The 132,358-nt window shown below is 48.7% G+C and overlaps 7 protein-coding genes, 1 long non-coding RNA gene and 1 pseudogene across 11 annotated transcripts in view; 3 read left to right on the top strand and 6 right to left on the bottom strand.

Moving 5' to 3' along the window:
* SP1 (Sp1 transcription factor) overlaps positions 1-7,308 on the bottom strand; it is a 38,300-nt gene extending 30,992 nt beyond the window's left edge. Inside the window, exons 1-3 of one of the 2 annotated variants that reach the window (XM_040234274.1) lie at positions 7,138-7,308; positions 5,926-6,080; positions 4,098-5,610 (exon numbers count right to left, since the gene is read on the bottom strand). In XM_040234274.1, coding sequence (XP_040090208.1) covers positions 4,098-5,610; positions 5,926-6,080; positions 7,138-7,144 — 1,675 coding nt within the window. In that variant the 5' untranslated portion in view covers positions 7,145-7,308. Of the gene's footprint in view, positions 1-4,097; positions 5,611-5,925; positions 6,081-6,173; positions 6,645-7,137 lie in introns of those variants that run through there. The other variant, XM_040234275.1, reaches the window with a different exon arrangement.
* A 40,405-nt stretch (positions 7,309-47,713) lies between these two features.
* Positions 47,714-56,037, top strand: SP7 (Sp7 transcription factor). 2 transcript variants are annotated; one of them, XM_040234327.1, is made up of 3 exons: positions 47,714-47,949; positions 48,387-48,454; positions 53,131-56,037. In XM_040234327.1, the coding sequence occupies exons 2-3, from the start codon at positions 48,434-48,436 to the stop codon at positions 54,403-54,405; spliced, it is 1,296 nt and encodes a 431-aa protein (XP_040090261.1). In that variant the 5' UTR covers positions 47,714-47,949; positions 48,387-48,433; the 3' UTR covers positions 54,406-56,037. The 2 variants fall into 2 exon arrangements, with proteins under 2 accessions (XP_040090261.1, XP_040090260.1); XM_040234326.1 differs by lacking the exon at positions 48,387-48,454 and having other exon boundaries at positions 47,797-47,949.
* Positions 56,038-60,386: 4,349 nt separating this feature from the next.
* Positions 60,387-74,341, top strand: AAAS (aladin WD repeat nucleoporin). 2 transcript variants are annotated; one of them, XM_040234285.1, is made up of 17 exons: positions 60,422-60,686; positions 61,307-61,434; positions 66,415-66,470; positions 66,782-66,873; positions 67,061-67,107; positions 67,250-67,273; positions 67,364-67,462; positions 67,758-67,901; positions 72,007-72,127; positions 72,413-72,537; positions 72,719-72,779; positions 72,934-73,024; positions 73,228-73,321; positions 73,408-73,475; positions 73,624-73,705; positions 73,808-73,892; positions 74,014-74,267. In XM_040234285.1, the coding sequence occupies exons 1-17, from the start codon at positions 60,564-60,566 to the stop codon at positions 74,239-74,241; spliced, it is 1,668 nt and encodes a 555-aa protein (XP_040090219.1). In that variant the 5' UTR covers positions 60,422-60,563; the 3' UTR covers positions 74,242-74,267. The 2 variants fall into 2 exon arrangements, with proteins under 2 accessions (XP_040090220.1, XP_040090219.1); XM_040234286.1 differs by lacking the exon at positions 67,250-67,273 and having other exon boundaries at positions 60,387-60,686; positions 74,014-74,341.
* Positions 74,338-81,539, bottom strand: MYG1 (MYG1 exonuclease). The gene is made up of 7 exons (XM_040234333.1): positions 81,282-81,539; positions 81,010-81,122; positions 78,303-78,462; positions 75,457-75,609; positions 75,209-75,331; positions 74,910-75,091; positions 74,338-74,757 (listed from the first exon to the last, which is right to left on the bottom strand). Exons 1-7 carry the CDS (start codon positions 81,495-81,497, stop codon positions 74,559-74,561), a joined length of 1,146 nt encoding a protein of 381 aa, XP_040090267.1. The 5' UTR covers positions 81,498-81,539; the 3' UTR covers positions 74,338-74,558.
* A 599-nt stretch (positions 81,540-82,138) lies between these two features.
* Positions 82,139-86,296, bottom strand: PFDN5 (prefoldin subunit 5). Its single transcript, XM_040234390.1, has 6 exons — positions 86,179-86,296; positions 85,870-85,972; positions 85,536-85,567; positions 84,352-84,426; positions 84,158-84,263; positions 82,139-82,341 (listed from the first exon to the last, which is right to left on the bottom strand). Exons 1-6 carry the CDS (start codon positions 86,248-86,250, stop codon positions 82,265-82,267), a joined length of 465 nt encoding a protein of 154 aa, XP_040090324.1. The 5' UTR covers positions 86,251-86,296; the 3' UTR covers positions 82,139-82,264.
* LOC120858339 lies at positions 83,175-83,769 on the top strand (annotated as a pseudogene).
* A 1,028-nt stretch (positions 86,297-87,324) lies between the features above and the next one.
* On the bottom strand, positions 87,325-109,420 carry ESPL1 (extra spindle pole bodies like 1, separase). Its single transcript, XM_040234260.1, has 31 exons — positions 109,376-109,420; positions 108,856-108,948; positions 107,635-108,678; positions 107,250-107,354; positions 106,970-107,090; positions 104,504-104,640; positions 103,382-103,575; positions 102,905-103,144; positions 102,540-102,684; positions 102,079-102,217; positions 101,739-101,878; positions 100,365-100,499; positions 99,062-99,181; positions 98,395-98,566; positions 97,898-98,026; positions 97,611-97,767; positions 96,886-96,995; positions 94,853-95,850; positions 94,102-94,435; positions 93,744-93,905; positions 93,196-93,409; positions 92,904-93,094; positions 92,200-92,327; positions 91,953-92,075; positions 89,913-90,065; positions 89,632-89,802; positions 89,403-89,507; positions 89,116-89,231; positions 88,766-88,849; positions 88,444-88,608; positions 87,325-88,163 (listed from the first exon to the last, which is right to left on the bottom strand). Exons 2-31 carry the CDS (start codon positions 108,934-108,936, stop codon positions 87,962-87,964), a joined length of 6,315 nt encoding a protein of 2,104 aa, XP_040090194.1. The 5' UTR covers positions 108,937-108,948; positions 109,376-109,420; the 3' UTR covers positions 87,325-87,961.
* Positions 109,421-115,679: 6,259 nt separating this feature from the next.
* On the bottom strand, positions 115,680-118,037 carry MFSD5 (major facilitator superfamily domain containing 5). Its single transcript, XM_040234259.1, has 2 exons — positions 117,861-118,037; positions 115,680-117,286 (listed from the first exon to the last, which is right to left on the bottom strand). Exon 2 carries the CDS (start codon positions 117,266-117,268, stop codon positions 115,916-115,918), a length of 1,353 nt encoding a protein of 450 aa, XP_040090193.1. The 5' UTR covers positions 117,269-117,286; positions 117,861-118,037; the 3' UTR covers positions 115,680-115,915.
* Positions 118,038-120,806: 2,769 nt separating this feature from the next.
* LOC120858291 lies at positions 120,807-131,775 on the bottom strand. The gene is made up of 2 exons (XR_005719824.1): positions 131,718-131,775; positions 120,807-121,705 (listed from the first exon to the last, which is right to left on the bottom strand). It is a non-coding gene; the product is annotated as an uncharacterized LOC120858291 (long non-coding RNA).
* Between the last annotated feature and the right edge of the window lie 583 nt (positions 131,776-132,358).

The raw sequence follows: 132,358 nt of genomic DNA, 5'->3' as shown, positions 1-132,358 counted from the left end.
TCAGGAAGCAACAGTTAGAACTGGACATGGAACAACAGACTGGTTCCAAATAGGAAAAGGAGTATGTCAAGGCGGTATATTGTCACGCTGCTTATTTTGACATACCTTCCATAAGAAATATGAAAAATACGCTTGTTTTTCAATTAAATGGCAAACTGAAAAATTTCAACTATTATCTATTAATGTTTACCCAATCAGTAACTTACAAAACATTATGTAATACAGCTTTTCTACAGGTGTTCCTCTTACATTTAAAATATTTTCAAGGAGGGAAAACAAAACAATTAGAACCAAGAAATGAGCAGAACTACATTTTTAGTGCCAACATTTATATGCTACTTTACAATGTAGAATAAAGAGAAAGGGAGATCTGAGAACAGAACAGATACTAAATTTTTCCAAAACACTAGGCACCCTTGTGCTCTTGTTATTTAATTAAGAACTAAAAGGACCACATTACACAATGCAATGATATTTAACAATGACGTCATTGACAGAAAGCCACTGGAATAAATAAATAGGAACTGAAAAAGTCTCAAGACTGTCTTCTCAGTCTTTCCAAATCAATCAAGGCACCTAGATTTTAAAGGAGATCTTTTCTACTTACACTGAACTCATTTAAATTACACTTATAAAATCACACTAAAGAAAGCAAATGATGCTGAAACATTTGATATTATAGTCAATAGAAATATATTATTTTAAAATAGAAAATTATCTTGTATGACCCTTTGCACTAGAATGATAATTCTGGACACATTTAAACCAACTAAACCTACTTAACATTTATGTTCAAATGAACTAGTCTAAAATACAACTCTGTTAACAAAATAGGTCTCAGCAATCTGACCCCAAGTTTAGTGACACTGTTGGCAAACCAACTCTGGTATCGCATTCAACTTAACTTCTAAGAGGAGACATTTTCCTGACCCCAATAAAACTAAGCAGATGTGAAATTTTTATTTTTAGTGTCTGAAATTTGCTTCATGAGTGAATTATAGCTACCAAGGAAATATGTTTTATTCTCTTGCCAAAGCCCAGTCCCGAACTCTTTATTAGGCAGAACTCCCACGAAGTCATCCAAACTAAGTCTTTCAAAACTGGCCCCTCCTCAACCTTGGGGAAGAGTTTTCTGAACTTAGCCAGGGCTGAGAAAAAAGTCTGAAGCTTGAAGCTTAAAAAAAAAAAAAAAACAGAACCGAGATCAGAGCGTATAACTACCAAATGAGAGAAAAGAGTGTTGATAAAAGAATAAAGGGGACAGGGTGTTAATTTTTAAAAAAAGGAAAAGCTGCTCACTTAAAAAATAACAAAAACTAAGAGCCAATAGATCATTCCACATTACTTGGGTGGTCCCTTCCTCACTATCACCCACCAGTGGCAGAACTGTGAAAAACAGGAATACAGAGATGGGTGGCTGATTTGGGGTCTAAGTTTGTGCCTTTGCCTGTATATTCAAGCAAACAAATAAACATAATAAAAGTCAACAAGAGAACTTAGAAAAGTTTTAAAAGATGACTTTTAAAAATAACAAATGTGGAAATTCCCTCGCCATCCAGTGGCTGGGACTCTTCAATTTCACTGCTAGAGGTGGGAGGTGGGGTATAAGGGTTCAATCCCTATTTAGGGAACTAGGATCCTACAAGAAGCCATGCAGTAGGGCCAAAAAAAGACTAAATCTATTAAGTGACATAGAAGCTGCAGTCTTCCACAACCATTTAAAAATAATGTCTCCCTTTGCAGAATGCTATCTACTTACCTATCTTACAACATGAGTTCACATTAATCGCTCTTTCCACTACATCATACTGCCAAGAGGCTGAATTTTTCTAATAAAATAACTATATACCAGAAAAAGGGGTAAAATGAGAGACTTTGTAGCAGCCAGGCAACAGCTAAGAGCACTAAGCTTCCAGGAAATGACTGCATTATCTTTTATTAAGGCTAAAGTCAGATCAATTGAAGGGGAAAAAATGTTGCACAACTATGACTAACCAGAAAGGAGGAAATACATATCTTCAAAACCACTATTAACAAAGCAATCTCAACTCTCACAAAATGGCCTTTCAGAGCTTCATTCTCTTCTTAGTGAATGTCAAGCTGCTACTATCTTATAGAAAGGCATGCGTTTTCTAGAGTCTCTCTGAAGACCATCAATAACAGCTAGGAAGGTAGCCCTATCCTATGACCAAGTAAATGGCAGACTTCCCCAGACCATGATGTAGCAATGAAAGTGTCTCATAACTGTTCCTTAGAACTCAAGTTATCAACCATTTACACATTGCAAGGATCCAAATTAATACTATCTACAACAATCTCAATAACTTAAGAGCAAAGAGAAAACAAACACACAAACGTAGATTACCCAGAAAGTGTCTAATTTTCCAAGCTGTTAGGTTCAGTTTTTATTAAACTTTTCCTATTTCTACTCACATAATTTTTAGTCTATAAACACTTGCCAGCTCTCTAGCCTTAAATTTCAGACTAACAAAAGATATGTTTTCCAAAAGGTTTTTAACAATTTAAAGCATGTCCCAAGTTAAAACATGACATCTCTTGTCCCAAGTTAAAATTAATAGGTAATGAATGCGCCAGACCAGAACCAACAGCAAGTAGTCTCATAACATACGTGCTTCCCAGTATCTCGAAGTCCTTATCGGGAAAATAAGGCAGGAGTATGAGATGATTCCTAAGGTCTCTTTCAGCTCTAACCTTCTATTTTAAGATCTCCAATTCACTAACAAAATTTCTGTCTCTTAAGGCTCAAAGTGTAGTAATTTTAAACATCCAAGACTGTAAGAAAGCAGTGAACTTGAGCAGACCTCCCCACCACAGATTTTCCTAAGCTGCAGGAGGCAGGAAATATGGTTGCCTATTTGTTACCCTCTCTTACATAAGAACCAATCTAAACAGAATGAGAACTCTATAATAAAACTAAACAATTAACAAATCCACAGATATACCAACAGAAGTAGTTCAGTGGTATTAAACTACTTCTCATCATAATTTCTATATATCATGCCAGAATATAAAGATGCATGTATCCTAATGTGCTTCATTAAAGACTAGTTCTATCACCATGAAATTTAAAATGATAAACTCTAAATAAATTCTCACCGTTTTAAATAGAGGTTCTAAATTTCAAATTAACCAATACTAGTAAAATACAGTTCAAAATAAATGACTGAATAGTAGTGTCAACTGATTCAACATACATTCCAATATATACACCTCCTTCCTTGACAATTCTCTTTCCCCCTCAAAGTTCTTACTTCTAATTCCTCTTAATTCCATCTCCCCACTCCACTCTGTGCCCCACTTCTGTTCTCTTCCACCTTTCAACCATACACTAGTTTCAAAGCAGTCTAGAAAGTGGCTCTCTAATCTAGAAAGTATTAGAATCACTACCTAGGAGGCTTAAGAAACAAAACAAAAGAAAATCACCTAGGAAGCTTATTAAAAATACACATTAATACTTTCAAGCTAAGTAGGAGTTGAAAAAATTAAACCTCAAAGGGTAGGCTCTTCTGGTTAACTAAAAGATTAACCAGGGAACTTAGTTTGTTGAAGTCCTTTGGAATCCATCAGTTTTCCCCTGCTTATAGTTTGTGAGAAATATCTGATGATTTAATAACTGCCCTACAGATAAGTTTATAATCCATTCCTATCAGCAGAGAAGAACCCTCAAGCCAAATAAAGCCCTCAAGGTAAGAATATTTTATATTTTTAAAAGGTTGCAGAAACAAAAAAGTACATATAACTGAGAACTTATGTGGCCCACAAGGCCTAAAATATTTACTATCTGTCCCTTTAAAGAAAAAGTTTACCCACTCTTGTACTGTAGTACCAGGCACTGAAAGTACAGAGACCCCAAGAGCACTGCCCAGAAATGCTCCTTTCTGGACAGATTAACTGAAGAGGAAAAAGTTCTTATTAAGTCAGCTCCAAATGACTTAGAATCATTGCTATTTATCTAAATGACTTGCCCTCAGAAGTACTGCCCTCAAAAGATCCTACTCCCTCTTCTTTAGACTCAATGGTTTCAGCTGAGATGCTAAGTAGCTCTAGAGATAAATGCAAAAGATTTCAAGTCTTACCTGAGGCATTTGCTATCGCCAAGGGCAGGCTTGGAAGCTGGTGCACCTGGATTCCTGAAGCACCCAATGCACTGAGGTTAATGGTCTGGAGACCAGGCATGGAAGAGAGCTGAGCAGCATTCACAGTGACTGTGCCGGCAGGGATGGAGGCAGCTGAGGCAATAGGTGTAAGGGTGGTACTGCTGCTGCTGGTCTGCCCCAAAGAAACACCCTGCATTGGGGCCAAGGTGATTGTCTGGGCTTGTGGGTTCTGAACTTGGAGGTTCTGCAGCTGAAGAGTCTGCCAGCTGACCTGTCCATTGGGCCCCACTGTTGGTGTCCGGATGATGATGGGGCCAGAGTTTGGAACAGCCTGAAGCTGAAGGTTCTGGAGGGTTTCCTGGGAGATAGCTTGAGTTGTAAAGGTCTGCCCTGACAATGGGGCGGCTTGGAGGGCCTGAAGAGCCTGTCCCCCTTGAACCAGCTGAGGCTGGATGAGAATTTGTTGTTGCTGTGTCTGCTGGTTTTGCTCTCCCTCTTTTTGTTGACTTGCTTGCAGTGAACCTCCAGATGTCTGGTTCTGCTGGATGTTCAGAGTATCAGAACCCTGCAGCCCGCTGACCCTCTGGGGTGTCTGGCTCTGAGAGCTGGTCCCTGCTGATCCGCTGGTGGTGAAGTTCATAATTCCCATGTTGCTGGTGGTAGTAGTTGTTGAGTAGCTATTGGCATTGGTGAAAAAGGAGCTGGAACTGGCTTGTGAAGATACCAAACTGGCAGAACTGATGGCAGTCCCTGAGGTGACAGGCTGTGAGCCACTCTCCTGGGACCCAGAGCTGCTGATCGTGACTGCCTGAGAGCTAGGAGTCAAGGTAGCTGCAGAAACGCTGTTGACAGGCAGCAAGGTAATATTCCCATTCAGGGCCACTGGTACGTTGGTCACATACTGAGTCTGTCCTGAGAGTACATTATTAGCCAGGCCTTGAAGGGGGACAGCCTGCTGGAGTAGGTTTGGCATAGCAGCAATGATGTTGCCTCCACTTCCTCGATTTGTGATGATCTGTTGGTTTGCACCTGGTATGATCTGTATCTGACCTGAACCATCCTGCTGCACTTGGGCCCCAGTGGCAGCAAACTGCAGCTGTTGCCCATCAACGGTCTGGAACTGTGGGATTACTTGATACTGAATATTAGGCATCACTCCAGGTAGTCCTGTCAGGACTTGCTGGTTCTGAAGGTTGGAAGTAGCAGCCACAACATACTGCCCACCGGAGACCGCGCGATTCTTGGAAGACTCACTGCCATTGTTGCCGTTGGTACTGCTGCCACTCTGTTCCTTCGAGGTAGGGGTAGCCCCAGAGGAGGAAGAGATGATCTGCCAGCCATTGGCACCCTGGGAAAGTTGTGTGGCTGTGAGGTCAAGCTCACCTGTGCCCCCTGACTGGCTTGGGCCCTGGGAGTTGTTGCTGTTTTCATTGGGTGACTCAATTCTGCTGCAAGTTGCTGCCAGCAGAGCCAAAGGGGATGGCTGGGATTCCTGGCCAGAAATAAGGGAGAGGAAAGGAGTTACTTTAGTGATACCCATTTGCCAGACCAGGGGGCAGTGTAACAGTGCAAAAGGGGGAAAAAAAGAAAAACCCAACCAAACAAAAAGCTGGATCTATCTATACTGTTGAAACTCTCATTTAGGGGGATCTCCAAGTCACTTGTCTCTCTGTGCTTACTTCCCTATCTATAAAATGGTTTAGCCCTTCCCCAAAATTTTTTCTGTAAAAAGACAGTCATCTACAGTCATCTAAGGATATTTACAGCCTCTCAGCACCTTCCCCATTCTGTCAGGATCATCACTTACCTGCCCTCCTCCTCCGCTGCTGCTGCTACTGCCTGCGCTGCTGCTTCGAGCCTGAGAAAAGGCACCACTACCATTTCCATTGCCCCCGTTATTGCCACCAACTCCTTTTTCAATCTTCACCACTGCTGTCATTTCATCCATGGAGTGATCTTGGTCTAGAAATAAATTTTAAATAACTTAAAATTGGAGAAAGCAAACTTAAAAAGTGAGAAAGGGTAAAAGAGGCTGTGATGAAACAAATGACTAACAGGAAGGTGAAAGGCGCCAGTATTAAAAAAAGGATTCGGGGAGAAGGAACAGTTGCAGACCAGTAGGATGTGATCTAGGCTCAGTGTTGCCAAAACTGGACCTCAATTCTCCCTTGCACAAAATTAAACTCAGAAAACACTGAAAAGGTGCTTTTGGTACAGGAAATACGAGGGTCGGCGGGCATGTTGAAAAAGTAACCTGGGGGGAAAAAAGGATAGATAAGGCATAAAACATGTGGGTGGGTGGAAAGTTTGCTAAAAACTAGGGTCAAAGGAAATGGAGAAAGAGAAAAACTCAAGTGTAAAAAGTAACAAGAGGAAAGGAGGAGAAAGGGGAAAAGAACAGATAAAAAGTTTGGGTGGGGAAACATTTATAAATACTAATAAGGGGCTAAAGAGGTCCAGGGGTTAGAAATCAAGCGATTCGGGGCGGCTAGAGGGCGGGCCCTAGAGGGAAAGGGCGGTTTCGGGGTGTGGGGCGTGGAAAGGGCGGGACGGTAGGGGGGAGGGGTAATTTACGGGGGGAGGGGTAATCTACGGCAGGGGGGAAGGGAGGAGGGCCTTGGGGCCGGCGGCGACCAGAGGGCGGACCAGGGAGGCGGTTGGCCCGGGCGGGGCCTGCTCTGCTCGGGCCGCCCCCGCGGCTCCAGCCCCCGGCAGGAGGAGCCTCAGGCGGGCAGCCGAGTAGTGGGGGGTAAGGCCCGTCCCCCGTGGCCGGGGCGGGCAGGGGGCGGGCGAGGCCACGCTGCCCCCTCCCCCGGGGCGGGTGGCCCATCCCCCTCCTCCTCCGCGGAGGCCCCGCCACTGCCCCTTCTCCCTCCCTTCCCTCCGCCCCGGGCGGGACCAAGGCCGCCGCCGCCGCCTCCCGCCCGCCCCCCCTCACGGCGGGGACCGCCCGGTCGGCCCTCGCGCGCGCCCCCTCACTCCCCTCCCACCCCTAAGCTTGGAGTGGACTCATCCTTACCGCTCATGGTAGCAGCTGAGGGACGAGCTCAAGGGGGTCCTGTCCGGGGGGGTTGGGGGGGGCCAGGAAAAACGCGGACGCTGACGAGGCAAGCGAACCCGGACCGGACAGGGAGGGGGGGGTAAGGAGGAGGGAGCAGCGCGCCACAAGCCCGGCCTAGGCCCCGCCTCTTTACTGCTGCCCCGCCCAATGAGGGAGGGAGAAAGGAGGGACTTGCAGAAGAAAGACAGGCAGATTGCCCAATGCCAAGGCTCGCTTGCTCTCTAAGGCGGGTAAGACAAAGTTGCGTGCGTGGTGTCCGCCCCAAAAGATCGGCCTCTCAGTTTTAGAGGCCAATGAAAGAGGCAGGAAGTGAAGGTGGGCAGGAACTAAAGATGATGGGCTTGGGGAAGAAGCCAGTCAACTGCCAGGCGCGCTGCGTGAGTAGGAGGGATTGGAAGAGCTTTCATTGGAATGACAGAACAACAACCAACCAGAAGCTTGGACGTGCCTGGGCAAAGTCCTAGTGGGAGGAGGTAAGAAGTAGACAGGAATGGGATAGGATGAAGCAGATCAAAACCAATCAGAAATCAGGCGGGCCGCCAGGAAAGTTATGATTGGATTAACACTGAAAAGAGACGCGATAGGACGCAAATTGACGTGTATAAAAGCCAATTCAACGCCGCGTGAGCTCTGAGGGCAAGAACCTGGAGTGGGCAGAGGAGAATTGGCCTCTGCCTCAGTCGTTCGGTCCAATGAGGTGGCGCGGGGGAAAGTCAGCTACCGCCTCCACTTGGCCGATGGGCGTTACCAGAACCGGGAGGAACAGGGTTGTGCCAAGAGGAGTCCGTCGCCATTTTGGCCCTCCTCGGGGGACGTCTTTACAGTGATTAGGTAGCAACGCTTCAGCTGAACCGTGCAGCTCAACAAGTGTCAGGCCGAGCCTCTCGGCGCAAAGTTTTGCTTTGACACCAAGGCTCCTTTGAGTCTTAATTTAACCGTTCTTAAAAGTACTTCTCGAGTCTCACCCCTTTAGGGGTGGGCGGAGAGGCAGGCGGATGCCTCTGAATGTGGTGTAAGCCCTGTGGGTACAGGCGCAAGAGCTCTGGTGAGAGTTCTCACACAGCTGAGGTGACCGATTTGCGAGGTCTTTGTGAGACTCCAGCAAACGCCATTTTATTAAATTCTCCCAATTTGTCTGGTGCTGGCTACTTAAGGCGGGTTAACTTTTCAAGAGCTTGCGTTTGGAGCTAAACTATGTTGGAGAACCTCCCATAATAATCAAGGTCCTATAAGCCACTTTCTGCTGCCGCTGCCCCCTTAATTGTAAATACGCTGTAAGCAAAGCAAAGTAGCAAAATAAAGTTCTTGCTTTTTGCAAGTGCATAAAAGGATTTTTCCTGAATTTCTGGCCTCCCATTCTGCCTTTCCTTTATCCTAGTTTTTGTGGCGGCAGCCTGGGTGACTTGTCAATAACGTGACAAGGTCATATCTTTTCTCACTTGTATGTTATATGTTGTCACTTTATTATCTACAGTTAAGCACTTGATATGTTTTAAAGTCTGGATTCCCCGAAACTGAGGCTTCATGTTTCTCTGGGCAAGGCCAGAAGGTAAAAGCCTAGAGAGTTAGGTGCCTAGATCAGCTAGGTATCTTGCATTCCTAATGTCATTCTCATGAGGAAGTTATTAGTAAGTATTAGAGGCTAGTAACTATTTTGTACGTTGAGATATTAGTATTTTTTAAGTTAAGAAATTGAGGCTAGGAAGTAACTTCCCAAAGATCACAAAGCTAATGAGTTGTGCCAAATTTCAACTCAGAATAATCCCACCGAAAGTCTTCTATACGTTCTTAAATGAATAATGCCTGTATAACCATTTATAAAATTGAGCTTAATTTTTTTTAAGTGGGCTTAATAAACTTTTTTTTTTAAGAAAAGCTTTTTGTTACCGTCTAGCTCTTAAAAAAAAAATTCTGCACGTACTTCCTGGATAGCTTACATGGTATCATCTTCTTTTATAACTTTATTACAAAACATCACATTACATTTCTATTACTAGCATTTCTAAGTCAAAGTTTCTCAAAATAGAATATCAGGGAATCTTTATCTGTATCCTCTGGACTGCTTTTTTTTAAAAAGGTAGATTCCTAGACCCCATCTTAGGCCTAATATGTGATAGTCTCTGGAAAGGGACAAGAGAATACAACTCTTTCAGGTGATTAGTCCCTAAATCACAGTTTAAGAAGCACCAAAGGAAGAAACTTGAGAGAAGAAACTTCCAGAAGGAAAGAAACTTCCTGGAGGGAAGAAGCTGCATTGCTCATCTTTGTAAACCAAGCTCTGGAGATTCCAACAGCTGTTTAGTGTATTTAGCAAAAGACCACACCCAAACTTGCTGAGGCGGGAGGAGGGAGGAGGAACTAAAACTGTGGCGTAGTCCTCTGAACATTTCTAATTTAATCCTTTCAACCAATGTAAGAAATTGTCATGCTCTTCTCCAGTACTTTAAATTATGACTGTTTTGGTTAGTTTCAAAGCTTTTTTTTTTTTCTTTTCCCAATAGTTCTAAGCTAGTCTAAGCCAGAAATGGGAACTAGGGTTTGGTTTTATTCCAGGTAATGAGAAAAAAGACCTAGCTTTAGACCCAGAAATTCAAGAGCCATGCTCCTTTACACAATACTCTCTCTTTGCTTCTCCAGGACGAGACAGAATTCAGAACCTGGCCTGTGAGGGATGTCCTCAACATAAGCTTGTTTAATAACAGTTTCTGAGAGCAAATGGACATGTTGTCCAATTCATCTGTGAAAACCTGAATAGATTTTCTTTCGACTAAACAAAAAAAGAATAAACTTGTTTCAAGTTTGTCTTCATAACTGTTGGTGAAATCATTTAAATAACTCCTAATGACTGTGTTTAAAAAAAGTCATGTGGATTGAGGGTTGTCTTCATTCAAAACCACTCATAAGAATGCAGGCACTAAATGCTAACACTCCAGTGTGGTAATCGGTCTGTCCTGCACCTATTCAGGCTCATCTTCCCTGTCTACTACACTCTTAGCCTTCACTTTGTTCTTTGTTGAAGTTTTCCGCTAAAACATGCTTTCTTGGGTCTCCAAAATTTAAAAGTACAGTTCACTGAGCTGGTCCTCCTTCTGGGCTCATAACTCTTTATCTTTGATAAAAACGAATTTTAATGCAGTCTTTGCTATCTCCCCCAGTTACCGTAAACTCTATCCACCATGCTCTTTTTACATACATCCATTAAAGGTATCTAAATATCACATCTCGTCAGACAAAGTAATCTTGAGGGCCGGGGGTAATGCCTTTTCACTATGTATCCTCAAGGCCTAGGATATAGTTCACAGTGAACACTTGATAAATGAAAGGGGAAGCCCAGTCCCCCAAATCCTGAATAGGTCTTGAGATAGTACAACACCAAGGATTGATTCTCAGCCTTGGGTTGGTTGCCTTTTTCAAGGTAAACCTGATTTTGAAGATACTCTTTGAGTTTAGCGATTTCCCATTTAGCAATGTGGTAACAGGAATATTTTACAAATTAAAATATACAAATGATTCAAAACTCTTATAACGTCATTGTAAACTTTCAACAACAGCTGTTAAGAACAAAACACACTAACTAAAATTGTTTACCTGTCGTACCTACTCTATGATAAAGAAGCTTAGGAAAGAAAAATAATCCCTGACAAGAAAATAAATTCTCAGAAAATAAACCTTTATTTTTCACATCAAGCACATTTCAGGTCATTTACAAGGTAACTGGTGACTGGAGAAGCTAAATGGATCATCACACATCCCTCAGTCTTTTCAAGACCCTGAAAACGCAGGTAACTAAGAACTCTAAGAAGTCAGGTTTCTTTGAGAAGCTCAGAAACTGTTGATGAGAAATTCAGGACAGGCTACAGATATTCTTTACTATTATTATTTAAAATGACTCATTCTGCATCTTTGCTGGGTTTGTTTCCTTATCTGAGAAGCATTCAGGTTCATCCCTGCCTAGAACTAAGAAGGCAACTAGTCCTGGGTCCGTGGCTCTGGTGGTCTTGAAGGTGCTGGAGAATAAAGAAAGGCTGGAGGTAGGGGTTTCTTTTTAGAGCTGAGAGGCATCATCAAGAACACTAGTTATTGTTAGAGCTGAACTCTGCCCCAACTTTCTGGAATATTCTTTTCTGAAGACTGCAAGAACACCTGTCTGACAGTAAACTCAGTTCATGGTCCCCGCAGCTTGAAGACCTTTTGGCAAATAAAAGCAGAGGTGGTTTAAGGGATGGTGAGAAAGAGGAAGAGAGAAACTGTCCAGAGACACAATCCATCTGCATTCTTGAGAGCTAGAGGAGGCAAGCTGGAGGCACCCAAGAGGTTCAGAGAGGGGTCTGGACCCCACTGTGAAAAAGCCGCTTCACTGAACAGTTAAATCTGACCCCTAGGGACTCCAGCTTAAACACATAATCAAAACATTTCCCTCACCCCAAATATCTAACGTTTTCTGGCTCCTCTGCTCACCAGTCCTGGAAACCTGTGCTTACTGCCAAGTTACCCTCACCAGTTACCCCCACCCCCACTCGGCTTCAGACTTCTGCACCCCAAGGGTGAGTGGGGTCCTGCCTGACAGCATTAAAAAAAAAAAAAAGTTCCCTTTTTAACCAAAAATGAAGCAGTTTCCTTTTCTCCTTCCTCTCCTGGGACAAGAAGCTCTGCATTCTCTCCAGAATCCAGAGCTGAGGAAAGAGCTAAGCCACTCCCCAGCTTCCCACTCCCAGTAAGGAGACTGGCCCCGACTGGCTCAACAAGTCTATAAAAAGGACTTGCCCTCCACGGGCATCCAAAGCCCAGGCTGGAGGAAGGAAGGGGAGGGGACCGGAGGGGGCCGGCCTGGGGCTCGCCCGGTTTCCCCCTCCCACGGGGCCACTCTGAGGGCGGGCGGAGGGCCGGGCCTGGGGGTGGAGGGAGCTGGATACATAAACAAACCCGCCTGGGCCACGAGGTGCCCAGAGGAGCGGGGTGGGGTTTGACGGCCTCTGGGACCCAGTCTGGAGCTGGAAGACGGGCGTGGGCCGGGCCTGGGCCTCTCCACCCCGAACTTCCGGCTAGGGGTGGACCAGCTGGCTCTCCCCAACCGCAAACCCCTCCTTCCTGCTTTGCCCTCCCTCCCTCGGGCCCCAGAAGTCCGCTGAAGCTCCTAGAGGCTTAATACCTGACTTTTCCTCTCTTCTTCCGGAAGCTTTCACTGTCCCCCAGGCGAGTGGGTGGTTCCTGTTGGGGAAAGGCTCTGGCACTGCCTGTTCATGCCTTTTTGGGGTGCCCAGAGAGATGGTGAAGAGGGCCGGAGCTTTACAGGCTTTTGCTTCCAAGAGACGTTTTTCCACCGCTACCCTGAGGCTTGATCCCCAGCCTAGAAGTAACCTTTACCACAGCCAGACTTCTCTCGGCATTCCCCTCCTGCACCATTGTAGGCGATCAGAGGTTCCTGGACAAAGGTCCTTGGGCGTCTTCCACAAAGAGCTTAACCTTCAGTCACTCACAGCTAGTAACTGATACTTGTAGATAGTATAGTGTCTCTTGTGTGTGAAAGTCACTCAGTTGTGTCCAACTCTTTGCGGCCCCTTGGATTGTAGCCTGCCAGGCTCCTCTATCCATGGAATTCTCCTGGCCAGAATACTGGAGAGGGTAGCCTTCCCTTCTCCCAGGGATCTTCCCCACCCTGGTCTCCCGCATTGCAGGTGGATTCTTTACCACCTGAGCCACCAGGGAAGTCTCTTTCTTACTGATTGGGAAATAAATTTAGGACTTAAGAAGTGTGTCCAACCAAGGTCTCAAGGCAGAGTGAGGTGGAACTCCCTGATGCAAATTTTTCTCTAGCATTTCTTTCCCAAAGTGTGGTGGCAGTGAACATTTTTGTATGTTTTCTTTTAATAAATTTTTAGAAAGAAATTGAACTACTATGAAGCCTGTCATTTCACAGGTGTTATTGTTTAAGATGAAAAAAAAATAAATGGTATACTATGGAACAAGGGTGGAGAGGGCAATGGCAACCCACTCCAGTACTCTTGCCTGGAAAATCCCATAGGTGGAGGAGCCTGGTAGGCTGCAGTCCATGGGGTTGCAAAGAGTCCCACACGACTGAGCGACTTCACTTTCATGCATTGGAGAAGGAAATGGTAACCCACTCCAGTGTTCTTGCCTGGAGAACCCCAGGGGCGGGGAGCCTGGTGGGCTACTGTCTATGGGTCGCACAGAGTCGGACACGACTGAAGCAACTTAGCAGCAGCAGCAGCATGGAACAAGGGGAACCTGATCATGGTAAAGATAAGAAGGTGGCATGTGATGGATGGACCTAGAGATTATCACATTAAGTGAAATAAGCCAGACAGAGAAAAACAAATATCATATCACTTGTATGTGGGATCTAAAAATATAGTACAAATGAACATGTTTACAAAACAGAAATAGACTCACAGACATAGAAAAAAAAAGCTTATGGTTACCAGAGGGGATAGTGGTGGGGGTGGGGCTGGGGAAGGATAAATTAGTTTTGGATTAACATATACTCACTACTATATATAAAATAGATGAACAACAAGGACCTGCTATATAGCACAGAGAACTAGACTCATCTTGTAATAACCCGTGATGGAAAAGAATCTGAAAAAGAATATATGTATATAAAACAGTCATTTTGCTGTACACTTGAAACTAACAAAATACTGTAAATTAACTAGACTTCAATAAAAATTTAAAAAAAGAAGAAAGTAGAATGTGAATGACGACTGGAGAACTACATGGTAACAATCCTGGTCTCACTGTCTTACTGCAGCTGTTTTTAAGAAGGTTAAGGGAGAATGAGGATACTTGAGTGAGGGGCTAGTCCAGGTGATCCACAAGGGTTCTTCCAGCCCTGACATTCTAAACTTTAAAATCAGTCAAAGCATATTTAAAGCAGAAACTGCAAGTTAGAAGATAAGAAAACCTGAGCTAACAGAGGCAGGAATTTTCTGACCCACACCACCACCACCACCGCCACCAAAGATTCCAGAGTAGAAGAGGAAGCTTCCTGCTCTCCACAGTAGAGAGTGCAGGACACAGTGAACAGGTCTTGAAATGGTTTTTCTCCCCTCAGTCCTGGGGAACTCTGCCTGGTTAGTCTCCTCATTTCTGCAAGGTACACACAGCAGGGCTGAAAGGAAGAACTGCCCGTGTGGTATCCCTGTCCCAGGGGACTGGGCCAGTCCAGGCTGCCAGCATCAAGCTGACGATCCTGAGTGGCTCCTCCCTGACTTCAACCCACACTGTGTTGCCAAGGGCAGCAACCACGGAGACTGGGGTCCAGTGGGAGCTCAGCCTCCAGATCCATAGACGGTTAACTGCCTGTATCCCTTCAGGCTTAGCTTCCCCCCAGCTAGCTTCAAAAACACAGAACTCCAGACCACCAGCCACGAGCTTTATGCGGCCCTGATGTAAGGCAATAAGAACACTGCTCCGCCTAACAAATATTCTTCCCTGAATCTAAGGAATTCTTTAGATCTAATTTCCAGTTTGTAGAAAATGTGGGGGCTGGAGAAACAAGGTAAGTGAAAACACAAAGAAACCAATTAGAAAAATTCCGAAGGCAATTTGGGGTGACTCTTTCTTCAACAAGTCAGTGGCATGGAAAAGGAGGAAGAGCTTACTTAAAGGAGACTTAAGAGGCAAAACAGTCACAAGCAACATGATCTTTGAACAAAACTACAACAGTAAAAAGATCTTTGGGGCATAGTTGGGAAAATTTGAATATGGACTGTTAGGTCATATTAGGGAATGATTAATGGGAAAGACTGAAGGAAGGAGGAGAAGGGGACGACAGAGGATGAAATTGTTAGATGGCATCACCGAATGGATGGATATGAGTTTGAGCAAGCTCCGGGAGTTGGTGATGGACAGGGAAGCCTGGCGTGATGCGGTCCATGGGGTCGCAAAGAGCCAGACACAACTGAGCAAATGAACTGAAGGAATGATTGTTAATTTGGGGGAAACGTAAGAGCATTGGGATTATATAAGAACAAGGTTTTATTAGCAATGCATATTAAAATATTTCAGGATTTAACTCAAAATGTCTGTAAATTATATTAAAATACTTAAAAAAAAAAAAGAATAACTGAGGAAATTCACTAGTGGTTTAGTGGTTATGACTTTGAGTTTCCACTACAGGGGCCAGGATTTGATCCCTGGTCAAGGAACTAGGATTCCTCAAGCTGCATGGTGAGGCCACACACAAAAAATAATAAGTAAATAAACACTAACTGACCTAAATGTGGCAAATATTAACATAATTACTTTTTGACCCCCCTTCCCAAATATTAATCATTGTTAAGTCCAGATGATAGTTATATCAAATTCGTTTTCTTCACCATTCTGATTTAAATACTTTTTTAGTAATACAAATAGTTTTTAAACTAATTAAATAATGATAAAATTCCCAATTTAAAATGTTTATTTTTATTATTTGATTGTGTCAGATATTAGTTGTGGCACACAGGGTCTTTTAGTTTCAGTATGTGGGATCTGGTTCCCTGACCAGTGATTGAACCTGGGCAGTCACATATGGATGTGAGAGTTGGACCATAAAGAAGGCTGAGCGCTGAAGAATTGATGCTTTTGAACTGTGGTTGTTGGAGAAGACTCTTGGGAGTCCCTTGGACTGTAAGGAGACCAAACCAGTCAATCCTAAAGGAAATCAACCCCAAATACTCATTGGAAGGATTGATGCTGAAGCTCCAATACTTTGGCCACCTGATGCCAAGAGCCGATTCTTTGGAAAAGACCCTGATGCTGGGAAAGATAGAAGGCAGGAGGAACAGGAGACGACAGAGGACAAGATAGTCGGATGGCATCAGCAACTCAATGGACATGAGTTTGAGGAAGCTCCGGGAGATGGTGAAGGACAGGGAGGCCTGACGTGCTGCAGTCCATGGGGTTGCAAAGAGTTGGACATGACTAAGTTACTGAACAACAACAACCCCTGCATTGGGAGCATGTACACTGACTACCAGGGAAATCCTCACTTCTCCTTTTATGGCTGAAGTCGCAGGCCCATGATCTCCTTTCCTTACTGCAGGAGCTCATACTTCTTTGGTTATCCTCTTTTGCCCCTGCTTTACCAGCCTATGGCATAGTACCAAAGACATGCCACCTCTGGCCACGTCTCTCTCGCATTTGTTGCTTTAGAAGAAAGGAGTAGAAATCTGAGGCTCCTCCCGTGGTGCCTTTTTAGAATCCTCTTCTGGGTGGTGGTAGTAGAATTTGGGGAAGACACTCTTCCCCACACAGCAGCCACCCATGTGTGAGCCAGTCAGCATCACGGCATCTATCACACACTGTGGCTAACCGCGAAAAGTAAAGGACTCAGGGGAAAAAATGGAGTAATTTTCCGAGCGGCAGGCTTCTGACCAAGGCTGAACAGGGAGGCACTAAGCTGGAGAACTTCCTGCCTCCCAGCTTGTGTGATTATCCCCCACCAAGGAATTTCCTAGTGGTCCACTGGTTAAGACTTATCTGTTTTCACTGCCGGGGTCCCAGGTTTGATCCTTGGTCGGGGAACTGAGATCTCAAGCAGCCAAAAATAAAAAATAATTGTATCCCTTACCATTCCTTGCTCCCCAAACGAAAGCCAGTCTCTCTGCTGTGCACTTTTATTCAGAGTTGAACATTTCTATACAAGATAGGGCTATAGACACTGGGGAAGATGAAACAAAGGAGACAGGGTCCTCCCTTAAGGAAATCATGGCTTAGCAGAGGAGGCTGACTCATACTCAGCTAATTATAACATCCTGTCTCAAAGGCGTGCTTGCGTGCATGAATGCTTAGTCCCTCAGTCACGTCTGACTCTTTGCGACCCCATGAACTATAGCCCTCCAGGCTCCCCTGTCCATGGAGCTCTCCAGGCAAGAATACTGGAGTGAGTTGCCATTTCCTCCTCCAGGGGATTTCATCCTGTCTTACATGCAATGAAAGAGATACGTACACAAGGGATCCTTTTAGGAGGGCCTACCTGTGCAGCTTGTGGGATCTTAGTTCCCCTACCAGTGATTGAACCTGGGCCCTTCGCAGTGAGAGTGCAGAGTCCTAACCATTGGACCACGAGGGAATTCAGAAAAGGATTCCATTTTAAGGGATCTTGTGCTCAGTTTTCTCCCCAACAAACTTGTATTCTCGTTTCAGACCTCCACCATCCTCAGTCATTGAGTCTCATCTTCTATCGTCAGTCATTGAGTCCCATCAATCTTACTCCACAAGTATCTCAATTTCATCCCTTCCTCCTTCTCCATATTCTTAGCCACTATCTTAGTCAGGTGAACCCAACATTGTTGACTTGTTACTACAGACAATAGATTCCTTATCTCCAAGTTGACCCTCTTCAAGATGGGCCCCAGGGAGTCTTATATTGATAAGAAATAGCTCATCATCAGTTCAATTCAGTTCAGTCTCTTAGTCTTGTCCCACTCCTTGTGACCTCATGGGCTGTAGCACGCCAGGCTTCCCTGTCCATCACCAACTCCTAGAGTTAACTCAAACTCATGTTCTTCAAGTCAGGGATACAATCCAACCTTCCCAGCCTCTGTCATCCCCTTCTCCTCCTGCCTTCCATGTTTCCCAGCATTAGGGTCTTTTCCAATGAATTGGCTCTTCACATCAGGTGGCCAAAGTATTGGAGCTTCAGCTTCAGCATCAGTCCTTCCAATGAATATTCAGGACTGATTTCCTTCAGGATTGACTGGTTTGATCTCCTTGGAGTCCAGGGGAGTCTCGAGGGTCTTCTCCAACACAACAGTTCAAAAGCATCAATTATTCAGCGCTTAGCTTTCTGTATGGTTCAACTCTGACATCCATATATGACTACTGGAAAAACCGTAGCTTTGACTAGACAGACCTTTGTCAGCAAAGTAATGTCTCTGCTTTTTAATATGCTTTCAACTGGCCAGAGTGCCCTGACCAGTAAGGAACAAGAAACTCCCCTTCCCTCTCTCTTTCCTCTACTTAACCTTTCCTATCCTTCCCTGTTTTTCTAGTCCCCCAGTCCTGGATGCAGGAATCTGGTCGAAGGGCCCTCAGCCTGAGCTGAGAATTGGAGACTGATCACCTCCTCTTGGCAGAGAACTCGAATTCTTGTTCTGGTCTGGTCTGATTTCTGGTAGGGCCAAGTTCCAGTCCTCCCTTCTCTGGAGGCCCAGGGAAAAGTCCCATAACGCCTGGGTATCTGTAGGTGACAGGAGACGTCTGTAAGGCCACCCCTTTCGCACCCCCTCTCCGCCTCCTCCCCATTCTTTCAACCTGGCTTCCTTTCCTCCCTTGAAATCTTTGATGTTAGTACTTGGATCTGAAGTTCTGTGTCTCTATAGGAGGTTTTCTGAGAGACTGTATTCTTGTATTTAAGGGCTTCCCTGGTGGTGCAGAGATTAAAGCATCTGCCTGCAATGTGGGAGACCTGGGTTCGATCCCTGGGTCGGGAAGATCCCCTGGAGAAGGAAATGGCAACCCACTCCAGTATTCTTGCCTGGAGAATCCCATGGATGGAGGAGCTTGGTGGGCTACAGTCCACGGGTCGCAAAGAGTCGGACACGACTGAGCGACTTCACTTTCACTAGTAGGTTGATCACAGCTTTTCTTCCAAGGGGCAAGCTGCAGTCACCATCTGCAGTGATTTTGGAGCCCCCCAAAATAAAGTCTGTCACTGTTTCCATTTTTTCCCCATCTATTTGCTAGGAAGTGATGGGACTGGATGCCATGATCTTATTTTTTGAATGTTGAGTTTTAAGCCAGCTTTTTCACTCTCCTCTTTCACTTTCATCAAGAGGCCCTTTAGTTCCTCTTTCTTTCTACCATGAGGGTGGCGTCATCTGGATGTCTGAAGTTATTGATATTTCCCCTGGCAATCTTCCAGCTTGTGCTTCATTATCAGTACAAGTCAATCAAATCTTTTCAGGACTAACCTTTTACCTAGAGAGCAAAGCTCTCCCACTCAACTATCATTCATAAAATAGGTCAAATGCTTTGCTCCATGCCATCCTATTTACACATATACAGATGTGTGCCTGCAGTGGCCTTCCTTGTAGTAGTAGTTCAAGAACTCACTTTCTGGGAATTCCCTGGTGGTCCAGTGGTTAGGACTCTGGTCTCTCACTGTCAAAGGCCCAGTGGAGAGAAGTGAATTGGGTCTTGGAGCCACAGATCAAAGCTCATATCCAGGCTTAGAAGGTATGTAACTTGAGGCAAGTAACTTTTTGGAGCCTTAATTGTTCATCTATAAAATGAGAATATTATTACTTATCTGGAAGAGTTGTAGAGAAATTAAGTGGAAATATAGTCAATCTTTTTTACTTTTGTTGTGGGGGTGGTTTCTTTCTTTCTTTCAATCTGCTTGGTTTTTGTTTTTACTACTCAAGTAATACATGACATCAGGTCTTTGTATAAGATTTGAGACAGTCAGTTTGCTCCCATCATGAACCTACCCCCCACACATAATAGATAGTAAATATCTGGCTTTTTAATTTGTTACTTTATACTGCAGTATAGTTGATTAAGGCAACTCAGATGGTAAAGAATCTGCTGCAAGGCAGGAGACCCGATTTCCATTCCTGGGTCGGAAGATCCCCTGGAGAAGGGCTAGGCTACCCATTCCAGTCTTCTTGGGCTTCCCTGGTGGCTCAGTCGGTAAAGAATCTGCCTGCAAAGCAGGTTTTGATCTGGGTTCGATCCCTAGGTTGGGAAAATCCCCTGGAGGAAGAAATGGCAACCCACTCCAGTATTCTTGCCTAGAGAAACCTCACGGACAGAAGAGCCTGGCGAGCTACAGTCCATGGAGTCTCAAACAGTTGGACACAACTGATCAGTTAAGCACAGCACATGGCATTTAAGACAGTGGAGAGCTGTATAGCATAATGGTTCAGAGTACAGATTCTGGAGACAGGTGCGAATCCTGGCTCTGTAGCTATTATGACCTTGGGCAAGTCATTTAACCTCCTTTTCTTCCTTATCTGTAAAATGAGGAAACAAGAGTATTTAGTGGGTGGAATGGTTGAAGTATGGTAGGAATCCCAGCACACAGATAAGTGCATGTCAGTATTATCAGTATGAAAGTAAGTGAAAGTGTTGGTAGCTCAGTCTTGTCCCACTCTTTGCAACCCCATAGACTGTAGCCTGCCAGGCCCCTCTGTCTATAGCGTTCTCCAGGAAAGAATTGCAGAGTCAAGACATATTTAAAATTTTGATACATTGCCAAATTATCTTCCAAAAATATTTCTAGTTGCACTCATATCAACACTGTGAAAGTGAAAATTTCCCTGAATTCTCAAACAATTTTTAAAATTGCTGTTTGGACTTCCCTGGAGTTTCAGTGGTTAAGACTCTCCAGTGCAGAGGCCAGGGGTTCCATCCCTGGTTGGGGAATTAAGATCCCTAATGCCTTTAGGCTAAAACATTACAAAACAAAAAAAGTTTGTCAATCTAACAATTCCATTATTGAAATTTGTTTTCTCCTGATTAATTGAGATTTACAAGAACAGGCATCTTCTGTTATTGTGCTTTTGTGTTTTGTCTTCTGTGAGTCGTCCTTTATGTACTTTGTCCATTTTTCTATTGAATCCTTTGACTTAAGCTCTTACGTATATGCCATATTCTTTGTTAACAATATGTCAAATGTTTTCTCCCTGTCACTTGTCATGTTTTTGTTTGCTTGCTTTTGAGATAGAAGACAATCAAACTTCAGTGAGATATAATTTTTATACAATAAAATGCATTCATTTTAAATATGCGTCTTGATGAGTTTAGACAAATGTATATATCCATGTAACCATCACAACAATCAAGATATAGAACATTACCCTAAATAGTTCCCCATGCCCCTTCCCTTTGAACAATCCATACCAACTCCCTTCTTGCCTCAGTCCCTGGGCAGCCACTGACTTGCTTTCTGACTTCTAAAATTGATTCTAGAAAAAATTATGTTTATCTTGTCTAGGGTTTCCCCAGAATATAATTGTACGCTATGTACTTTCTTTTTTGCCCTAGCTTCTTTCTTCAACATAATGGTTTCAAAATTCTTCTACATTGTTGAGTGTATCAGTAGCTTATTTGCTATTATTACTTAGTAGTATTATGGTGGAGAAGGCAATGGCAACCCACTCCAGTACTCTTGCCTGGCAAATCCCATGGACAGAGGAGCCTGGTAGGCTGCAGTCCATGGGGTCGCTAGGAGTAGGACATGACTGAAGCGACTTAGCAGCAGCAGCAGCAGTATTATGATAAAGATATGTTTGACTTTATAAGAAACTGCCAAATTGTTTTCTAAAATTGCTGTCTTTTATTTTGTTTTAATTTAATTAATTAATTTATATTTATTTTTGGCTACAATGGGTCCACGTGGCTACACTGGGGCTTTTTCTGGTTCCTGTGAGTGGCGGCTACTCTCTAGTTGCGGTGCGTGGGTTTTCATTGCTGTGGCTTCTGTTGTTGTAGAGCACAAGTTCTAGAGCGTGGGATTCAGTGGTTGTGGTATACAGGCTTAGTATGCCCCTTGGCATGTGGAATCTTCCTAGACCAGGGATCGAACTCATGTCCCCTGCATTGGCAGGAGGATTCTTAACCACTGGACCACTGGGGAAGTTCTATTTTACATTTTTAAATATACATAAATACTAGATATTAACCCTTTAAAAAAGTATTAGACATATTTTCTTCGATCAGTTACCTTTTAATTTTGTTATTGTTATCTATGCTGCTGCTGCTGCTGCTGCTGCTGCTGCCAAGTCGCTTCAGTCGTGTCCGACTCTGTGCGACCCCATGGACGGCAGCCCACCAGGCTCCCCCATCCCTGGGATTCTCCAGGCAAGAATACTGGAGTGGGTTGCCATTTCCTTCTCCAATGCATGAAAGTGAAAGTGAAGTTGCTCAGTTGTGTCCGACTCCTAGCAACCCCAGGCTCCTCCATCTATGGGATTTTCCAGGCAAGAGTACTGGAGTGGAGTGCCATTTCCTTCTCCTATCTGTGCAATAGGACATATTTTTTAACAGATCAAATCCATCTTTCTTTTTGTACTTTGTGTGTGTGTATTCAATCACTCAGTCATGTCCAACTCTTCTATCTTATGAACTATAGCCCACCAGGCTCATCTGTCCATGGGATTTTCCAGGCAAAATAGTGGAGTGGGTTGCCATTTCCTATACCAGGGGATGTTCCCAATCCAAGAATTGAACCCACATCTCTTATGTGTCCCGCACTGGCAGGTGAATTCTAAAGGTCCATCTAGTCAAACCTATGGTTTTTACAGTAGTCATATATGGATGTGAGAGTTGGACTATAAAGAAAGCTGAGCGCCAAAGAATTGATGGTTTTGAACTGTGGTGTAGGAGAAGACTCTTGAGAGTCCCTTGGACAGAAAGGAGATCAAACCAGTCCATCCTAAAGTAAATCAGTCCAGAATATTCATTGGAAGGACTGATGCTGAAGCTGAAACTCAAATACTTTGGCCACCTGATGTGAAGAACTGACTCATTTGAAAAGACCCTGATGCTGGGAAAGATTGAAGGTGGGAGGAGAAGGGGACAACAGAGGATGGGATAGTTGGATGGCATCGCCAACTCAATGGGCATGAGTTTGAGTAAACTCCGGGAGTTGGTGATGGACAGGGATGCCTGGGATGTTGTAGTCCATGGGGTCACAAAGAGTGGGATACAACTGAGCGACTGAACTGAACCTGGGAAATCCTTGGGTCATATTTACCAAGTATCACCAGCACCTGGACGTGCTGGAACAAAAAAGACCCTCAGTTAGTGTTTACTGGATGATGCAACAACAGTGAGAAGTTACACTGCCATTCTGCAAGAGTCAGTAAATACAGTTCAATTCTAATCCTTTAGCTAAGGCAAACTAGTCACAGAGGATGGATTTAACCATCAGTAAAAGACTCCAAGAGGAAGATCCCCGGAAGTAGGGAAGGGCAACCCACTCCAGTATTCTTGCCTGGAAAATTCCATGGACAGAACAGCCTGGTGGGCTGCAGTCCATGGGGTGGAAAAGAGTCCAACAGCACTGAGCACACAAGACCTTGCCAGTTGTTGCCCTGCTGCAGATGATCAGTGTGAACAGACTCCAAGATATCATCTGCAAAGGAGAGGCTGATAAGATTTGGGAACACCCAAATCTAATCTTGGCTCCACTGTATATCTACAGAGAGTGTTCTTTAAAAAGTTCATCTGATTATACTACACTCCCCTGCTTAAACATTTTCTAGGCCTTCCGGCTCCCTTGAGATAAAGTCTCCCAACTTTAACTTGGCCTCTAAGTCTCTGAGTCAACTAGGCTTCAAGTTTGGCCTCCACTTCCCCCTTCCTGTCCATACGTGTTTTCAGTTCTTCCCACATCCCATGATCTGCCCCCAGCCATTGTCCTACTTCTGCTTCTCCTTCGGCCTGGAGCTCTCCTCTCTCCCTCCACCCCCAACTAACTTCTGGTGTTCTTTCTGCACTCAGTTTAACTCTTAACTCCTGGGGAAACCTTCCTTCTCCAACTCCTGAAACAGGAGTTTCTATAACCCCGTAATTATTCATTCAACTTTTGTCTTCCTCCCAAATTGTAAGATCCACAAGAGAGAGGATTGTGCTCCTCTTACTTGCTTCTTTGTCTCCACTGTCTTCTAGAGTGCCTGACTCGTAATAGACACTTGATGAAGATTGAATGGATAAATGCATTAAAGGTGAGCTGGGAGTAGGAGGAGTTGTAGGATTCATTAAGAAGTTTGGATTTTATCTTGGGCAGTAATGGAAGTCATTAAAAGACTTGAAGCAGAAGAGTAAAACATAAAAGGCTCAATCAGTCCCACTAGGCTGAGATGAAATATTCAGATAACTGAACAATAGAAATTGCACAGTGATAGAGCTGAGCGCTGAAGAATCGATGCTTTTGAACTGTGGTGTTGGAGAAGACTCTTGAGAGTCCCTTGGACTGCAAGGAGATCCAACCAGTCCATTCTGAAGGAGATCAGTCCTGGGTTTTCTTTGGAAGGAATGATGCTAAAGCCGAAACTCCAATACTTTGGCCACCTCATGCGAAGAGTTGACTCATTGGAAAAGACTGATGCTGGGAGGGATTGGGGGCAGGGGGAAAGGGGACGACCGAGGATGAGATGGCTGGATGGCATCACGGACTTGATGGAAGTGAGTCTGAGTGAACTCCGGGAGTTGGTGATGGACAGGGAGGCCTGGCATGCCGCGATTCATGGGGTCGCAAAGAGTTGGACATGACTGAGCGACTGAACTGAACTGAACTGAGAGTAAACACATAGAAAGTGTTAGTCACTCAGTGTTAAAGTGTTAGTCCAATTCTTTGTGATCCCATGGACTATAGCCTGCCAGACTATAGTCTGTCCATGGACTTATTCAAGCAAGAATACTTGAGTGGATAGCCATTCCTTTCTCCAGGGTATCTTCCTGACCCAAGGATCCAACTTAGGTTCCCCATAGTGCAGACAGATTCTTTACTGAACCACTTTTCACTTTCTTTTTCTTTTCTTTCAGATAATTGGACAATAGAAATTCCACAGAGATAAACACATAAGGGGACCCTAATCTAGCCTGGAAACCCTGAACTGAGTTGGAGTTCATGATTCCTAACTTACCTGTGGATCTTTTAAAAACCGCTCATACATGACCCCACTCCATTCCAATTAAATCAAGTACCTCTGGGGTTGGTTGAGGCTCAGATATCTATACATTTTTTCAAAGTTATTATAAAATATTGATTATATTCCCTGTGCTGTGTGTTACAATCCTGAGACTTATTTATTTTATAACTGATAGTTTGTACCTCTAGGTATCCTTCACCTCTGGCAACCACTAGTTTTTTCTCTGTACCTGTGAGCCTCTTTCTGTTTCATTTACTTGTTTTGTTTTTTTAGATTCCACGTATAAGTGAAAATATACAGTATTGGTTTTTCTCTGTGTCTATACATTTTTAAGGCTTGTAACATCATTTCAATGTGAAGCAGAGTTGGAAACCAGTTATAAGGATATTTCAGACAGAGCAAAGGCAACATAGCTAAGTATTGCTAGAAACTTAAGTTCTAGACATAGAGAGACTTGGACTTTATCTTCTGGATTATAGAGAATTTTGAAGTATTTTAAATGGGAAAATGAGAGTCCAGAACGTATAATTATTAACTTTTTCAATCTAGGTGCAAAGAGTCAATAAGTTAATCATATTTTTTGCTTCATAGTGAAATAGGAGGGAAGACAGTAGGGCACAATCTTTAAAAGAATGACATATTATGGCTATGAGGTTAGAGATATGTTGTAGGAAGGGGGACCCCTTCCAGGGCCCCAAGAATGGGCTGTTGCCTAACACTCAGAAAAGAATTGTCCAAGGAGACATGCTTGCTGACAAAGCAAGAGACTTTATTGGAGAGGGCCCCCTGGGTGGAGAGCAGTAGGGTAAGGGAGCCCAGGAGAACTGCTCTGCCTCGTGGCTAGCAGTCTTGGGTTTTATGGCGTTGGGATTAGTTTCTGGATTGTCTTTGGCCAATCATTCTGACGCAGGGTCCTTCCAGGTGGTGCACTCATTGCTCAGCCAAGATGGATCCCTGCGAGAAGGATTGTAGGAGGTGATCGGACACATGGTGTCTTCTTTTGACCTTTCCCGAATTCTTCCGATTGGTGGTGGCTTGTTAGTTCCATGTTCCTTACCAGGACCACCTGTCATAAAATAACTCACACAAATGGTTACTATGGTGCCTGGCCAGGTTTGGCGGTTTCAGTCAGTGTGCTTCCCCTAACAGCTAGATGGGCCCCTGGCTGCCCAGCTGATGTTCGTCAAGTGAAGTAAAATTGAAGTTTTGTTCTCACCCAGACACTTCCAAGACAAAGCCAGTGGCAGAAGCTGAGCTCTGCTGGAATGAACAGATACGATGAGCACTCCTGAGATCAAGAAAAACTTCCCTGTCTACACGTACTCGGGAAGGCTCCTTGAGGGGTCAAAAAGGGAGGCAGTGCAACCCCGTAATAAGTGGACATACCCACAGGACTCTGCAGTGGGATCCATTTTAACAAAAAGTTGCAAATATATATTGGGGAGAAATCCTAGAACAGATTAGGTGTGAAAAAAGAAACAAGATAATTGACCAAAGGTAAACAAAAACCTGGAAGGACTATTTTATATAAAGGATTTTTTTTTCCTTTATTTATTTATTTATTTATTTATTTTTAATTTTTACTTTACAATTCTGTATTGGTTTTGGCATAGATTGACATGAATCCACCACAGGTGTACATGCGTTCCCAAACATGAACCCCCCTCCCACCCCCAAGGATTTTTTAAAAATATTTTTATTTATTTATTTGACTCATCAGGTCTCAGTTTCAGCAGGCCAGATTCTTTAGAAGTGGCATGTGGAACCTTGTTCCCTGACCAGGGACTGAACATGGGGTCCCTTCATTGGGAGTGCAGAGTCCTAGCCACTGGACCACTCAGGTAAGTCCCTATAAAAGAGATTTAAATCACCTCTTGGGCTTTCCTGATGGTCCAGTGGCTAAGACTGCACTCCCAATGCAGGGGGCCCATATTCAATCCCTGGTCAGGGAACTGGTCTGGCATACCACAACTAAGTTTCTACACCCTGCAACAGAAGATGGAAGATCTCACGTGCCGTAACTAAGACTCACTGCAGCCAAATAAATAAAAAAAATTTTTAAATAAATCACCTCTTTACTGCACTCCACCTCATCAGAGAGGATGCCCATACATTTCTCTCTGGATGTGTATTTCTGCCTTGCTTTTTACTTAAATAAAACAATCTTCTCGGTGTGCTCTCACACTTGTAATGTGTCTCTAATGATGAAATTTTTACAATTTTTGCCTCCTTGAAACATTTTTGCTTTCAAACAGGAGAAAGAGCCAGGGCCACTTTGCTTCTAGCCTCTAGCCCTTGGTGGTTTAGTAGCTAGGATTCCTGATTTTCACTGAGGCTACCCTTAGTTCCTGGGCAGGGAGCTAAGATCTCTCTTCAGGACTGCTCACAATAGTTTCTTCAAGATCAATTAGAACCAAAGAGGTTCAAGATAACAGAAGATTTAACATCTAGCAGGCCTTAGACCTCATTATATACTCATTGTAATACATTCCTGGAGAAGGAAATGGCAACCCACTCCAGTATTCTTGCCTAGAGAATCCCATGGACGGAAAGGCTTGGTGGGCTACAGTCCACGGGTCGCAAATAGTCGGATACGACTGAGCGACTTCACTTTCACTTTCACTGTAATACATTTGTTGTTGTTGTCTTTGTTCAGTCGTGTTGGACTCTTTGCAGTCCCAGGAACTGCAGCACTCAAGGCTTCCAGGTCCTTCACTATCTCCTGGAGTTTGCTCAGACTCATGTCCATTGAGTCAGTGATACCATCCAACCATCTCACCTTCTGTTGCCCCTTTCTCCTCCTGCCCTCAATTTTTGCCAGCATCAGGTTTTTTCCATATGCAATACCTTTTAGCATATGCTAAATGACACACCCACCAATGGCATGACAGCTCTGAGGCCAACCATAAAAGGCCAAAAGTGGGTGGTGGCCCAATTCCTAGAAATCTCCGCCCCTTTAGTGAACTAACTGGAATAATCCTCCCACTCAGCCTGAGTTCTGGCTGAGTTTGAGTTCCGGCCCCCGGGTTCAAGTCCCATTTGAGGTGCATGGTTTTTCAGTAGTACACTATCATGACAGTTAATAAAGAGAAACCTCATTCAAAATGGAGTCTGCAAGTGAAAAGAGGGAGCTCTCACACCCTACCACTTACTATTACTAGCAGGAGGAAGAGTTTCCCCTTGCCCAGCAACAGCTCAGTCAATGACCAGCCACAGCACTCAACTCCCAGGGTCCCTCAATAGACTCTTTGTAACAGGTGCTCTATATAAAGTAGGGGTCCTCTCCTTCTCTGTACTTACCTGTGGGTCACCATAGATTGCAGGCCACCGTAGATTGCTTGTCCTGAATTGCAATTCTTTGCTGTTTCAGAACAAACCTATTTTGATGGTAAAATAACGATTTTATTGTTTTAGGTTAACACTGTCATCATGTGAGTTCATACAAGACCCCTTTCCATTTTATTTTTTTCCCATCTTCATTCCTAGGCCCTCTCCCTCCTCCTTATAAGCATCACGCTAATGTATTTCTTTGTCCCTGAATATATATACATGTTTGTTTTGTGGATGTGTTTAATTTGCATGTAGAATTTAATTGTGCTGTCAGTATAATTGTTTTATCACACGACACTTTAAGATTTATCCATGTTACAATAGATATGTCTAGTTCATCACTTCTGTTGCACAGGCTTCTCTTAGAGATAGAGAAAACAGCTTCCCAATACCAAAAGGCTTTCATGAATATCCTCACACATGTTCCCTTTTGTTCCTGGCAATATTTTCTCATGGTGATAGTTTCAAAATAAAAATGTGATTGAAACTTCCATGGAGGTCCAGTGGTTAAGATTCTGCACATCCACGGCCCAAGGCACAGTTCAATCCCTGTTAGAGAACTAAGATGCTTGCTTGTGGCAACGCGGAAAAAGGAGAAAGGTATGGGGGCGGGGGTGGGTAGGTGGGGGGGTTGTGGCGTGGGGGTGGCGGGGAAGAAACAGAACAATACTTACCTAATTGATAAGGTATTTGTAAATATCAAATGAGCTGCTGCAGGGGACGTGCCACTATAGCGTGGAAAGAACTGTGAAAAAACAATTGTATTGCTAGACTGTCTTTTAAGGTGTTTTTTTTTTTTTCTCCTCACAGCAAGCATTAGGTTTATTTTAGCTAGACTTGAGAAAGTGAAAGTGAAGTCACTCAGTTGTGTCAGACTCTTTGTGACCCCATGGACTGTAGCCTGCCAGGCTCCTCCATCCATAGGATTCTCCAGCCAAGAATACTGGAGTGGGTTGCCATTTCCTTCTCCAGGGGATCTTCCCAACACAGGGGTCAGGGATCGAACCAGGGTCTCCCACACTGCAGGGAGACTCTTTACCGCCTGAAACTTGAGAGGAGTGGTGTAAAAATGTGGGTGTTAGGGACTTCCCCAACGGCCCAGTGGTTAAGACTCCATACTTCCACTGCAGGGAGAGCAGGTTCCCTCCCTGGTGGGGGAACTAACATCCCACATGCCTCATGGTATGGGAAGCAAAAACAAAAAGTGTGTAGTAAGGAGTGGGCAGTCCACCACAGATGGACTCGGTATTGACTGGGTATCCTGAATGAGAAGGCCAGAGGTAAGGAGGGTCAGACTAGCAAGGTTTAGAGCAGGAAGTATGGGGCCCTGCCCTTTTATCTTCTCAACCTCTGTAGGTTTCGTGAGATAAGAGGTCAGGCCTTGATTTATTTATTTTTCATTTATCTTTGTTATTTCTTACAGTGTTTGAAATGTTTGGGGACAACAGAGGATGAGATAGTTGGATGGCATCACCATCTCGATGGACATGAGTTTGAGCAAACTCTGGGAGTTGGTGATGGACAGGGAAGCCTGGCGTGCTGGCATTCATGGGGTCAAAAAGAGTCGGACACAACTGAGTGACTGAACTGAACTGAGCTGAACAATGTTTGAAAGAGGCTCAGAGTAGGTACTCACTAAATGCATATTGATTCCTGGAGAGAATCCAGATTACATCAGCCTGAACTCCAGACAGTAACCCTTTTCCATGTCCCAGTTGCTGGTAAACTAGAGTGTGCATTCATCCCCCCAGTTTGTCCATCTACTCCTTCTCTGGGAATCTCCCTCTATCCCCACCCACTGATACCTCTTCTCCCCACCTTACTCTCTAAATCTTCCACTCATCCTTCAACTTTCTACCCAGAGGTCACCTTCTCTGGGTGGTGACCTCTGGGTAGAAAGTCTCCTCAAGAGTAAGCTGGATACTGTTTCCCTAGTGTTTAGCACTGATAATAAGAGTTATGTGAGTAGTGAGTGCTTAGTCTTGTCCGATTCTTTGTGAGCCCGTGGACTGTAGCCCGTCAGGCTCCTCCGGTCCATGGGATTTCCCAGGCAAGAATGCTGGAATGGGTTGCCATTTCCTTCTCAAGGGGATCTGCCTGACCCAGGGATCGAACCCATGTCTCTTGTGTCTCCTGTCTTGGCAGCCAGATTTTTTACCGCTAGCCCCGCCTGGAAAGCCCCATCAGCTATGTGGCAGACAGTGAATTTTATTTCTTTTATTTAAAAAAATTTAGGCGGTGAATTTTTATATAACATCTTTTGGGTCTTCTATGAGAGTCATTTACTCCCATTTTGCAGACAGGCAGACTGAGGCTCACAGAATTTGCAGTTAGCAAGTGGTGGAACTTGAATTCACACCTAAGTCTGTCTGACATTTAAGACAGCCACCTTTACAACCTCAGACTGCCGCCATATCACAGAAGCATGGATGTTTACCAGGTTTCCTTCTACTAGATTGCACATTTCCTGTAAAATGCTACTGTGGACACTTCTAGCACATGTCTGGCACATAGTGGATGCTCAGGGAATGTCTGTGAAAGGCTGGTGGGCTGGTGGGTGGGGCAAAAAAATAGATCCCTGCTTGCTGAGTTCTGGCCTAGGAATCTGGACACTTTTAAACCTTTGACAAGAGTCTTGCCTTCTCTGAGTCAAGACTGGGGGAGAAGGTGCAGAACCAGAACCAGAACCCTCTGAGGACTCTTCTCACCCCAGCCCTTACCTTGGCACTGGCGACTCTGCTAATGTCACCTGCAAAAAGCGCCAATGCTCTGGCGGTGTGAACAAGCCCTGGAGAGTGGGTGCTAGATCGGGTCACTGGGCAGCTCACTCCTGCCACCTGGTGGTACCGAGCAAACTTGAACCCTCTTCTTTTAGACCAGGATCTAGAAGTCTGAAAAAGTCTAAAAGCTATTTGCACTGCCCTTATCAGCAAAGGTCTTTCTTTCTCTGGAATCCCTTCTCATTTGCAGAACACACTGCGCTGAGTTGGACGGAGTTAAGACTTTAAAGATCCTAAGATCCAAAAAGATTACGGTATGGTGTACATCTCTAGCAAAATGGCTTCAAGATACAAAAAAATACTAAGTACAAGTAAGGATGTGACACAAAATTCTGACTTCTCTTTTGATGACTACTTTAATGCTTTTATTTTTTAAATGACAAATTATCTCAAAATTTCCATTTATTTTTGTGTCCCTGCTTTGCTGCCCTGTATACTAAGCACTACTGGGTACTGCTAGGTACTAAGGTAGCACACCACAGACCCTGCTTCAGAAAAGAGAATCTTCCAAAAAGGTAGCACACCATGGACTCCGCCTTGGAAAAGAGACTAATTTAAGCCTGTGAGCTACTCGAGGGTGAGGGGTTTTGTATTTTATACATATTTGTCTTTCCTGGGACCCCACAGTCCCTGGGAGGTGATAGGTCTGTGCGCTCAGTTGCTCAGTCATGTCTGACTCTTTGTGACCCCATGAACTGTAGCCCACCAGGATCCTCTGTCCATGGAATCTTCCTGGCAAGAATATTGGAGCAGGTTCCCATTTCCTACTCTGAGGAGTCTTCTGGACCCAGGGATCGAACCCGAATCTCTTGTGTCTCCTACATTGGCAGACAGATTCTCTACCACTGTGCCACCTGGGAAGCCCCAGGATATAATAAAAGATACTAACTAATGATTTTTTTTTTAATCTTTAACTGAAATGCAACCTTGGCTGGCCTGTTGTGAGGACACTTGGGAGACCATCTCTACGTGGTCACAGTCTATCTGGGTGTTTAATACCTACTTGCCTATCTCTCTGCGTCTTTAGTTTTTCTCTTTGCAAGTCAGAACCCTCCTTCCCCACTCCAAGAAACCTGATCTCAGTTCCAAGAAAGGACTTCAAAGCCCTAGAACTTTAGAGCTAGAAGGACCCAAGATATTAATAATCCCCACCATTTGTTGAATAAGATTTTTTTCAAGTGCATTTTATTCAGAATAGTCATTTTTCAGGGACTTCCCTGGTGGTCCAGTGGTTAAGAATCCACCTTGCAATGCAGGGGACACTGGTTCAATCCCTGGCCTGGGAAGATTCCATGTGCCAATGCGCAACTAAGTCTGGGTACCCCAACTACTGAGCCTGAGCGTTCTGGAAGCAGTGTGCCACAACTAGAGAGTCTAAGGGCTGCAGCTAACACCCAGTGCAGCCAGATAAAGTGTTTTTTTTTTTAAAAAAAAGAATAAGCATGGGGTGGGGACAAAAAAAATAAAAGAAAGAATAATCATTTTGGGGGACTTTTCCTGGTGGTCCAGTGGTTCAGACTCTGAATTTTCCAGTGCAAGGGGTGCAGGTTTGATCCCTGGTCAGGGACCTAAGATCCCACATTCTGCACAGTGCAGTCGAAAAGTTTTCTTTTTTTAACTATCATTTTGCTTTTTAAAAAAAAATTGGGAGAATTTTTATTTTTTCTTAAAAATGTTTTTAATAATAGCCATTTTTAATTTTGTCAAATGTCTTCTTTAGTTCAATTCAGGACAGTTGCTCAGTCCTGTCCGACTCTTTGCAACCCCATGAATCGCAGCACGCCCAGGCCTCCCTGTCCATCACCAACTCCTGGAGTTCACTCAAACTCAAGTGCATCAAGTCGGTGATGCCACCACCCAGCCATTTCATCTTCTGCTGTCCCCTTCTCCTCCTGCCTCTAATCCCTCCCAGCATCAGGGTCTTTTCCAATGAGTCAACTCGTCGCATGAGGTGGCCAAACTATTGGAGTTTCAGCCTCAGTGTCCTTCCAATGAACACCCAGGACTGGTCTCCTTTAGGATGGACTGGTTGGATATCCTTGCAGACCAAGGGACTCGCAAGAGTCTCCTCCAACACCACAGTTCAAAAGCATCAATTCTTTGGCTCTCAGCTTTCTTTATAGTCCAACTCTCACATCCATACATGACCACTGGAAAAACCATAGCCTTGACTAGACGGACCTTTGTTGTCAAAGTAATGTCTCTGCTTTTCAATATGCTATCTAGGTTGGTCATAACTTTTCTTCCAAGGAGTAAGCGTCTTTTAATTTCATGGCTGCAATCAACATCTGCAGTGATTTTGGAGCCCCCAAAAATAAAGTCTGACACTGTTTCCTCTGTTTCCCTATCTATTTCCCATGAAGTGATGGGACCAGATGCCATGATCTTAGTTTTCTGAATGTTGAGCTTTAAGCCAACTTTTTCACTCTCCTCTTTCACTTTCTTTTTTTTTTTCTCTTTCACTTTCATCAAGAGATTTTTTAGTTTCTCTTCACTTTCTGCCATAAGGCTGGTGTCATCTGCATATCTGAGGATATTGATATTTCTCCCGGCAATCTTGATTCCAGCTTGTGGAGAAGGGAATGGCAAACCACTTCAGTATTCTTGCCTTGAGAACCCCATGAACAGTATGAAAAGGCAAAATGATAGGATACTGAAAGATGAACTCCTCAGGTAGGTAGGTGCCCAATGTGCTACAGCATCAGGGTCGTGGAGAAATAACTCCAGAAAGAATGAAGGGAAGGAGCCAAAGCAAAAACAATACCCAGCTGTGGATGTGACTGGTGATAGAAGCAAGGTCCCATGCTATAAAGAGCAATATTGCATAAGAACCTGGAAAGTTAGGTCCATGAATCAAGGCAAATTGAAAGTGGTCAAACAGGAGATGGCAAAAGTGAACGTCGACATTCTAGGAATCAGCGAACTAAAGTGGACTGGAATGGGTGAATTTAACTCAGATGACCATTATGTCTACTACTGTGGGCAGGAATCCCTTAGAAGAAATGGAGTAGCCATCATGGTCAACAGAAGATTCCATAATGCAGTACTTGGATACAATCTCAAAAATGACAGAATGATTTCTGTTTGTTTCCAAGGCAAACCATTCAATATCACGGTGATCCAAGCCTATGCCGCAACCAGTAAAGCTGAAGAAGCTGAAGTTGAACAGTTCTATGAAGACCTACAAGACCTTTTAGAACTAACACCCAAAAAAGATGTCCTTTTCATTATAGAGGACTGGAATGCAAAGTAGGAAGTCAAGAAACACCTGGAGTGACAGGCAAATTTGGCCTTGGAATGCGGAATGAAGCAGGGCAAAGACTAATAGAGTTTTGCCAAGAGAACGCACTGGTCATAGCAAACACCCTCTTCCAACAACACAAGCGAAGACTCTACACATGGACATCACCAGATGGTCAACACCGAAATCAGACTGATTATATTCTTTGCAGCCAAAGACGGAGAAGCTCTATACAGTCAACAAAAACAAGACTCGGAGCTGACTGTGGCTCAGATCATGAATTCCTTATTGCCAAATTCAGACTTCAATTGAAGTAAGTAGGGAAAACCACTAGACCATTCTGGTATGACCTAAATCAAATCCCTTATGATTATACAGTGGAAGTGAGAAATAGATTTAAGGGACTAGATCTGATAGATTGAGTGCCTGATGAACTATGGACTGAGGTTCATGACATTGTACAGGAGACAGGGATCAAGACCATCCCCATGGAAAAGAAATGCGAAAAAGCAAAATGGCTGTCTGAGGAGGCCTTACAAATAGCTGTGAAAAGAAGAGAAGCGAAAAGCAAAGGAGGAAAGGAAAGATATAAGCATCTGAATGCAGAGTTCCAAAGAATAGCAAGGAGAGATAAGAAAGCCTTCCTCAGCGATCAATGCAAACAAATAGAGGAAAATAACAGAATGAAAAAAGACAGTTCAAAAGCATCAATTCTTCAGTGCTAAGCTTTCTTCACAGTCCAACTCTCACATCCATACATGACCACTGGAAAAACCATAGCCTTGACTAGACGGACCTTTGTTGGCAGAGTAATGTCTCTGCTTTTCAATATGCTGTCTAGGTTGGTCATAACTTTTCTTCCAAGGAGTAAGTGTCTTTTAATTTCATGGCTGCAGTCACCATCTGCAGTGATTTTGGAGCCCCCCAAAATAAAGTCTGACACTGTTTCCACTTTTTCCCCATCTATTTGCCATGAAGTGATAGGACCAGATGCCACGATCTTTGTTTTCTGAATGTTAAGCTTTAAGCCAACTTTTTCACTCTCCACTTTCACTTTCATCAAGAGGTTTTTTAGTTCCTCTTCACTTTCTGCCATAAGGGTGGTGCCATCTGCATATCTGAGGTTATTGATATTTTCCTGGAAATCTTGATTCCAGCTTGTGCTTCTTCCAGCCCAGCATTTCTCATGATGTACTCTGCATATAAGTTAAATAAGCAGGGTGATAATATACAGCCTTGACATACTCCTTTTCCTATTTGGAACCAGTCTGTTGTTCCATGTCCAGTTCTAACTGTTGCTTCCTGACCTGCATGCATACAGGTTTCTCAAGAGGCAGGTCAGGTGATCTGGTATTCCCATCTCTTTCAGAATTTTCCACAGCTTATTGTGATCCACACAGTCAAAGGCTTTGGCATAGTCAATAAAGCAGAAATAGACATTTTTCTGGAACGCTCTTGCTTTTTCCATGATCCAGTAGATGTTGGCAATTTGATCTCTGGTTCCTCTGCCTTTCCTAAAACCAGCTTGAACATCTGGAAGTTCTCAGTTCACATATTGCTGAAGCCTGGCTTGGAGAATTTTGAGCATGACTTTACTAGCGTGTGAGATGAGTGCAATTGTGTGGTAGTTTGAGCATTCTTTGGCATTGCCTTTCTTTGGGATTGGAATGAAAACTGACCTTTTCCAGTCCTGTGGCCACTGCTGAGTTTTCCAAATTTGCTGGCATATTGAGTGCAGCACTTTCACAGCATCATCTTTCAGGATTTGAAACAGCTCAACTGGAATTCCATCACCTCCACCAGCTTTGTTTTTAGTGATGCTTTCTAAGGCCCACTTGACTTCACATTCCAGGATGTCTGGCTCTAGGTGAGTGATCACCATCGTGATTATCTTGGTTGTGAAGATCTTTTTTGTACAGTTCTTCTGTGTATTCTTGCCACCTCTTCTTAATATCTTCTGCTTCTGTTAGGTCCCTACCATTTCTGTCCTTTATTGAGCCCATCTTTGCATGAAATGTTCCCTTGGTATCTTTAATTTTCTTGAAGAGATCTCTAGTCTTTCCCATTCTGTTGTTTTCCTCTATTTGTTTGCATTGATCGCTGAGGAAGGCTTTCTTATCTCTCCTTGCTATTCTTTGGAACTCTGCATTCAGATGCTTATATCTTTCCTTTCCTCCTTTGCTTTTCGCTTCTCTTCTTTTCACAGCTATTTGTAAGGCCTCCTCAGACAGCCATTTTGCTTTTTCGCATTTCTTTTCCATGGGGATGGTCTTGATCCCTGTCTCCTGTACAATGTCATGAACCTCAGTCCATAGTTCATCAGGCACTCAATCTATCAGATCTAGTCCCTTAAATCTATTTCTCACTTCCACTGTATAATCATAAGGGATTTGATTTAGGTCATACCAGAATGGTCTAGTGGTTTTCCCTACTTACTTCAAAGTCTGAATTTGGCAATAAGGAGTTCATGATCTGACCCTAAATAATGATATGATTTTTGTTACTCAACATATTAACATGCTCTTTATTAATGACTTTTAAATTATTTATTTATTTATTTAAATTGGAGGATAATTACTTTACAATATTGTGATGGTTTTTTGCCATACGTCAACATAAATTGGCCATAGGTATACATGTGTCCCCTGCATCCTGAACCCCCCTCTCTATTAATGTCTTATATTATTAAAGGCGTATTCTAGCAGTCCCGAGATGAGTCAGAAAGGAAAGTTAGTGCTCATTGAAGTCAGTGTTTCTCAGTTAGATGTAGCCAAATTTGTTTATTTTCAAATGAGGAAAACAAGGAAAGTGGGTCATCTATGCTTTCAAACATGGTCCCATGTTTTTTCACCTTTTTTACATTTTTTTTTCTTTTGCCCTACCTAGGTTGTTAAGATCCTAAAGTGCAAGCACTAAAAGTTCTATGTAGCATTTTCTCTATAATATTTCACCCAAGGGTCCACTCAATAAATCCTACTGACTACTAAATTGATTAGTAGGCTTTTATTGCTGGAGCTAGAGCAAGAGGATGAAATGGTTCGATAGCGTCACTTACTGAATGGACATGAATTCAGCAAACTCTGGGAGACAGGGAAAGACAGAGGAGCCTGGTGTGCTGCGGTCCATGGGGTCACAAAGAATTGGACATAACTTAGCCACTGAACAAGAGCAAGAAGTTGCAGGTTAATAGGTAGATGGGAGATAGTAGCTATAACAAATAGAGGCTTTTAGATAGTCTAGAGGTAAACCATTAAACAAGTGAATAAAAATGGCTTGAAGCATACCCTCCTCAGGTGAGCCTGGGGATTTGCCTTCTAACTAGGCCACAAGACTGAGGGAAGAACTTAATGAGTTTTGGCTAGGCTGATGAGCTTTGATTCTTCCTACAACTATCACATTCCCTCATCTTCTTCCACTGTACTCTAGAGTTTTTGGAATTTTGTAGCTTCAGATATTTTCCTTAAACCAATGTGATGTTCCAGAAACAGCAGACAATGTATCTCCATCCTCAGCTTTTCCAATGCTCTGTCCCATATTGTATCCATGCCCAAATCTATACCCTTCTTAGCAAATGTCAAACACATAGGATGTAACAACTAGGCTCTTGAACTGGAAAGGCAGTCGGCAGAAGAAGGAAAGGCTAAAGAATGGGCTGAGTTGAATATAACAAAAAAGAAAAAGACTTACAGATATAGAGAACAAACTAGTGGATACCAGTGGGGAGGCGGGAGCAGGGAGTGGCGATATAGGGGTAGGGGATTAAGAAGTACAAACTAGTATGTAGTTTGTGCATGTGCTAAGTTGCTTCAGACATGTCAACTCTGCGATCCTATGGACTGCAGCCCGCCAGGCTCCTTTGTCCATGGGATTCTCCAGGCAAGAATACTGAAGTGGGTTGCCATGCCCTCCTCCAGGGGATCTTCCCTACCCAGGGATCGAACCCATGTCTCTTATGTCTAATCTGCATTGGCAGGCAGGTTCTTTACCACTAGCACCACCTGGGAAGTCCACTAGGGAGTTTACTTATGAAGTGAGCTACAAGGATATATTGGGAATATAGCCAATATGTTATAATGATTGTTAAGTGTAGTATAACCTTTAAAAACTGTGAATCACTATACTGTACGCACAATCAGTTAGCACATTTGGCTATTAACTGAAAGACTGGCGGTTTGTGCCCATGCACGGACGCATCTCAACCTGGGGGTTCCCTGGTGGCTCAGATGGTAAAAAATCTGCCTGCAGTGCAAGAGACCTGGGTTTGATCCCTGGGTCAAAGAGACTTCCCTTTCACTTTTCACTTTCATGCATTGGAGAAGGAAATGGCAACCCACTCCAGTACTCTTGCCTGGAGAATCCCAGGGACAGGGGAGCCTGGTGGGCTGCCATCTATGGGGTCGCACAGAGTCGGACACGACTGAAGTGACTTAGCAGTAGCAGCAGAAGATGCTTCAGAGAAGGTGATGGCACCTCACTCCAGTACTCTTGCCTGGAAAATCCCATGGACAGAGGAGCCTGGTAGGCTGCGGTCCATGGGGTCTCGAAGAGTTGGACACAACTGAGCAACTTCCCTTTCACTTTTCACTTTCATGCATTGGAGAAGGAAATGGCAACCCACTCCAGTGTTCTTGCCTGGAGAATCCCAGGGATGGGAGAGCCTGGTGGGCTGCCGTCTATGGGGTCACACAGAGTAGGACACGACTGAAGTGACTTAGCAGAAGATGCTTGGAGGGTAGCACTGAGGGGGAGCATTGCAGTCTTCCTCTACCCCAGTTCTCGAGACCCTGGGAAAGAGGGGTCAGGCCTGAGAACCATCCAGAAATGGAATGAGGTGGTAGGTGCTGTCTAGCAGGGTTGGATGTCTCAGTCTGTGCCCTAACCTCTGTTAAGTAAGGCCTGCCTGCTCTCCTACCCAGTATTCTTGGATCCCTAAGGTCTCTTAGACGGCAGGGATGGCCCAGGGCCAAGGAAACTTCAGAGGAAGTGGAAGGAGAGAGGGAGTGTGTGTGATCATCCATGTGTGTGTTGAATGTACTTATTTGACTTTTATGTAGGTCTCCTTCTAAGACCTGGCCCTTGTGGTCGTCAGTGTTGCCATGAATGCCCATGGGTGTGTGATGGTGGCATGCGGTGTGTGCCTTTGTGTCGGGACAAGGGTTCCCTGTGGTGTGCATGTGTGTTGGGAGGGGGTGATGGTGAGAGCCTGGCTCCCTCTCTTCCTCCCCCATCCTTGCTCCCATCTGGCCTTGATCAGTGGGTCCCTGGGGAGGGAGCCGCGGTTTCGGATACAGGAAAATGTTCCAGGAAGCGGCCACTGTGCTGGGCCCTGCTCAGGCTCCCCCAGCGGAAATTGTTCCAGGAGGGAGGGGGAGAGTGTTGAGATAGGATTAAGGGAGGAGGGGGTGGCTCTTGGCTTCCCTGTCCATTGGATAAAGCAGGATAAACTGATGGGAAGCTCAGGTCAGCCAGGAACCCGGATGCTGCCATCTAAATGTGTAAGAAAACTGAGGGTCCTCAAGAGGGTTCCTTTATCTCTTTATAGTGAAGTTTAACGATTGAGATATGGTTGGTGCCTGGAAGACAGAGACCCCTTTTCGGGCCCTGCTAGCCTGTACCCAAAGCTGGGGACCAGAACACCTGGGTCTTGTCTGAAAGTGGTGTAGCTTGATGGGGGGGGGCGGCGTAAGCTTCAGCCCCTTCTCCTCACTGAAGGGGCTTTGAAGCTTGGATCCAGGACTGGGAGGGCTGCCTAATTGGGATAATGGAGGTTAATGGGGCGCCTGGAGGGGGTGGCCACGCTCCTAGATCAAAGAGGCCAGCTCTTCCCAACCACCACAGCTGGAGGTCACAGCTGGAGGGGGAGGGGCAGGGGCTTCGGGCCAGCCAGCAGGGGGTGCTCTGGCCCCTGAATGTGGGTCCTTTTGAGTCTGACCCATTCTTCGCTTGGAACTACTTTTGCCTAGAGAGTGCTTGTGGGAAGCGGGGAAAGGCGGGGGGGTTGGGTAGAAGTCCTGAGATTCAGACTCTTCTTTGTGTGGGTGGATAGGGAAGAGAAAGGGCACTAGAGGCTGACAGCCTGGGGTCAACGGGATGTTAGCGCCTTCAGGATCTCGGCCCTGCAGGGTCCAGAGGAGGACGCCTGGGTTGGGAAGGCAGGACTCCGGTCCCAGGTTCAGGCCACGGAGAGAGGTCTGGGCGGGGCAGCTGGGGGCGCTGGCTGGGGCGGAGGGGAAAGGGGCACACAGAGCTCCCCGCCGCCGCCTCCTCCCCCCTTCCCCGGGTTGGCGCTCCCTCTCGGGCTCTAATCGGCGCGGCGGCCGCAGCGGGCAGAGTCAGCGCCGCCAGTCTCCGGGACGCGACTCCCAGCAATTGTGGTCGGGACCGCAGATATGCAGCTGCCTCCTGCCCGGGCGCCCGGCCCGGCCGGCCCCGCCCGCGCCCCGCCCCTCGCCCCCCAGCGGGCCCGCCCCTCCGTCTCCCAGCCGCGCGCGTGGACACTGAGGCACGGCCCGGAGGCCCCAGGCCTCGTGATCTGCCGGTCCAGAGGCACCCATCCGCGCAACAGCTGGAGATGGGGCTGAGACCACCAGACTTGCCTCGGCTATACCGCTCGCCCGTCTTCAAACCTCCCCGCCGAGAAAGTCAAGCGGTGCTTGCTTGGGGATCCAGCGGGGGGCGTCCGACTGAGAGTGCTTGGGGAGGAATGCCTGAGCCTCAAGGACTCTCATTAACCCGGGCAGTGCAGAAACGAAGAATGGAGAAGGGTGGCCTGTGCAGACTCTAAACTTACAGAGAGTTCCTTCGTAGGAGAGGAGAACGGCGGTGGGTGCAGGTTGAAGGGGGTTTTTGGGGAGGCGGGGGACAGGGGTGGGGGAAAAGGAAAATAAAGAGAGGCTAGGGCTGAGTGTGTACTAGGGACCCTCCTGGGAGGCAGGTCCTCAGATGCAGCACGGCCCTTCACTTAGTGGACCAGGCACAGCGGCTGGCTATCAAGGGCCACCCTCAGAATTGAGTAGGTACCTGTCACATGCTCACATGTCCTGTGTGCCCATGCCCACACCAAGACACTTAGCAAGAGAAGTCACCCTCGATTGCTTGGTCTCCCGCATCGCTTGGTCTCCTTCTCATATCTGATCATTCACCATGTTCTCTCTATACCAGCCCCTTAAACATCACCTTTCCATTGACTTTTCCTCATGCCCTCTGCTGGTGTGGGCCACACCTTCTCACCTCTTGCCTGGACTGCTGCGGTCAACTGGTCTTGCCTCTGATTTTGCCCTCCTCCAAACTCTGACAAATACTATTAGGCACCATTTATGGAACAGCTACTAAGTGCCAAGCCCTGTGGTAAGAGTTCCACACGTATTATTCCTAATCCTTATAACAACCCTGGGAGGTTGCTGTATTAAGTTTCCCCATTCTAAAGAAGAAGAATCCAAGGCATCAAAGGTTAAACAGTGTGCCCAACCTTACACCATAGTAAGCAGTTGATCTGCCCAGAACTGCCTGGCTCTAAGTCCCTATTCCATTCTCTCCTCTGCAGTCAGGGTCATCTTTCGAAAATACCAATATTCCCATATGTTGCCCTGAGCATCTGGTTCAGATCCCTTGCACAGCTGATGAGACCTTTTCCATCAGCCCCTACTCTTCATGTTCTAGTTGCACTCAACTTTCAGCTCCTCAAAATGTCATTAATCCCTCAGACTTCTGGGCCTTTGCATACACTCTTCCCCTTGCATATAACACTTTTCCTCTCTTCACTTGATTGACTCCTTTTCACCCTTCAATTTCTTTACCTGTGCATCCCTGCTTCCAGGAAACCTTCCTTGATTCTCCCAATACTGGCTTAGATTCATTTTTTTGGTTCTCCAATAACATCCGGTACTTACTCTCTTAAGATACTTCCCACTCTTTAGGTTGGTTGTAGGTTTCTGAGGCAAAAGACTGGATCTGTCCGATATGTGATTGCAAGCTTAAGTTTAGTCCTGCTACGCCTGGCACAAAGCAGGTGCTTGCTGAGCATTTGTTGAATGAACGAATGTTCCTGGATCTAGTCTGCATTTAAAAAAAAAAAACAAAAAACTGTTCTCCCAAGAAGAATTTAAGCAGGTCAGAGAAATCAGGGGGAGTGGGGTGGAGTATGTCTAAGATTTTGAAGAACTGTTGCCTTGAGTTGTTCAGCCTCATCACTAAGGATAGAAAATGTGATCAGGACTCTATAACCTCAAGTTCTCTTTGTTTAAAGACAGTAATATATGGGACTTCCCTGGTGGTCCAGTGGCTAAGACTTGGTGCTCCCAATTCAGGGGGCCTGGGTTCGATCCCTGGTCAGGGAACTAGATCCCACATGCCTCAACTATGATTTTGCACGCCACAACTAAAGATATCTTGCATGCCACAATGGAGAGCAAAGATTCCATGTGCACCAACTAAGGCCTGGCACAGCCAAATAAATATTTTTTTAAAAGACAGTAATATATTTTGTGTATCAGATTCCAGGGTATCATTCTTACACAGAGGGACTTGCTGGTGATAACCAGGGTCTTTTTAAATTTTTAAAAATATTTATTCGACTGCATCAGATTTTCGTTGCCGCCTGCAGAGTCTTTCATTGCAGCATGCAGGATCTTAATTTCCTAACCAAGGATCGAACTCATGTACCCTGCATTGGAAAGCAGATTCTTAACCACTGGACCACCAAGCAAGTCCCCGGCCACAGCGTCTTAATTTCACGCTGAGCCTTTCAAAATACCTACCCAGTGCAGATTCCTCTGTTCTCTATCAGGCCTCTCAGTGTTACCCTTCCCTCTTTGTCTCCTCTCATCCTTGCTCCTTCCTAGCCTTACCAGTGCATTTCTTCTGATTCTAGATCTGCTTCCCCTGGAACTGCTATATTATCTCCTATCCTGGGGCTCAAATGTCAGCTAAAGAGACTGAGGCTCAGAGCAGAGAGGAACCAGCAAGAGGAGTCCTGCCTTGTAACCCAGGCACTGGAAGAGGGGATGGGGAGAGCCAGTGGAGAGGGAGGGAGCTGAGATAACACAGATGTGTAAATATGCTTATGTGAACCTTAGGGTGGGGAGCTCCTTTTTCAAGCAACGTTCTATAGAGAGGTTGGGGATTCCCAGGTGGTTCAGTGGCAAAGAATCCACCTGCCGATGGAGGAGCCCCAGAAGATTCCGGTTTGATCCCTGGGTTGGGAAGATCCCCTGGAGGAGGGCATGGCAACCCACTAGTATTCTTGCCTGGAAAATCCCATGGACAGGGGAGCCTGGCAGGCTTCGGTCCATGGGGTCACAAAGAGCCAGACACAACTGAGCGGCTGAGCACTCACGCACACACATACAGAGGTTGCTAGCTTCCTAAGAGTTTCCCTTCTTCCCTGTATCCTCAGCTTTGCCTCCCACAGTGGGATTCTCTTGTCCAAGCTTCCTGAGCCTCAGCTCAGAATGTCAAGGCACTGGGCAGTATCCACATCCCAAAGTCATGAGTGGACATTCCCCCGGGTCATCAGCCCTGTTACTTTTGGAGGACCCTCTTAGATTAGCAGCTGCCCTTCAAGGTCTCTGATCTGTATCCCTACCATCTCTGTTCTTCCTCTTTCCTTTGGTCTTTCTATTTTCCTGACTCTGGGTGCCTTCTTTCCTGTCCCCTCTGTGTTCTCTGTCACTAGTGTATCCACTGGAGACAAGGGTTGGGCCTGGGTGCACGGGGGTGGGTAGTGGCCAGACTAGGGGCCCGGGACGTGAGCGCAACTTTCCAAGCGTCTCTTCCAGGCCCCTGTGGTTGGGGAGCTCCAGAGAGGGAGAGATGAGTCAGCGGGCCGCAGAGCAGGGGGGGGTCTGGGGGGGGGGGGGGCATGCCGGGGTTCCCCAGGGCCAGGGAGTTTACCGGGACCATGTGGGTCTCTGACTTCTGGTGGATATGGAGGATAAAGGATCAGCAAGTCCCCAAAGTTACCCGTGAGTTTCCTACACCAGTAAGAATTGCAGGCAATAATTTGTAGGACTGGCAGTGCCTGCCACATCACCCTTATGTCCAGATTCTTATACGAAGAAGAGTTCCTAAATCCCCTAGATTTCTAGAGCTGTAAGGTTGTGATGACAGACCTGTGTGTGTATATATATGTCATATTTGCCACATATGTAAAAATGTGTACTGAGAGTCTGTGAGTCTCTGTAGGTGACTGTGGGTCTATAGGCATGTATAGGTGCTAGTGTGTGCATTTTTGTGACTGGAGGTTAGGGTCAGTGTCTTGGTGTGAGCATCATCTGTACAATGTATGTATATATATCAGTGTGTGTCAGTGTGGATGCCTGCAGACTATATATGTTCATAATTCATCGCATGTGCAAGAGCGTATCTGAAAGTGATACAGACTCATTAAGTCTGTATCAGAGAACGTGTTGATCTGTATCTCAGAACTCTGTTCCCGGTTTCCTGGTGACTCTCTCTAGGGTAGCCAAACCCATGACAACAACAAAGGAACAGTTAGCAGTCCCTTTGGATTGGGGCTCTCAGAGGAAGCCCAGGGTGGGCAGAAGGTAGTGGGGTGGGAGGAAGCACTTCCCTGAGGAGAAGGGAGATATAAGTCTCCCACTCTCCCAAGGGTTCACTCGCCCCACCCCCACTGACCTTTCCAAAAAAGAGCTAAAGAAAACTGAGGCAGGTTCCAGATTCAACCCCCTCTAACCTAGAAATCCCACCCTGCCTCTTCTAGGGAAGAGAGGCAGGGAGGGAAGGGAACGTCCCTGTGGTTCAGCTCGGTCCTGGGGTTGAAAGATCAGAAAGGCACCATCCCACCCCTTCCTTCAGGGGCGTCCATCTCTGGAGCTCAGTGTCTGGGTGGCCATGGGCGGAGGCTGAGGGGCCCCCAGGGTGGTGGGGGGTGGTGGATAGAAACCAGATGCCTAGGGGGTTTATACTGGAAGGACCAGAGCCGCAGCCTCTACCCGCCCCTGCCACATGGCGCCTCTGCCTGGGCTGCCCCACCCCCTGGGAGGCCGGGCTGAGGGAGGCCTGAGAGAGTGGAGGCAGGTCCTTGGTCAGGGCTCCCAGTTGCTGACCCCAGCCCCTGGGGAAGCTGGGAAGGGCGTGTGTGTCTGGGCCCAGGAATAGCAGGGTCTGGACTGCAGGACTATCTTAAACAGGGTGTGGAAGGAGTCAGAGCCCAGGGTCCTGAGGGAGGGAGCTGGGAGCTTCAGGCAGCCCCTCTGCCCTGGTTTCAGCACAGAGGTCTGGGAGGGGGGCTCTGTGTCCAGGCACTGTCCTACTGGGGTTGACACGTCAGGGGCCCTGGCTCACATCTTCCGGGGATCCTGCTCCTTGCCCTTCCCTAGCACTCCTGCTCCCCCCACCCCAGTAGGATTAGGGATCCAGATCCCCAAATGAAGTGGAGATGGCTGGCCATACCTGTCTCCCCTTACCCTCTTCAACCCCATACCTCCTCTCCTCCTGCCTCCCGTTTCCTTTTCCATTGCTTCCTTTCTTCCCCAATCTAGTTGGAGCCCCAACCTCTCACTCACCTACCATCTCTTTTCTGGAGTCTAGACTTTGCTCCTCTGCCTCAGTTGCCTGCCTGGTCTAAAAGCGGGATGGCTTTCTGCTGGTGATGCAGTAACTTGCCCAAAGCTTCCCCTTTTCCTCACCAACTTCTGAGCTGGATTTGGGGAGGGGGGCCCAGAAATCCATCTGGCACCTCAGGCTCAGAAACACCCCCCTACCAGGGGGAGACTTCGAGGTCATGGGACACCCCACCACGGGCACTTCCTCTTGGGCAGACGGGTGGGGTGGCCCGTGTAATCATCGGACACAATTATGGACTATTTATACTTCATCCCCGCCCCCCACCTGCCTGGCCGCTTTCACCCTCTGCCTCCGCGGGGCCCGGCCAGTCCTCCTGCAGTCCTCCCTGTCTTGTTCTTCTGAAGCCATTGTCTCCTCATCTTTGTTTCTCTGGGCCTATTTCTTTTCCTCTTTTCTGCTGTTTGTGTGGGTTTTTTTTTAAGCCACATACTGGTCTTGTGTTTTCCTCTCTTCTCTCCATATTATTTCGCTAGTGTCTCTTCTGATTTTATTGGATTGTTTCATTTGCTCTGTATGCCTCTCAGTCTTTCTGTGTTTCTTCTTTTGCTTCTTTTCCTTTGTCTGCCAGTCACCTTGCTTCCCTAACCCTCTCCTCAAAAGTTGAGTCTACAGGGTTCTGTTAGAGAAGTCAAATCCTGGGGCTGGCAACCCTAACTCCCCCACCATCCTTCCCTGCCTGCTGGTTAAACTGCAGGTAACTCTCCCAGGACTTCCAGCTGCTCCTGCCTCCTCCTCCAGTTTGCCTGGAGAAGCTGAGCTAGGAGAGTATGAGGAGCCTGGAGGTGGGCACCCAGGAAGAGCAAGTGAGGGGACTGACTGGGGAATAAGAAAAGCAGGGAAGGACCAGGCTCCATTCCTCTGATGGGCAGGGCTGGCCGGGGGAGAGGGGTGTGTTGGGGAATAACTTGCCAAACAACCTTGTCTGGCTGGGCCCCTCAGTGGGAGAGATGCTGGTTCTTCCACTTGGCTGCCCAGTCTTCTCTCTCCCATAAACTTACCTCAGGGTCCAGGTTTCAATTCATAGACTTTTTTACATTCCCCTCTTCCAACTGGGTGACTTTCTTTTCTTCCCCGTTTTGATGAGAAGTCAAAGTTTGGAAGTCCTGCCTAAGCTCTAACTTCAATTCTTCCTGCTGCAGGGGGAATCGATGCACGACAGTGAGAAAGGGAACCAGACCCACTCCCAGGAGAGCATGAGCCCTCATGAGAACGATCCATCAGAGGTTGGAGACTGGATGTGTGTGTGGCCAAGAAGGGCCTAGGACTGGTAACTGGCAAGAAATGATGGTGTCTGGGGTCTGTCTTTGGGGGAAAGGAAGTTGATCCAAAAAGGCCAGGCTCGGGCACGGATGCGTTGACCCAGTGACTTCCTACCCCCTACCCTCACTCCTGCCTGCCTTAAATTTTCTCAGATATGCAAGATCTAGCTTCTGCCCCACAAAGGGAGGTAGGCCTAGATGTCACTTCTCAAGACTGAAACTGAGGTACTGGGAGGAAGACTGGGGAGCCCCAAGCCTGTGCCAAGCCCTCCCCACCCTGTCCCTCCCTCTAGGCCTTGCTCTGGAACCTACCTACGTGACCCTCAAATGCTTGGGCAGCAGAAAGCCTCAACCCCAGAGCACACGCTCCCTCCTGACTTTCACAACACGGCTCTCCTGCTCTCGAGGTGGGTGACTGGGGAAGCAGGCATCTCTGTGGTCAGCTCGGATGTGTGTGTTGTGTGGGGCGTGCGTGCCTCCAGCCGTGTCACTGCGATCATCTGTGTGTGAGTTTGTCTCTGTCCATTCACGACAGTGGCCGCGCCCCGGTGGGGAGCCCTGCGCGCGTGGATGTGCACATGTATCGTCCTGTGTTTGTCCATGAGTGTGTATGTCAGTGTGTTCCAGTCTCTCTGTGTGAGTGTCGTCCCCAGTCCCCCATCCCCCCCCTGGATCTCTAATTAGTGGTTTGGGGTTTGTTCCTTTTCCCTCCTGTTCCTTCCCTCAGCGGCAGCAGCGGCGGCGGCAGGAGCAGCAGCAACAGCAGCAGCAGGAGCAGCCGCCGCCGCCGCCACCCGCGGACCCGCAGCCAGGACTCTGGGATCAGAGCCTGAGTGGGAACAGGAGTGCAGCTGGCCTAGGAGAGGAGCGGAGCCCTCCTCGGACCCTCAGGCGACCCCTTGCCAGCACTCCCAGTGCCAGACCTCCAGAGAGGAGAGACTCAAGACACCCAGCCCCTTATCCCCCAGGTACAGGACACTCGGGAGCTCTGTCTGGGAGGGGTTCCCACAGCCGCCTATGGGATGGCTGGGGGCAGGGTGTGGGGCACCTGGGCCCACCCTGCATCTGCCCAGACCCTCAGTGCCCCCCGGCACGCCCTGACAACTTGCCCTGTCCCTACCCCCTCCTGCTTCCCTGGGAGCCCCGTTTCTCCTCTCCCGCCCAGATCCCTTCTTTGGGGGAGCTCAGCAAATGGAGCAGGAAATTTGGACCCTCTGCCTCCCTCTCTCGCCCTGCTCATTGGATCCGGAGCCTTCTCCGCTGGGAAAGCTGTAATTAGAGGGTGGATCCCTACAGACAGAGAGCAGCCCCCCCACCCCCACCCCCTAGTCCCTTCTAACTTTAGATCTCTTCTCTCCCATTCTCCCATTCTCCCTCCCTCTCCCTCTCCCTCTCTCCGGCTCAGCTCTCTCCATCTGCCTGGCTCCCTGGGACCCGTTCCCCAGCCTCAGGATGGCGTCCTCCCTGCTTGAGGTAACTGTCCCCTCCTTCCCCCAGGACACCAGCCTGGATCTTAATGGTCCTAATCCCTGTCCACTCCCACCTTCTAACTCACACAGACAGTTGCTGTGGTGCTTGTCACTTTCAGGGGTCAGAGGACGGGTAGGGGGCAGGGGGCAGGAGAAAGGGGAGGAGAGAGAGCAGGGCAAGGGGTCACGGAGCAGTCAGAGGAGGACAGAGGGGATTAGGTTAGAAGAAGGCATGGACCCCTGAGGTCCACCAAGCACACTAACTCTGAGGAGTGGGCTAGGGAAGGGGAGGGGAGTGAAGAGGGAGGAGTGGGAGAGAGACAAACTGGTAGGGGACTGGAAGAGAGAAATAGGCCAGAGGACTGGCTGAGTGGGCACTGGGCAACAGTGAGTACATGGTTCTCTGGGGGTCCTGGCTCTCAGGACTCACCCTAAGCAGTGTCTTGTCTGGTTTGTAGGTGGGGAGGGGGCTGGGCTTCTGGGCTGGTAGCAGAGGAGGTGGGCAATGAGAGAAGGGAGAGGGCAGTCCATGTATGTGGAGGGGCTGACCAGAGGAACTGGGCCCAGGTCTGAGAGGCAACCAAGGAGGAGGGCCAGGGTCTGAGGCCGCCTGCCCGGCTCACAAATATTTAGCTTTCAGCCAAAGACAAACTCAGCTCTATTTTGGGAGTGGGAGGCTCCAGGGCGGACCGGGCCACTTCCCCTCCAGGCTGGGACCCCAGCATCCCTTGCCTCTGGCACTGAGGATGGAGGGAACTAGGGTACCATGGGGGTCAGGGCTTGGGGGCTTGAGAAACTGCTGACTCTGCCAGGGCTTCTGAGGGACTCATGGCACATCACAGTTGGAAAGGCGGACTCACAGTCACTCAGAGGCTGTCTGAATGTCCTGAGTTCTTCTTGCTTCTGGATCTCTGACTCTGTGTCTCTGTTACCACTTCTGCTTTCTGGCTCCCTCCATAGGAATTTGGGACCAGAGAGCCTTTCCCAAAGATCAACTCCCGTCAGTGGCCTTGACCTTCTCTATTCTTGGGCCCCTCTGAAGGCCCCATGTCTGCTCCCAGTACACCAGCTCAGGTCCAAGCTGACTCATTCAGCCTTGCAGGAGAGGTGTGTGGGAGATGGACAGGAGTCTCTTAACATCTGTGTTCACTGGCCTGCCTGTGAGTGTCAGAATGTAAAGCAGCACACCTGCACGTGTGGCTGGCTTTGTGGGAGCACAGGTGTGTGTACAGGCTGGGTCACCCAAGTATCTGTTAGTCCAAGCGGGGAATGGTGTGTGTAAGGCTGGTGGAGAGGGAGCCTGTGCCTGAGTTTGAGGGAATGGCATATGAGGCAGTGGGGTGGACACCATGACCTAGTTGGGGGTCCTCAGGGCTATGTCTATCCTCTGTTGCAAGGAGGCAGATTGCTCACCCCGCCATCTCCCCAAGAGACTCTTGATTGAGCCATCACTGAAATGCTGTGCTTGGTCTTGAGGAAGCTGGAGGACTAAGGTGCATGGAAATCCTGGGTCCACCCAAGGCAGGGGCCATGTCAATGGGCGTGGGCTTCATGCCAGAGTTGCCAGCGTGGCACTGGTGCCTGCGGGAGTGGCTGGGCCAGAGGTCTGCTGGAAAGACATGGGATCGGGGTAGCATTTGGCGAGAGGAGCGTGTCCTGGAAACTGGACTTTCTTGTCCCTCACTCCCTGTAAGCTGGAGATGCCCCTAATACCAAGGCTTCCAGCTTCTGTCTCTTTCATCTATTTTGAGGGACCCCTGGGCCCTCAAGCTTCTTCTTATACCCCCATCAGGAAGTCCTCTTGGACAGTGGGAAGAACTTGGGGGTTCAGAGAGGGAAGCTTGACAGGAGGCTCACCTAGGCAGAGTGAGATGCAGAGGATCAGGGAGGAGGGAGAAATGGGGATGGGGGCTAATGAGGATGGAGACTTGGAAGCTGGAAGAACTAAACAATTTGGGAGGAGGCTGAAAGTGGAGAACTGGAAACTGGGACCTCAGGTGGCCAGTCAGCACTCAGATGTCCAAGTGAGCCTTCCAGTGCGGGGTCAGGGGAAAGAGGGCAGGGTCCCCTCCCCATGTGAGAGTGAGAGCTGGGACAGCTCCTTACCTTGTTCTTTCTCCAGAGATTTCCCCTTCACTACCTAAAAGCCTGTATTGGTGTGGTTGTCATTGTTTTCAATGGATGTGGGTGGAAGCAGGAGGAAAAACAACTCGAAGGTGGGCTCCAGACCCCGGCTCCCCAATATGGGGACACAGACGCACATATTTAGAATCCTTAACCAGGACCCTCTCCCTAGTTCTCGGGAGAGCCCAAGCAGCACGACAAGGACACTGAGGGTGTGATGAACCTTAGCCAAGTGCCAAGCTCTTGGCCTCCAGAACCTTCTGAGCCGTCTGGTGCCCAGCTCCTCCTTCTCTGTCCCCCGGGCCCTGGGGCTCTCTGTTCCCCAGGGCGGGGGTCTGCTGTTGGCCTGGGGCTGCTTGCCTTCTCTCACCCCTCCTTCCCGCCCCATGGCTGGGTGGGGTCCTTGGGCTTGGCTGAGGCCCCTGTGGCCACAGTGTGAGGGCCGGGCGGGGGGGACCGCGTCGGCGTTTTTAAAAATAAACCGACCGCAGGGAAACCAACGGAGCCGGGCCAGGCAGGCAGAGGGGGAGGGGGTGGTCAGGGGGAGAAGGAGGGAGGAGTGGCCTGGTCTGGGGGTTTTCTGGAGCCCAGCACCCGGGGGGATTTTCTCTTAGGTAGGAAATCTGCCTCCCCCAACCTCCCCGCTTTTCTTCCTTCCCCCACCTTTCTTTTCTCTGCTTTCCTGGGCCTTCCTTGCCCAGTCTCTTTCCATCACCTCTCTTTCTTTGTTTATTCTGCTTTCCTCTCTCTCCCTCCTTTTGTCGCTTTTTCCTTCTCTTCTCTTTTGCGTCCCTGCCCGTTTCTGCCCCTGTGGGCCAGCTCCCACTGTTTTCACTCCCCACCCCACCCCCTACCACCAGGGGCTTTAAGGTCAGGTTCTCACCCTGCAGGCTCCTCTGCTCTGGTTCTATGGGTCTCTGCCCCTCTCCTTTGCACAATACGTTTCGACCTTTCCTTTCCACTAGGACTTGCCTCCTGCCCCAGCAGCTGCCCTGCCTTACCCCCCTCCGCTTGGGAGGTGAGAGGCTCCAGGGACACCCTGGCTGGGAAGGATGCAGGGCTTCTGTCATGGCCAGATTTGAGGACACTTTTGATGGTTCAAATTTGGGAGTCCATGCTGTCATCAGGACCTCAGAAAGAGGTCACTGGGCAGGGGGAACAACAGGTTTCCCTTTGGGAGCAGGGCAAGGCTGGCGATTGCACACACAGCCCTCACTGCAAGCCTCTAAACCTCAGATCTACCTCTAGGATTGGTGTCACAGGCACAGACTATGCACTAGGAGCTAGCAGGCTAGCCTGGGAACCCTGGATTCTTGGGTTCTTTTTCAGTTTTACTGGGAAGGTACCAGGCACACTTTTGCTGTTGTCGTTGAGGGCCCCGTCAAAGGACTACACAGGTCAGCTTCTGACTTGTTTTTGGTGGGATTCTCAGTAATGGATGCCTATGCATGCCAGCTGGAGATCCAGGAGGGCACCATTTCCTTCTGGGATGTCCCAGAGCTGACTCAGGGAGGGGTACCGTGAGTTCCTGAAGGATGGTGATCTCAGGGGGGCTTGGCCTGGTAGCAACAGCACGATGGGCATTTGGTATTCCTAAAAGACCTCTGTGCCCTGCATCTAGACACATTTCCCTCATTTCACTGTGCTGGAGGGGTCTCTACGTGTTAGGGGACACTGAGGCATGGAGGGAGGGGTGTGGCTATGAGCCACTATCATAGCCAATCCAATTCCCTGCCCTGGAGGGGTGTGAGGATTTCAGCTCTCCAAGCCCTCCCAAAGGGGTACCAGCTGGCTCCACAAAGCAGGAGGTGCCTAATGCCCGCTTGAAAGACATTCTTGCCTCAGCCACAGCCCTGGCTTGGCGGCAACCCTGTTCCCTCTCAATGTCCCAGTGTCTCCGCCGTCGCTTCCTCTTGCTCCCTGGCCCAGGGTCCCTGCCAAGAGAAAGAGATTTCTTACCAGGGACATGAGGACACTGCTTTAGGGTGACTAGGCCACTGCCTTAGTCAGGAGATGAAGTAGAGACAGGAAGTGAATAAGGGGTCAAGCTGGGAAAACCTGGAACCGGGGCAACTACGGTCCCCTAAGACTTCCGCTTTTCCCCACGCTGCTCTTTCAGCCTTGTCTTTCCTCTCCAAGTCCCCCACCATGGCCTCTGCTCCCAACCCACTTCCAGGGGTCAGGATCCCTGATACTCACCGCATCCAGGTGCTACCTTGATCCCTGGCTCTTCTCATGGCTTTTTAAGAAGCATCTCCTGTTCCTCAGAGGCCCTTGCACATCCCCAGCATCACAGGGAGCTCTGCCTCCTGCCTGTTAGGTTGGGTTTTACCGCCCCTGTCTTGGTCCTCTGCTCTTTTTCCAGACTCTATCTGAGCTCTTCCCTGGGTCCCAGTCCTCACTGCCCATCCCCCTCCCTGACCTTACCTCTGAATCCCCATCCTCTTCACCTCTTCCTCACCACCCTTGTTCTTCTGTTCTCCAGGTCTCCAGGCTGTGCAGTCCTTCTGCACATCTCCTTTCCTCCACCTAAGCAATGCTTCTCTCTCCCCACAGGAGGAAGCTCACTATGGCTCCAGCCCCCTGGCCATGCTGACAGCGGCGTGCAGTAAATTTGGCAGCTCCAGCCCTCTGCGGGACTCCACGACACTGGGCAAAACAGGCACAAAGAAGCCATACTCTGTGACCAGTGACCTTTCAGCCTCCAAAACCATGGGGGATGCTTACCCAGCCCCCTTCTCCAGCACCAATGGGCTCCTCTCCCCCCCAGGCAGCCCTCCAGCACCCACCTCGGGCTATGCCAATGACTACCCTCCCTTTTCCCACTCGTTCCCAGGGCCCACGGGCACCCAGGACCCTGGGCTCCTAGTGCCCAAGGGGCACAGCTCTTCTGACTGCCTGCCCAGCGTCTACACCTCTCTGGACATGGCACACCCCTATGGCTCATGGTACAAGGCAGGCATCCACGCAGGCATCTCACCGGGTCCAGGCAATGCTCCTACCCCTTGGTGGGACATGCATCCTGGGGGCAACTGGCTCGGTGGCGGGCAGGGCCAGGGTGATGGGTTGCAAGGGACACTGCCTGCAGGCCCTGCTCAGCCTCCATTGAACCCCCAGCTGCCCACCTACCCGTCCGACTTTGCCCCCCTTAATCCAGCCCCCTATCCAGCTCCCCACCTCCTGCAGCCAGGGCCCCAGCATGTCTTGCCCCAGGATGTCTATAAACCCAAGGCAGTGGGCAACAGTGGGCAGCTGGAGGGGAGCGGTGGAGCCAAACCCCCCCGGGGTGCAGGCACAGGGGGCAGTGCTGGCTACGGGAGCAGTGGAGCAGGGCGCTCCTCCTGTGACTGCCCCAACTGCCAGGAGCTGGAGCGCCTGGGCGCTGCCGCAGCCGGGCTGCGAAAAAAGCCGATCCACAGTTGCCACATCCCGGGCTGTGGCAAGGTGTACGGCAAGGCCTCCCATCTGAAGGCCCACTTGCGCTGGCACACGGGCGAGAGGCCTTTCGTCTGCAACTGGCTCTTCTGCGGCAAGAGGTTCACCCGTTCGGACGAGCTGGAGCGCCACGTTCGCACTCACACCCGGGAGAAGAAGTTCACCTGCCTGCTCTGCTCCAAGCGCTTTACCCGAAGCGACCACCTGAGCAAACATCAACGCACCCACGGCGAGCCAGGTCCAGGACCCCCAGCCAGCGGCCCCAAGGAGCTGGGGGAGGGCCGCAGTGCTGGCGAAGAGGAGGCCAGTCAGACACCCAGACCTTCCGCCTCACCGGCACCCCCAGAAAAAGCCCCTGAAGGCAGCCCGGAGCAGAGCAACCTGCTGGAGATCTGAGCTGGTTGGAGGTCTCCAGCCCCCTGAGGCTGCCTTACCAGCCTCTCCTGGCTCTGTGGACCACTGCTTGCCCCTCACCCCCTCTGCCTCATGCATGTTGCCCTTTGCAACTCTATCCATCTCCCCCTCTTCCCACCCATTCTGGGCCTGGGTATCACCCTGCATGCCTCCTCAGTTTATTTCCTCCCCTTGCCATGAGACCCTTCTGCAAACTCTCATCTCAGGCCGTCACCTGGTGCCTGATCTCTGCACTCAGGGCTTCAGAAGCTCTTTCCTTGCCACTGCGCAGTTTCTCTGTTCTTACCAAACCAACTCGCTTCCCCTCCATCTGGGCTCCCAGCACTTCATTTCTCATCTCACTAACTGCTTTATGTGCATCTTTTATGCCTCCCAAGCTTATTTACCACTATTCCTTAGCCTTCAGGCTCCAATCTTCTCAACTTTGTAGTCCACTGCCTTCTATGCTCCAGAGCGTTTTTTTACAAACAGTCATGATGATGATAATGATAATTTATTGCCCCCTGGTGGCCTCTTCATTAGGGACCAGAGTTCGGGGGATTGGGGTAAGTGACCTGGCAGGGAGCAGGGTGCCAAGAGGGGGCAGACTGGTGGGGATCTGATCCCAAAGATGGGGTGACCCCAGGGTCAGGGAGGCTGCCCCCAGGCATGTATATTTAACCCCTATGTTCCAAGAGAAGTGAATAGTAATAATAATAATTCTATTTATCTAAGTTATGATGACAGGTCAGGTAGAGTGAGCTGGGGAGGGAAGGGGGTCCATTTCTGCTATGGAAATTTTAGCCAAATGCATCTCTGTCTAGAAAAAGTGATAGTGGAGATCTTGTTAATAGAACTTCTATCATCAGGGTCTCAGTTAATGGTGTTTCTCTTAACGGAATCTCTAATAGAGTGAATTAGCTAGATCTCTGTTAATGAGTTGATGGGGTATCTCACAACTAAGGGATCCCTAATATTTCCAGCCCTGGCCAGAAGCTGTGAAAACTCAAGCCCTATGGAGGGGAGAACTGGAATGTACTCCAGATTCCTTGACCCCAGAGCAGGTTCTTCCACTGCCCCTCCTGACACCATGACCCCATTAGGCTAATCCCTTGTTGCCGCCTTTAACAGAGCTTGCAGCTGCCATCTTAGACATGCTCTTTGGGGAAGCCCATCTAACCCAAGGAGGACATTAGTTTGGAAGTGTCTCTCCTGGAGAAATGGCGAGGAAGGCTTCCTCTGGGATCAGATCAAGAAAATCGAGTATTTATTGAGTGCTTACTCTGTGCAAGGCACTGTGATAGGCTGGTGCCCAGAAGTCATGAGAAAGAAGAATTTATAGACCTAGGAGGACAGAGGTCCCCAAGCTGACTTGGGGTTGCATCCACAGGCCGGCAACCTGGGACTTCGATGCTCCCAACTCCTCCAGTGACTTTTAAAGCCGCTTCGTGCCTTTGAATGCCTTTCCTGTGACTTTGGATCCTCCTTTTCTATTTCTTGCTCCCTCAAGGCCCCAAGTTAAAGGGTTAAAGCCGCCGGAGCTTGGGGAGAGGGTAATATTGTGGAAGGGAAGGGATCAAGCCCTCATGGAGTCTTTTTTTTTTTTTTAATTTAATAAATAAAAGTTTGATTTTACATTTTGTCATGCTGAGAAAAGAGGAAGAAGAGGGGAGAAAGGTGAGCCACAGGATTTCTCCTTGGCAACCCGGGGAGTCACCAGGGGCATTGTGTCGTGCCTGTTTGCACGTTACGCCCGAGGTAGAATACTTTGGCTGTCCCGCCTTGCGGCGGAGGTGTTTTTAACAGCCCAGAGCTCTCTGCGGAGTTGGAAAGGCAGAGGTTTCTTCCCCGGCTCTTCCTCGGGCTCGGCACCAGCGGACCTGGCCCGGCATTAGCCGGGACGCGCGCCGGCCCCGTGCGGAGTACCGCGGGGCCAGAGCCCGGCGCGGTGCGGCTCCCGCGGGCGCACCCGCCTGGCACGTAACCCGCCCCCGGCCCGGGGCCTGCAATCAGTCGTGCCCGCCACGCAGTTAGAGGCGGAACAAAAGGCACTCTGTGGCGGCCAGCCCCCAGCCACAATAGGGCTTTGTGCGGCCCCCGCCCCCTAGGGCTCCCCCGCCAGGCAGAGGGGCTCACCCGCAGCTCCCCCGGCCTGGGCCCGACTGCGGGCGGCGCCCCAGTCCGCCGGTACCCCTCGGGGGCTCGGGAGAGGCCCGCCGCGCTGTAGCGGGGAGAGGTCGGCGGGTCCCAGGCGGCGATCCGGCCGAGCTCGAGCTGCCAGCCCCCTTCCCACCCCGCCCCCGTCCAGGTGCGAAATCCCCTGCCCTCGGGCGGGGCGCAGGGCTTCAAAGGCGCTTTGAAGAAGGATCGGAGTTCCGAGGACTCTCCCGCGGGCCGGGGGCCGCGGCGGAAGAGAGACGGAAAAGGGGCGGGGGACGCCTAGGCTCGCGGCGGCGGCCCGAAGTGGACCCCCGGGCTCGGCGCTACCCCGCTGGGCCGGCTCCTCGGGACCCCCCAGGGCCTGGCCTTCTCGCCTGCCGGTCTCCGCCTGTCCGGTGCCAGCTCCCGCCCGCCGCAGCCTCGCGGTCGTCCCCTCCCCGGCCCCTCGGCCCCTTTCATCTTCCCTAGACTCCGCTTGGGGTTTTGCTGGTTTCTGGGAGATAAAAACCGCCTCAAATAGCGGCGGCGCGCTGCCAGGACAAACAGGGCCGGGCGGACCATGTGCGCCTGGTTACCGGCCCCGGGCCGGGGCGCCGGGCTTCGGCGGGCCCGGGGAAGGGGCGGCGGGCCGAGGTCCAGGCACCCAGGCTCCCGTGATGCCTCCCGCCTCTCAAAGTAGGGGGCCCATTTTAGAAGTTTCGGGTAGCGGCAGGGGCGCTGCCTCGGTTTCCCGCCCAGGTCGTAGGAGGGGCCGGGGTGGAGACCGCCTGCTGAGAGCTCTGCGCTCCTGGACTGTGGGTCTCAGTCACTGTGTCGCCGGGGCCACCGCGCCCCCTGGTGAAGTTAGTGGAGAGTGCGCTAGGCCCGGACTAGCCTCCCAAGACTCTGGAAATTGTGAAAAATCATTCAACAAACGTTAAATAAGCTGTATGGGCTTCCCTGGTGGCTCAGACGGTAAAGAATCCGCCTGTAATGCGGGAGACCTGGGTTCGACCCCTGGATTGGGAAGGTCCACTCCAGTATTCTTGCCAGGAGAATCCCCGTGCACAGAGGAGCCTGTCGGGCTACAGTCTATGGGGTCACAAAGAGTCAGACACGACTGAGCAACTAAGCACGCACATGGGAGATGGTGACTGTGTGTGAATACACAGAGCACCGTTTCCTTCTCTCCAGGTCACATTACTGGTAAGAGGCAGGCACCTAACTGATAATTATAACGCAATCTGTTGGTGAAAATCAGGCTTTATTGAAGGGAGGGTGGAAGTTGCAGGCCCAGGCTGTAGTGAGTTTTGGGGGTTGGATGGTGCCAAGGTTAAGATACAATGAAACTGTTTGTGGGGGTGGGACTTCCCTGGTGGTCCTGTGGTTAAGAATCCGCCTGGGACTGCAGGGGACACGGGTTCCATCCCTGGTGCAGGAAGATTGCACAGGAGGTAGAGCAATTAAGCCCCATGTTGCCACAACTCTAGGCCAGTGCTCTAGAGCCTTTGTTCCCCAACAGTAGAAGCAATGGCAATGAGAGTCCCAAACACAAGGAAAGAGTAACTGCGACTACCAGCAACTTGATAAAGCCCTCACACAGCAAGGAAGACCTGGTGCAGGCAAAAATAATTACATTAATTAAAAAAAAGTTTGGGAATGGCATCTCACTGCTCTCCACAGATCTGTCACAGTCACAGACTCCCACTTTCCCTTCAATCCTATACTGCTTTCCTGTCTCAGCAAGTGCTTTCTCAGCCAGTTTTTCCAAACTACCCCATTTTTATATTCTGCTCTTTTACACCTTCTGTGTCTTCCTAGGCAACAGTAAGCTAATGGCCAGAGAGGGTCTCACAGTGTTGTCCGTTCCGTATCACCTGGTGACTTTCTGGAGCTACAGGTTCAGAGCTCCACCCCAGAATTTGTATTTTAACAAGATTCTCAGATGAGTCCCATGTTTATTAACCTTCTGGAACCCCTGGTTTTCTGACTCAGGGTATAACACTCGAGGGGAACTTTTCATGTAGAAAAGAGGGGCAGACACAGACAAAAATATTAAAGCAGAATGTCTCTCCAATGAGGCTGGTTGCTCTTGGGAGTGGGGACTATGCCTTATACAGTTCTGTGCCCAGAGCCTGATCCTTGGAATTGTTGAGTGTGTGTGTGTGCACAAGCATGCACACGTGCACGCATGGGTGTTTGGTCATGTTCAGCTTTTTTCAACACTATGTGCTGTAGCCCGCCAGGCTCCCCTGTCCATGGAATTTTCCAAGCAAGAATACTTGAGTAGGTTGCCATTTTCTTCTCCAGGTGATCTTCCCCACCCAGGGATCAAACTCTTGTCTCTTGCATCTCCTGCAGGGGTATTCTTTATCACTGTGCCACCTGGGAAGCCCTGGAATTGCTTATTAATATTTGTTAAATGAATGAACCAATGTCCAGGGTTACCTAGTTTGTGGCAGAGTTAGAGCTGTTTATCTCCTGCATCTGCTTAATGCTTTACAATTTATTAAATGGCTTTGTTTCCATTTTTATGTATGGGAAACAACCATGTGTTAGCGCCCTCTGTAAGTGAGGGAACTGAGGCTCAAAGAGTTCAGTGATTTTCCAAAGTTACACAGCTGTAAGAAGAGGAGCCTGCAATCTGCATTAGACTCCAATTCTATTAATAACTCCATTGTTAAAAAAAAAAAAACTCCATTGTTATGAATTAGAGTAAGATAAATATCACTTAAAAATTGCAGCATAGTTAATATACAACATTGTATTAGTTTTAAGTGTACAATTTAGTGATTTGATACTTTTATAAATTATACTCCATACAGAGTTATTATAAAGTATTGACTACTTTCCCTGTGCTATATTGGCTACAATGTTTCAAGTGTACAACTAGTGATTTGTTATTTCTTTAGATTATACTCCACACAAAGTTATTATAAAATATGGGCTATATTCCTTGTGTATTGCTGTTGTTCAGTTGCTAAGTCGTGTCCTGACTCTTTGCGACCCTACCGACTGTAGCCTTTCAGGCTCCTCTGTCCATGGGATTTCCCAGGCAAGAATACTGGGGTGGGTTGCCATTTCCCTCTCAAGGGGATCTTCCCCGACCAAGGACTGAACCACAGGTTCTTGCCTCTCCTGCTTGGCAGTCGCATTCTTCACCTGCGGAAGCCCTGTGTTGTCATTACATCCTTGTAATTTATTTTTTACTTTGTAGCTTGTACCTCTTAATCCCCTTCCCCTATTTTTGTCCCTCTCCTCTCCATCTCACTTTTATTCTGAAGGCAGAATTCCCGGTTTTGGTATTTTTAAGGTCCGATCTCCCTCCCCTGTGCCTCACTTTCCTTTTGGTAGTATAACAGTACCCATCTCATGGAGTTGTAAAGATTAGTCAAGCACTTATCATAATAAGTGCTCAGGAAATATTAGTTTCCCAACTGTTTCCACTTTTCCTTCCAGGAAGCCTAACCCGTGGCCTTTAGGTTCTGGCGGGCGCAGTACTTTCCCTCCCGCCTGACTTTCCTCCTAAGGGTGAGCGTCCCTCAACTTTCCAGCCAGCTGCCCGTGATAAGAGTCGGTATTTTCCTCTGGGCGATTCACAGTTCTGGAAGGGTTTAATTAGGTACTTCCCTGAACGTGGCTTATTTTGGGCTTTTCGAGTGCTGAGAGTGAGTGGGAGACTATGCTGGGGAATTCGGAACTGGGAAAACAGCAGTCTCACAGGAAACAAAACAAAACAAAAAAACCCGCTCCGACTCTTAACTAGGGGTCAGCGCTGCGGACGTGTCGGCGCCGCTCCCTCTCCCACCGCCAGGCGGCGCGCCAGGATGCCGGAAGTCGATCCCAGAACTGCGCATGCGTCCTTCTTCTCCAGTGCTCTTCCGTTTACTTTCTTTGAGCTTTGTATTGCCGTTTGTCCCATGCGCCTACCCGTACGCATCCGAATCTAGCCCGGGAACTAAAAGTCAGAGGAGCCGGGCTCTGGGAGTCTTCTGATTCCGGACGTCCTCGGGACCGGCAAGATGTGCTCCCTGGGGTTGTTTCCTCCTCCACCGCCTAGGGGACAAATCACCCTATACGAGCACAATAACGAACTGGTGACAGGCAGTAGCTGTGAGAGTCCGCCTCCCGACTTCCGGGGCCAGGTGGTCCGGGCGAGGAGGGAGGGACCTTTAGGCATGGGGGGCGGTGTCGGAGGGTATGTGGGAGCAGAGGCAGCGTGGGGGGTGGGGGGCGCGTCGCGGTCCCCAGACTGGAGGATTGGAAACAACCTCTCCCAGGGTGGAGAAGAAGAGAAGAGATGGAATGTATTTTAGAGCTGGGATTGGAGGATGGGGGATGCTGAGGAGCTGTGGGGCGGGCCTAGCGGGGATGGAGAGAGTAGGGGCGAATCTAGGGGCCGTGACTGTGCAGGAGGACTTCTGAAAAGTTGGAGACAGTATCTGGGACAACTGGGAAGCCCCAACCTGGGGAGTTTTTTCCCCCGAGGTTTTCCTGGCAAGGAAAAGGAAGAGAAATGGAAGTTTATTGAGGGTTTCCTTGGAAGAAAGAGGCTCTGAATCAGGTGTTCTCCACAAATGTTTTAATAATGTGATTTAATAATCACAGCATCCCTATGAAATATTATTCTCGTTTTACCGATAAGGGAGATAAGACTTGTTTCCCCAGTTCCACAAGTGTTTCTTTTGTGGAAATGGGAAACAGGGGTTTCAGTAGAGATCTGGGAAGGAGAACTCACTATCATACCTCTCATTTTTGGTTATAGTGGATCAATCTTCCTGTCCTAAACCTGACTAAGGATCCCTTGAAGACCCCTGGAAGGCTGGACCATGGCACAAGAACTGCCTTCATCCACCACCGGGAGCAAGTGTGGAAGAGATGCGTCAACATTTGGTGAGACTGGGCAAAGGGTCTCCTGGGCCACTGGTCTGCAGATCCTGGATGCCGTGGGGTCACCACCTCTCTGCCCTGGGCTTCCTGGCTCTCTCTAGCTCAGAGCTGTCTGTCATTCAACACATCAAATTATCAGTCCTTTCTGTGGAACTCAAGGCTGTGCAACGGTAGTTCCGTTTCATCTCCAATGACTTGCTTTCCTTTCTGGTTTAATTATGTAAACTTGATCCCTCATGTCACTATCACTTTCTGAGCCTTTACCTGAAGCTCAGAAAGGATAGGTATAAGGTGACAGTGAATAATCTCATACATGGGTCATGCATTTTGTACGTGGATTCAGTTCCTGGCTGTGCCGCTTTTTAGCTGTGTGACCTTGAGCAAGGTACTTAATCATTCTGTCCCTCAATTTCTTCATCTGTAAAATGAAACCTGTCTTACAAGGTTCTAGTGATGATTAAATGAGTAAAACAGATGTTAATCCCTTCAAGAGATAGCCATTATTAGTATTATCCTCTTCATTGTATGTAGGGGTTCAAAGGGTATGTTCATTTGTAATTTCATGAGCTGTTGCCATACAGTCCTCTAAGTTGTACATATTTATAGACCCACCAGCAGTGAGAAACTATGCTCCAAAAAAAACCTAAAAATGAAACAAAGCAAAAAAGTGTATGAGAGTGCCTGTTTTCTGACACTTGTCTAATCAAACTTTGATATTTGATTTTGCATAATAGTTTCATTTGCATGTCTCCTTGAGTGAAGCTAAACATCAGGTTGTGGTCTGAAAACCCATTCAGTCCTGGATTCTTTCTTAATTTCTGCCTCTATCGAGCTGCTGGTTCTCTTCTTGCTGTCGTCTTTTTTTTTTTTAGTATTTATTTGGCTGCTCTGGGTTCTTGTTGTGCAGAATCTTACATCTTCATTGTGGCATTTGAGATCTTTTAGTTGCGCTGCGGGATCTAGTTTCCTGACCAGGGACTGAACTCCGGCCCCCTGCATTGGGAATATGGGGTCTTAGCCACTGTGGATCACCAGGGAAGTTGCTTCCTGCTGTCTTTTATATGAATAGCGTTTTGTTTTTTTTTTTAAGTTCTGTTTATTTATTTTATTTTTGGCTGTGCTGAGTCTTTAGCTGCTATGCGGGGGCTATCTCTAGTTGTGGCAAGCAGGGATTACTCTTTGTTGTGGGGTGCTAGGGCTTCTCATTACAGTGGTTTCTCTTTTTGCAGAGCAATGGCCCTAGGCATTCAGACTTCAGTAGTTGTGGTGCACAGGCTTAGTTGCTCTGCAGTCTTGGGATCTTCCCAGTGCAGGGGTCAGACCTGTGCCCCCACATTGGCAGGTGGATTCTTAACACTAGACCACGGGGGAAGTAATGTCCCTGCTTTTTAATATGCTTTCTAAGTTTGTCATAGCTTTTCTTCCAAGGAGCAAGTGTCTTTTAATTTCATGGCTGCAGTCACCACCTGCAGTGATTTTGGAGCCCCCCAAAATAGTCAGCCACTGTTTCCATTGTTTTCCCATCTGTTTGCCATGAAGTGATGGGACTGAAGGCCCTGATCTTAGTTTTTTGAATGTTGAGTTTTAAGCCAGCTTTTTCACTCTCCTTTTTCACTTTCATCCAGAGGCTCTTTAGTTCTTCGCTTTCTGCCATAAGGATGGTGTCATCTGCATATCTGAGGTTATTGATATTTTTCCTGGCAATCTTGATTCCAGCTTGTGCTTCATCCAGCCCTGCATTTCGCATGATGTATTCTGCATATAACTTAAATAAACAGGGTGACAATATACAGCCTTATTGTACTCCTTTCCCAATTTGGAACTAGTCTGTTGTTCCATGTCCGGTTCTAACTGCTGCTTCTTGACCTGCATACAGATTTCTCAGGAGGCAGGTAAGGTGGTCTGGTAATCCCATCTCTTGAAGAATTTTCCACAGTTTGTTATGATCCACACAATCGAAGGGTTTGCTGCTAAGTCACTTCAGTCTGGCATAGTCAATAAAGCAGAAGTAGATGTTTTTCTGGAACTCTTGCTTTTTCTATGATCCATTGGATGTAGGCAATTTGATCTCTGGTTTCCTCTGCCATTTCTAAATCCAGCTTGAACATCTGGAAGTTCATGGTTCCACGTACTGTTGAAGCCTGACTTGGAGAAGTTTGAGCATCACTTTGCTAGCGTGTGAGATGAGTGCAATTGTGCGGTAGTTTGAGCATTCTTTGGCATTGCCTTTCTTTGGGATTGGAATGAAAACTGACCTTTTCCAGTCCTGTGTCCACTGCTGAGTTTTCCAAATTTGCTGACATTTTGAGTGCAGCACTTTCACAGCATCCTCTTTTAGGCTTTGAAATAGCTTAGCTGGAATTTTATCACCTCCACTAGCTTTATTCGAAGTGATGCTTCCTAAGGCCCACTTGACTTCGAATTCCAGGAAGTCTGGCTCTAGGTGAGTAACATACCATTGTGGTTATGAAGATCTTTTTTGTATAGTTCTGTGTATTCTTGCCACCTCTTCTTAATATCTTCTGCTTCTGTTAGGTCCATGCCATTTCTGTCCTTTATTGAGCCCATCTTTGCATGCAGTGTTCCCCCTTGGTATCTCTAATTTTCTTGAAGAAGAGATCTCTAGTCTTTCCCATTCTGTTGTTTTCCTCTATTTCTTTGTGTTGATCACTGAGGAAGACTTATCTATCCTTGCTGTTCTTTGGAACTCTGCATTCAGATGGGTATGTCTTTCCTTTTCTCCTTTCCCTTTAGCTTTTCTTCTTTTCACAGCTTTTTGTAAGACCTCCTCAGACAGCCATTTTGCCTTTTTGCATTTCTATTTTGGGGGATGGTCTTGATCCCTGCCTCCTGTACAGTGTCACAAACCTCCGTCCATAGTTCTTCAGGCTCTCTGTCTATCAGATCTAATCCCTTGAATCTGTTTCTCACTTCTACTGTATAATTGTAAGGGATTTGATTTAGGTCATTCCTGAATAGTCTAGTGGTTTTTCCTACTTTCTTCAATTTAAGTCTGAATTTTGCAATAAGGAGTTCATGATCTGAGCCACAGGCAGCTCCTGGTCTTGTTTTTGCTGACTGTATAGAGCCTCTCCATATCTGGCTGCAAAGAATATAATTAGTCTGATTTAAGTATTGACCATCTTGTGATGTCCATGTGTAGAGTCTTCTCTTGTGTTGTTAGAAGAGGGTGTTTGCTATGATCAGTGTGTTTTCTTGGCAAAAGTCTATTAGCCTTTCCCCTGCTTCATTGTGTACTCCAAGGCCAAATTTGCCTGTTACTCCAAGTATCATTTGACTTCCTACCTTTGCATTCCAGTCCCCTATAATGAAAAAGACATCTTTTTTGGGTGCTAGTTCTAAAAGGTCTTGTAGGTCTTCACAGAACTGTTCAACTTCAGCTTCTTCAGTATTACTGGTTGGGGCATAGACTTGGATTACTGTGATATTGAATGGTTTGCCTTGGAAACAAAGAGATGATTCTGTCATTTTTGAGACTGCACCCAAGTACTGCATTTTGGACTCTTTTGTTGACTATGAGGGCTACTCCATTTCTTCTAAGGGATTCTTGCCCACAGTAGCAGATATAATGGTCATCTGAATTAAATTCACCCATTCCAGTCCATTTTAGTTCACTGATTCCTAAAATGTCAATGTTCACTTTTGCCATCTCCTGTTTGACCACTTCCAATTCCACTTCCCTGATTCATTGACCTAACATTCCAGGTTCCTATGGAATATTGTTCTTTACAGCATCGGACTTTACTTCCACCACCAGTCACATCCACAACTGGGCATTGTTTTCACTTCGACAGCAGGGAAGCCCTCTGCTATCTTTTAAATGTTGGTCCTGAACTGGACTTGCACCACACCTTGGTGTTCACTTGTCTGTTCAACACCCTCAGTCAGATATTCTATAGGCTTCACACACTCAGCATGTTCACAATCAGTCTGTTTTCCTCTCTATGCCAGTGTCTTCCTTGTGTTTTTTGTCTCAAGGAATGCCCTTCCTAGTCATATAAGAATAAGTGGTTTGAATGTAGGCTTTGGGACAGACAGACAGATTGAATCCTGACTCTGCTTTTTCCTACCTAGTTCACCTTTGATAATCAACCTTTCACACTCCCTGTTCTCTCATCTAAAAATGCAGATGATAACAATCCCTGTTGTATAGGGTTGTGATAATAGCTAAGTTAGATGTTGCTTGTGAAGCTGTAGCCCAGCCCTGGCACAGTGTAATCAGTGTTGGATGCTATAATTATCATCTAGGTGTTTCCCTTGATATTGCTCTTTACCTTACTAATGTTGAATTAGTCCTCCAGTCCTGTCCGTTCTACTTCCTCAAGCTCTCAAACTTGTCCTCTTTTCTCAAACCCCAGTGGTTCAGGCCACTTTGGTGTTTCTTCTAGATTCCTCAAGTAGCTTCTTAATCTATTTCTTTCTCCCATTCTTGTCTCCCTCTAATCTGCAGCCAGACTGATCTTTCTAAAATGCCTGAGTGTCAGTTTATTCCTTAACTGAAACTCCTTCAGTGGCTTTCCATTCATCGTCTTCGGACAAGTCCTGACTCGATCTGCACACAAAGCCCTGACAGACCTCTGAGCCTTAATTGTCTCATTGAGGAAATGGGTAGACTGAAAGGACAGTATAAAGTGTTTGACATATAGTTGCCACTCATTAAATGGAAGTGCTCTTATTTATTTTTTAAATATTTATTTATGTATTACTCACTTGGCTGCATCAGGTCTTCGCTGCAGCATGCAGGATCTTATAGTTGCAACATGTGGGGTCTAGTTCCCTGACCAGGGATGGAACCTGGGCCCCCTGCATCGGGAGTGTGGAGTCTTAGCTACTGAGCCACCAGGGAAGTCCCTGATCTTATTCTGAGTACATGTTTATTGAATGAATGAATGAATGGAGGAACTTAGAGGGGAGACTGAAGGGATCAAAGCTATCTAACTCACAGTTCCCTCTCCTCTTCAGGCGTGATGTAGGCCTTTTCGGGGTGCTGAATGAAATTGCAAATTCAGAGGAGGAGGGTAAGTGTGTTTACCTCCAGCCTTCTCTAGTTTTGTGCTTGCCATCTCCCCTCCATATTCTCCGTAATTCATCCCAATACCTGTTGGCCCAGTGCCTTTCCCTTCAGCCCTGTATTTCTGGCCCAGTTGTGTCCACTGGTGCTATCTTCTCTCACCTCTACCTACCCCTCATGCCGCAGAGTAGGTGTCCAGATCACTTGTTGGGTGGAAGGGCCTGGAGAGTGCTTGCCCTTGCTTAGCCCTTACCTAGGAGGGTGCCCAGTGAGAGCCCTGTGAACGGTTTAATCACGGCTGCTTCCTCAACCCCACAGTGTTTGAGTGGGTGAAGACGGCATCCAGCTGGGCCCTGGCACTCTGTCGATGGGCCTCCTCCCTCCACGGGTCCCTGTTTCCCCATCTGTCTGTAAGTTTGGCTTCTGCCACTGGCCCTCCCTGTTGCTACTCCTTTACTCCTACCATTTTCTGTGCATTAGGTTCAGGCTGTGATGGGAAGATGGCAGAGGGTGGGAATGGTCCAGCTCCCTGTGGGAGCTTTGAGGGGATAAGGTCCCTTTGTCCCAGGGCATCCTCTGTCTGCTTTGTTATTACAGCTTAGGAGCGAAGATCTGATTGCTGAATTTGCTCAAGTCACAAATTGGTGAGTGTACCAGCTCTGGGGCTTTTGTTAGAAGGAAGTCCTGAACCTTGAAACTTCTTTTGGGGAGAGGGAAAACAAGGCAGAGATTCCTCCCACCCCTTCCCTGACTGTTCCCCATGTTCTCGTTCCTTCTACCTCCCAGTAAAGAAAGAGACAGCAAAAAATGGTAAACGGTCTCATGTGGAAGGCAGCCTGAGCTCTGGGCCCAGGTATGGTGAGGTGCAGTTCGGACTCTTCACTCTCACTCCTGCCCCAGGTCCAGCTGCTGCTTGCGGGTCTTTGCATGGCACCCCCACACCAACAAATTTGCCGTGGCTCTGCTGGATGACTCAGTCCGCGTGTATAATGCCAACAGGTGTGTGTGGCATGCTGGGTGGGCTCTGACTCTTTAGTCTCCATCTCTCAGCCCCCTCTTCCTTCTCCAGCTCTGGACTCCCGGGGAGTCCTACAGTTCCTGAGCCCGCTCCGATGGCTCTTTTCAGAACTGTGGTCAGGGAGGCCCCACAGCTGGATGTATCCTCTTTCCAAACCCAGCCTTTATCCTGTCCACTGGAGGGCCTGCTTTCTCTGGATGTCTGTCCTCAGTCGCACTCGGGTCCCCTGCACCTTAGCGTCCCGGATTCACTCTGTCCCCTCCCATTCCACCCCAGCACTATAGTCCCCTCCCTGAAGCACCGGCTGCAGCGCAACGTGGCAGCCCTGGCCTGGAAGCCCCTCAGTGCCTCTGTCTTGGCTGTGGCCTGCCAGAGCTGCATTCTCATCTGGACTCTGGACCCCACGTCCTTGTCTACCCGGTGAGTCCCAGCAGTCTCTTACCTTGGCCCGAGGCCTTGGGGTGGTGAGGAGGTCTGGGAGGAAAAGTTCTTTATCCTCACAGCACTTCCCATGGCTACGGGAGAGCAGACCTAAGGCCAAGGTGGAGGTTCTACCAAGCGGTAATCTAGAGAAAGGGGCAGAATAGGGGCTTCTGGGGGTGTGGGGAGTGTGCACCTGTGGATCATGAAGTGGAAGGAAAGTCTCTCTGGGAGGACTGCCAGATGCAAGTTTAACAGAAGGGAGAAAGGCAGTTAATGTAGATATGGAATTAATATGGATTTGAGCTGAAACCAGTGAAAATGGAAAAAGAATCCCCACAAGAACTAACTAAATATAAAACCAGAAACTGGTTCTTTAAATTTTGAATAAAGATTTTGGCTCGCTTTATTAAGGCAAAAGAGAAAATCAAAGTATACTATTTTCAGAACGGGAAAAGAGAGAACCACGAATATGGAAGAAAATAGAATTATTAGAGAATATTTTATACATTTAGACTAGCACATTTGAAAATCTAAGGAAATGTTTGATTTTCTACCAAATATGTGTTACCAAAGTGGATGAGTTGTACCACTAAAAAAGATGCCAGACTGAGATGATTTTCTGATAGTTTGTCTAATTGTCAGAGAAAAGATAATCTCCATGTTATTGGAACTAACCCAGATCATAGAAAAATTTGGAAAGCCTCCTGATTTGTTTCTTCCTTTTAATAAACTTTATATGGACAAAGTTTTAGATTTTTGGAAAAGCTGCAAAGATAGTACAGAGGCTTTGGCTATACCTTCCCAGCATTTCCCCCATTGTTAATATCTGATATTACCATGTTATATCTGTCAAAACTAAGAACTGACATTTGAACGTTGTTATTAACTAAACTGTAGACTTTGTTTACATTTCACCAGTTTTCCCATTAATGTCCTCTTTCTGTCCCATCCTGATTGTTTATAAAGTTAATGTGACCCTAAAACTGAAACCTGACAATTACTGATTTTAAAATCCTAAATAAAAGACTATCAAAAAGAATCCAAAAGCAAATATTAAAAAAAAATTTTTAACCTAGTGGAATTTTCCAGAAATTAGAAACTATTTACCATTAGGACATATATTAAAATGACTTATTACATTGGCAAATTAAGGGAGAAAAATGTTTGTATTAATAAATGCCCTTGAATAAGCAGACATCCTGCTGAATGCATAAAGTAAATAGGAATACAAAGAGATGACCTAAACATAAAGAGTATATACTCAAAATGAGTGGCTGCCTTATTAAACGGTGAAATAGGAGATACTAAAAGTTTTTCCAGTGATGTCAAGATAAAGACAGAAGTATCATTGCCACCATGTTAATCAACAGTAGTTTTTGATGTTCTTGTGAGTGCAGTAAGACAAGAAAAAGGAATGTGATATAAGTCTTGAGAAAGATAAAATTAATTTTTATTTGGAGATACGATTTTACACCTAGATAAAACAAGAGATTCAACTAAGAAATGTAAGTAGTACCGTAATTGGATCCAGGAAACTGAAAAGGTCATAGCTTTCCTTGTACTAGTAAGAATCAGCTGAGAAATTGTGATGAAAAATATGTTCTATTACAACAGGTCCAATAATTACTATAGGTTACTAGGAATAAATTGTTAAATTTATTTAATGTTAGACATCTGAAGAAAGTGACTGAAGAATATTAAAGGAAGAAAGTGAAGTTGCTCAATCATGTCCAACTCTTTGAGACCACATGAACTATAGCCTACCAGGCTCCTCTGTCCATGGGATTTTCCAGGCAAGAGTACTGGAGTAGATTGCCATGGCCTTCTCCAGGAGATCTTCCTAAGCCAGGAACTGAACCCGGGTCTCCAACATTGTAGGCGGATGCTTTACCGTCTGAGCCACCAGGGAAGTCAATATTAGACAAGAATATTAAACAAAAGCTTAATTAATGGCGGGACATGCTGTATTCCTGGATAGGAAAATTTAATCATAAAGATGTCAAGTTAAGTGTATTTCTGATTAGCATTCTACTGAATTGTTTTTGTGAACTTGACAAAATGCTATTTAGAGTTTTTATGAAAGCATAAATATGGAAGGATAGCCACGAATGTTTGCAAAGGAAGCATATTGAGAGGAGACTTGCCTCTAGGTATTGAAATGTTTCATGAAGTCACAGTAATACAAAGATATTGTCATAAGACAAACAGATCAGTGTATCAGAACAACATTCAGGAACAGATCTAGGAATTTATGGTAATTTAATACATAATGAATTTGGCTTGCATTGCAATAGACAAGTTCAGATTCCTTTTTTTTTTAGTGGTTTTGACAAAATTGGCTATCCATTTAGAAAATGGTAAAGTTCGGCCTTGCTTCACATTTTATATACAAATAAATTCCAAGCTGATAAAAAAAACTAAGTGTAAAAATACATAATTAAAAGGACTAGAAAAATATATAGGATTTTTTTTTTTGCCCATTCAGAATGACAGTATTATTAAAATTTAAATGTTTGATAACATGCATTATTAGCAAGAGTAGGAAAAACAGCATAGTGTGGTACAAACTTTTTTTAAATTATTTTATTTATTTTGGCTGCACTTGGTCTTTGTTGCTGGGTGGGCTTTCTCTGGCTGCATTGAGCAGGGGCTGTTCTCTAGTTGCAGTGTGCGAGCTTCTCATTGCAGTGGCTTCTCTGATTGAGGAGCACAGGCTCTAGGGAACACAGGCTCAGTAGTTCCGGCTCCCAGGGTCTAGAGCTCTGGCTCAGTGGTTATGGTGCACTGGCCTGTGGAATCTTCCTGGACTAGGGATCGAACTGGTGTCCCTTGCATTGTGAAGCAGATTCTTAACCACTGGGTCACCAGGGAAGCCCCACAAACTTTTCAGAAAATAATTTGTTGGAAAAAATTTGTTGGCATATTTATCTTTTGAAAGGTGCAAGTCTTTTTTACCCACAATTCCATTTTAATACTGTATTCTACACAAATAATGAGTACATAAAGATATAAAGAATACTTTTGCAGTACTATTTGTAATTAAAAAATCACCAACAACTGAAATGTCTGTGGAAGCACGACTGAATAAATTATAGTTCATCTATTCAGTGGAATACAGTGAGGCCACCGAAAAGAATGAGATGGATCTCTGTAAACTGATGTATTATAAAATTAAGAGAGTAACTGTAGACTGGTGACCTCATTAGAGCTAAAGGTGGGTGTATAGTTGGGAGGAAAAGGGACAGAGTGGCATTAATTCAGATAGTAGCCTGCGCTTTTTGGGCCAAGTATGTTGCTCTGGAGATTCAGAGCTGACTGACATAGCTGGTGGCCTCAGTTCCCAGCCTAGTTGGGGAGGTTGCCACACGCGCCATCTTTGATGAGCAGAAAATGAGGCAGAGCACCGAGGAGGGAAGGTAACTGTGACAAGGAAACACAGAGAGAGAGGTTTGGGAGCACAGGATGAACTCTGAGGAGTGGCAGATAACTAGAAAGATAAGAGATGGGAACTGTGAGGTGATGTCATGGGTTATCCTGGCCTCCAGGCAGAGCATGTATCTCCCCAGCCCAGCACCACCGAGCTTTACTTGTCACAAGTTCTTGTCTCTTTCGGACCTCCCTGATGGCTCAGTGGTAAAAAATCTGCCTGCCAGTGCAGCAGACACAGGTTCAATACCTGATCCAGGTAGATTCCCACATTCTTCAGAGCAGCTAAGCTTGGGAGCCACAACCATTGAGCCTGTGCTCTAGAGCCCAGAAACCACAACTACTGGCCCACATGCCCTAAAGCCCATGCTCCACACCAAAAGCTCCTCTAATGCAACTAGAGAAAACACCCACATAGCCCCAAGGATCCAGCACAGCCAATAAATAACGGGAATAATGTTCTTGTCTCTTTCAGGTTTACCCCCTTTCACCCTTTCTGGGCCTCCTGGTAGTGACTGCCCTTGCTTCCTTCTTGTTTTCCTTTAACTTCCATTATTCTTATTCCTGCACTCAGAGGGGCCACAGGGATTGGGCAGTTTTAGCAGGCAGAGGCAAGGGAATAGAGTCACAGGGCTTTCTTCTTGTCTTCTGACCTGACACCGTTTCCCTTCTGCAGACCCTCTTCTGGCTGTGCCCAGGTGCTCTCTCACCCTGGGCACACACCCGTTACCAGCTTGGCTTGGGCCCCTAGTGGGGGGCGGCTGCTCTCAGCTTCCCCTGTGGATGCTGCCATCCTGGTGAGTTGGTCCCCACGCCCCTCAGACTTGAGGGAAGAGCTGCCTTTGCCTGGTGGTGGGAAGTACGCTGGGGGAGGCGAGGAACAGTTATCCATTCAGTCTTAAACTTACCCAAGGTGCAGCACCAGCCCTGCTCCTCACCTGTAAAATTCTGCTTGCTGTTTCCTCCTGTTTCAACCCTTTCCCACTTCCTCCCCTCTCTGGTTCTTTGTACCTCAGGGAAGGGGGTCTGTGGGGTGTTGGGGATACTGTCTCCCTGTCTCACTCTCCCCGCCTCTCTCCTAGGTATGGGATGTCTCAACAGAGACCTGTGTTCCCCTTCCCTGGTTTCGGGGAGGTGGGGTTACGAACCTGCTCTGGTCCCCAGATGGCAGCAAAGTCTTGGCTACCACTCCTTCAGCTGTCTTTCGGTGAGTGTGGGGAGAGCCGGAGTGGGCAGGAAGGATGTGGAGAAAGGCACTAGGCTTCCGGAACTTCAGCTGCACAGCCTTCTGTCCCCATCCCCATTCCCCTGAACCTGGGACTGACAGGCAGGGAGGTCTGAGCTGTGACACCTGGAACTCTAAGCTGTGGCCTGCTTCTCTGGCACAGAGTCTGGGAGGCCCAGATGTGGACTTGCGAGCGGTGGCCTACCCTCTCGGGGCGATGCCAGGTAGGAGGGAGTGTGCGGTGCAGGAGCTGGGGAGGAGGTTGGCTCTACTTCCCCAGGCGTGTCCCCCCCACCTCCTCTACTTCCCTTGCTCCTGTGCGTCCTTCCTGTATTCCCATAGACCACCCTTTTCCTGCCCTTTGCTCCCTGACCCCAGACTGGCTGCTGGAGCCCTAGTGGAAACCGCCTGCTGTTCACAGTGTTGGGGGAACCACTTATTTACTCCTTGTTGTTCCCAGAACGGTGTGGTGAGTCAGGGGCAACACTTTTGGATGCACAATAGCTGGGGTAGTCGGAGGGAGGAAAGAGCCATCTGGAATATGCTGCTTTGAAGGAAAAAGGGAAGTAAAGAAGCTCGGAAGACTTGAGAGGCGTTGATGCCTGTGATGGAGAGGAGACGGGGGAGAGGGGCCCTTTTCCTATACTTGAGAGCGCCTGCTCTGATCCACAGGTGAGGGAAAGGGGTATGTTGGAGGCGCCAAGTCTGCCACAATAGTGGCAGATCTGTCTGAGACCACCATACAGACGCCACATGGCGAGGAGAGGTAAGCTGGGTGGGTGAGGAAGGAGCGGTGAGACAAAGCCGGGAGGGACCACACAGAACCCCTCAACCTGCTGTTGTGACTCGTAGACTTGGGGGAGAGGCCCACTCCATGGTCTGGGACCCAAGTGGGGAGCGGCTAGCTGTGCTCATGAAAGGTAAGAGGTGGAGAGGAAGGCCTCTGCTGAGGCTGTACCACCTTCCCATTAATCAAGTGTATCCGTGTCCTGGCAGCAGTTCTGCTGTGCCCCTGCCCTGGGATTCGGCCTGCAGAGTTCCTTCCTGTCCCTCGTCCATCTCTTACAGGCAATCCTCGGGTCCAGAATGGGAAACCAGTCATCCTCCTTTTTCGCACTCGAAACAGCCCTGTGTTTGAGCTACTTCCTTGGTAAGTGCTGGGTCCCTCACTGGCCCTCCCATACCAAACCCACATCCCGCTATACCTGCCTGCTGCCTCCAGCTGCCTGCTCCCCTTCTCTTCTTTGTCTAGTGGCATTATCCAGGGGGAGCTAGGAGCCCAGGCCCAGCTCATTACTTTCCATCCTTCCTTCAACAAAGGAGCTCTGCTCAGCGTGGTGAGTAGGCCAGCTGCTGGGCTACAGGAGTGGGAGGAGCTGAGGGCCACAGCTGCTGGGTGGCTCTGCCGTAAATAGCCCTTCTTGGGCCCAGGCTGACTTTGCTCCCCTCTCTCTGCAGTGCTGGTCCACAGGCCGGATCACCCACATCCCTCTGTACTTCGTCAATGCCCAGTTTCCACGCTTTAGCCCAGTGCTTGGCCGAGCCCAGGAGCCCCCTGCTGGGGGTGGAGGCTCTATTCACGATTTACCCCTGTTTACTGAGACATCCCCAACTTCTGCCCCTTGGGACCCTCTCCCAGGGCCACCCCCTGCTTGGCCCCACTCCCCTCACTCCCACTTTCAGTAATAGTGTCCTTTCTTGTTTTCCACTTATGAGACTCTGTCTTTTCCAGTAAGTTGCACTGGGGTACACTGAAGGAAAAAAAAAGGCATGGACTTTGGGTTTAGATCTTGGCTCTTTCACTTTTTAGTCACTCCTTGTGAATCTGGTCATTATTTACCCTTAAGAACTGGATAGTTTTCAAATGATTTGAAAGCAAAACTGAGAAAATACCTAGCACCAGCTCTGGCACGTAATACATGTTGCACTTTCCCCAAATTTAAGCTCCCAGAATAGTGCAGAGCAGTAATAGAACATTATTTGGTCAGCATGAGATGGGAATTTTATTGGACTAGGGGATTTGGGGCAGGCGTAGGTGCTGGGCGCTGGGCCAAGGTGGCACGGGCCATGCTCAGGGCACCCTCTCGGGTACGGTGCCCCCCAATGAAGCCGCTGGCATGGACAAAGATGCAGCCAGGAATTCCACTTATCTGGTCCAGGGCCTCATCCCGAAGACCCCGCCATGGCTCTAGCAGGGGCAGCCTACGAGTGAGCAGAAAGAGGGAGTTGGTGGGGGCAAATGGAGGTTGTGAGGAACTAGAAGAGGGGGAGCAGAGGCCCAGGTTAGTGGCTGCCTCCTCTGATGGGGGTGAAACATGCCTGAAGGGCTGCAGGGTGGACCCCTAGGCCCTCACCTGCTCTGGAACGAATGGGGCTCCTTAGGCACACACTGTACCCGCCACTGTCCAGCCTGGTCTGTGTAGATAACGAAGGCGATGGTCCCTGCAGGGGACAGCCCCGATTCCAGCTGATAGAGGTGCTCCTTCCAGGGGCAGCCACCCTTTTCCAGTTCTATTATCTCCCCGCTTGGGTCCACCTGCAAAGGAAGTGGAGCCGGGACAGAAGGCTCAGGATAGGAGCACGAGCCCCAGCAGGCTAGCAGCCTGCCAGCACGTGCTCTCCAGGGCCACAGTGCCTCCTCCCAGGCCCGTACCTGGAACCTCTTGGCCAGGGCCTCTTCCACCAGGGCCCGCGCTGGCAGCCAGCTGTTCTGGTAGAAATCTAGTCTCTGCAGGAACTCCTCTCGAACCAGGTCCATTGCACGCTTGAACCCAGCCTGGGAATGAGAACCATGGTGCTGACCCGAACTTCTAACTCTGCTAGGGCTGAAGAGGCCAAGCCCGCTCACTTCCTCCCCTGGTTTTCACACACCTCAGCCTCTTTTCCCCAGGCCCTCCTTACCTCAGTGTCTTGGTTGGGCTGGTTCCAAGTGGGATTAAGCCGAGCAACCCTGGCGCTCAGCGTGGTGGTCAGCAGGTACCGAGGCTCTCCCTTCTCCCACTGGGAAATCCCATTGTCCACTGCATCCACTTCCTCCACGAAGTTTTCATACATCTAAGGCAGCAGTAGAAGAAAGACTCTGGAGGGCACTGACTATTTGCATAAAGCTTTATAGATCTCAACATGTATGCAGATACAGTCTTTAATCTTCACAAGGATCCTGCAAGGATTTCCCAACATTACTTGGACGACCAGAGGGGGAATTGCAGAGTTCAGTAACTTCCTAAAAGGCAGAGAGCATACAGCGCTAGGGCTGAATTCAGATCACCTGATTTCTGATCCAGTGCTCACTAATACAGCTCAAAGCCAAAGCCAGGGCCAGCATGTGTGGGGAGGGGGCTGCTGTGTTCTGAACAAGGAAGGTCTTGAGTTCCATGATGGGCTCTGTGGGGTGGATCCTCATGGCTGAGGGCAGGTAAATGTCCAGGTGGGCTGAGCAGGCTATTCGATGAAACACTTATTGAGCTACAGGAGGGTCTGATCAAGCACACCCATCAAGTGGGAGAAGATGAGTACTAGACATCAAGGGCTGGACTGTGGTCCCGGGGAAGCCCAGGATCTACCAATGGCATCTCCTGAGCCTAAAGAAATGGGAGGATGCCCCAAGAGTCGGGGGCAGAAAAGGACATGGGGTATCAGTATTTAATGCAAAACTGCCTTACAAAATAGGCCTACATTTAGACACATCTGTGGTATGCAGAAAAAGTGCTACTCGGGGAGAGCTGGAAAAGAAACTCCTCTCTGCCCAGCACCAATTGGTCTGAACCCCCAACCCGAGGCTCAGTTAAAACTTGGGTGTAATTTTAATATCCAAAACATACAAACAGCTCAGACTTCCCTGGTGGTCCAATCACTAAGATTCTGTACTTAGAATAGAAAAGGCCCGGGTTCAATCCCTGGTCAGAAAAATAAGATCCTACGTGCCACAGCCGAATAAATAAATAAATGAATATTACAAAAACACAAAACAGCTCATATAACTTAACATCAAAACCTAACAACCCAACTGAAAAATAGGCAGAACTGGATATTTTCCCAAAGATTTACAGATGGCCAAAAGGCCATCAACATTACTGATTATCAGAGAAATGCAAATTAGACCACAATTGAGATATTACATCACACTTGTCAGAATGGCTATCATCAAAAATACCACAAGGAACACATGTTGGTGAGGATGTGGAGCAAAGGGAACCCTTGTACACTGTTGATGGGAATGTAGACTGGTGCAGTCACTGTGGAAAACAGTATGGAAGCTCCTCGAGAAGTTAAAGATAGGACTATCATAGGACCCAGCAATTCTACTCCTGGGTGTTTATCTCAAACAAACAAAAATACTAATTCAAAAACATACATGCACCTCAATGTTCACAGCAGCATTATCTGCAGTAGGCAAGGTGTGAAAGCAACCTAAGCGTCCATCAGCAGATGAGTGGATAAAGAAGATGTGGTGCATAACAGAGTATGACTTAGCCATGAAATGAGAAAAATAATGAAAATTTGCCATTTGCAACAACATGGATGGACTTGTAGGGTATTATGTTTAGTAAAATAAGTCACAGAAAGACAAATACTGTATATCAGTCATATGTGGAATCTAAGAAACTAGTGAATATAACAATAACAAACAGAACAAATTAGTGGCTACCAATGGGAGGAGGGAAGAGAGGAGGAGCAAGATGGGGTTGGGTTGAGAGGTACAAACTACTATGTGTAAAATAAAGCATTTCCCCGGTGATCCAGTGGCTGAGACTCCAACCTCCCAATGCAGGGGGTCTGGGTTTGATTCCTGGTTGGGGAACTAGATCCCACATGCCACAACTAAGACCCAGCACAGCCAAAAAAATTAAACATTAAAAAAGAACATGCTTAAAATAAGCTACAAGAAAATGTTTTATAGCACATGGAATATAGCCAATATTCTATAATAACTGTAAGTGGAGTATAATCTTCAAAAATTGTGAATCACCATGTAGTGCACCAGAAACAAAACCTTGGGTGTAATTTAGTTCAGTTGCTTAGAAACCCCTCAGCAGTAGAAGGGAAGATTGACCCAGGCAGTCTAAAACCTATTCCAGAAGCTCCAATTTAAACAGTCACATTTATTCAACTTTTTTGGATCATACTAATGCTGTGTCACAGAGGAGACAGACAAGCCAAGACAGAGAACTGAACTCAACAGCCCATCTGCAAAAAACAGAGTTGACTGCATCTGAACTTTGACTTGTGAACTTCACAGGAGCCAGGTCAAGTAGCTGACCTCAGAATCATGGATCCAACGTGGATGCCAGGGCCACTAGCCCTTGTTGCTTCCCCAAACACAGGCACCTGAACTGCCTGCAGGGGGGGCGCTGGTGGAACCTGAAGAGGTTTTCATAATCAAACCCTTGCCAGTTTCCCAACTCACTGTGCCTTTGCCGCCCTCCACCTTCAGGGCAGCCAGCACGTTAGTCACATGCTGCCAAACAGGCAGCCTGGTCCACTACCAAGCTGTTGAACAACTGTTTTTTATGTGTGTCAGGGCATGCTTTAAGTTTTCATTACCTCATTCATGTCTCACAACCACCCGAGAATGGAGGCAGGAGAGATTACCCATACCGCTTCGAGAAGATGGGCTTGACTGAGCGAGAGGGTGGTGGGCCAGCACGGGTCAGGAACCCTGCCTGACCTGAGCGTGGTCGTGAGTGTCGCTCTAGCCCACAGGGTGGAGACGCACGTGGGGGGCATCTCTGTCCTTGGGTCCCCACCTTGTCATAGAGGGTGCCCACCATGCAGTCCTCTTCGCTAGCGCCCAGCAACTGGGCCAGCAGCTTGTGCCCGAAGTGCAGATAGATGAGTCCCGCACTGCTCAGCTTGGTCTGCCACGGCTTCCCAGGGGACAGGGAGCTCATGGTCTCTGTGAAAGACCTAAGGAGTACAGGGAGGGGGGGCTAGCGCCAACCGCCCCGGCTCACCCAGTGTGTGCAGGTGCAGGCACAGCGTGGTGGGGAGGCTGGGGAACACTGGGGGGACTGGGACAAAGCCTGGCTGGGGAGGCTTTGGCTTGTCCTCGGGGGTTAACACGGACTTGAGTTTGGAGCCCCCATGCATCCACTGGGCTTCCCTGGTGACTCAGATGTCATTTGACAAGGATTAACTCAGTGCTTACAACATGCCTAGACTTTGTTGTAAACATCAGAGATGAAAAAAACTAAGACTGTTCCTGCCTTCAAGTTTATCTTCCTAAGGCACACGGACAGGGACACATGGACACACATGGCCACACACAGCCCCCCACGCACACTCACATGAGCAACCAAAGCAATGCTCCAGCTGGTTATAAACAAGGAAAGGGCTCAGGAGAGGAAAGCGCGCAGGAGAAGAACCTTCAGGTCATTCTTGGAAGATGAATTAGTGGGTGTGTGCCAGACACATAAAGGGAAGGAGAAAAGGCGTTCCAAGTAGCGGGAACAACGTATAATGCCTAAGAGAAGGGTATCCATGGATCTGCAAGAAAGCAGCTTCGGATGAGGAATGAGAGGCAAAAGATAAAGCAGGAGCTGGACCAGGGAAGGCCTTGAATGCTACACTTCAGAGTTTGAAGTTTATCTGTAGATAAGGAGGAGCCACTGAGAGACTTTAAGCAGGCCGGAGCATGTCAGAAAGTGCGTTGTGCCAGCCAGCATGGAGAAGCGATCCAAGATCACCTGCAATGTGCCGGATGAGTGAGGAAGGCAGGGACTTGAACAGCCTTGGGACAGAGGGCACGGAAATGGTATGATAGCTGTTAGAACAGTGGAAACCACAGCTCTAATTTCTAAATACCAGTCCAGCAGAATCACCAAGGAAGCTCATTTTTTCGTTCTAATGATTTTTATTATTAAATATTCAGTAAACACAAAAATACCTATAAAATACTCATAAGGTATAAAGACTAATAAAAATAATGTCCCAGAAAAGATTCAGGAAGAAGCAAAACTAAATAAATAGTTGATGCAAACAGATAAGACATAAGTGCTAAACTGTACACAAGAGCAAGCAAGGACATGATGAACACAAAATTCAGGATGTTGCTTACTCTTGGGGGATGTGGGGTTGGGATGGGGAAGAGGCACACAGGTACAGGTGCTAAGATAATGATAATGGTCTATTTCTTCAGCTGGGAGATCAGTTCTTGGGTGTTCATTTTATGTTTTATATTCCAGAAATATTAAATATATTGTTTTACATGTCAAAAATGGCACAATTTTTTTTAAAGTATATAAAATTACCAGAAAAAGGAAGCAATCAATTACATCAAGTGCCACAAAGAAGTCAGTTAAGGTGAGAGGGTTAAGGTGACAGGTCAGTCAGTTAACCCTCAACCAGCAACCTGAGTCTGGCATTGAGGTTACTGGTTCCCCTTCCACCAGCATTTCCAGTAGAGAGATTGGAAAAGACCTGGCTGAATGATAGGATGGATAAAAGGAATGAACTGAAAGAAATGTGGAACCAGGGTCAGCTCTTCTTTTGAAGAATGCCTGAGAAGTGAGGGTGAGATTAGGTCGTACACACTGGGAGCATTCCCTCTCCACATCACTAATGAAAAATAATATGTATTCTTAAATAAAAAAAAGAAATATAGGGAGGGAAGGAGAGAGAGAAAGAGAGAAACAGAAAAACCTCCTCATGATACCCCAGAGATAACCACTTTAAACAGCGTGGTGTATGTGAGGGAGGGGGTTATGGGTTTTTTTCAGTCCTTTGTTTTCAAGACGGGATACGTAAACAGAGTTTCTTTCTTCAGGTAAAAAGTAGAAACGCTGGTATACAGAGTCCCAGAGCAGGAAGTGATACATTGGAAAAGGGGCAAACAGAAGGGTTTCCTGAATTGGAAAGAGGGAGTTGATTCAGGAGGGAGAAACTGAGGAAGTACACGCAGGAAAAGCTCAATTTCTTTTGAAAGAAAAGAGACAGGATCACTCACTGAGAAAGTCTGATGAGGTAGGGGCTTGAGGAGAGGGAAAAGGATTGGAGAGGTACTGGGGATTCTGGCCTCTCGGTGGACAAGAACGATTTCCCAGGGGTAGAGTGTCAATGACGTAGAAGACAGCACACACCTGAACTCTCACCACCTGCCACAATCACGTGGGCCCAGCAGCCCGAGGTAGGGCAGCAAGGGCACCTGAATGGATTAATCTCTGCTGGGGTATTCAGTGAGCTAACGATAAGGCTGCTGGGAGAAAAGCCTGGCTGAGCCAAAGAAGGAAGTGAATCGGGAAGGGCCCCAGGGGTGACCAAGGGAGGCCACGGCAGACGCGAGGGCTCAGCGAAGCACAAAGCCCCCTAGCCGGGTGCAGAGCAGGTGGACCACTGGAAGCATGGGAGGCAGCAGTCCCATGGGACGCAAGGGTGAGGCGGCTCCCTTCGCTGACAAGAGCCACGGCAGTGGCCTGGGGCTCCGAGAAAATCAAAGGAATGGTAGTGAGTCCTCACCTCTGGTGATGGTCATATCGGTGTCTCTGAGGGTCGTACTCGCCACCCACGTCTACCACGATGTCACAAGCAGCCAGTTTCTCGGGGTCTCGGGTCCGCACGATCTCTGCATCCTGCAGGGGACACAGGATGTGAGGGGGCTGCCAGGGTCGCACGGGTAGGGGATTAATGTTGGGCTTCCAAGGAGCAGAGGAGGGGAGAGGCGTGCTCGGGCGGGACACCTCTAGGAGGACGCGGTCCACCCCGGGTCAGCTTGCGCGGCCTGTGCCTACCCGGTACTCCGGCAGGAGGCGCAGTAACGCGCACGCCAGCGCCTCATCGCAGTGGAAGGTGCCGTTGTGCGTCCCGATTCGGGGCGGGGCCATGAGGTGGCTGCGGGGTCGTTTGGAAGGTGGGACAGGCTCCAGGCTGAGCTTGAGATGCGGGCTCCGGAGCGGTGGCGGCGGCAACAGCACAGGGAGGAAACCGCGCAGGAAGTGGTGGCCCATGCAGCTTTCTCCACGGAGTCAGTAAGGGCGCCGACCCGGAAGGGGAAGCGCCTGCGCAGCCCCACTTCCGGTTGCCAGCTGTTTCTATGGTAACGGGCCGCGCGGAGAGGGCCTGCCACCCAGCATTGAATTTTTTTTTTTTTTTTTTTTTATTGCTTTTATTTTACCCAGGGCTGGACCACTGGTTTGCTACCTGGTGCCCAAAGCTGCATTAAAAACAATGCTGAAAGATCATACCTTGAAGCTTTTTGATGGCATTTTCCATCTTCTCAAATTTCTATACCACAGTTCACTTATTTTTAATATAAATTTATTTTAATTGGAGGCTAATTACTTTACAATATTGTATTGGTTTTGCCATACATCAACATGAATCTGCCACGGGTGTACACGTGTTTCCCATCCTGAATCCCCCTCCCCATACCATCCCTCTGGGTCATCCCAGTGCACCAGCCCTGAGCATCCTGTATCACCAGCATTGAATTTTGTCTCCAGTTCCTCACAGATTCCCAAGTGAAGCCCCCAAGATGAGCACTGCATCATTCCTGCTTATCAGGCTCCAGGCAGGGGCACACCCTCTTAATACCACCCTCCCACCTCCTCACTAGTCCCTTGCCTAATGCAAGAAAAGACCACCACTCTGCCCAGTTGGCTCATTTATTAGCATTAAACACAGACCCTCTTCTTTCCCCATTCCGGGAAACCACATCCACAAAGTCCCAGGCTCCAGAAGCAGGCACCCTCTGCCCCATTTCTGAAACAAGCTCTCAGGCCTTGGCGGTAGCCTGAGCTGCTCCCAGGGTTGTGAGCTGCTGAATCTTCTGGCTCATCATCTCCATGACAGCTGTGGAATAAAAGAAGAGTCAGACCCTGGGCAGGAGCTAAAGGGGAGAGCCCAGAGTTAAGGAAAATTGACAGGTAGACTACTACAGTTAATTAATTTTCAACACAGAGATTCTCTGTAGAGGGCAAACACAACACCAATTTAGAATCTAAATTGTCAATAATATGAGATGTGAAAGTCGCTCAGTCATGTCTGACTCTTGGAATCCCCATGGACAGGGGATTCTCCAGGCAAGAATACTGGAGTGGGTTGCCATTTCCTTCCTAAAGGGCTCTTCCTAACCCAGGGATCAAACCTAGGTCTCCCGTATTGCAGGTGGATTCTTTACTGTCTGAGCCACCAGGGAAGCTCATATGAGAATACTATGAGAACCACTGGGATATAAAAACGAACAAAATACAGTTTCAAATGAGTCACATATACCCAGAAAATAATAATGTGGAAAAGATGTTTGCTTTTAGAACAGTGGTTCTTAATCCTGACTGTATATCACACAGGGAGCTTTTAAACAAACAAACAAAACACTGTTCTCTGGAATCTCACCCTACTGATTCACAGTTGATCCTTGAACAATACCTGTTTGAACCGTGTGGGTCCACATACATGTTTTTTTCCCCCCAGTACTAAATACTATAGTACGACATGATCTACAATTGGTTGAATCTGCAAACTTGAAACTGAGGATACAGAGGGGCAGACTATAAATTATATGCAGATTTTCTTCCACTTCACCAAGGTTTGGCACCCCTAACTCCCACATTGTTCAAGGGTCAACTGTAGTTGGTTTGGGGTCGCCCAGGTTTTCTTTTTAAACTATCTGGGTGATTCTGCTTTCCGGTAAGTGGCCTGAGGTGACCCCTAAAAATGGTGCGCTATTCACTTGACCCAGAAAACCCCACAAAATCATGCAAATCAAGAGGTTCAAATCTTCATATACACTTTAAGAACACTTGTGAAACTGCCCAGGCCATAAAGGGTATGCATATCCGAAAAGCCACCAAGTATCTGAAGGATGTCACATTAAAGAAGCAGTGTGTGCCATTCCGTCGATACAACGGTGGAGTTGGTAGGTGTGCACAGGCCAAACAGTGGGACTGGACTCAGGGTCGGTGGCCCAAAAAGAGTGCTGAATTTTTACTACACATGCTCAAAAATGCAGAGAGTAATGCTGAACTTAAGGGCTTAGATGTAGATTCTCTGGTCATTGAGCACATCCAAGTGAAGCCCCCAAGATGCGGCGCAGGACTTACAGAGCTCATGGTCGGATCAACCCCTACATGAGCTCTCTCTGCCACATTGAGATGATCCTTACTGAAAAAGAACAGATTGTTCCTAAACCACAAGAGGAAGTTGCACAGAAGAAAAAGATATCCCAGAAGAAACTGAAGAAACAAAAACTTATGGCCTGGGAATAAATGCCGCAAAAAATAAATGCAAATAAAAGTAAAAAAAAAAAAAAAAAAAAAACTATCTGGGTGATTCTAATATGCAGCCAGGGCTACAACTGCTAGTAGTTGGCTAGTTAAAGCTATATTTCTTTGCTGTGTATTCATTTACATGTACCTGCTCCCTCATTCCATCCCCATTAAATAGGAACTCAAACACAAAAACACATGATTTCCTTTCTCTAAATTTCTCAAGCACCAAAGGTAGTGGGTATGTTAGATACAGAAGCTAAGGAGTAATGCATCAAGATACCAAACAAAACCACAGTTTTAATCCAGCAAAGGGGATACTCCCTCCCATGGTTCACACTGCAATCCATGTTATTACGGAGGCAGAAAGGGTCTGAAGAGGTGTCCAAGGCCAAGCTTACCCTGTTTCATGGCGTGCTTCTCCTGCAGAGCTGGCTGGATTTTTTCCATTTGCTTGGTAAGGAAGTCTATCTTCCTCTTGAAGAAGTCCTTGGCATCCTCAGCTGTCTGCAAGGTCAGAGTGAATGAGAGGTAACCCATTCTGCACGCTAGCTCTCCCCCTCAGAGATACATTCTTATGTTCCCTTCTACTTACCTTCTCTACATAGTAGCCAGTTCCCACGTCGATAAGCACATGTTCCACATCATGTAGCTTCCCGGGGACATACATCTGAGAAGCAAGGATTAAGGGAAAACTAGCCCAGTATGAGTCATGATTCCCTGTCAGCTAGTTCAGCTTGACCTACCAACACCCTCCTTTTCTAAAAAGGAGGCAGGAATTCCCTGGAGGTCCAGTCGCTACGAGTCACTGCTTTCACTGCTGGGGCTTGGGTTCAATCCCTGGCAGGGGAACTAAGATCCCACAAGCCATGGGATGGAGTCAAAAAAAAAAAAAAGAAAAATTTAAAAGGAATAAGCTATAAGGCACATCTGAAGGCCTACAAACTCCACATGAGGAGAGACAGGGAAGCTGGTTCCTTATGGAGAAAAATCACATGTGCTGATCTTGTTCTGATCCCGTCTGCCATCCTGCAAGCAGTTCTTACAATTCTTACCATTATTCCTTCCGGAAACACTAGATATTAGAGCAATTAGAATGATAGATAGATCATTAGAATGACAAAACAGGATGATTTTTTTCCTGGTGCTGTTGAGTAATAGAGTGAAAAGCCAGCCTCACTTTCTCTTTAACACTCCCAGACATGAATTAGCTAATTCCTGATAGATTTAACGTTGATTATTTAAATAATCCCTACTACACTGCTATTCCTGTTTCCTTTTCAGCCTGTCCATTCTCAGGTAGTTTATGGGTGCCCTATTGCCATAACTTACTCATTCAAATAAAACATTCAACAGGTAAGACATAATCCAGGTTTCTTAGTAACAACAGTTAGGAATAAGAGCCATAATTAAACTGAAATTGAGGATTAATAAACAGAACCAACCCCTTTGTTTCCAAATCCTCTATTTTTCTATTGCTTATGTTTTCTAAATTACAGTAAAAACGTAAACCACCAGTTCTACCTCCCTACTAGGTTATATCCTCAAAGAGCAAAGGGAAATAATCACACCTCAATTCTAAATGCATACACCTGGGTGCTCACCAAGCATTAATTAGTTGCTGGCCTTAGGTTAGACAGCAGAGCTAAGCTTGTGTTAATAGCAGTCTCAGAACCATCTAGGCACTCTGGAATAATCAAAATCTCCCGCCCTTTTTTGAAAGTTGTTAGGTGTGAGGGAGCAAACAGGGCAGGGAAAAGGCTCCTGCGGAAAGGATACAGAACTCGTCAGGGGGACAAGTAATTCTTTCCCTGTGAAAGCAATTAAGACAAACATGTGGGGAAGGTTGGCAGCTCCAACTTTTCAAGGGAGTTTCAAAGCGGCAAGGCGCCGGAAAACTATACGAAAAGGACGAAAATAGAGGCAACAGGAGCAGAAAAATGTCCTGGACATTTCAACTCTAGATAAGCAACATGCAAAGGGCTCCTTCAGCGGTGTACAATACGTAATGGACTGCTCTCTCGTCTCAGGTAAGAAAACTGGATTAGGAGGCGGGAAGAGAGAAGCCGGCTCGCCGCATCTCCCAGGTTCCCTTCGCACGCCTACCCCGTACCCTCGTTGTTTTTCTTCAGCACGTTCAGACAGTCCTTGGCTTCCACATACTTGGTCTGAACCACCTTGAGCTGGGCAATGGATGTGGACAAGAACTCCACTTCCTACAGAGAACAGGAATGAGGGTCAGGGTGGGGGCTCGCGGGAGAAGCGGGCACTGCCAGAGAAGGGGCGGGTCCTGGGACGGGGTGGGGGTTTCGCCTGGGAAGGGAATTCTCCCCAAGAGGGGAAGAGTGGGGGGCAAGGAGGTACGCGCTGGGGGGGAAGGGAAGTGAGGCGGGAAAGGGGTGCTTTCGGAGCCTATCCCCACCTGGTCCAGTTGGTTCTTGAGCATTTCTAGTTGCGGCAGATTCAGCTCGGTGATGTTAACCGACTGCGCCATGTTGGGAAGGAGGGCTTATGAAGCGGAAACCCTCCGGGAGAGCAACGCTCTAGCCGTCCTCTGCGTATCTCTATGGCTACGCCTGGAGGCCTCGCCGCGCTAGACGTCTCTATGGTCCTTCAAGCCAGAAGAGAAGGAAGCTCGCGGCGGGGCGGAAGGTATGGAATCTTCGGCGTGACTTCCCGTGGAATAGAAAGGGCTGCGGCGTTTTCTTTTCACAAAATATCCCAAGCTTCGCATAATCAAGTTCTAACGAACAGGATTCTTATGCTCAAGAAACTTAATCTTACTCAGGCCTTGGGACTTCCCTGGTGGTCCAGTGGTTAAGAACCCGCCTGCCAATGAAAGGGAAAGGGGTTCCATCCCTGGTGCGGGAAGATCCTACATGCCAAGGATCAACAAAGCCCCTTGTGCAGCAATTGCTGAGCACAGCTCCTGAAGCAGCTATTGAAGCCTGGGCGCCTACAGCCTGTGCTCGGCAACAAGAGAAGCCGCCGAAATAAGTCCACACACCCACTATGAAGTGTAGCCCCTACTCCCTGCCACTAGAGAAAACCCGCGCAACACCATAACCACAGCGGTGGTATAAACCTGGTGACAACAGGCAAGGAAGAAGCTTGGAAAGTTCTAGGAGCAAGGGACAGGGGGGACAGTAGCATTATGAAAGGGATGCTTCGCGCAGATGAAGCCAGAGTCTGGCGGTTGAGAGAACAGGAAGGAGGCACGTTATCACCCACAGTACAGCAGTAGCTTTATTAATCAACACAGTGTTTTACCATGTGCTAGAAGTGAAGGATACATGAGTGTAAGATACATAGTTCTGAGCTTAACAATCTAGTTGGGGAGAGGAAAACCATACATAGGTAGCAAAACTTCCGTGTGTGTGTGTTGGGGAGAGGAAAACCATACATAAGTAGCAAAACTTCCGTGTGTGTGTGTGTGTGTGTGTGTGTTAGTTGTTCAGTCGCGTCCAGCTCTGCGATCCCATGGACTATAGCCCGCTAGGCTCCTCCAAGCAAGAATATTGGAGTGGGTTGCCGTTTCCTTCTCTAGGGGAATCTTCCAGACCCAGGGATTGAATCCAGGTCTCCTGCATTGCAGGCAGATTCTTTACCATCTGAGCTACAAAAACTCTCCAGAATATGCTGCTAAAGTGCATGGCACTGACAAGTGTAATAGCTGAATGTGGGGGAAGGACAATATCCACTTAGGAGGGGGCAGGGCAACTGAGGCAGTAAAGCTAATGTCATTCCGAGTATACCAGAGGCAGGAAGTCAAGACAGATATGAGTGTACCTGGCCAAGACATTCTCAATGGATCTATCTCTACCTTTCCTCAGGGCTTTGTCCCCACTTAGATAATTTTGATGCCCTGCTCTCCTTTAGCTTTGTCTGCTTGAGGCCAAGCCAGGTCCTGTGGTTTGCCTTTCTTCCCAATGCTCTCAGACTTGTACTGTTGCAAGTTATTATTATCTATAGTACCATATAGTGGGAAGTGGGCAACAGTCTTATCTTCAAATATTCTCAGAGAAACTACACAAAACAGGATTTTAAGTAACGTATCTTTATTATATTAAAATTAAATCAAAAGGAAATCTTTCATATAAAACACTTGGGAAAATCACTTAAAATATTTATCTTCAGGGCCAAACCTAAGTTTGGAGGTAGAATAGTCACATGGCTTCTACTGGCAACAGGAGAGCTCCAAGGAGTCACCGCAGGGAGACAGGCAAGCCATAGGCTACGGGTGCAGCCCCAATAAGGTACTTGAGTCGGGGAGCCTGGCGGGCCTGGCTGACATAGTACAGAAGGGGGGCTCCTGAACCTGCTCTAAGCCAGCCCTGCAACAGAGCCTCTGTGTAGCGGTCAATGTCACGGTCAGTCACGTCCCAGAGGTTACCTAGGAACAGGGGGCTGGGAAAAGAGAGGGAAGAAATACAAAGTAAGGGCTCAAAAACGGAACCTAGGGCAGGCATGATTCGTGGTGGTGAATGAGAGGGATTTAACCAATGAGAAAGCCCCTTGGCCCACAGTTCCAGGAGGAGGATAGATGATGACAAAGGGGTAAAAGCCCAAGTACGCCAGAGAACTAGGATGGGAGGAAAATAGGGCACAAAAGAGCAAGGATTTAGGGTTCAGACCTGGGAAAGCACTTGGGGTCAGGACCTTGAATAGACTGCCTCTCGAGACTCACCAGCCAGCCATGATATACTTGAGCACGATGCCAGCCCCCTCCAGGTTTCCATGCACAGCCAGGGCTGCGCTGCTGCAGCCGAACAGCAGGGCCACTGCCCGGCAGCTCAGCCGCAGGACAGCCTGCCCGTCCAGGAAGCGGGCGCCGGCGCCATGCCCTGCATAGCTGAGGCAGAAGGAGGTGAGATGAGACTGACCTCACAGGGCCAGGCCTCCAGAGTTGTCTAGAGTCAGTCAGGGGCTCCAAAGCCCCAGAGCAGACTGTGATGATACCCACCCTCTGGGACTGTCCCTCTCCCCACCTCCCTCCCCTGAGCACTCACATGTACAAGTCACGCTCTGTCAGGGCCGTTTGCACCTGTTCCGGGCTTGGCACCTCCCCAACCACCCCTTTCCAGCCAGCTTCACTGCAGGGAAAAGGCAGTGAGAAGGGACTTAGTTGGAGGTGCAGTGGTTAAGACTGCACTCCCAGTGCAGCGGGCAGGGGATGGATCCCTTGTAGGGGAGCTGAGATCCCACACGTTGTGTGGTGCACATGGGTCATGTGGCACAAAGGGCAGAAGGGACACTAGGAAGGAGGTGGGCTGCAACATTTGATTCCAGAGAAAAGGACATTTACCCCTGTGTTGCGTCTACCGTTCCCCACCACCCTTCTTACTCTTCTCCCCCTGACCTGCTAAAATGGGCTCGGAATTGCTCCTCTGTGCTTGACAGGTTATTGTGAGGGTTCAGGACGTAGAAGGTACTGCGAGGATCCACTCCTTGGCTCAGCACTGATGAGGCCCCGGACTGATGGTGAGATACCAGTGATCAGCATCCCAGTTTGGTCAGAGCACCCAAGCTTCAAACAACCCAAGTCCCTTTCCATTCTTAAGACCACCTTCCTCTCTTGCCATGTCTCTCTGCCTTTTCTTGTCCAATTACCCATCACCCCCACCTTCCATTCCCTGAACCCCACACCTCTTTGATGATAGAGTAGCTGAGTAGGAATCGGAAGGAGGGCAGCCGAGTGACAGGCAGGGCCCGGAGGCTGGGCATGCTCTCCCACGGAAGCTTCTGTAGGTCCTGGGCAAAAAGCACTCAGATGTTACTGTCCTGAGGCAGGGGTATGCAGGAGGCAGAAGGGGCATGGTTGAGAGGAGGTGCCCACTGCCCACAGATGCTACCCATGTGGCCCCTGGCTCTTTACCTTGTCCAGCACTAACACAAGATGCCTACTGCTTGTTGCCGTCTGACCTTGGAGACGCCCTACTGCCTCACCCAGGAGCTCTTGGGCTCGGGCTGGCCGGGCTGGGCACAGCCCATAAGCCAGGGCCTGCACGTCCTGCGGGGTGAGGGTACTGGCACCGCTGAGCACGATCTGCAGGGGACCAGTGGTCAGTGAGTACAAGAGCTCCCCTTTCCACCCGCAGTGGCAGGTGGGAAAGAGGTAAGGCGTACTTCATCCTCTTCCCTGATTTCTCAACTCACTCTCAGCAGAGTGGGGTCGGGATATTTCCAGCCACATTGCTGTAGTGACTCTTGTAGATGGGAGACCTGGACAAGGCCAGGGTCCTCACTGGATGGCAGCAACAGCCCCCGCCAGCAGCCCAGCACGTACTTCTCTAGGGAAGTGGTGAGAACCTGGATGCACAACAGAACCGTCAGTGAGGGAGGAAGCCAAGTTTCTTTCCCCACAGGCACCGTCTTGGAGACAAGGAAATGCGTCTTCCAATGAGTGGGTGTGTCTTATTTATCTTACAACCAACATAAAAGGCAAGAGAGAAACATTTTTCATTTGCTGAGACTCTAAGAGAGTATTGATAAGGTAAGATTTGTAATAAATCACTACATTTGGATAAATACAAACAGGTGGGCAAAAGCTAAGTCAGGAAATGAAATGAAAATTATGGCTGGGAGTCTGATGTGCTGCTCTGCTTAGTTGCTCAGAGGTGTCCAACTCCTTGAGACCCCCTGGACTGCAGCCTGCCAGGCTCCTCTGTCCATGGGGATTCTCCAGGCAAGAATACTGGAGTGGGTTGCCATGCACTCCTCTGGGGAATCTTCCCAAACCAGGGATCAAATCCAGGTCTCCTGCATTGCAGGCGGATTCCTTACCATCTTAGCGACCACCAGGGAAGCTCAAGAATACTGGATTGGGTAGCCTATTCCTTCTCCAGGAGGTCCTCCTGACCTAGGAATCGAACCGGGGTCTCCTGCATTGCAGGCAGACTCTTTACCAGCTGATATTTGGCCTTAAATTCTTATTTTGTACTTTAAATCTTTAAACATTTCATTGCCATAACCCCTTCAAGTCTTGGGCTCTTGTTTATTTGGGTTTTGTTTTATTGGTTTTTTTTTTTTTTGCTGTACTACATATATGTGGAATCTTAGTTCCCAGACCAGGGATTGAACTGGTACCCCTAGCAGGGGAAGTATGGAACTTTAACTGCTGGACCGCCAGGGAAATCCCCTTGTGCTCTTGCTTAAAGTGCTTCCCAAGTAACACAATTTTTATTTAGGCCTACACCTCCAGAAACAACAGCTAGAACTGGACAAGGAACAATGGACTGGTTCAAAATTGGGAAAGGAGTACAACAAGGCTGTATACTGTCACTCTGCTTATTTAACTTATATGCAGAGTACATCATGCGAAATGCCAGGCTGGATGAATTGCAAGCAGGGATCAAGATTGCTGGGAGAAATATGAACAACCTGAGAAATGCAGATGATACCACTGTAATGGCAGAAATGGAAGAGGAACTAAAGAACCTCTTGGTGAGGGTGAAAGAAGAAAGTAAAAAAGCTGGCCTCAAACTCAACATGAAAAAAAGATTATGGCAAACAGAAGGGGAAAAAGTGGAACCAGTGACAGATTCTCTTCTTGGGCTCCAAAATCACTGCAGACGGAAGGAAAGCTATGACAAACCTAGACTGTGTATTAAAAAGCAGAGATATCACTTTGCCAACAAAGGTCCACACAGTCAATGCTAAGCTTTTTCCAGTAGTCATATATGGATGTGAGAGTTGGACCATAAAGAAGGCTGAGTGAGAAGAATTGATGCTTTCGAATTGTGGTTCTGGAGAAGACTCTTGAGAGTCCTTTGGACTGCAAGGAGATCCAACCAGTCAATCCTAAAGGAAATCAACCCTGAATATTCATTGGAAGGACTGATACTGAAGTTGAAGCTCCAATACTTTGACCACCTGATGTGAAGAGCCAATTCATTGGAAAAGACCCTGATGCTGGAAAAGACTGAAGACAAAAGGAGAAGCAGGTGGCACGGGATGAGATGGTTAGATAGCATCACTGACTCAATGAACATGAATCTGAGCAAACTCCAGGAGACAGTAGAGGACAGAAGAGCCTGGCATGCCATAGTCCATGGGGTCGCAGAGTCTGACACAACTGAAAAACAGCAACACCTCCAGAAAGGACTTGAGGTAGTTCAGCACAGACCTAGGATGGACTCCCGAGAGAGGAGATATTCTAGGGCAGGCCCAAGGCCATCCCACACTGGGAACACACACCTCCATCCTGCGATCCAGCTCTAGACGGCCCGTCCACCATTCTCGCTTGTCAGTACAGCTGCTGTTCTCTTTCTGCTCCTTCTGGATGGCATCAAACTCTTTCAAGGCCGAACTCACAGAAAGCTTTGGAGATGGGGTTGTCTAAGTTCTGCTTGTCCATGTGACCACCATCTCTCCATCCCCCAGCCACAAGTAGATCAGAAGCCTGCCCCAGCCCAACTCTGCTCCCTGACCCCAGGAAACCTACCTTGCTCTGGGAAGTGGGGATCTGTACAGTGACCGGGGGTTTGTCTTTTTCCAGCCGAGTCAGCAGGAGGGTGTTGCCCACAGTTCCAGGCTGGAGGGTGGCCAGGGCCAACACACACACGGTCACCCCTGGCACACAGGACATGTCCTGAGTTATTTCCGCTGTTACGTGGAATTCCTTTCACTGTCTTCTGCACTCAGTCCCTGTCCGTCACTTAAGACAACTCCTAGAAGTCTTTCCTGATCACTGGAGTTCAAAGTGCTCTCCCTTACTCTAACAAGTTCCTGTAGATAGACCATGTTTTGTGTTTGTGTCCCTACAGAAACTAACAAAATTGCCTCCTCTGACCTGCTCCCTTCCCCACTTCCCACTCACAGTGAGGCACTCAAATCATCAGTGAACATGTTTCATGTTAGCATAGGAAAACTCCAGACACCTGAACTTAGCTCTAAAGAAAGAAAGACATTGAATTTGTAGGTAACTCAAACTTGAGGTTAAAAAAAAATAAGATTTCTAGATTTAAGGTTATGTCTATTTGGTGAGAGTAACAAAATGACTAATCAGTGGCAAAGCATGACATGCCGTTCTACTATAAGGATCATAAATCTGTGTGTGAACTAATGCCTAAAGATCCTTCACCCAACTCTTTCCTAAAAAAAAGATGCATCAAAGAACAGCAGAGCCAACGATGCCTGCCACCATACCACTGGGAATCAGAGCAAGACGCTCCCGGAAGCTGTCCTTCTCAGGCTGGGGGAAGTGGCCAGATCCCAAAGGCCTGAAGGAAAAGAGCCGCTGGATTCGTGCCAGAGGGATGTCTCCAGGCTTCTCCTGGAGGTGCAGCCCCTGCAACTGGTCTGCTATGTCTGGCGGCCCTCGGCGCTTCTGGGCCTTGCTGTAGGCGACACGAGTGGAGGTGAGGTCTCCCTCCTTCAAAGTCTGGAGCCTCCCCTCTAGTCTGTCCCAGCACAAGCCTGAGGGATGGGGGGCACTCACCTGAGCTGCCTGTGGAGGTGGGTGAGCAGCTGGTGGCGACAGGTGATGGAGACAGACTCGGTGACAAGGCAGGCGGTGGCATAGGGATCCCGGTGGCCCAGGCACAGGGCCAGGAGGCGACAGAGGTGGGCATAGAGCCCACTAGGAGGGCAGTGACTGATGCCACGGAAAGCACCACTCAGTGAGTCACAGATGGAATCCAGGGTAGACAGATCTAAAGGAAGGACAAGACATAGATGAATCCCTGACTTCCTGAGAAAATCTTTCCAAGAACCAGTGCCCATCTCCCCTCCCACGTGGAAAACAGCAGCTACCATTTCTGAAGGGCAATATGCCAAGCGTGGTGCTGTGCAATTTACACGCAGCCACTCTCTCCACCCTGCCCCAATTCCATCTGACAGTTAAGTAAACTGAAGCTCAGAGAGGCGGAGTGACTAGCATTCAGCTAGTAGAGTGCTGGGATTCAGACCCACGTTCAAGGCTACTGGATCCAGATGGGGATCCAAAACCAGAACCAAGGACAGAATCTCGGTGGTCAACATACTTACCAATGGCTAAGGGGGCCGAGGGGAGTCTGCGCCGGGGACCCAGATCCATGTCTCTCTCCTTGTCTGGGTTGGGGCCGGGCAGCTCCTCTTTGCTGGCATCCCGTCTCAACACCTCACATTCTCCTACGGCTGAATCAGGCCCTGGAGCTGGTGTCTTCCCACCTAGGCAGACGACACAACTTTTCTATCGAGTTCCCTCTTCCTGCCATCCCCTTGCTCTCCCTTCTAGGGTCCAGCCCTAGAGCCAGCAAAAGAACTTTCTTTCTGTTCCATCTTTGGCCCCAGTAATTTCTTGTGTTTTGACCCCAGGGCAACCTCGAAAAAAAAGGACTTCTGCCTTCCACCCTTGCCCTCACACCTGAGGCTGAGTCTTCCCCATCAGAGCCCCTGAGGGTCGCAAAGCTCATTTCCATCTGGCTGTCAGTCAGTTCCTCCTCAGGGATGGTCCTCATCATCTCAGGGCCCGGTTCCTCACAACATCCTGATGCCACCTTCTTGACCCTCTGGCTTCTGCCACTGAGGCCGGGGGCACTGCCTGATGTGGCCACTGAGTTAGTCTTCACACCCGGGCCCTTCCTGGCCCGGCCCCGGCCCCGGCCCCGGGAAGCAGTGCCCTGTCTCTTGGACCCCTCTGCAAGCTGTGCTTCAACTGAGACAGGGTCTTCCAAGTCACTGTCGTCACTGAAGTTCACCTAGAATGGTGGGAAAAGGAAAAGGGCCAGGAGGTGGCGCTGTGGAGGCGCCATCACCGAGGCCCTTGAGAAAGATTTAGGAATTAACCTCCTGCATAATCGGCCATACTCAATCAGGGGCAGTAACTCCGGTGTGGAAGGAGGGAGAGGGAGAAGGAGCAGAAGATCCAGAGGAAGGATGAAAAGGGAAAGGAACAGACTAGAACTAAGAAAAGTCCCTTCTGTAGGAAACAAATGAGCTCTTGAACTAGGTCTCATTATGGAAGACATTAAGAGTTCCTGTGATAGATAACAGGAGAGCTACAGTTCCCACCCGGCCCTGGGAAGCTATTCCATAGAAACACCTGCCCTGCAGAACTCTTCTCCAGGACCACCCTCACCCAACACCAGTACCACCTAGCTATAGTCCCACCTCACCTTGAGGCGTGTCTGGACCCTCCGTTGTACCCTGGGGGCCTTGGGAACCTCAGGCTTGGTCTTTGTAAGGAAGACTTCCTCAAATACGGTGAAGGGTACCCCAGGGCCGGCCTGCCTGACCCGGCCTGGGGGCTTAGGTGTACAGGGTGGTCCTCCACCTTCCAGACCTTTCAGAGAGGTATGTGAGAGGGGCAGGGTAGCAGAACCCACTTGCTGGTGTCCTCGTCTGGACTGTCCCGACTGTTTTTGGTTCCGAGGCTTAGAGGGTTCTGAGCCTGTGGGTTTATTTATTGATGGCGGCTGCCAGCCCCAGGAGCTTGCAAAAAGTTGGGCAGTGCAGCAGTTGAGGCCGGTCAGCTTTGCAAGGGCCCAGACCAAGAGCAGGTTGGCTCGCCAGGGCTCCAGGTGGGGTATCCGCGCCACCACAAACTTTAACCCTGACTCCAGGACCTTTCCCAGGCTCTTGTTTGATGGCTGGTTCAGCCCCTCCAGTGCCAGCTGTGTATATGCCTGAGCCAAGATCTCATCAAAGAGGCCTGGGACAGGGGAGGGAGGTGCTGTGTGATTCAGGGAAGCCTGCAGAGCTTGGGCAAGGCGACCACTGGCTGCAGGGCAACCCTTCAGCACCACCTGCAGCAGATCCAGCCCCTGGGCTTCATGGCCCATGGCCAGTCTCAGCCCCGCCGTGACCAACGCCCAGCGCAGACAGACCACCGAGAGGACAGGGCTGGCACACAGCGAGCAGTCACAGGTGGGCAAGTGGGTCAGGAAGTTGGGACTGGGCAGGGGCTTGGTTTTCAGGATCGGGGAGGAGTTAGCAGAGGGTGCTACAGGGCCAGGTTCCTTGGCCACAGTGGCCACCAGCTCCAGGGCAGGGCCTTTTAGAATGAGCTCTTCCTCCGGGAGATCTGGAAGATGGGACACCCGAGCCTGCTGCTTCCCCTTCTGCAGGTGGACCTTCTTCACAGAGTCTGGGTGCTGCGCTAGTCCAAGAAACTCTGAGCAGAGAGTGAAACAAGCATTACAAAACTACGAGGAATGACACCAGTGTGTCTTCCCAGCGGCTGATGCCCTCATCTGCATTATTTTAATACTGACTAATGGCTTATATATATTACTGTACTAGCACACTAGATATTGGCATAGCTTACTGGTTTTTAAAATATTTACTTCTTTGTTCATCTGTGCCAAGTCTTAGTCGTGGGGGGATCTTATTTGTGGCATGTGGCGTCTTAGTTGTGGCATGTAAACTCTTAGCTGTGGTAGGCAGGCTCTAGTTCCCCTGACCAGGGATGGAATCTGGGCCCCCTGCATTGGGAGAGTGGAGTCTTAGCCACTGGACCACCAGGGAAGTCCCATAGCTTACTGGTTTTTGATGAAATCCTAACAGTGTCTTCCCTTCTAACAATGGATCAGCACAACCCACAGAGCCCCCATTTCTGCAGCTCAGAAGGCTGCACGGTTCAGGCTGGCAGGCCGGCACCCAGAAGCCCAAGTCTTAATCCTGGCTCTGCCCCTGACTAGCCCAATGATCCTGGCCCAAAACACTGAATTTATGAATGGAAAAACTTGACATTTCCATTTGACTTCCCAGGCTTTTGTATGGGTCCAATGAAATACTACAGGGAAAAGTAGTTGATAAGAAAAAAAAGCACCATAAGTACAATATTTTATTATTAGCCCTAATCCTTTCTGAGGATGCTACACTTGTGCTGCCCAATATAGTAACCACACACGTGGCTATTGAACATGTGAAGTGTGGTGAGTACCCAAGGCACTGAATACTCAATTTTATTTAAATTAAAATATATTAGCGCTGCAAACTAAGAAGCAGGTAGGGTTAGTCCTGGACAGGCCATCTGAAGGAGTGAGGACACCAATGGTCTGACTGAAGTGAAGGGAGCTTTGTCCTGGAACCAGAAGTCAGTCCATGATTTAGAAGGGAACCAAACCTTGACATGTAAAGCTGTGTTCCGGTGCATGTGTCACCCTGGCTGAGCACCACCCACGGGCGTGGGGGCCTGGCTGCTCACCTGTGCAAGACTCGAGCAAGAACAGAACTTGATGCAGGTCTGACTGACAGAGGTCCATGTCATTGCGTGCCAGCTCCAGCTCTCCCTTCAGCACCAGGAAGAGGGCACACCTGGTTGGGAGAGGGGATGACAGACCCATCAGTGGAATTCCTTGTTTCCCGGGAGGGTCTCTTTCTGCCCTTTCCCGGGCGGAGCCATCATAGTCTTTTCCAGCCTCCAGAAAGCCTTTACTTCCTAAAGGTGACTTTAGGCACTCCCTGGGGAAACCCTCTGTGCTCATCTCTCAAACCAGCCCATCCTGGTGCCTAAGGACAGGATTTCCCAAATCAAATTCCTCACTGAAAAGATCCTCTTCCAGGCAGAGAGATTTAGGGAATCACTGTATACTGAACCTCCCTTCTGGAGATTTATAATGTGTATTAGCATACTGGAGGATATGATAAGTCCTATAGGAAACCCTATGGACAGAGGAGCCTGGGGGCTACAGTCCATGGGGTCGCAAAAGAGCCGGACACGACTTAGCAACTCAATGACAATCACAATAGGAAAAAAAAACATCTAATCTTGATTAATTCAGCATTTCCCACTTATTTGCCATGGAATGCATTCTTCCATCAACCCCTCCAAACATAACATGTTAATCTGTGGACCAGTTTGGGAACCCATGGTCAAGGTCATAGGCACTGAGGTTTGGGAATCACCAGGCTCTTGGGCCCTGTACTCACTGGCGTGGTATCTGCAGCTTTGTCGTAAGTTTCAGGGCCTCCAAGCAAAAGGCTTTGGCTTCGCTCACACTACCAAGGCGGCCCAGGCGGGAGACTAGCTTCTCCGAGCAGCTCAGCACCTCAGAAAGAACCTGCCATTTTTGTACCAGGTTTTCACCTGCAGCAAAGGAGACGAGATCATCTCCATGTGGAACCAGGATCCATAGCTTGAATCCTCTGGAGACAAAACCGCCAGCCCTACCAACCAGTCTGCTCATTCCCACACTGGCTCTCCTCCTTGGGCTTACCATAGTCCAGAAATGGAGTCTCCACAGCTGTTTTCTGAATTGAGAGCACATCGCTGCCCATGAGCAGGAGGATGATACTTCGGAGAAGCTTATGGGAGTCAATGAGTGCTATCTCAGGTGTCTGCCAGCCTGGGCAAGTGTCGGGGGAAGGAGGGAGGGACAAGAAGGGAGATGATGTGGCCAGAGCTTCCACCACCTTCAAATACTAAGACAGCAAATGCAAAGCAGGCTCTCACCCTCTCCGTCCGTGCTTAAGGCAGACAGAGATAATCAGTCACAGAACTCCTTCCCCCTAAGACCAGTCTCAGATTCCTTGTCAGTTCAGGGGAGTCACTAAGCAATCGATTAGAGTTAGCAAGTGAACTGAAACTCATGTGCTATCCCAAGCCTACTCTGGGCAGCTTCTAGGCAGGCTCGTCCATGCAGCTGGACAGCAGAGGGGACAGTGGACAGACCACACACACCCAGCAAGAAGGCCCACTGCCCCCTTCGTTCACCTTGGGCACACAGTTGCTCCCACAGCGGGGCCAGCAGGCTGTCTGGCGAGAGGCTCAGGTAGGCCGCCACCAGCTGCAGGGCGTGGACGCGCAGCAAGTACCAGGCCTTGGATGCCCTCTGGAGGGCAGGGTCCTGAAGCACAGACAGCAGCAGAGCAGCACCCTCAGCCACCTGGGGATAGAGGGTAGGGGTGCAGAGGAGAGCAGTGAGTGAGATCGGATCAGCAATTCAGAGCTTGGGATACCCCTAGAGATCACGTGGCCCAAGCCCCTGCTTTTCAGATGTTAAAAGCTGGACAGAAAACTAGAGTCACAAAGGGCACAAGATCCCCAGTCACACAGCTCGTGTGTGAGAAATCCCAGCCTTTTAGATCCCTCAACTGGATCCCAGCTGAGGGTGTCAGCATCATCCCAATTTCTAGTCACCGGACAGACTTTGCCCCTTATCCCCGAGAGAGCTAGAAAAGGATGAAAATGGTGGAATGGCTCCTAGAGAAGCACTGGTGAGTGATCCTTGGGAGCTGAGGTGAGGAGATGGCTCTGCTTCTCAGGGTCAGGAACGTTCTCCCCAGCTCTACAGAAACCTCAGCAGCCAGACAGATATCTGGAGAATCCTAAAATCCTTCCAAACCCCAGGACCTTCGGAGATCAAGAAAGTGAGAAGCACCTTCTGGCGAGCGCAGCAGAGTCGACTGCGCAGGAGGTCACAGGTCAGGGAGAGGAGCAAGTATGTGTCTGTGGTGCGATCCAGAAGCTTCAGACTCGACTCTGCTTCTTCCAGGTGCACCTGGGGAAGCAATCAGGGTTTCTGTGAGCATGCTGGTGACCAGGCAGCCAGACTGTTCCAATTAAAGTGGATTAGAGTATTCACAAGCAAAATGTTGAATACATCCAGTTAAATATTAAATTATCTCAAATGTTTTAATCCATGGACAGAGAAGCCTGGTGAGCTACACTCTATGGGGTTGCAAAGAGTTGGACACGACTGAGCAACTAACACAAACATATGTAGGAATTATTCTCTTACTAAAGTGCTCATTTAGTAGCTTTCAGTTAACCACTAAGCTAGAGAGATAAAGCTGGATAAGCAGTAAGCAGGCCCTTCCATCCAACAGCTTGCAGTGCAGTGAGGTGGGGGCGGGGGGTAGGGGCAGGGCATACCTATCTTATCATGATACAATGCCATCAGTGGTGTGGGGACACAGGAAAAGTGGCTGATTTTGCCCGTGAGGAAGAGGACATTTAAAACGCTTTATGAAGGAGGAAACCATTTAGCTAGGCCTTGAAAACAAAGTACGTGTTTGCTGAACAAAAAAAAAAAGAAAAAAATGGGAGAAAAGCTACTATACCCCAATTAAAAAAAAAAAAATGGGGGTGAGGGTGTATTTAGGGCGGAGGGATTAACACAGACAAAGGCAGCAAGGCCCATACAAGGAATATAGTGGTACAGATGGGGTTCATGGCAGGGAGCGGCAAGAAAAAGAGTGAACCAGTGTACAGAAGGCGTGCAATTCAGAGTAAAGGATCTGGACCATATCCCTTAGGTAATGGAAAAGTCCACAAAATTCTTTAAGTAGGAAAGAGTTAATAAGATCAGATCTGTGCCTGAAACCATCATGCTAGAACATGGAGTGGAAAATGAAGGAACTGGAGGCCAGGAGACTGGTTAGGACACATTGTAACAGCCCTCAGTAAACAAGCCAGGGCACCAGAAACCATTGGGAAATACAGGATTAGTAAAGGGCCTTCTGCCTTTCTGTCTCACTGGGCTATGTAAGAGAGTGAACAATTGGGAGATGGAGAGAGATGCCTCCTCTTCCCATAGCTGCCTCCCAACCACCCTTTACGATCCTTCAGCCAAAAGTGGTGCAGAAGGCAGAGAAGCTGCCCCTTCAGTGTCCCATCTTCTCAGAGAAGAGAAGCCAGTCCCCGAAGCCAGGGCCACAAGCTGGGGTGGCTGGCACTTGTACCTGGGCGTAGCTGGGACAGCCGAGGGTCAGGAGGAGCTGGGTGACTTGGCAGGAAGAGCCGGCTGCCTTCGCATGGTCTTTCAGTCTCTGTGAGACGATCTGGACGAGCAGGAGGACCTCCAGAGCCTGCAGGGGCTGGTAGGCCGGGAGCAAGGCGTTTACCCAGCTTGTACTCAAGCCTTCATTTCCACCCCCTCCTCTCCAGCCCCGTGGTCTAATCTGAGGGGCTGGCTGGAATGCAGCCACCCAGACAGAGTAACTATTGGCCATCCCTAAGGAGCCAGAGAGGAGGGCAGCCGGGGGTGTGTGCAAGCCATCCTGCCCCCTCCCTTCAATTCTAAAGCCTGCATGCCAGCCATCATCAATAGCCAGGATTTACTGAGCACTTACTATGTGCCAGCCACCGCACCAGCTCACTTTATCTTCATAACAATTCTAATCCTAATTTTACAGATGAGGAAACTGAAACTTAGGATTAAGCTGCTTGTCTAAGCCCACATAACAGGTATGCGATAGAGGTAAGATTCAAATCTAGGGCTCAGGCAGCCTCCCCAGGCTCCTCCTGCTAGGGAAGTGGCCTAACACCCATAGTACAAAGATCCTTTTCATTTTTTCATAGGTTCTTAATGTGGGGTCCAGAGAAGAACTTCAGGAAGTCCTTGACACCTTCCAGCACTGCATGTAAAAATGTAAAATTGTGTCTACAGGTGTTTGTGTATTTTTTCCTGAGTATACATATCTCAAATTTTCTGATAATTAGGACTTCCCCGATGGTCCAGTGGCCAAGATTCTGTGCTCCCAATGCAGGGAGCCCATGTTCAATCCCTGGCCAGGGAACTATATCCACGTGCCACAACTAAGAGTTCACATGCCGCAGCTAAAGACTTGGGCAGCCAAATAAAAAAATAAAAATAAATATTTAAAAAATTATCTGATAATTACTAATAATTATGGCTATCATTTGAGTATTTCATTTACACACACCATCTTCCATGCATTATCTTATTGAATGCTAACAAGGCTGAGTTAATATTATTATTACCCTCATTTTATCTTATTTTTACTTTATTTTTTTGGCTATACCATGTTACATGTAGGATGTTAATTCCATGACCAGAGATCCAACCCACATTCCCCTGCAATGGAAGAGTGGAATCAGCCACTGGACCACCAGCGAAGTCCTGTTACTCTCCTTTTAGAAATAAGGAAATGAGGGCTTGGAAGGTTAAGCAACTTGCCTAAGGCCTGGGGTTTAGACTTGAGGAAGCTGGTGACAGAGAGTACACTGGGTGACATGACTTCCCAGCTGGGACACAGGCCAAAGAAGGTGAAGGAGCTGAGTCTCTGGTCTGCGTCAACACGCTGACCCGTTACCTTTGCCACCAGCTGATAGAGGGCTGCTAGGATCTGCAGGGAGGCTGCTGTTTGCTGGAGACACCGTGTAGCGGGGACCTGCCCCTTAGTAAGCACCTCCTTCCACAGGGCCAGGGCTTGGTCCAGGCATTTGGACTGTGCTGTAAATCAGAAGAAAGGGACCAGACATTCTCTCAGTGTGGGCCGTCTAGGGAAATGTGGTCATCTTTCCCATAATAGCCTCTGCCTTGTGCCCACCTCCCACTCTCGGGGAGCCTCTCCCACAGCTAGGGGACCCATCCTGTTCTTAGGAGGCCGTCGAGGAGGCCGCATCCGACCTCGCTAAGTTCACGGCCCTCACCAGCATCCGCAGCCAGGTTGAAGGCAATGTTACTGTATAGGAAGCGATCTTCCTGGAGTTTATCTTCATAATTCAGGTCATTGACTTCAAACTCCTCCAGGTTACAAGGGGCCTGGGCTCTCCGATCCCGCTCAATACCCTGGATGGGGTGATCAGGGTGAAAAGCAGGGTTGGTACTAGCTTACTGGGCTTCCCAGGTGGCTCAGTGGTAAAGAATCCACCTGTGATTCAGGAGAGGGGGGTTAATCCCTGGGTTGGGAAGATCCCCCAGAGAAGGAATTGGCAATTCCCAGTATTCTTGCCCAGGAAATTTCATGGACAGAGGAGCCTGGTGTGCTACAGTCCATAGGGTCACTAAGAGTCAGACATGACTTAGTGACTGAACAACAGCTAGCTTGCTGGGGTCCAGGGAAAATAATCCCTGAACCCAGTCCTGCTCAGCCCAGAGCAACCGTGCTCACCTCCTGCAGTTTGGCCTCCATGGTACAGATGTAGAGCCACAGCAGAGCCTGGGCTTTATCATCCAAAAGCCGATCCTTGTCCTGGGCCTCAGGCTTCACAGATTCCAGAAGCTGTAGAGCTTCCTGGATGGCATCAAGGGCAGTGCTGTCAGGAGAAGATGCACTTAAGCCAGGCTTAACCATGAGATCTGGCCGCAGTGTCCCGGGAAGAGCCTTCTGCAACAAGCTGGCCTCACCTTTCAAGAGTCCCCGTGACCACAAACTACAGGGGGCACTCAGGGACGTGGAGAGGGAAACAGACTCGGAAAAGGGTAAGAGGACCCAGGGCCAGAAGCAGGAGTGGCCTCCCCTGCCTTCCTCCTCACCAGTCAGTCTGCTGGGCAAAGTTGTGGTAGCAGAGCACCTGAGCCAGTTCCACCAGGTGGGTGGCTCGGGCCCAGGCCCCGGCTGGCGTCTCCTCAGGGCTCAGCTCCAGCAGGTCACAGATGACATTGAACCGTTCCTGCCCTGTGTTGGCCCGCACTGCCTTGTAGGCCTGCAGCTCCTCCCTGAGCAAGTGGGCCAGGGTCTCCGGGTCCCAGCCACTCAGGCTATCTCGCAGCGTCCTGAGAGAGAGCAGGCTCAGCACTCGGGAGACTTGGCCCCACGCCAAGGAGTCCCCGCCTTGGTGTGCTGAGCTCAGTTTCCAGGGGTGAAAGCAAGAACACCGCCTGTCACTGCTGTCCCCCCAGAACCCAGCCCCGTGCCTGCTCATACTCGGCACTCAATCAATCACAATGACCTTGAGTGCCAAAAGCAGTCGTGGCCAGGAAACTGGGTCATCCCCTTCCCCACCAACTCACTTCAGCTGTAGCTCCTTGTCTCCAGCTCTGGCAGCATCCATCTTGACCCGAACCCAGAAGGTGACTGGCTCAGTCATGTGTTCGGGGCCACAGGGCTGCAGGGCCGCCAGCCACAAAGTCACCATCTTGCAGCCCTGGGCCTGTTTACCCAGTTTCTTTAAACTCTCTATGTGTAGCCGGAAGCACCTGTGCAACTGACCAGAGGAAGAAAACAGACCAAACTGAAGAGGCGTGCAATGAGTACGCACCACAGGAGAGTGTGTGCGTGTGTGCCCACGGTCCTCCTTGAGGCTTCAACTACACCCACAGATCCATCACCCACACCCCTGAAAACCTGCTCCTCCTCCTGACCCTCCCCCTCCTCTCAGCAAATCGCCACCTTCTCCTGACTTGGAAAGGTGAGACCATCCTGGCCTCTTCCTTCCCCCTCTCACACAGCCAGTCACTCTCCAGTTAGTCCTTGACTTCTTGCACCCACTCACTTCTGTCCATCCCCCAGGAAGCCGCCTCAGTTCAGACGCTTGGCCTTCTCTGCCTGATCTGCCTGATCAGACGCTTGGCCTTTTTGAGCCACCTGGGTGCCCACTGTTGTCCCTGCCCTCTAATCATTCGCTACAGTGATGCTGAGAAACCCAAGATGCCACATCAGTCCTTGAGAGGCTCATCAGACGAAACCCAAGGCCCTCTATGACCCATCTCGCCTGTTAATCCAGCCAACCCATCATTTCATGGGTATATTCTTGCTTTATGATAGTGGTTCTCACTCTGGTTGGCCAAAGGAACTCCTTAAGGAACTTAAAAAATCCAGATGCCTGGGCTCCAGTGCCAGAGAGTCTGAAGCAATTAGCTTGGGACAGGCTTCAGAATTTCTTTTTTTTTTAGTTCACCCAATTCTAACATCTAGCCAGGATGAAAAGCACTGGCTGGGGATCAGGCTAAATATAAAAAGTGAGTCAATCAAAAAAGTAAATAACAGTACAGGTGAGGTCTGGGAAACACCGCGCCAGGTACCAGTGCCAACACGCAGTTCCTGACTCTCTACTCCAAGGTCCTGGCCAGGCCCTTGCATGCCACTCGAGTCCCCTCCTCCCTCTCAACATCACCTCCCTCGTACCCGCGTACCTTCTCAGGTGGCACCTCAGGATAGGTGCCTGGCTTCACTGAGCCCAGGTGCTGACAGAGGGGCTCGGAGATGGCACAGGCTTCGGCATAGAGCTTGTGACTGTAGAAGCTGTAGGCCAGGTTACTGGTGTAAGAGACTGCAGGGGAAAGAGGACAGAGGGCTACAGGAATGGCTCCATGCCCTCTGCCATTGGAGGGGCAGTAGAGAGATGCTCAACCTGTGTGGTCAGCTCAGCAGCCCCCAGATTAGACAGCAATGCCCACTGCTAGGGAGTGAGAACAGGGCCGTTCTCCCCTTCTGGGTTTCAAGTCTGCCTGAGCCCTCCATTCCGGAAGGCAACCTCACATCACCCAGCCCCTCTGTGCCTTTTTTTTTAAAGAAATCTTTACTTATTTGGCTGTGTCAGGTCTTAGTTGCCAGTTGCAGGATCTTCATTGCATCACATGGGCTCTTTAGTTGTGGTGCACAGACTTTCCAGTTGTGGTGTGAGGGCTCACTAGTTTCTGCGGTGCACAGATCTAGTTGCTCTGGGATCCTAGCTCTCTGACCAGGGATTGAACCCAGATCACCAGCATTGCGAGGCCAATTCTTTACCGCTGGACAACTGGGGAAGTCCCACCTCTGCCCTTGTTTTATGAGCCAAGTCCTCATTCCCATACAGGGCCCATCCCTTCTCACACACTGATCTGTCTTCACCTTGCTCCAAAGGTCAGCATTTTGGGGGAAACACTCTGGCCTGTCCCTCACTTCCCTCTTCTTCCCTCAGTCCACTGAAGCCTCACTAGCCTCCCTGCTAGTCCTTGAATACACACCACCTCTATCCTGCCAGAGGGCCCTGGCACTGCCTGCTTCCCCTGCCAGGGATGTACTTTCCCAGGTGCCTACTTGGCCAACTCCCTCCCACATTCCAGGTTGTTCTCATGTCACCCTCTTCATGAGGCCAACCATGACCACCTATTTAAATGGTAACTTGCCCCCTCATCTATCCTGAGCTCCTAATTCCCTTTCTTCTCCTGTTCCACTTTTCCTTTCTCTCCATATTTCTGATCATTTTCTAGCAAGTTGTACTTCAGTTATCCTACTGTTTATGATCTTTCCCAACCAGAATGTGGCTCTATGACAGCAGAGCTTTGTTTTGTTTACTGACATACCTAAGAACTCGAAACAGTGCTTAGCAGCACATAGTAGGTACTCAATAAATATTCACTGAATGAATGAATACACTCTTCCTAAATTCTAGTTTAGGCAGCTTCCTGGCTATCGACATAGATGGCTAGAAGAAAATTAAGTAGGTCTTCAATATTCTGTGGGAAGAATTTTCATACTGTTAATTTTTGTGACTCCTTATATTTTTTCACCTCTGTGGCTAGATTCAACCTGAAAATATGAATATGAAAAATTTCCAAAACCTTCTAGTGACTGAACTCTTTAGGTTTATATAATTTAAACTAAAGGGCCATGCTTTTTGTAAATTAAGGGGGAAATTTATTATGAAATACAAAAAACAGGCAAAACTAACCGATGCTGTTAGAATAGTGGTTACTGTTGGGGTGTGTGGACCAGAAGGAGGAACAGAAGGGTCTTCAGGGGGGTTAAGTCATATTCTTTGAGTTGACCTAGATGCTGATTACAAAGTATGCTTCCTTTGCAGAAGTTCATCAGACTGTTTGCTTATGACTTTAGTATTTTTCCCTATGTTTATTTCTATTAAAAAGGGTGGGGAGAAAAAAAAAGATGGGGAAGTATATATGCCTGTTGGCTAATATATACATATTACATAGTATATACACATATAGTACATATACATAGTGTGTCTCTAGCAGGATGCATAAGAAATTGACCGTATTAGCTGCATCTGCAAAGTGGGATTGGGTTACTAGGATTACGAGGAGGCAAAGGGACTTTTCACTGCCTGCTCTTTTGTGCAATTTGAATTTTGAATGATGTGAATGTTTTGCCTGGTTTTAAAAAATTTAAGTTATGACCATTCTACATGGGCTTCCCTAGTGGCTCGGCGGGTAAAAAATCTGCCTGCATTGCAGGAAACCTGGGTTCAATCCCCATGTCGGGAAGATCCCCTGGAGAAGGAAATGGCAACCCACTACAGTACTCTTGCCTGGAGAATTCCATGGACAGAGGAACGGGACAGGCTGCAGTCCATGGAATTGTAGAGTCAGACATGACTATGTGACTAACTTTCACTTTCACATATTCATGAAACACATGCCAAGTCAGATTTCAAAGTCAATGAGAAAAAAAATTAATATCTGCTCTGGTAAATCAGTCTCATCACTTCTCTACTGATATTAAATACAGAGTAATGGATACTTATAAACATCTTTTCACTGCCTCCAAAAACCACAGGGAATCCCAAAGAGGTCAGAACTATTCAGCAAGTGCTACTTGCCTGCCTGACAAGTGATGACTCTCCCAAGAACCCTGCATCTGACACCCATGGTACTAACCAGTCATCCCCAGGTAGTCAGTCAGCTCTCGGCCAGATAGGCCCTGTAAGGCCTCCAGCATCCAGATAACAGTAGATCTGCAACTGTCCGCTAGCTGGGCCAGGTCAGCCAAATTAGCTTCCTGAAGGGACAAGAAAGGTGAGAGGAGACAGGAGACATAAGAGGTCCAAGGTGATGTCCACTCAACTCCATGCCCAAAGCAACTTCGAAGCTCTACCAAGGACAGTCAAGCAACCCCAGATCCTTGGACCTGTCCAGGTTTTTTGATTCCAGACGGTACCTGACAGCCTTGGGCAAAGTTATAAACCACCGCAGTGTAGAGGTGAAGTCCTTGAAAGTGTATCTGAACCAAAGCCTGCAGCTGCTTGGAGGAGTCCCCACAGACCTGAGGAAGGAAGGGAAAGGTTGGTTTGAGGGGCAGAGAGCTCCAAGCTGAAGCCTGGCCCAGAGCCCTGGAGAACTGACATAGCCTGGGGAGTAGGAAGAAGGACATCAGAATGGACCCCTGCCAGCATATACTAGGCTGCTTGCTGGCTGGCCAGGCATGGTCCAGAGAGCAGCTTACTAAGGCAGAACCCAGGGTCTCCAGATCTTACCAAAGACCCTAGCCCAATAGAGAGGCCACAGAACCACATTCCCACCTGACCTCTGGGTCCTGAACTCACACCATCCTGCAGCTTCTGGATGAGGGAACAGTAGCTGCCAAGAAAAGCAAAGAGGCTCAGAATGGCATCAAGTCCATAGCATCTCTTGGTGCCTCGCTCCAGGACTGAGAGGAAGAACTGGCAGCTGTCACACAACGCTCGCAGTGGGGGTGATGGTGCCTCCAAGCTGTTCTTCAGGATAGCTGATGCCTTGATCAGAAGCTTGGCCACTGCCTGGGGTCCTCCTTCCCCAGCCAGCAACTGTTCAACTGCCAGCTGGCACAGCTGGAGGCTGGGGGCCAGACTGGTGTTCCTTAGGTAATCATGGGCCTTCTCCACTGTACTTGTGGCCCTGGTGTGGTGGTGGTTCCAGCAGAGGCGACGACAGTGTTCCAGAGTAAGCTCCAAGAGACAGAGGGCCCTCTGGGGGGAAAGAGGACCAGGAGAGGCTCCTTCACCCACCAAAGCTGTGATCACATGCCTGGAGAGCAGGTCATCTAGGAAATCAGCATCTGCTTCATTTAGACCATGCCCACTGGCTTCAAATAGCTGATGGGCAGCTACCACTCGACAGGCTGTTGGAGAAGCAAAGTGGGGAATCTCACAAGGGATACTTTCATCCTCCAAGAGTACTAGAAAGCTCAAGGCCTTTAACCGAGCTGAGAATGCAGCTCGCCGCTCCATCAGGCCTTCTGCCCCCTTCCAAAGCAGAGAAAAGCTGCCACGAGCCACAGCCTCGTAGTCCTGAGGAGCAGCTTGGCGAGGACATTGCACCAAGCAGGCATGAAGGGGCTGAGCAAGTCGGAGAGTGGCTTCTGGGTCTCCCTGTGCAGCAACATTCCGTAGAAAGATGAAAAGAATTCGTTCCAGGTAGAGGGGTGGGCGCTGGGGTGTAGACATCAAGTAGCCATCGCAAGCCAGCTCCGCCAGCTCCAGCAGGCTTCCCAGGTGCCTAGGGCAAGCCAGCTTGACAGTCAGCTGCTGGTTGCAAGCCCTCAGAATGGCATCACAAGTTTGTCTCCTCTCGGAATCAGACCGGCAGCTGGGAAGCTTGGTCAGGAACTCCTAGGAGGAGAGGAAGATGTGAATGAGGCTAAGGAAGAAGAAAGAGATGTGGAAAGGAAATAGAAACAGGACTGCCCAAGAGAGGATCTCCTACTCATGTGTCTCTTCAAATAAGTTAAAAAACAAAACAGCTCAGCTTATAAGCCAGATGTGTCCACAGTCGAACAGCGCGCACACCTTCAAGTCAGGCAGCAGCTCTTCAGCCTCCTTAGGACTGCTTAGCAGGGTCCCAAAGTTGACTCCTCTGAAGCTCCTCATGGTGCCGGAGGGCTAGGGGAAAGGAGACGGATTAGGGAAGGCAGAGATCTGTAAAGGAGTTAAATGAAGGGCGGGAGAAGGGCTTGAAGGTGCGGAAGATGGAGGGCAAAGAAAGCCATCAGAAATCCTGTCGGGAAAAAAGCCCAGCCAGGACGCCGGGTTCCCATTATAAACCGACGCTTCTGCTATGCCTTCCTCCCAGCCTATCCCCGGCCTCACTACCCATCCTACCAACCAACGCACCACAACAGAGGCCTCCATCGAGCTCTCCAGCGCCCACCAGGATGCTCCGAGGACTCCCGACTTTTTTAGTGGAGCCGCCCGGCCTATCCCTCAAGTCAGCGCTGGGGCTCCATTCACCTCGGCGCATACACCGTTCACGAGTACCTCCAGGCCTACCGTCCTACAGATCATTCTTCTTTCCAGGGCCAGGACTTACCCACCAGACTGAGTACTCCTCAAGGATCCAAAATGTAACCTTCCTTTTCCGCGCCAGCCCCTCCTTTCAAATATCCCCAGCGACCAATCAGCGAGAGTTGCGTAACGCCGGCGGGTCGCGAGGCTTTCTGGGAGTTATAGTTTACCTGCCGCGCTGCGCCATCACGTGATGCCTGCGGACCGGATCCCGCTCCTCTGGACGTTACGACCTCTTGGGGGCGCGGATTTTCCCACCTTTTCCAGTTGGGGCTGACCTCCTGTTTCCTGCGGCTTATCTGCAGTCGTGAAGGCTAGCCCCCTGCCTTTGTCACCTCCCCTTTATCGTCAGAGCTCGGAAAGAGTTTATATTTCCAGAGAAGAGAAGTAAAGTAGACAACAAGAAGAACGAACTTGGAAACTCTCGATTTGGGTTACTAGCAAAAAAAGGGCGTAGCCTTTCAAGGAATTCTTTATTATTATTTTTTTTAATAATTTTGTTTATTTATTTTTGGGTGCGCTGGGTCTTGGTTGCTGTGTGAGGGCTTTCTCTAGTTTCAGAGAGCGGGGGCTGCTATTCACTGCCGTGCATGGGCTTCTCTGGAGTGCACAGGCTCTAGGCACGCTTGCTTCAGTAGTTGCAGCTTGCAGGCTCTACAGCACGGGCTCAGCGGTTGTGGTGCACAGCTTAGCTGGTGCACAGCTTAGTTGCTCCACATCACGTGGAATCTTCCTGGACCAGGGACTGAACCCCTGGCCCCTGCATCGGTAGGCGGATTCCTATCCACCGTGCCACCAGAGAAGTCCTCAAGGAATTCTTTAAAACTGTAGTTTTCTGAGGGCCACTGACGCAAGTACTGTAGCGAGTTCCAGCTCCCTCTGCCTTCCAGCCTTGCTCCCTCCATCAGTGGGATTGTTTGAGAAAGACAATTTTCTTGATGGGGGTGGAGGGTAGATGGGTGGGGGTAGGGGCTGTAAGTGAAGAACTACGAAAATTCATTCCGTGGAATATTTCACAGTTTTTAATGGCTTGTATTCGGTGAGTACAAACTACGTCCCCAAACATGCACATTCACTTGACTGCTTCTCTTCCCTTCCTCCTCTAAAGAATTCAGTTCACAACTCTGTGTTCCAGTTTACTCTGTTGGATAACTCATCCTTCTGTGTTACTGCTTTTCTTTATCACCGTCAACCGCTTTTAAGAGCTGAGAATCTAGCCAGGAAGACCACTTAAACAAACCGACAAAGCAGAAGAATGACTGGAGAATCTCAGTGTTGAAATGGTAATATTACTGCAGGGGTTCAATATATGTTGCAGAAGATACCCATCTCTCATAGAGTGAGGGAACCAGCAGAGAGGAGAGGTCCATAAATTATTAACGATACATCAGTTCTCTCAATATTTATTTGAGAGATGCTTACACCTTAACAGGCAATGCCCTGACAATGTTCTAGAATTTTTTCCCTCTTTAAGGGAAGAAAACATCCTTTCTTATTCATCTTCTACTTTTAACAAGAACTTTAGAGATCAAAAAGTGTTGACCAATGTCAATTTGAGTCACATAATTCAAACACCCAACAGCATCCCTGATGTTTATAAAGAGATAGTAAAGGGATGGTGGAAAGAGCTTTCAAGTTGAGCCTGGACAGAGGAGCCAGGTTCTAGTCCCAGCTTAATTTATTATTAATCTGTGAAATAGGGTAGTAACATCAAGCCTCACTCACTCTCAGGGGTTTTGCCAGCGTCAAACAGAAAAGCCTTGAAATGCTTTCCAAAGCCCCAACAAGGCTTAGCAGCCATTAAAAGCATGTTTTACATATATATTGACATATAAAGATGTCATAGATATATGAATGATTGTTACAGTCTTCTTGTGGATTTCAATTATTTATTTTTAAATATTTATTTGACTGCATCCAGTAAGATGAGACAGAGAAGGCAGTGGCAACCCACTCCAGTACTCTTGCCTGGAAAATCCCATGGATGGAGGAGCCTGGTAGGCTGCAGTCCATGGGGTCTCGAAGAGTCGGACATGACTGAGCAACTTCACTTTCACTTTTCACTTTCATGCATTGGAGAAGGAAATGGCAACCCACTCCAGTGTTCTTGCCTGGAGAATCCCAGGGGCGGGGGAGCCTGGTGGGCTGCCATCTATGGGGTTGCACAGAGTTGGACATGACTGAAGTGACTTAGCAGCAGCAGTAAGATGAGATGGTTGGATGACATCACCAACTCGATGGAGATGAGTTTGAGCAAGCTCCAGGAGTTGGTGATGGACAGGGAAGCCTGGCGTGCTGCAGTCCCTGGGGTCACAAAGAGTTGGACACAACTGGGTGACTGAACTGAACTGAGTCTTAGTTGCAGAACAGGGGACCTTTCATTGCTTGGGCTTAGTTGCTCCTCAGCATGTGGAATCTTAGTTCCCCACCCAAGACCAATGATTGAACTTGAGTCCCCTGCATTGCAAGGTGGATTCTTAACCACTGGGCCACCAGGGAAGTCCCTCAATTGTTTTTGTTTTTAATAAACTTATTTTTAATTGGAGGATAATTGCTTTACAATATTGTATCAGTTTCTGCCGTACATCAGTATAAATAAGCCATAGGCATACATATATCCCTTCCCTCTTGAACCTCCCTCCACCCTCCCACCCCATCCCACCCCTGTAGGTTATCACAGAGCACCTGGTTTGAGCTCCCTGTCTCAGATAGCAAGTTCCCACTGGTTATCTATTTCATGTGGTAATGTATATGTTTTAGTGTTACTTTCAATTTGCCCCTCCCTCTCCTTACCCACTCTGTCCACAAGTCTGTTCTCTGCGTCTGCCCTGCAGATAGGTTCCTCAGTACCATCCCCTCAAGTGTTTTTAAAAAGAGAAAAATAAGGTATACTTTAATAAATAAAAAAAAGTTGGAGAACAGCATGAATGGTATGATTCATTTTTATTAAAAAAAATTAAATATATGCCCTAGACTACAAACCTTTGACACTGGTATGAAGGGGGGCTTAAGGGAGCCTATAATTTTTTATATTTTATATGTCTATATGTATATTTGTAATATATATCAGTCTATGTATTTTAACACATGGACATGTATTTACATTCACATATTTACATTAAATATATCTGTATTTGACTCTTTTACAATTAGCCCATATTTATTGTTAAAAAAATAATTAAAGTGAATGTGACATATTTTGATAACATTAGGTCTGATCCCAAGCATGACAAACTTTCACTTGTCTTATAATTCTATTCTGTGGTTCTGTGGGGAAGTGGTGGCAAAAAAATAATAAACGGACAGGGAGAACCACAGGATTGGGGTTAAGGGAAGAGTGTATTGGGAAGTGGAACCCAGACGCAGTGGAAGGATCATGGCCATCAGCTGGGAGCAGCCCTCTCCCCTCCCTGAGCTGTATTCCCAGGAAGAGGTCACTCTCCAGCCTCAGAACTCAGTACTGTCTTCATGCCCCAGGCCTCCTGCCTTCTTGCTCATTGGCTCCTGCTTCCTTGGACTGTTTCTTTTCTCCTCAGGATCACTTAAAAGCTCCAAATAAAATAATTATATACCAGCTGGATGGAAAGGCAGAAAATCAGGAAACTCTCTTAGGGAAAAATGGTGGTGTATATCAAATCTGACACCAAGCTGACCTTCCCACTTGAGGAAGAGGAAATGAGTTCAAGTGGAGCACACTGACACCCTCCTCAGCTACTCGCACACCCCAAAGCAGAAGGCCTCTCAGATAGCCTGATCCTGCTCTCTGGGCCAGGACCAAGGATAAACACTGCTGGGAATCACCCAACCACAGGGATGTGTTGGAAAGTTGTTCACCCCGTTACAACCCAGTCCACTCATTCTCACACCCAAATCTGGGTAGGCTCAGCTGGACTGAAAAAGTTGAAAAATAAAATATGAAAGCAAACACTTAGTAGTACTTACACTGGAGGCCAACTGCTGTTCCAAGGGCCTAATTTAACCCTCACAAGCACCCTCAGGGTAGCTACTATACCATCACCCCCATTTTATAGATGAGGAAACAGAGGCACAAATGTGAACCCAGGCAGTTAGGCTCTGGCTCCATGCTCTTCACCAGTTCCCTGCACTGCCTCTCAGCAAGGCATCATGAGGACTGCTTTGCAGGCACCGTGTACCTGGTGAATCAATCCCTCATTCACCTCATATGGGCAAATATCCAGAGGTGGGCCAGGTAGCCATGGCTAAGTGCTCCCACTCTCATGCCCTTCTCCAGGGTCAGGGCTTGGGAGAAAAGAGCAGGGCTAGAGGGGGAAAGTCAAGTAGGTGAAGGCCCAGGGAGAGTCAGTACATGCCATAGAAGGGGCACTGGGTGGGCAGCAGGAGGCAAGGTTTAGCCTTGGCTTTGCTATATGCCCTTTATTTATTTATTTATTTTTTTTGCTATATGCCCTTTAAGTGGATTTTCCTCTCGGATAAAAAAACTTTCACCAGCACCTAGTAATACAATGTATGGTATATAGTAGTTACTCAATAAAATGTTTACAGCTAAACGGACAACCTTAAAGATACCTGCCAGCTTGTCACACCCAATGAGTCTGCCAGGAAGAACCCTCCCCACTCTGTCATCTACCAGCTCCTTGGAAGAGAACTCAGCAGGGACAAAGCTGAAGGACTGTCACTAGTCTGTCTCCTCTACTTCTCCTCCCTATTTCCTTTTCACTTAGGAACATGCTGCCCCCCTCATGCTTCCATCAGTAAATAATCTCATTCAAAACAACAAATCATTAACTAGTCTCTGGATTCCAGTCTAATAGAGTTCCCAAACGGGCTACTCTTGAAAAGCCCGGAGTTAGTTAGCCTGTCTCCTCTCCATTTACTGAGCACAGCCATGGGCCAAGCACCCACTTGTGTGTATATGTGGGGGAGACAAGGGCATATAAGACACAATTTCTTCCTGTCCTCAAGGACAGAGAGTCTACAAATAACTATAAAATACAGGCAGAAAGGGGAAGTAGAGTTATTGCAACAGACTCTGTTTTAGCCTTAACATGGGGGAAGGAAAAGATATCTGCTTTTTTCATACTTAACCTCACCGTCTATTCCCTGCAGCTGGGTGGGGGAATGTGTTTTTTTCCTTCTCTGAGCAGAGACCTGAGACCACTACTCTTCCCTCCCCTTGGCCTCACCCTGCAGGCACCCATCCATCAGCATTCCTCCCCCAGTGGGTGATGCTATCTCCCCACACAGGTTTGGACTTGCAGGTCCTGGAAAGTTTTGCTTCTTCCTGTCTGGGAATTCGTCTGGGACCCAAGGAAAGGTCATCAACCTCTTTTCTAGGACAGGTAGGTCCCTCATGCCCACCTCAAGCACATTCCAGGACACACCCTGAGCTGACCCTCCTTCCATTCCCCACCCTGCTTAACTGCTGGCTCTCCTTCCTCTGAGAAGCCCTGGTTTGGGTGGAGGAGAAAAGGCAGATACAATCAGAGGTGAGGCAGGGAGGGGCTCACAGAACTTGAGTTCCTGGTACTGGTACTGTTTCCTGCCCTGATGGCTCCCTCACCCTCACTCACTAAGGGTGGGGAACAATCAGGTACAGACAAGATCACGGTCTGTCAGCCATTCACTGCTCTCTCCTCTTCAGCCCTTCACTTGGGTTTCATGCAAGCATACAGGCCCTGATGGACCCAGGTGATGTGGACAAGGGGTGCATTTTTGGCCAGAGAGGCAGAAGGCAAGCGGCACGCATGTGCTGAGCTGCAAGCCTATTCATGCAGCAAGCCTCTGGATTTGCCGCAAGAGGTGGTCACAGAAGCAGCTCAAGCCCCTGGAATCTTTGCTCAGTGGCCTGGACATCTACTCCATAAGGCTCCAGAGATTGTCTCACTCTGGATGTGGAGTAAGGTTTTTGCTTGGCAAATGGGGAGGGTGCCTGTCCCCAGGGTAACAAGATATGGAGGACCTCAGAGCCCTCAGGCTTTTCCCACCCATTTCTGTTGAAAGGCAATTCCACAGTTCTCAGTTTAAGGTGGAGGCAGTCTTAGAGAGGGCTTCCCTGGTGGCTCAGTGGTAAAGAATCCGCTTGCCAATGCAGGAGACGTGCGTTCAATCGCTGGGTCAGGAAGATCCCATGGAAAGCGCAATGGCAACCCACTTCAGTATTCTTGCCTGGGAACACAGTCCATGGGGTCACAAAGAGTCAGACACAACTTAGCGACTAAACAAGTCTTAGTGAAGCTAGAAAGACAAACGTTCCACTGGTAACCCCACCTCTCTCCTCACAACCTTCAGCTGCCCCCTCATAAGAACAACTGAGGTGGGTACAGGTGAGGATGAGTAAATGAGATCAATGATCAATTAAAATTATTTATTTTAAAGTAGAAAGGGGGAATGGGAGTGACACAGAGGCAACTTTTGGCATCTTCTTTCCAGGCCATCACCCCATGTGCTTCCCAACCCAAAGCACTGACAGGAGCCCCCGGACAGGCTGAGGGGCCAAAGAGCCCCAAGGTCACAGAGAGATCTGTTCAGTCCTGGAGAGAAGGGGTTCAAGGGTCCATCCCAGCTCCCTGGTCCTAGAACAGGGTCAGAGCTCAGGAGTGTAGGGCTCCCCAGTGGGTGAGGGCACCCGCAGCTCTGCATCGTGCCTGACCACAGTGAAGAGTCCCACCACTGCCAGCAGAGCCATCACCATGACGGCGGAGCAGATGCTGAACATATTCCGAGTACCCGTTTTGCGATCGCTGTCATGGAGGACCAGGAGCCCCAGGCAGGCCAGTAAGTGCAGGGGCACCCGGAACCAGTTGAGGACACCAGCTTGCTCGGTCTCAGGGATCACCTTTCTCCGCAGGAAGCTCATGCTGGGAAAGTACAGTCCACAGGCCAGCTCGATAAGGAGGAAGGCTATGAAAGATTCCACTGGACTCTCCTGGCCTGGGCTGGTAGAGAAAGTCAACATGAAGAGGGAGAAGACGACGATGAGGACAGCGAGGGAGAGTAGATGCATGGGCTGAAGGTGGTACCTCTTGGAGGTAGCGATGCGGTACAGGGAAGAGCCGAGTAGGCTGGCCGCCATGAAGCTGGAGAAGATGATGCCCAGCGGAGCCCCATGTGGGTCCAGCACAGGCGTCCAGAGGAAGACAAAGATGAAGATGACACTCTCAAACAGGGCCTGGATGGTGCCTAGCAGCAGTACACGACGGTCCGACAGGAGGCAGCGCAGGCCCCCAGCACAGGTCCTAGAGAAGGCACGCTGCCGATCATAGTTCTCTCCCCAGTTGTGAAGGGCCAAGGCCCCAGCCAGAGCCAAGAGAGGGATGGCGGCCACAAAAGGGGCTACAGGCCCCAGGCCCATCCAGCAGGCCACAGCCTCAGCTGCCACACCTGCCGCTACAGCCAGCACATGGTTCCAGAAGGCAGCTCGGGCAAAGGTAGCCGGGATCCATTCGGCGGGGAAGTCATGCCGTTCCAGGTGCTCATGGATATACCAGGCCTCAAAGGCTGAGAAGAGCAGGGCTGTAGATAGCCCACCTAGTGCTCGGCCCACCAGCAGCACAAAGTAGTCCCGGGAGAGTTTGGTTAAGCAGCAGAGTGAGTAAGTGAGGGAGAAGAGGACACAAGATTTCTTTCGACCCAGCCAATCCACCAGGGAGGAAGCCACCAGTCCAAAGAGGACGGTGGAGGCAAGGCCGCAGACGTAGAGGATGGCAATTTGTGCCTCCAGGAAGTGGTAATGCTGATACAGTTTGTAGAGGTAGGGGGCCTGCAGCCAGTCAGCTGCCAGGGCCAGGAAGTAGACCTGATAGAAGTCCAGTTGAAACCGAAGGAAAGACGGATTGCTGCAGGCCCTTCCAGACGGCTTAGCCCGGCATCTTGACAGCTCCAACCCCAGGCAGGAGGCCAGGAGGACCACAAAAGCAAGGTAAGCAGTCACCAGCATGGCCGGCCCCCGGACGACCTGGGAAGAGAAGGGGGCTTCAGAGTCACATCCATTGCCCGGGTAGCGCTGGCAAGGGGCTGCCTGTCTAAGCAGAAAGCGGATCCACCCAACCCCCCTGCCAACAGCACTCCCCCACCCCTCAATTCCACTCCCCCAGAGCTCAGACCGGAGGGACCAGTTGGGTGGGTGGGAGGAGTGGCCCGCCAGAGCGGGACACTCTGGGGCAGGGAGGGGTGTGAGAGGAGAGAAGATTGAGCATTCGCCCCACCCTTTCCTGGCATAGCAAAGAGGGAGTACCTAATCCCAGCCCCGCAAGTTAAGGGGCTGCTGCCCTTCCCCGTAACAGCGTTTACACACTGTACTTCCTTCTGTTACCTCCCATCCTCTTTGGGGAGCCTGTTTTTGTCCTCGAGGTCTCGTCATCCGTCCCAGGCATCCCTACCACCCGCGCAGGCCTCTAGAGTTGCTTCAGGCCAAGCGCGTGCATCTCAGATTTCCCCCTCCTTCGGGTCAGGGCACCCCCGCCTGCGCCCCCTAGACCCCGCTTGCCGCCGCCACACACGCTCGCGCCTTGCCCAGACCCTGGTCTCACCTGCTGCCCCGGTCTGCGGGGACGCTCCGGACACGTCCGGCTCCAGGCCGCCCGGCCGCCCTTCCCGCTCTACCTCCTGCTCTGGCTCCGGCTCGGGTTCCACCAGCGCGCCCGCCCCTCACAGCCTGCTTCCGGGAGCCGGGAAGGCCTCTGGCCGCCGCCATGATGGCCCCGTCACGTGACGGGGGCGCGGCGTTCAAACCCCGCCCCTGCTCCGCCCTCTAGCCGCGACTCGACTACAACCTCCGGACGCCGGCGGGACCGAGACTGGAGCCGGTGGTGGTCGCGGTTTGTGGTCGCGGTTTCTGCTCCCGGTTCACTCCCATCCGTGGCCTTCCCATGACACTCGCTTCTTCGACTCCCGGATACCTACCGAACCTCCTGGAAATAAAGACCCATTTTCAGTCTCTTCCTCGGTGTCGTGGGTTACGGAGCGCTGCTGTGCCTAAGACAATGCCAGCAGTTCCGCGGAGTCGGGGTTTGATCTTCTTAAGGAACATCGTCACCCTAAGCCGAGACGGGCTTCTCGATTTTCTCTTCTCCCACGATAGTGACTTCCTGGCCAGAAGTCAGTATGGCTCAGACACCTGAGGGAGGCAGTGTGGTGTAAAGGACTTGGACTTGGCTTGCAGACCGCTGAGGCTCAAATCCCACCCCTATCACTTAGCAGCTGTGTCGCCTCGGGCAAGCCATATGACTTCTCAGTGTCCCAGTTTCTTGGTCTGCATCATAGGAGAGCAGCGCCCAATTGAAAAAGGCTTAAAGTTCAGTGGCAGTCAAGAGTTAAGGACTTCAGCCTTGGAGTTGGACGCCCACCCTCTGCTACAGCTGTGGTACCTGGGAAAAGTTATTTAACTTCTTTCCAGCTTTAGTATTATCTCCTCAAAACCCTCCCATGGGGAACTTCCCTGGTGGTACAGTGGCTAAAACTCCTCCTTCCAATGCAAGAGGCCTGGGTTCCATCCCTGGTCAGGGAACTAGATCCCACATGCTGAAAGGAAGATCCCACCTGCCATAATTAAGACTCAAGGAAGCCGAATAAGTAAATAAATATTTTAAAACAAAACAAACAAAAAAACACCCTCCAATGGCTTCTTATCTCACTAAACGAAAAAGCCAAAATCACAATAGCCTACAAAATCCTTTGTCCTCTTTTCCACTGCCACTTCTCTGACCTCATCTCTTACCATTTTCCCTCCTGCGCCTTCTACTCCATCTACACTGGCTGTCACTAGGGCCTTTGCACACTGTGCCCTGTGAAGCTCTGGTTCTCCCAGATATCCACATGGTTCCCTCCTGCAGCTCCTACAATTCTCTGTTCAAGTGTCATCCTATCAGAGAGGCCTTCCTTGCTCATACTTTTGAAAAGGCAGCACCACCTCTGCCACAGTAACCTACCTGCTTCCCTTCCAACTCTCTATTCTCCTTTGCTGCCTTTTCTTCATAGCACTTAGTACTATCTGGCACACTGTATATTTCACTTACTGCTGCTTCTCCCTACAAATTTCTGCTTTGTTCACTTATATTTCCAGTACTTGAAACATTTAATGGGACATAAAAGGCATTCCATAAATATCAGATGAATAAATAAATTAGTAAGATAATACATGTAAATTATCCTAAAAAGTGCTGGTCTTTATTAGCTGGTAACACTTATCAAACTTTTTTTTAATATTATTTATTTATTTTTGGCTGGACTGAATCTTTATTGTTGCATGGGCTTTCTCTAGTTGCAGCCAGTGGGCACTACTCTAGTTGGGGTGTGAGGGCTTCTCTTTTTGCAGAGCATGGGCTCTAGGGCATGTGGGGTTCAGTAGTTCGGCATGTGGGCTTGTTTGCCCTGTGGCATATGGAATCTTCCTGGACCAGGGATTGAACCTGTGTACCCTGCATTGGCCAGTGGGTTCTTTAACCACTGGACCACCACGGAAGTGCATCAGTTATTATGTATTACACCTAAGCTCTGTTTTAGGAAGTCCTGGGCCAACTGTCTCAACGACTTGTTAGGTAGGTACTTCAGAACTGGAAAGGTTAAGTGACATGACAAGACTCACATGGTAAGAGGTCGAGTCAGAACTGGGACCCAGATCTTCCCAATTCCATACTCGTGATTTCTGAGAAGATTAAATGTGTTCACCCACTTGCACAGGTGATTAGTAAGTGCTAGTTTTCTTTATCCTAAAGAAGGGTGGGAGAGTCTGGAATTATATCTTGAGAAATACTTTCTTATGATAAACAGCTGAGATTTATATTCCACAACTTCCAAAGTGCCTTTATCCCTAACTGGCAAACTTCTAGAAAATAGAAAAGAGTACCGGTTCCCTTGCTTCATCTAGAAGCACAAAGCTCAAAAATCATGATTTCCCAAGGTCACTCAGTGAGTGAGGGCATGGGGGAATCCAAATGCCCTCCATCCTGGTCCTGGACTGAAAATCCTTGATCTCCTGACACCCAGTCTCTCAGTTCCTGGTGATCTTTTCTTTGAAGGAAGAAGTCACCCTGAATGATAGCAGGGAGTGGGACAGAATGGCCTTACATGCCTTGTCTTCTGTTTTCCGGGATGGAGGCCAGTGTTACCCATTACTGAGTTGTAGTTTTCTCAGAAGCACCTAAGAAAGACTTTAGGGAAGGTTACATTATTTTGGATTATTTTTATCATAGGACCTATTCAAAATACGTTTACTCTTTAAGGTTCCCCTGGCCCCTCAGAGCTGTGAAGCACAGCTGAGAAAGATCCTTTACATGGGATATGTGCCAGCAGAGCTGCAGAGGACTGGAAGGGATAGAGAATATCCTGGGAGGGCAAATCCATCTCTAGGACCCACTTCCAGTACAGGGCAAGGAGAACCAGGATCTGTATGTGGGGAGTTACAGGGGAAGTCTGGCTTTCAGAGCAGGCAGGGAGGATGCTCTGGGAATTACTAGGAACCATGCCTACAAGAGGAGCATCATTTAAAACTTTTAATATGAAAATGTTCGAATAAAGGTAGAGAGGTTCTATGAAACCCTATATACTTAATTCAACAATATTGATTTTTATGCCTTTGTTCCTTCTCCTCCTTTCTTTTATTTGCCAAAATACTTAAATACATCACTTCATTCCATGCTTCAGTATGCATCTCTAGGAAATAAGGACCTTTTCTTACATAACCTCAAGGCCATTTTCACATTTAACAAAATCAACACTGATTCCTTGGCATTGTAAGTACTCAGTTCATAATTAAATTAAATGTTTAATTAAATGTTAAATAAATAATTAAATGTTTTCAACAGTCTAAGAATGTCTTTTTACAATTGGGAGGTCCCCATAAGGAATCAAACAAGGTCCACTTATTCTGTGTAGTAGCTGTCTTTGTATGCCCCCCTCTCATTGACCCTCCTGTTCAGCCATTGACTGGTCAAAGAAATCAGGTCAGATTTCCTTTAGAATGCCCCACATTCTGGATATTTTGTTTTACTTCCTTGTTGTGCCATTTAATTTGTTCTCCACCCCCCATATTTCCTATTAAATGGAGGTTAGCAGTAGGGTTGGATTAGAATCATGTTCAGTTTTTTTTGTTTGTTTCTTTGTTTGGCAAGAGTCCTTCACAGGTGGTGCTGAGTGCTTCAGATTGCATCATATCAGGAGGTACAGGCTATGTGGTTGTGCCCTTTTTAGTAATGCTAAGATTCATCAGTGGGGTCAGGTAGTTACAGCTTCATTCCTCCATCGTAAAGTTCTCCATCAACCACCATCCTTAGCTTCATCCATTGAAGAGTCTTGTTTTGATCAGTTATCTCATTAGGGGTTGCAAAAATGGTGATTTTCCTAATTCCTTATTTCTTCTACATCAGCTGGAGTTCTTCTGTAAAAAAGAAATTTTCTTCACCACTTAGAGCTATTTGACCACCCTGAAATATAGTTTACACAGGACAGGTAGCATAAATGCATAATTCTTTTTCTTTTTAGTTGCCAATTTTCAGAATATGAAGTTGGGAGAAAAAAAGGTTTGGACTTAGAGCTGAGTGAGGATAAGATGGCCTGGACAGTGGGCAGGGGACAAAGGGACTGTTTGGTAGCTATGTCCAGCCCTTGCTCATGCCAGGACATGGGCTGTTTGGAGGACAATGGAAGACTTGGTGTCCTGGCCCTTGGACAGCAATGAGATGGGTATGACGTAGGCCTGTGTGCAGGAAGCTGCAGGACCCAGAGAGATAGGGAGAGACAGACAGAAAGCCGGATTCTGGGGAGGCAGAAAGAGAGGAATTGAAAAACAGAAGAACAGAATTGGGAAACAGAATTGGACCCAGAAAGACAGGAACAAAGACAGAGACACAAAGAAGGGAAATAGAAATGGAAAAGATCTAGTGACTTGCTCCCAGAGGCAGAATAGGACAGAAAAGGAGAGAAATAGGAGGTGAGTCAAAAGACCAAGGAGATCTTAATTTATCTACTTAAAAAATAGTTGTAACATATAGTAGAACTATATGTAACTTTGTCCTGTTTAAAAAAAAAAAAAGACCAAGGAAGAAAACAAACATGAAGATACAAAATGAGACAGGGAAAGGAAAAGACACGTATGTTAAGTAGATTTTAAATTAGATGGGGAAAAGAAGGGACAGTGGGAGAAACAGATATAAAGACACAAGTTAGGTGTGATAGAAAAAAGGAAACAGAAATGGAGAGAGTGGTGTAGAAAGCTAGCAGGAAGGATAAACAGAAGGATATACAGAGATAGAAATGAAAAAACAAAGGGTCCCAGAGAACGAGGCAGAGAAAGAGAAGACTGAAGCAGATCAGTGTCAGATAACTTGGAGAATATGATGGGATGCTTGGGGGCTCTCGGCTTAAGATCCAATCACAGGCAGACACCAGCATCTGTCAGCTCCATCTTTGTCTCTGTGGCTTCTCCAACTCCCCAGTCCCACTCCCAAGGACAGGAGACTATGACTAGCTGCGTGTGGATGGAATCATTGGGAACCTGAGTCAAGGGCTCCCAGCTTCCATCATCCCTTGCCAGATGAGCGTGAATGTAACAGATAGGATTATTGCTGGAAGATTGGGGTCATGATGCTGGGCAAGCCCTCAGAGATTTGAAAGATAAGACATCCAGGTGGAGAGCACTGGGTTCCTGGAAGTGAAGGACCATAAAGGATGTCATGATATCCAAGGGGAGGGAGGAACCAAGAATCCTCTGTTCAGCCTCTTCTTCTGGTCCAAGAGCCACTGCCCTTCCTCCAGGCTCACAATGAGAGGTAAAGGGTTCAGAGACTCTTGGGTTATTCAGGGATATGGGTGAAGGTCCATGGGGCAGAAAAAGTGGTCCCTAGATGAAGAAGCCATCTTATCCACGCAAACTATAGAAAAGATGAGCCAAGAAGGGTCTCCCAGGGAGGTCAATTAGAGGGGGAAATGGTCAACTTGCTCACCTTCAGGGACCACAGGAGAGGCCCTGAGAAGAACATTTTCCATTGCAGAAGTTGCAGAAGAGGAGATTCTGGAACCAGTGAGAGCATGTCTAGAAACTAGCTTCAAAACAGATGCCTGGCTCTCACTCTCAGGATTGAGGAGGCCGGGGGGCTCTGAGCAGCCTGCCCCCCTAACTGCCTGGAAGAAGGTCCAGCTGATCTTCTGCCTGCAGAAGTGCTCCAGGAGATGGGCACTCTCCCAGGGGCAACTGCCCCCTAGACAATCAGACAGTGCCGAGCGGTGCGCTGTCCCCTAAAGCAGCAGCTGCAGTGGCCAGTGGAGCCTGGAGGTCCCCAGGCAGCCCCTCGACCACAGCCACAGCTGTCACTGCAGCCCAAGCAGGAGCTGGAACAGGTGGCTCGACCCCTGGAGCAAGGGTACATGGGGCAAGGAGAGGGGCGGCAGCAGGTCAAGTGCTGGCCAGAGCACTGGCTGCAGGCACTGTGGGGATAAGTCAAGGGAGGACAGGCGGGGCAGGGAGGGCAGGAGCAGGTACAGGGTGGGCCCGGGAGGCCAGGACAGGAGGGGCAGGGAGCTGCGTAGGAAGGAAAGGCGGTGCAGGAGCAGGTGGGAGGGGGGCAGGCTGGGCAGGGGCAGGCGCAGGCAGAGGCCGGGCAGGGCGGACAAGGGGAGGCAGCTGGTGGACAGTGTCCAGAGGGCGCAGGTGGCTGTTGATGGCTGGCTTTCTTGTTCCGAGGCCCCAGACGTAGGCCCAGAGAGAAGTCCATTCAGTGGCGGGGAGCGGCCAGGCTGGGGGTTGGGTGAAGGGGAGGGTACAGGTGGGGTCAGAGGGGGAACTGTGGGGAGCAGGGGTGGGGGCAGGATTAAACCTAAGACACTGCTGAGCCTCTCTGAGCCGGCAGGAGCTCAGACCTCCCCAGCTAGCCCTCCCCTTCCCTGCTGGCCGGCTCCCCTCCCCTCCACAGAGCACCTTCCATGGGCACCAGATTAGACCAAGTCTTCTAACTATGATGTGCACTCTTCTGCTCGCAGTGCCCTTTCTCTTTTCTCCATCTGGCAAGATCCTTTTCATCTCTGAAGACTTCCCCTTTATTCAATCAAAAATTATTTCTTGAGCTCCAGGCACCTGATACCTGCCCATCATTCTCCAGTCCTGATGGCCAGAATGACCGCTTCAGACTTCCAGACAGTCCCCAGAGGAGACTCAGGGCAGTAGCAGCAGCACAGCAGATGCTCTGAGACTCTGCCTGGGATATTGGTGGGAGCTGGTGGGGCAGGGGAGACCTAGGTTCTGGGAGTCTCCAGACAGGGCAAGTCCCAGGTGTTGCGGGGAGGAGGAGGGCCTGGCTGTCTCTGGGAGCCTGACAACCAGCCTGGAGAATTATTTTTTTCTTAATTTAAATTTATTTATTTTAATTGGAGGCTAATTACTTTACACTGGACAATTATTATTGGAGAGCCTATCATGCAGCAGGTACTGGTCATGTTATAGAGCAAGACAGTGAGGTTTCTTCTCTCTTATGGAGTGCCCTTTAAAGTGAGGGCTGGGGCTGGGTGGGGACAAAAAGCAAACAGGTAAACAAATAAATATATTAGCTTGTCTAGGAGCATGGAATGGCTGTGAAAAAAAAACCCAGAGTGATGTGATACAAAGTGACTCAGAGAGGTGGATCCTTCAGAAGGAGCAGCTAGCCACCACACAGTCAGCTCCAAGGGCCCTTAAGGGTTTAAAGTGCAGTGAAGTCACTCAGTCGTGTTCGACTCTTTGCGAACCCATGAACTATAGCTGACCAGGTTTCTCTGTCCATGGGATTTTCCAGGCAAGAATACTGGAGTGGGTTGCCACTTAAGGGTTTGGGAGGAGATAAAAGTCCTGGCAGATCACAGGAGAGCAGCCTGAGGCTGACTAGAACCCAGATGGCTGGACTGTGAGGAAAACAAAAGCTGAGAGGAGGGTAAGGAGGCCTGGAAAAATTTGTAATAGAAAATTCAGTGGCCAGGGCTTCCCTGGTGGTCCAGTGGCTAAGACTCTGCGCTCCCAATGCAGGGGGCCCGGGTTCGGTCCCTGGTCAGGGAACGAGATCCCACATCTCAGCTAAGAGTTTGCATGCCTCAAGTAAGAATGCACAGGCCACAACTAAGCCCTGGCGCAGCCAAATAAATAAACAACTATTTAAAGAAAAATCAGTGGTCAGGGACAGTGCCACTGGGAAGTGACATTTTAGCAAGGACCTGAAGAAAGTGAGGGAGAGAGCCATGGAGATGGCTAGTGGAAGAACATTCCAGAGAGGGGGACAGCAAGTACAAAAAGCAAAGAGGAGAGTCATATGGCACAGGTAGAGAGCCAGGTAGAGGCCCTGGGAGCCACGGCAGTGACTTGGATCTTATTCCAAGGAAAAGAGAAAACCACTGAGAGTTTTAGGCAAGAAAGGAGTATGGGTCTTGATTTTACACCTGCTCCTGATTAGAATGTTCTACATTATCTGATAAAAATTGAGATTGCCTGCACACACACTTTGACTCTTAGCTTTATAGCCTAGAAAAACTCTTGCATGTATATATTGGGAAATATGTACAATCATGTTTTTAGTAGCATTATGATAGCCCAAACTGGAAACAACTCAAACTTTCACCAACAGTAGAATTTAAAAAAAAAAAAAATTGTGGTATATTCATGCAACTGAATACTCTGCCACAATGAAAAAGACAGTTATGTGCAACAATTTGTGTCTCTCTCACAAACAAGCTGAACAAAATAAGTCAGACAGGAAAGGGCAATACAGTGTCATTCCGTTTATATAAAAAACAGGCAAAATTAAATAATATTATAAAGGGATGCATATATAGGTGCTAATACTATAAATAAAAAGAAGGAAATAATTATCCCAAAAGTCAGGATGGTGGTTACTTCTTCAGAGAGGAAGAGGATGATGGGAGAGTCACATGGGAACCTCTGGAGCCGAAATACTCTATTTCTTGAGCTGGATGGGAGTCGAGTAGGTATTCATATTCCAATTTATTCTGTACACTGTTCATAATATATTTCTATACTCTTTTATAAGGAGAAAATAGAAATACTATTTCTTTTCTTTTTTAAAGTTTATTTATTTATTTTAATTGGAGGATAGTTGCTGTACGATATTGTGATGCTTGTTGCCACGCATCAGTGTGAATCAGCCATAGGTATGTATGTGTGTCCCTGAACCTCCCTCCCAGCCACCTCCCGCCACACCCTGGCCCTCTAGGTTGTCACCGAGCACCAGCTTTGTGTGCCCTCCTTCATATATCAAGCTCTCACTGATCATCTGTTTCACATATGGTAATGTGTATGTTTCAGTGCTATTCTCTCAAATCATCCCTCCCTCTCCTTCTCCCACTGAGTCTAAAAGTCTGTTCTTTACATCTGTGTCTCCTTGGTACCACTTCATTCTCTACTCCACGCCACCTTGCTCATATCATTCTGCTGAAGTTAGACACTGAAGTTCACACACCTATCTCTCCCACCAGACCTTGAGTCAGCAACCTTCCAGATTGCTGGTCTGGCACCTATCAGTGCCTGGCATAGAGCAGATGTTCAATAACTATTTTCTGAATTGGGTTGAATTGAACTGAATTTTCCAAGTCTCATCTTATAGAGAGGTGGGCAGCTGCAGATGAAGAGGAAGCCTGTGGTGGTGAGGAGAGCTCAGGACCACCAAGACCTAGATTCCCATGTGAGCTCTGCTAACAGCTGTGTGATATTGGGCAAGCTGCTTACCCTCTCTGGTTCTCAGTTCCCTCTGTGAAATGGGGTGATAACTGCTCCTTCTCTGGACTGCTATGTGGATTAAGTGAGTAATATACAAGCCAAGCATAACGCCTGGCATACAGTAGGTGCTCAACAAAGGATAGCTTCCTAACTCCCTCCCCCCAGCCTCACATCTTTTCTTCAAAGGAATCCACTAGAAAGGGCAGCCAGACATCACAGATGGTCCCTCAAGGTGGTCCCACATCCGCGGGGCCTCCTTGGGGCTAAGGCAGAGATGTAGTCTGGAGGAGAGCTGGCAGACAGGGAGCTCCCACTGTAAGTGAAGTGGGAGAGCTGGCAGAGGAGGCTGGATACCAGGGTTCTGGGAGTTTCCATCTAGGGGAAGTCCCAGATGTGGGCGTGGAGATGCCAGGTTGGCCCCACCCAACACCCTGGCCCCAGGGGGTGTGGACACAGGGAGGAAAAATGGGTCATCAGAGCAGGTCTAGAACTTAACCCCATTGGTCCCATGACCTCTGTGCCAGTTCTGGAGGAGGAACAGCCACAAAAAAACCTATTCTCTCCTCAAAGGACCCCTCCATTCCTTTTCTTCAGAAAGGAAGAAGCTTGGAACCTTGGTGTCTAAGCTGGAGGAGCTGGAAGCCCCGCAGTGGACAGAGGAGAGATAAAACCCTGTAATCCAGGATGGAGGTTCTGTACCAAACAGACTGCTCCACCCACCCACATGGAGACTGGCAGACACCTGGAACTCTTAGCTCACATGCTCCAGGCAACCTTGGAGGCAGACCTGCTCCTTGTTCCAGGGAGCGGGACAGGTCAGGGCTGGATCCCAGGGCGGGAGGGTGCACCATCGAACAGTTCAGAGTAGACAGGTTTTCTTTCTGGTGAGGCTACAGCAGGGCAAACTCAAGAGTCCCTTCACCTCAGCGTGGGGCCTTGTTTTCTGTATGGAATCTGGGGCCTAAGCTTGTGGATTGTTCCTCTCTATCTGTGCCTCTGTTTCCCTTTCTGGAGGAAGAGATGAAGGGATGGATAGAATCTTTCCAGGGCAGGAGCACCACATGTCCTAGGGTCCTAGAGCGCTTTGGCCGTTAGGAGGTGCTCACCATCCCTCCCTTGTAGTGAATCAAAGTCCAGCAGAGGAGCAGGAATGCAGGGCCCTTGTTCTTTCTGGGGGAGTAGGGTGGTTGGGAGCCAGGACCCTGATTCCAGGGCCTTTGCACATACTCTTCTGCTGCCCTCCTTTCCCTCTCTTCTCCTCCTCACTTCCTCCCCTCCCCAAAGTCTTTCCTGATTTCCTTGGATACTTGGGCCCAAGGAGATTTCTACGGATTCCTAGGGCCCAGCGCAGTGCTTCGGAGAAGGCAATGGCACCCCAGTCCAGTACTCTTGCCTGGAAAATCCCATGGATGGAGGAGCCTGGTAGGCTGCAGTCCATGGGGTTACTAAGAGTCGGGTACGACTGAGCGACTTCACTTTCACTTTTCACTTTCATGCATTGGAGAAGGAAATGGCAACCCACTCCAGTGTTCTTGCCTAGAGAATCCCAGGGATGGGGGAGCCTGGTGGGCTGCCGTCTATGGGGTCATTTCTCCACAGAGTTGGACACGACTGAAGTGACTTAGCAGCAGCAGCACAGTGCTTGGCATACAGTGGGTTTTTAATAAAGATTTGTTGAATTAATGAATGGTGCGTGTTCAGGGAAGAAATTCCTAGAGTTGTTTAGGGTAGTCCTAAAATCCTGTGTTGCAAAGTCAAGGCCTTATTCTGTGGGGATCTGGGTATTTCTGATGCTGGTAAGACCTTCTACACACAGTCATTCACTGGGAGAACCAACAAAGTGGCAAGGAGCAAAATAGGCCTGATACAAGGGGTAGAATTGAGAAGCACTCAGGGCAAGGCCGGCACCAGCCTCAGCACAGAGCAGGCCTGGGGGAGGAGGTGGAAGGGGAGGGGAGGATGGGAAAGGCACGTGATGTACAAAACATGTTTTCATCATGCTCTCCCTGGGTGCCCTGGTCTCCAAGCCCCGATGGCACTTTCGTGCTTTAATGATGTCCTTGGGGGTTGTAACAGAGCTTTCCCCTCCTTTTCAAACCCCCTCCCCAACCCCACCCCCAGACATCTGCCAGCCACCTCTGAGCGTGGTGCGGGACATCCACCCAGTAGCAGACTGGGCTTGGGCAGATTACCTATTCAGTGTCCTGATGCTGCTGGGGAGGATGCAAGGGTGAAAATTAGGGGTGGACTATATGGCAAATCAGGGCAGGTAGGCTGGAAGTTTGGATCCATTTTCTCTCCTTTTTGCAATGTAAGGAGCCAAGGAAGTCTGGTTCTAGGGCCCCCAAGATATCATTTCTCAAGTTGCCAGGGTGATCAAGTGGAGCAACCACAAACAGAGCAAAGCCTAGAACTAGGGATGACCCAAGAGAAGGAGAAATGAGGGGAGCTCTCTCCACCAGTTTCCAGAGCGGGAGGCCCTCTTCTCAAGCTTCCTCCTGGAATCTCTGGACAGAGCACAGACTGCAGTGCAAGACGGAGAGAAGAAACTGACCCCCTAACAATACCCCTCTTCTCTGCTCCCCAAACTGCCAGTTTGGTTTTACTTCCAAACCGCTGCAGCCCACAGACCCCAGTCACTGGGTCCCGAGGGAGAGGTGGGGGTGGGGGCGGGGGCAACGCAATCCCCAAGGGAGGGGCCCGCGCAGGGCGGGTCTTCCTGGGCATCCCCCCTGACTGCTGTCGTTGGCTGGGGACCTTAGAGGCCAGAAGGGCGGAGCCACAGTTTCCAAGACAGATTGATGGACAAACACCCACCAGAGACAAAGACACAGACAGACAGACAAACCAAGACAATGAGGAAGGCAGAGACAGATGGAATTCCAGACCACTCCCTCTTTCCAGGCTATCTAAGAGTTTTGTCCCCCACCCCCACCCTCCGCCCCGTTAGCTTCTCTGGCCCCATTCGGTGTCCTGGAAGCCTAGTCTCAGAGCTCTAGCTCTGGGGGACCAGCCCCTGGGCCCCTCTAAGAAGGGTAAGGGGAAGAGTTGGGAGAGAGCTACCCAGCAGGGAGAGCGCTCCGGGGGTGGGTGGTGCCCGATTCTGTGTCAGGATGCCCGGCCAGGGGCCAGGGAGGGAGCGGTGCCCTCACCCGGTTCATGAGGACAGGAGACTCATTCACTGTAAACCAAGTACAGATGTGCTGGGAGGGGGAGGGGGAATCAGGGCCACAGTCACAGACCGCAGTTGGACCCGCCCTCCTTCGCCAGCCGCCACCATCACCAGGGCAGGAGGGGTTAACTTCACAGCCTCCTGGCAGGATCCCTGCCACACAGGCTGAGTGCCATCCCACCCTGGCCTGGACTCCTGGGTCCAACTCCCCAACACCCGCCCCTCCCACACTGCTGAGAGCTGCTCCCCGGGTAACCAAGCAAAGTCAACAGCAGCCAGGCCACCTGGGGACGGGACCCTGGAGTATCTATTCCCAGCTCTTCCCATCCCCAGAGTGAAAGGGAGAGCCTGTCAGCACCCCATCAGCAGCTCCTGTTCTCCTGAGAGAGCCACAGCAGGCCCCCTCATCCCCCTCCTCTTCATCTGACTCTGGCTACCAAAAGTGGCCTTTCCCTCTCCTGGGAGGGAAGATACCTGGTCCTCAGGTAGCAGTATGGACAAGGTAATTCCAGTACAGAAAATGTGACGTGACCAAGTCATTGCCCCCAGTGCCAGCTACTTGGGACTCTGTTGCTGGGAAGGTCCTTTGGGTGCCTCTCTCCTGCCCGGCCCAGCCCTCCCTCCTACTGCTGCCCTTCTCCACTCTAGCATGCCCACCCTAGTCTCTGTAGGAGTGCTGGGGCTCTGTGCACAGCGGTTGGACTTCACACTCTCTCCTCTTCTCTGGCTCTGTCTTCAGTAGGATGGATGCTGACACCCGGGGGGTTCCGACTCTAGGGACTGAGAGTCTGTGCTGGTCACGTTGAAGTTGGAGGAATGTCCCCATCAGACACTGACATTCACACTGGGTGCGTGCGCGCGCACGCGCACGCGCGCGCGCGCGCACACACACACACACACACACACACACACATACAGACCTAGCGTCAACAACATTCGTGGTGCATCCACCAGGCCGGCAGGCAGGCAGGAGCTAGTTAAGACAGACACACACCCTCGGCTTGGGCTTTCTCTCTCACACCCAGCGCAAGGCTCCTCCCACCCCCTGCTACAGTTCCCTGGCCCTCCTCCCCAGCCTCTCCCCTCCAGACACAAGCCTAAAGGTGGGGATGGCGTTGGCAGCCAGCCGGGGACCCAGGAGACCTAGCTCCCACAGCTTACTCAAGGCAGAGAGAGGTCTTTAAACCCAAGCCTCAGAATCCCTACAACCTCCACTAGTTAAACCAGTTTGCTCCTGGGACCTAAGGACCGGCTGGGGTAGGCATGGGGAAGAAGAGTCTACTTTGACACGCAGGTTGAAGGCTAAGCGCAGGGTGAAGATAGTGGCTTCTGCTCTGGCGGATCCCTGCGCGGTCAAGCCACCCCTGGGAGGACGTGGAGACAGCTCTCACTGCCTGTCCTGAGGAGGTACAGAGACTAGCCTCCGGGAACCACAGTCCGGCCAGTACACCACCCCCCCTCCGCAAATGGCAGGAAGGGGGAAAGTGCCAGAGAGAAAGGGTGGCATCATGGGCCCAGGACACTGACCTCTTCTGCCAGCCTTGCCCGGCCTCCCGGGGACGGAGCCACGGAAGCCCAGCAAATGGGAGGGGCAGAGACCCAGGCGTCCCGGGCCGCCCCGCCCAGTCCCCCGCCCCCCAGCCCCAGGGCACCGAGGAGGGAGCCGGGCAGGGGCAGGCGGCAGGGTAGGGAGGAGCGAGGGCGGGAGGGGGAGGAGGGAGCCGGGCTGGGAGGGAGGTGGGGGGGGTGGGGAGGGAGAAAAAGAAAGAAAATATTTTCCGTGTCCCCGCCTGCAGAGTCAGTGTGCGGTTTGGGAGAAAATGTGTCGGATATTTTGGGGCGGTCACGTGGGCGGGCGGGCTCCGAGAGGCCCCGGGACCGTCCCAGCCTAGAGTCCGTGCCCCCCCAGAACCCCCCATCACCGCGAGCCCCTGCCACTGCGACGCTCCATCCCCGCGACCGCCCGACGCCGGGACCTCGGGGCTCGGCGGCCTCCCTTCCCCCTCCCTCCCCCTCCAGGTGAGTCAGGCGGGGAAGCAGGCTCCGCCGCCGCGGACGCCCGGGTCCTCCTCGGGCGAGGTGGGCTGGGGGCGGGGGCGCCGGGAGCCACGCCGGCTCGGTTCCTCCCCGCGCGGGTCTGGCTGTCCGCAGGGGTGGAAGGGGGCTTC

The sequence above is a fragment of the Oryx dammah genome, unplaced genomic scaffold (assembly GCF_014754425.2).
Source record: "Oryx dammah isolate SB20612 unplaced genomic scaffold, SCBI_Odam_1.1 HiC_scaffold_29, whole genome shotgun sequence".
Lineage (NCBI taxonomy): Eukaryota > Metazoa > Chordata > Mammalia > Artiodactyla > Bovidae > Oryx > Oryx dammah.
This window is presented reverse-complemented; position numbering and strand designations above follow the sequence as displayed.

Coding starts and splice junctions, on each gene's coding strand:
- SP7 (XM_040234327.1), top strand. CDS start 48,434: ATGGCGTCCTCCCTGCTTGAG. Junction 48,455..53,130: donor TGGCGTCCTCCCTGCTTGAG/GTAACTGTCCCC, acceptor CTCTCCCCACAG/GAGGAAGCTCACTATGGCTC.
- ESPL1 (XM_040234260.1), bottom strand. CDS start 108,936: ATGAGGAGCTTCAGAGGAGTCAACTTTGGGACCCTGCTAAGCAGTCCT. Junction 97,768..97,897: donor GACTCCATTTCTGGACTATG/GTAAGCCCAAGG, acceptor CCTTTGCTGCAG/GTGAAAACCTGGTACAAAAA. Junction 94,436..94,852: donor GGGTCCAGACACGCCTCAAG/GTGAGGTGGGAC, acceptor CCACCATTCTAG/GTGAACTTCAGTGACGACAG.
- MYG1 (XM_040234333.1), bottom strand. CDS start 81,497: ATGGGCCACCACTTCCTGCGCGGTTTCCTCCCTGTGCTGTTGCCGCCG. Junction 81,123..81,281: donor GCCTCCTGCCGGAGTACCGG/GTAGGCACAGGC, acceptor TGTCCCCTGCAG/GATGCAGAGATCGTGCGGAC. Junction 75,092..75,208: donor CCCTGGCCAAGAGGTTCCAG/GTACGGGCCTGG, acceptor CTTCCTTTGCAG/GTGGACCCAAGCGGGGAGAT.
- PFDN5 (XM_040234390.1), bottom strand. CDS start 86,250: ATGGCGCAGTCGGTTAACATCACCGAGCTGAATCTGCCGCAACTAGAA. Junction 84,427..85,535: donor TTGTCCCCCTGACGAGTTCT/GTATCCTTTCCG, acceptor CTTGCTTCTCAG/ATGTATGTCCCCGGGAAGCT. Junction 84,264..84,351: donor CTGGCTACTATGTAGAGAAG/GTAAGTAGAAGG, acceptor CTGACCTTGCAG/ACAGCTGAGGATGCCAAGGA.
- AAAS (XM_040234285.1), top strand. CDS start 60,564: ATGTGCTCCCTGGGGTTGTTTCCTCCTCCACCGCCTAGGGGACAAATC. Junction 67,108..67,249: donor TTTGCTCAAGTCACAAATTG/GTGAGTGTACCA, acceptor TCTACCTCCCAG/TAAAGAAAGAGACAGCAAAA. Junction 67,274..67,363: donor GAAAGAGACAGCAAAAAATG/GTAAACGGTCTC, acceptor CTCCTGCCCCAG/GTCCAGCTGCTGCTTGCGGG.
- MFSD5 (XM_040234259.1), bottom strand. CDS start 117,268: ATGCTGGTGACTGCTTACCTTGCTTTTGTGGTCCTCCTGGCCTCCTGC.